Genomic DNA, 142,347 nt, shown 5'->3' on the forward strand with positions numbered 1-142,347 from the left:
ACAAACCCGACTCAGTTACACCAGCTCTGTCAGGAGGAATGGGCCAAAGTTCACCCAACTTATTGTGGGAAGCTTGTGTTGGGCTCAGGTGCATCCTGTTTCCATTGATCATCCTTGAGATGTTTCAACAACTTGATTGTTGTACACCTGTGGTAAATTCAATTGATTGTACATGATTTGGAAAGGCACACACTTGATAATAATAGGTCCCATAGTTGACAGTGCATGTCAGAGCAAAAATCAAGCCATGAAGTTGAAGGTATTGTCCGTAGAGCTCCGAGACAGGATTTTGTCGAGGCACAGATCTGGGGAACAGTACCAAAACATATCTGCAGCATTGAAGGTCCCCAAAAACACAGTGGCCTCCATCATTCTTAAATGGAAGAAGTTTGGAACCACCAAGACTCTTCCTAGAGCTGAGCAATCGGGGGATCGGGGGAGGAGGGCCTTGGTCAGAGAGGTGACCAAGAACCCGATGGTCACTCTGACAGAGCGCCAGAGTTCCTCTGTGGAAATGGGATAACCTTCCAGAAGGACAACCATCTCTGCGGCACTCCATCAATCAGGCTTTTATTGGTAGAGTGGCCAAACGGAAGTCACTCCTTAGTAAAAGGCAGAAGGGCCTTGGTCAGAGAGGTGACCAAGAACCCGATGGTCACTCTGACAGAGCGCCAGAGTTCCTCTGTGGAAATGGGATAACCTTCCAGAAGGACAACCATCTCTGCGGCACTCCATCAATCAGGCTTTTATTGGTAGAGTGGCCAAACGGAAGCCACTCCTCAGTAATAGACACATGACAGTGTTTGCCAAAAGGCACCTAAAGACTCTCAGACCATGAGAAATAAGATTCCCTGGTCTAGAGATTGAGCTCTTTGGCCTGAATGCCAAGCATCACGTCTGGAGGAAACCAGGCACCGCTCATCACCTGGCCAATACAACCCTACAGTGATGCATGGTGGTGGCAGCATTATGCTGTGGCGATGGTTTTCAGCGGCAGGGACTGGGAGACTAATCAGGATTGATATGTGATATTATTTTTTTTTTTAAATATATATATATATATATATATATATATATATATACATTTGCAAAAATGTCTAAACCTGATTTTGGAAAAAGTGAAGGGATCTGAATACTTTCCGAATGCGCTGGATATTTATGTTCCCAATGCAGTCCAATACATCCACAGTGGAATTTGAACAGTTTTTCTTAGTGAATTAATTATTGTATTTATTTATAAGTTACATTTCAACATTCCAAACTTGTTTGGCATTATCTAGTCCAAATATGGCATTATTCCACTCTTTGTATCCGCTTGGATTAATTTAAACTTTTATTGTGAAGTTGAACAACAAATTACACTATTGTGGCTCATCCTTTTTGTGGCTCGTTTCTAGTGATGGGCATTCCGGCTCTTTTCAGTGAGCCGACAAAAAGAGCCGGCTCTTTTAGTTCCTAAACTGCTCTTTAAAAAAATTATGTTTTGTATTTTTTCAAGTCGAACAGTTTACGATAGTTTGACTATGATTGGTGTTAAAACAATTCTAATTAAATTATTAAATGAAATCATACTCTACCTTAACCACAATGTATTTAAAAATGCATTGGTTTGTTATGAAAAAGAATGCTATTAAACATTTGCATTTAAAATATAACATTTAATACTATCCCAGGTATTCCTTAAAGAGGTGGGGTTTCAGGTGTCTCCGGAAGGTGGTGATTGACTCCGCTGTCCTGGCGTCGTGAGGGAGCTTGTTCCACCTTTGGGGTGCCAGAGCAGCGAACAGTTTTGACTGGGCTGAGCGGGAACTATTGTATTGTAGCTGGAAACGGCTGATTTTGAATGGAATATCTACATAGGCGTACAGAGGCCCATTGTCAGCAACCATCACTCATGTGTTCCAATGTGTTACGCTCATCTGAAGAAGGAGACCAAGGTGCAGCGTGGTAAGCGTACATCTTCCTTTTATTAGATGAACACCAACAAAACACAAAAACCGAACGTAACGTTCTGCAGGCTTCACAGCAGCTATACAAAAACAAGATCCCACAATCACAGGTGGGAAAAAGGGCTGCTTAAGTATGATCCCCAATCAGAGACAACGACAAACAGCTGCCTCTGATTGGGAACCCTACAAGGCCAACAAAGAAATAGAAACCTAGATATGCCCACCCAAGTCACACCCTGACCTAACAAAATAGAGAATAAAAAAGGCTCTCTAAGGTCAGGGCGTGACAGTACTCCCCCCCCAAAGGTGCGGACTCCGGCCGCAAACTTGAACCTATAGGGGAGGGTCCGGGTGGGCATCTCCTTTCGGTGGAGGCTCCGGTGCGGGACGCAGACCCCGCTCCGCTTGAGGCTCCCCCCACTTTCGTGGAACCGGACCGTGGATCATCTGAACTGCCGACCATCGCTGGAGGCTCTGGACTGCCGACCGTCACTGGAGGCTCTGGACTGCCGACCGTCGCTGGAGGTTCTGGACTGCCGACCGTCACTGAAGACTCCGGGCCTTGGCTCATCCCTGGAGGCTCCGGGCCATGGATCATCACTGGAGGCTCCGGGCCATGAATCATCACTGGAGGCTCCGGGCCATGGATCATCACTGGAGGCTCCGGGCCATGGATCATCACTGGAGGCTCCGGGCCATGGATCACCACTGCAGGCTTCGTGCATGGAGCTGGCACAGGGCGTACCAGACTGGGGAGACGCACTGGAGGCTGGGTGTGTGGAGCAGGCACAGGGTGTACCAGGATGGAGAGACGCATTGGAGGCCGGGTGCGTGGAGCAGGCACAGGTCGTACCAGGCTGGGGAGACGCACTGGAGGCTGGGTGCGTGGAGCAGGCACAGGGCGTACCAGGCTGGAGAGATGCACTGGAGGCTGGGTGCGTGGAGCTGGCACAACACGTCCTGGCTGGATACCCACTTCGGGAAGTGTGGAGAGCTGGCACAGGACGCACTGGGCTGTGAAGGCGCACTGGAGGCATAGAGCGTAGAGCCGGCGCAGGATACACTGAGCCGTGGAGGCGGACTGGAGGTCTGGAGCGTAGAGCTGGCACAACGCGTCCTGGCTGAATACCCCCTGTAGCACGGCAAGGGCAGGGAGCTGGCACAGGCCGCACTGGATTGTGCTGGTGAACTGGGGATACCGTGCGTAGAGCTGGCGCAGGATATCCTGGGCTGAGGAGACGCACTGGAGACCAGGACCGCTGAGCAGGAACAATCCGTCCTGGACAGATGCTCACCTTAGCACGGCAACTCCTGAAAGCAGGCACAAAACTCACCGGGCTAAGGGTGCGCACTGGAAGCACGGTGCGCAGAACCGGAAAACATGGTATCTGAACTCCTCATCGTAATTACAGGGAGTTGGTTCTTGTTCCCACCTTTGCTCCGCTCGCCACCCCGTGTGCCCCCCTCCAATTTTTTTTGAGCCTGCCTCTCGGGCTTCCGTCGTCTCCTTGACCCCTGTTTTCGTTGCCGTTCCTCTCTCGCTGCCTCCGTCTGCTCCTATGGAAGGCGATCCATTCCGGCCTGGATCTCTTCCCACGTCCAGGATCCCTTACCGTCCAGGATATCCTCCCATGTCCAGGATGTCGGCTCCTCCTGGCCACGCTGCTTGGTCACTTGGTGGTGGGATCTTCTGTTACGCTCGTCTGAAGAAGGAGACCAAGGTGCAGCATGGTAAGCGTACATCTTTCTTTTATTAGATGAACAACAACAAAATACAAAAACCGAACGTAACGTTCTGCAGGCTTCACAGCAGCTATACAAAAACAAGATCCCACAATCACAGGTGGGAAAAAGGGCTGCCTAAGTATGATCCCCAATCAGAGACAACGATAAACAGCTGCCTCTGATTGGGAACCATACAAGGCCAACAAAGAAATAGAAACCTAGATATGCCCACCCAAGTCACACCCTGACCTAACAAAATAGAGAATAAAAAAGGCTCTCTAAGGTCAGGGTGTGACACAATGGCACGTTGTGTTAGCTAATCCAAGTTGATCATTAGAAAACCCTTTTGCAATTATGTTACCACAGATGAAAACTGTTGTGCTAATTAAAGACGCAATAAAACCTTCTTTAGACTAGTTGAGTATCTGGAGCATCAGTATTTGTGGGTTCGATTACAGGCTCAAAATGACCAGAAACAAAGGACTTTCTTCTGAAACTCGTCAGTCTATTCTTGTTCTGAGAAATGAAGGCTATTCCATACAACAAATTGCCAAGAAACTGAAGATCTCGTACAACGCTGTGTACTACTCCCTTCACAGAACAGCGCAAACTGGCTCTAACCAGAATAGAAAGAGGAGTGGGAGGCCCTGATGCACAACTGAGCAAGAGGACAAGTACATTAGAGTGTCTAGTTTGAGAAGCAGACGCCTCACAAGTCCTCAACTGGCAGCTTCATTAAATAGTACCCGCAAAACACCAGTCTCAATATCAACAGTGAAGCGGCGACTCCGTGATGCTGGCCTTAGTCATGACATCATCCCCACAGTGACCGTACGGACAACCCCAGCCAGAAGCCATTGATTACAGGCAACATCCGCGCTGAGCTAAAGGGTAGAGCGGCCGCTTTCAAGGAGCTGCCGCTTTCACGTGAGTAGAGCTGCCGCTTTCACGTGAGAATGCTATTTGGCATGGGTCCTCAGATCCTCAAAAAGTTCTACAGCTGCACCATCGAGAGCATCCTAACTGGTTGCATCACTGCCTGGTATGGCAACTGCTCGGCCTCCGACCGCAAGTCCCTACAGAGGGTAGTGCGTATGGCCCTGTGCATCACTTGGGCCAAGCTTCCTGCCATCCAGGACCTCTATACCAGGCGGTGTCAGAGGAAGGCCCTAAAAATTGTCAAAGACTCCAGCCACCGTAATCATAGACTATTCTCTGCTAACGCACGGCAAGCGGTACCGGAGCTTCAAGTCTAGGTCCAAAAGGCTTCTTAACAGCTTCTACCCCATAAGCCATAAGTCTCCTGAACAGCTAATCAAATGGCTACCCAGAGTATTTGCATTGCCCCCATCCCCTTCTTTTACGCTGCTGCTACTCTGTTTATTATCTATGCATAGTCACTACCTACATATAGATATTACCTCAATTACATCCACTAACCTGTGCCCCCGCACATTGACTCTGTACCGGTACCCCCTGTATTTTGCCTCACTACTGTTATTTTACTGCTGCTCTTGAATTATTTGTTACTTTTATTTCTTATTTTTCTTTAGGTATTTTTATTAAAACGTCATTGTTGGTTAGGGGCTTGTAAGTAAGCATTTCACTGTAAGGTCTACTACACCTGTTGTATTCGGGGCATGTGACAAATAGCATTTGATTTGATTTGATAAATACTGGCCCACTCCCCCTTGAGGACACGTGATTGCACATACCAATAGCCTACAAATGGCCACTTGCATTGATGAACAGGAATGGTTATGAATGAGATCGTGAATGGTCACTTTTGGTGTTTTTCCTAATTTTGGGGATAGAGTCTGAAAACCAGTTTGTCATCAACCAGCTCACCCATGACCTCACCGGCACTAATGAGAAAAACATCATTTCCCATGAATCCTCAAAGAGAGAAGGGGGACGTACTATTGCAGCGCAAGCTCGAGCAGCCAATTCCTGTCCAGTGGCCATATTGAAATCTCAAGTCTATTAGGACTCTGAAGGTACTGGGTGGTTGTCTAACTGGAAGTCTTTAAAATATCGTCTATTTATACCAGAGGGATTTGAGCCAGACATTCCACCTGAGACCCTGCCTGTACTGGACGGCAAGTTGTCTCTGACTTTTGTGGCAAAATGAGTCCAACCGATGCTAAACGAGGTGCTAAACGCAGGAAGAACAAGCGGGGCGGTGGCAGCAGTAGCTGCAGTAGTACTGTCTGCAGTACCAGTGGCAAGGCCGGGGTTTCAGCCACGGACCTGAGTCTTCAAGCCACGGCAACACCCGTGTCTACCATGGGCTTTCTGACATCAGGGAGCTCTGGAAATGGGAACATGGGCTCTATAACAGGCCTGAACGGAGAGGTGAGAATATACAGTTGACGTGTTGAACACTAACGTAAGAGATTTTGATTACACATAATCGACAGACATTTGAGGCCTGACATTCTTCAGAAGCTAGCCCAGCTACCGAGGAAGATAGCTAGTTAACGTTAGTTAGCTAACGTTAGCTAACTCGGGAAATGGGAACCTGACGTCGACAACAGCCAACAAGTTAGTTTAGCAGACTAACTACGTTAGTAAGCTTTCTATATACGGTAATGCGTTAGTTATAACGTTAGCTACTTGCTCAATTGTAAAATAAACTAGACCGGCTGACGTTTCTAGCTATCTTCTTCTAGCTACTCGACAACCACAATGTTGACAGCCCGAAAATAGCCGATTTTGCTTACTCGACAGTCGTTATCTTATTATCTAACTGTTCGCGACGTTGTGGGAGTGGATGTTTGTTACTTGTTAGATGGATACTAACGTTAGCGTGTAAACTAACGTTAGCTATGACCAAACTGACCATCGCCACTGCACTGTGTCCTTAAACTGAAGTGTCTCTTGTACCTGACTAGCAGCTAGGTACAGTATGTAGCTTGTTAACAATGCGCAACAATTTGGACAGCCAGTTGGCCTTTCATTTCTTGTCTGATGTTTTCATATTCACAATTTTAGCAGGAGTAGTAGCTCACCAGACTAACGTTACTGTACTGTTTACAAACATGCAGTCTCAGTCGAGTCGGTCAGTCATCGGATTAGCCTGCTAAGTAACAGTAGGCCTATAGTTCGTTTACTCATACCAATTATTTGATAGGAAGGTCATTACTAGTTAGGTCGTCCACGGTGTTTACAGACAAAAATAATGTGTAAGACAACTGCAAGACTACTGTCACACAGCCAAGTGAGCCAAATTACATCCACGATCCTGCATCATTATACCAATGGTATAGCAAACATTGCAACATTACATACTTGGCTGTCAAATTGTATATTGAGTGTCTTGCTTTACTCATGGTTTCTTGTCTCGTCTCCATATATTGCAGCTATGCCTTGTCAGTCTTCTCTATATCACAACAATAGCCAGGGAAACAACATCCACTAATCACCAAAGACTAGGCCTATCATGTGTATGTCACATTGGCTGCGACTAGGTTTATCATCTTTAGGGCTGAAGGACTTCCTCATATGATGAGCCAATAGTCCCAAACAAGTCCATAATGCAGACTTGTTAATAACTTGCATACCTAGTCACTGTCTAAGCAAATCCAAGGAAAGTCTGATTTGTGTAAAATGCAATGCATTGTATTGCACTCACTCAGTTTCATTAGCCTAGCTAGCTTATTTGCCAGACAGTTTCCCCATCATTTGGGATGTAGACAAAGGTTCCATATAATAAATCAGGAGAAGAACGCATATTGTGAATACTGATTGTGGCAAATTTTTACTTTGTGAACCCTTGATCCCGATTCTTACAAATTGCTATGATCCATCTATAGAACGGATGTAAGCCCCAGAATATAGGCCTAGCAACATCAGAGTTATGATAGTGGTCCTAATGTTTGTTTCTTTGAAAGCTCAAGATGAGCTTAACTTATTGCCTAGGCCAGGCTACTTATGGGGAAGGAATTTGCCTAGATCTGCTCAGCATTTACACTAGTCAGGGCTATTATTTCCATCTAAGAAGTAATATAATATTCTCATAACCTTTTGTTTACTAATCAGTGTGTTTTGATTCATTCTTCAGATGTTTACAAAATCTTTGCATAGTGCATACAAATCGAGACTACACTCTGCTTATGTAAAGATTGGCTGTTGAAGACAGAAACAGCAGGTGAACTTGCTGGCCGCGTCAATATACTGCTGCGCCGAGCATTAATATGAAAAGTAATATCTGCATATGTTCCTTGCAATATCGCCAGGACATATCATCAACTGCTTTGTGTTTTATTTGTTGTTCAAATAACATAATTCGGAGACGAACCTTAATTGTGTGTGGCCAAGTAGCCCCCAGCCAGGTCAAGCGCTAACATACTTCAGATATCCTTGTAATAGACGCTTGGCATCGGTGCTAATGAGAGGGGTGACTCCGAAGGTGTTGGTTCATGTCGGGCCCTTTGTGTCCTCCAGGTCTCTATGAACGGTAACGTTACACCACAGTTTTCGGAGGGGCCAGTGAATTCCGACTTCTCTGGAGTCCTTCAGGTAATGCATCACTCACTGTCTCTGCAGCTACTCCTGTTAGGCCTATGGTAACATAGATCAGCATCAGCTTATCTGTTATGAGTATCACTGGGTGGACTGAAAAGCCCCGGATGGCATTCAGTAGGCACAAAATGTATGAAAAAGTTTTGAAATGGGAAAGGCCTATCCTAAACGTTATGACCAATAATAACTTTACCAATCAGTTTCTAATTTTAAAACATTTTCCACCTGTTTGTGCTTACTGCCCATGACCCTGTCTTAACTAACTTTAGAACCTGCCTAGGTAGGCTACATATTGGAGCACTAGTTAGTAGCTACTGGTTACTGCCACTACAGTAGTGCTACACACACTCATCTAACTGACATCCACTCCGTCTCCAACCACCAGACCCCGTTCACATTTGGTCTGAGCCAGAGGGCCCCATATTCCACCACCGGCGACCGCTGCCTCCTGTGCCGGAGTGAGCGCAAGCCAGACAGCACCCTCCATCCTGACGCGATGCTCCCCGGGGCGGGGCCGAACGGTATGGCACAGCCCCCCAAGTCCCCCAGCGCTCTGCAGCTGCCCCTGTGGGTGTGCCCCGACTGCCGGCGCACGGTGGAGAAGGAGGACCGCCACGCCTCCCTGGAGCAGTCGCTGGTGGTGAGTCACCACAGGCTGGTGGGTGGGTGGGTGGGTGGAGGGAGGGAGGGAGGGAGAAGTAGGGTGGTGAAAAGGTGATGCTAGACCAATGAACTGAATGACAAAGGCTGTTTAAGTGGATGTTTGTGTACAGTCAGTGGCTAGCCAAGCCCTAGATAGATGCAGGCAGGCATTGGTGGATTATATCAAGTAACAGAAACATTTTGTCTAGGCCTTTCAACGTGTGTTGCATTATGAGGGTGAACATTTTCTGTCTTGCACCTCCAGGTCGACTGCATGAACTTCACAAAAACCATGTGATCAAAGGTCATGCAGTTTTTTTATGAAGTCGCCTTCAAGTCGCTGCAGTTGCTTCTCACCAACTGCACCATGCAGCCATCACCTGCGTTGTGAGAGGCACTATTTGTCAACCAATCATTAGGGTGTTTTTGGTTGAACCACGCGAAAGTGACCAAAGACGTGACTGAAACGGGAACCAATTTTACTGCGATTCTAAAGAAACAAGAGATCCAAACGAAAGTGATATTTGAGACCTCTGTAATCAATCCATTTTACACAAGTTATGTTTTCAGTTTGTGAGTGTGATATGAGGGTATAGACATTTTTATAAAGAACATTTTTATAAGCAATAGCAGCTATGTTGACACTTCCATGTTGATCTGAGCCTTGTCAACTTTCGTCTACAGTCGGCTTTGTTAGCGTTACTGCTCGAACACATCCATAGAGTCGGCGCAAAAGAGGGAGAGAGATGGCGACAGGTATACTAAAGGTAGATTACAACAAGGAATAAAGAGGTTCAGAGGGCTTGTAGGTGACTGCAATTACGCATCTGTGTGGTACCTGTGTTCGAGAGCATCAAATCGGTGATGCATTGTGGTAAATGGTGACTGACTAATCTACAAATAATGAGTAGTTATTTATGATACAAGGTAATTTGTAGATCAGTCAGCGGACTGATCTACAAATGACCCGTACCACACAGACGCGTACCACACACAGAGAAAGCGGAGGAAACAGGCAAGCTACAGGTGGAGTGTAACAAGGAGCAGAAACACCTGAGTCCTGACCAAACACACACATTGTAAAACATTAGTTTCCCTCTGTCCGATGACTCAGCATTATAGAGGCTTTGGCTCCTCCTTTACTATCAGCAGGAGATAATAACCTCAGACAGAAAGCCACACCAGTGTTTAGACTTCTCTCTTGCTGATGACATGTTAGTGGCTGTTCCGCATACGCTGCCTTGCCTCACTCATAAGAGCCACTCTGTGTTGGCGACGTCTAGCAGCTAAATGAATTCGAAAGTTGGGAAGAGCCCGACAATTCCTGTAGTGCCCCTCTGGCCTGGAATGCGCTTGTTTTTATTTCCCTTTCTTTTTCTGCTATTTTGCTTGATGACGTTCTCTAATTTCTCTCCTGTTCTGAAATTTTGTCTCTAGTCTATTATAATGAGTATTGATCTCTGTGCACTTTGCTGCAGTGAAATACTTCAGAGTACAGACCTAAGGCGACAGTTGGTAACGTTAAGTCACCTTTATGGTCGCTCTTGGTTTCATCATCACTGCTTTTTTGGACGTTCTGATGCCCTGTACTTTCTCATTCCCCCAGAGCCAAGACTTCCTGTTGCACATGCCTGTGGGTAATGGAGGCTTGGGCCAGGAGCTGCCCGCCGCAGGGGGCAGACTGACCAATGGTGGTACACCCCCAACCCTCCCCACTCTCCCCGTCCCAGACCTCACCACCCCTATGACCGCTGACACCGTGTGCAGTTGTGAGGCCTGCAACGAGAGACGGTGAGCATCCTTTTTAGCATTTGTGGTGGTCACTAAACGACCACGCTAGAAAGGACGAAAGGGTCTATCGTTTGACATATTGAGCTAGCCTAGTATATCAGCTATGTGTTCAGGAAGTTTCTAGAAGCCGCCACCTGTGCTACCATCCTTTTTAGCATTGTCAGATAATAACTAATCTCGTCCACCAGCCGGCTCTATCTTTCTCTCTAACAGTCTGGTTTCACAGCGCCTCAGAACGGGACTTGATTGTAAATCGATGGACTAAACAACCGCTGGTTTTATTGGCTGATCTCTGTCCATCAGCATCTTGTTTTCTTTTTTTTTTCAAATACTTTAACTGCACTAGATTGAGCTTGCCCGGTGATATGGAACCAATGGGATAGTCTCAAAAGTGCAAACACCGCCCATCTAGCACTCCAGGCAGGCTCAATGAAATGCTCAACATTTCAATGAATGCAAATACTATTTTAAAGTTGCACAATGCAGAAAACGCTCCGCCATTTCCTGTTTGCTAAAACTCGAATAGTTCACCTAATTTTAGTTTATGCGACAAAATAAGCTAGTATAGTGTAGAGAATCATTGTACCATCTAAACCACTGTGAAATATATCTTCCGTAATCAAAAAATGCTGTTTTAGCTGTTTGAAGCTGGTGTACAAAACCGAAAGTCAAAGAATGGTAGATCTATAACTCAGATTTCTATGTGAATTTGGTTGGGTTGCCCAAAAAGTTACATATTTCCACTTTAACCCATGACTGATATCCAGTCCCTCCAAGATCTGCAAAGTATTTTTGTTATCTGTGGCCAACAATTCTTGATTTTTGCAGCGGCTTTCTATGAAATTTGGCGAAGAGTTTTGTTTGTCATGTTCATTTAATATGAAGCTTTAAGAAGTAATATGTGCTCAGCCTGCAGCATGATCTATTTTCTTGTGCGCACATATGATAAACAGTTGTTGGTCTGAACACGTCTATGAGACGGAGGAGCGTGTATCAATCCTTCACTGCAATTCATTTATTTTATTCCAGCCAGCAGTTCAATCAAAATAATAATGATTCTCAAATCAGTCAAGTCATTTAAAAAGAACGACTCATTTGCGATCTGCACATCACTACCACAGATTTCCCTGCTTTTGCTTCGGTCACGGTGATCTGCGTCTGCTGTGGTGGCTGTTCGGACCAGAGTATGTGAGCGGAGCTGGAGCGGAGCGTGCCCAATTTGACTGGTGCGAGATTCCCAAAGGCTGGAGCGTCGGCCTTCTCACCAGCTCCAATTTCGCTCCAGTAGCGCTCACTTCACCAGCTCAGGGCATGCCGGCCCAGGATGAATTTGTAGTCTACTTGTGTGCTGCTTTAGCTACTGTGATGGAGTTCACTAAATATTTTCATAAATTAACTGATACATCAAGGTGACTTACAAAGATGCGGACCAAGAGCAAGAGCGGGAGTGCGGTGATGTAGTGTCCACAACTAAAGAATCTTTGTGGAATCACAAAAGCATGATGGTGTACTTACTACCTGTACACAGTGGTGGAAAAAGTACCCAATTGTCATACTTGAGTAAAAGTAATGATACCTTAATAGAAAACGACTCAAGTGAAAGTCACCCAGTAAAATACTACTTGAGTAAAAGTCAAAGTATTTGGTTTTAAATATTCTTAAGTATCAAAAGTAAATGTAAATGCTAAAATATACTTAAGCATCAAAAGTAAAATTAGAAATCATCTCAAATTCCTTACATGAAGCACACCAGACTGCACCATTTTCTTGTTTTTTTAACCAGGGGCATACTCCCAACACTCAGACAAAATTTACAAACGAAGCATGTGTGTTTCGTTTGTAAATTATGTAGGGATGACCTGGGATGTTCTCTTAATAAGTGTGTGAATTTAACCAATTTCCTGTCCTGCTAAGCATTCAGAATGTAATGAGTACTTTTTGGTGTCAGGGAAAATGTATGGAGTAAAAAGTACATTTTCTTTAGGAATGTAGTGAAGTAAAAGTTGTCAAAAATATAAATTGTAAAGTACAGATATACCAAAAAACTACTGAAGTAGTACTTTAAAGTATTTTTACTTAAGTATTTTACACCTCTGTGCGTACATGCTAAAAGAAAGGAACGAGTTGGGTAGATAACTAAGTGCGTCATTGTAACAAAGTATTTATAAACAAAAAATCTGATCTCTTAAACTTTTTCTTCTAGCTATACAATAGACCATCCTTGTTTCATTTGTATTTCATTCTAAGTATGTCACATCCTATATGTGAAATTTATATACTATAATGATTTAATACAATTAAATGTTTAAATGCTGAGCGCTTAATGTCCCTACCAGCCTATTGTGTTGCACTCGCAAATGCTTCACAATGTATTTCTTTGTAGGCTATAGCCTTGAAATAATTGGAATAAAATAGCCTGAATAATTCATTTTAGGCTCCCTGTCTGGCTCCTGACCTATTTGCTGTTTTAATATAACATGAAATTATTTTGGCTTATTACATTCATCTTTTCATGTTTAATAAAATACTTTTCATTCAAATCCATATGGTTTGGTTTTAATGCTTAAAAACCAATTGGTAGGTCCAGGTAGTCACAAAAATAGATGGATGTTGGTTAAATTGTGATTTTAATTAATAGAGCGAAATTTGAGCGGCAGTTTCTTTTTTTCCCCATTTTTTTGTGGAGAGGTTTTTAGCTGAGCGGTAGGAAACCGCTCAGCTCCTCTCACATGCTCTGATTCGTACCTTCTTTTCACATGCTTTGCTGGCTCTTGTGTTCCAGCACAGCATCGCACTGAGTGCAAAACAATTTGCCCCCATTTTCATGTAAAACATTTGGAAATCATGTTGCACTGTTTTTAACTATGATTTTTGTTTGTTTGCCATTTACATGAGATGGATTCCTGTTCATTGTTCTGCCTGTCAGTCTTAATCTGTCAGTAATCAACCATAGGCTTCACACGCTGATGGAGGGGGAGTTTGTTGATGTTTTATTGGGCTGTTTTCCATGGTAACAGTGATCAAAATTGCTAACCCTCTTTTGATTGGACACTTGTGCAGTGATTGGTCAAAATTGCGAGCTCTTGCATAAATTTGTGGATTTGTTGATTTTGTTTTGAATTATGAGATCGCAGAATTTTTGAATCCCGGAGGGACTGGATATCAGCCCTTTAAAAGAGGAACATGGATGCACAGATGCACTAATACTTCTACCAAATGGGTTGTATTCATATAGTAAATGAAGTAGGAAATGCTCATTTTGTTTTTCTGTCTCAATGTTTTAAAGTGTTTTCTGTTCCTTGCCCTAATGAACATGACCCTGGGTCCCTTGTATAAGCGCACCCAGTGTCCTCTCACTGATGCATCACAATTACCTCTTTTGGCCTTCACCCCCTCCAGGGAGGTTTCGGCCGAGTCAGAGCGTGAGTCCCAGCTGCTGCAGAACCACTGGTCGGAGGTACGCTACCTAGTGCGGTGCATCTACCGCCAGACAGGCACGCCGCTGGCCGACGACCACGACCAGCCCCTTGACCGCGACAAGGAGGGCATGAAGGAGCTGGTGGACAGGTAAGACCCAACTAGAGAAAAGGCAGCTCGTCTTCCACCCTCTTTCCCTCAGTCTGCCTCTGCATTTCTCCTTTCCCCCCTTTCTATTCCTTCCTCCTTTCATTTTTCCTTCCCTCCTTACATTCCTTTACACCCTCTCCTTCCTACCCTCCATCTCTCGCTGCTTCCTGCCTCATTCCTTTCTTTCCATTTGCCCTCCATGCTCTCTCCCATCCCTACCATCCTCTTTTCACTTCCATCTTCAAGATGATCAGTTATCTGACAAGAGTACCAGAGTAATCATTGAGTGGTTACCTCACTTTCCCTTATCCAATTTTGCCAGATAAGAGATTACCTTCAGAAAATGGTTAGCCATTTCAGAGGCTAAACCTTCCTCTGTGCTACTACTTGGGGCTAGGCCATCTGTCACGTTGTACCAGGAAAACTTGTTTGATTTAGTTATTTGAAAGTGTTTGAGATGCATTTGACCCAGGACTGACCACCATAGATAATCCCTACAAGTATTAGCATATTTTGCTATTGTATTAGCCTATTGTACACTGGGTCTTATGACGTACATCTTGCCCACCTCCTGTTCAGGCTGTGCGAGAAGGACCCGTACCAGCTCTACCAGAGGCTGGAGCAGCAGGCCCGCGAGTATGTCCTAGAAATGAAGGTGCGCCTGCTCAAGCACCTGTCGACCGGCTCCAAGGCTGCGACGGCCGCCGCCCAGGGCCCCCCGCAGGCCCACCAGTTCATCTCGCTGCTCCTGGAGGAGTACAGTGCCCTCTGCCAGGCTGCGCGCACCATCAGCAGCTTCCTCCTCACCCTGGTGAGTCTTCCTCTGTTAGCGATAGCATTGAAGATAGCCTCATGTTAGCATAGTCTTAGACCAGTGGCTAACAAACAGTCTTGCGCAATAACTTTCAAGGTTGGCGTTTGCGCTAGCCTTACTGTTAGCCTTACTGTTGGCCTTTCAATTATGCTTTGCATTAGCCTTTTGCGTTAGCCTTTGTGATTACCTTTACGGTTGCCTTTGTGTTAGCATCAGACTAGCACATGCTTCGTGCTGTTCAGTGTCTCTTTTAGAGGCTTAGCCTGAGAGGGCTAAAAAGTAGCGTTGCTTCAGTAACTCGCACAGGATTAACATAGGCTTTAGAATTTCCCTAGAACTCCGGGACAAGCCACAGATGGTGTCACAGAATGACTCATACTCTTTGGAAGCAGTACAGAGGTTTGTCTTAAAGTTGTCACCTTAGCTTAGGGACAATCGTCATCAGCCTAGACAGCTGCCACTGCTGTGGCTATACACACACACACACACACACACACACACACACACACACACACACACACACACACACACACACACAGTGGGGTCCAGATTATTGACACCCTTGATAAAGATGTGCAGAAATGACTGTATAAAAATAAAAAATTTAAATACTGAGCTACATTTTATGCTTAAAGAAATTAGTTAAATTATATTATTTTATACTAATACAAATCAAACTTTATTTGCCACATGCACCGAATACAACAAGTGTAGACTTTACCGTGAAATGCTTACTTACAAGCCCTTAATCAACAGTGCAGTTATAGAAGAAGAAAATATTTACCAAGTAGGCTAAAATAAAAATGTATAATAAAAAGTAACACAATAAGATTAACAATAACGAGGCTATATACCGGGGGCACCGGTACCGAGTCAGTGTGCAGGGGTACATTTACATTTACGTCATTTAGCAGACGGTCTTATCCAGAGCGACTTACAAATTGATGCATTCACCTTATGATATCCATTTGAACAACCACTTTACAATAGTACATCTATATCTTTTTTGGGGGGGAGGGTTAGAAGGATTACTTAATCCTATCCCAGGTATTCCTTAAAGAGGTGGGGTCTCCGGAAGGTGGTGATTGACTCCGCTGTCCTAGCGTCGTGAGGGACCTTGTTCCACCATTGGGGTGCCAGAGCAGCGAACAGTTTTGACTGGGCTGAGCGGGAACTGTGCTTCCGCAGAGGTAGGGAGGCGAGCAGGCCAGAGGTGGATGAATGCAGTGCCCTTCTTTGGGTGTAGGGACTGATCAGAGCCTGAAGGTACGGAGGTGCCGTTCCCCTCAGCTCCGTAGGAAAACACCATGGTCTTGTAGCAGATGCGAGCTTCAACTGGAAGCCAGTGGAGTGTGCGGAGGAGCGGGGTGACGTGAGAGAACTTGGGAAGGTTGAACACCAGACGGGCTGCGGCGTTCTGGATGAGTTGTAAGGGTTTAATGGCACAGGTTGGGAGCCCCGCCAGCAGCGAGTTGCAGTAATCCAGACGGGAGATGACAAGTGCCTGGATTAGGACCTGCGCCGCTTCCTGTGTAAGGCAGGGTTGTACTCTGCGAATGTTGTAGAGCATGAACCTACAGGATCGGGTCACCACCTTGATGTTAGCGGAGAACGACAGTGTGTTGTCCAGGGTCACGCCAAGGCTCTTAGCACTCTGCGAGGAGGACACAATGGAGTTGTCAACCGTGATGGCGAGATCATGGAACGAACGGGCAGTCCTTCCCCGGGAGGAAGAGCAGCTCCGTCTTGCCGAGGTTCAGCTTGCGGTGGTGATCCGTCATCCACACTGATATGTCTGCCAGACATGCAGAGATGCGATTCGCCACCTGGTTATCAGAAGGGGGAAAGGAGAAGATTAATTGTGTGTCGTCTGCGTAGCAATGATAGGAGAGACCATGTGAGGATATGACAGAGCCAAGTGACTTGGTGTATAGCGAGAATAGGAGAGGGCCTAGAACTGAGCCCTGGGGGACACCAGTGGTGAGAGCACGTGGTGCGGAGACGGATTCTCGCCACGCCACCTGGTAGGAGCGACCTGTCAGGTAGGACGCAATCCAAGAGGGAGCCGCGCCGGAGATGCCCAACTCAGAGAGGGTGGAGAGGAGGATCTGATGGTTCACAGTATCAAAGGCAGCAGATAGGTTTAGAAGGATGAGAGCAGAGGAGAGTTAGCTTTAGCAGTGCGGAGAGCCTCCGTGACACAGAGAAGAGCAGTCTCAGTTGAATGACCAGTCTTGAAACCTGACTGATTTGGATCGAGAAGGTCATTCTGAGAGAGAGAGAGCTGGCCAACGACGGCACGCTCAAGAGTTTTGGAGAGAAAAGAACAATATAGCACAGTATTTTAATTATTTTATAGTTATTTTTTCTTACCTTTATCAAGGGTGTCAATAATTTTAGACCGCACAGTCAAAGGATTTTCAGTTTTGTATTTATTTAGTTAACAGATAGTGATAGATGATGATAGTGGGGAAAGACAGAGAGGTTGTGTCAAACGGCCGGATTCGACCCTATGCAAACACAGTAGACGTGTGCTGGAGGCTGCGGCATTACCGCTAGACCGGCCAGGCCGCATAAACTTGGTTTCTAACTCTCTTCTTGTCTCGGTTCCACAGGAGAACGAACACCTGCAGAAGTTCCAGGTGACGTGGGAGCTGCACAACAAGCACCTTTTTGAGAACCTGGTGTTCTCCGAGCCCATCCTGCACAGCAGTTTACCTGCACTGGTTGCACAGCTGAGGTAAGACTGAGTGGAATGACAAAACAGCCATTAAGAAGAGGATTTCTCCATAATGCTATTGACGTTATTTTTTTAAATATTTTTTTTATTTCACCTTTATTTAACCAGGTAGGCTAGTTGAGAACAAGTTCTCATTTGCAACTGCGACCTGGCCAAGATAAAGCGTAGCATTTCGACACATACAACAACACATGGAATAAACAAAACAGTCAATAATACAGTAGAACAAAAGAAAACAAGTCTATATACAGTGAGTGCAAATGAGGTAAGTTAAGGCAATAAATAGGCCATGGTGGCGAAGTAATTATAATATAGCAAGTAAACACAGCAATGGTAGATGTGCAGAAGATGAATGTGCAAGTAGAGATACTGGGGTGCAAAGGAGCAAGATAAATAAATACAGTATGGAGATGAGGTAGGTAGGTAGATGGGCTGTTTACAGATGGGCTATGTACAGGTGCAGTGATATGTGAGCTGCTCTGACAGCTGGTGCTTAAAGCTAGTGAGGGAGATATGAGTCTCCAGCTTCAGAGATTTTTGCAGTTTGTTCCAGTCAATGGCAGCAGAGAACTGGAAGGAAAGGCGGCCAAAGCAGAAATTGGCTTTGGGGGTGACCAGTGAGATATACCTGCTGGAGCGCATGCTACGAGTGGGTGCTGCTATGATGACCAGTGAGCTGAGATAAGGCGGGGCTTTACCTAGCAGAGACTTGTAGATAACCTGTAGCCAGTGGGTTTGGCGACGAGTATGAAGCGAGGGCCAACCAACAAGAGCGTACAGGCCGCAATGGTGGGTAGTGTATGGGGCTTTGGTGACAAAACTGATGGCACTGTGATAGACTGCATCCAGTTTGTTGAGTAGCGTGTCGGAGGCTATTTTATAGATGACATCACCAAAGTCGAGGATTGGTAGGATGGTCAGTTTTACGAGGGTGTGTTTGGCAGCATGAGTGAAGGATGCTTTGTTGCGATATAGGAAGCCGATTCTAGATTTCATTTTGGATTGGAGATGCTTAATGTGAGTCTGGAAGGAGAGTTTACAGTCTAACCAGACACCCAGGTATTTGTAGTTGTCCACGTATTCTAAGTCAGATGCTGGACGGGCGAGCAGGTGCAGGCAGTGATCGATTGAATAGCATGCATTTAGTTTTACCTGTGTTTAAGAGCAGTTGGAGGCCACGGAAGGAGAGTTGTATGGCGTTGAAGCTCGTCTGGAGGTTAGTTAACTTCTTTGGGCTATGTGGGACGTTAGCGTGCCACCTGTGGCGCACCCTATCAACAGCAGGTGCATTTCAAGAGCGGCAAATTTGAAACCAAATAAATGTCAAAATTCAAGTTTTTCAAACATACAACTATCTGGAACCCTTTGAAAGATAAACATCTCCTTAATCTAACAACGTTTTCCGATTTCAAAAAGGTTTTACGGCGAAAGCATAAAGTTAGGTTATGTTAGGAGAGTACATTGACAATAGCTGTGTGTAGTGTATTGTCGATTCAAAGACAGGCGTCACCAAAACCATAAAATCAGCTAAAATTATGCACTAACCTTTTACAATCTCCATCAGATGACACTCCTAGGACATTATGTTAGACAATGCATGCATTTTTAGTTCTATCAAGTTCATATTTATATCTAAAAACAGTGTTTTACTATGGCGTTGATGTTCAGGAAATCGTTTCCCTCCAATACCGGCAGTCAAGTCATCACAACAAAATAATTAATTAATATTAGAAAACATTGGTAAAATATTATATTGTCATTCAAAGAATTATAGATTTACATCTCTTGAACGCAATGGACTTGCCAGATTTAAAATTAACCTTACTGGGAAATCACACTTTGCAATAATCTGAGCACTGCGCCCAGAAAAATACGCATTGCGATACAGACTAACCGCCATGTTGGAGAGATCTAAAATCGAAAATACTATGTAAATAATCCATTACCTTTGATTCTCTTCATCAGATGTCACTTCCAAAGAATCCCAGGTCCATAACGAATGTAGTTTTGTTCAAAAAAGCTCATCATTTATGTCCCAAAACCTCCGTGTTGTTAGCACATGATCTAAGCCAGCCGGACTTCACTTCACGAACGGAAAAAATATATTTCCGTTCGTTCAAACATATCAAAACGTTGTATCGCATAAATCATTAGGGCCGTTTTTAACCAGAACATGAATAAAATTCAAGGCGGACCATTGGGTTCTCTTTTAAAACGTTTCGGAATGAGAGTACCCATCATCAACTCGCGCGCCAGGTGTCTAATGGGCCATCGCCGTTCCAACGCTCTTCTTCAGTCAGATCTCACTGTAGAAGACTCAAAACACTTTGTAAAGGCTGGGGACATCTTGTGGAAGCAATAGGAAGTGCCAAAATATTCCTCCTTCCCTTTGTTTTTCAATGGTATAGGCTTAAAGTCAATTCAACACATCAGCTATCCACTTCCTGTCAGAATCTGTCTCAGGGTTTTGCCTGCCAAATGAGTTCTGTTATACTCACAGACACCATTCAAACAGTTTTAGAAACTTTAGGGTGTTTTCTATCCATATATAATAAGTATATGCATATTCTAGTTACTGGGTAGGTGTAGGAGGCAGTTAAAAATGGGCACATATTTTTTCCAAAATTCTCAATGCTGCCCCCTAGCCCGTAGAGGTTAACACAGTGTCCAAAGAAGGGCCAGAAGTATACAGAATGGTGTCTTCTGCGTAGAGGTGGATCAGAGAATCACCAGCAGCAAGAGCAACATTGTTGTATACAGAGAAGAGAGTCGGCCCGAGAATTGAACCCTGTGGCACACCCATAGAGACTGCCAGAGGTCCGGACAACAGGCCCTCCGATTTGACACACTGAACTCTATCAGAGAAGTAGTTGGTAAACCAGGCGAGGCAATCATTTGAGAAACCAAGGCTGTCGAGTCTGCCAATAAGAATGTGGTGATTGACAGAGTTGAAAGCCTTGGCCAGGTCGATGAATACGGCTGCACAGTAAAGTCTCTTATCGATGGCGGTTATGATGTCGTTTAGGACCTTTGAGCGTGGCTGAGGTGCACCCATGACCAGCTCTGAAACCAGATTGCATAGCGGAGAAGGTAGGGTGGGATTCGAAATGGTCGGGAATCTGTTTGTTAACTTGGCTTTCGAAGACCTTAGAAAGACAGAGTGGGATAGATATAGGTCTGTAGCAGTTTGGGTCTAGAGTGTCACCCCCTTTTGAAGAGGGGGATGACCGCGGCAGCTTTCCAACCTTTGGGAATCTCAGATGATACGAAAGAGAGGTTGAACAGGCTAGTAATAGGGGTTGCAACAATTCCGGTGGATAATTTTAGAAAGAGAGGGTCCAGATTGTCTAGCCCAGCTGATTTGTATGGGTCCATATTTTGCAGCTCTTTCAGAACATCAGCTATCTGCATTTGGGTGAAGGAGAAATGGTGGGGGCTTTGGCGGGTTGCTGTGGAGGGTGCCGGGCAGTTGACTGGGGTAGGGGTAGCCAGGTGGAAAGCATGGCCAGCCGTAGAGAAATGCTTATTGAAATTCTCAATTATAGTGGATTTATTGGTTGTAACAGTGTTTCCTAGCCTCAGAGCAGTGGGCAGCTGGGAGGAGGTGCTCTTATTCTCCATGGACTTTACAGTGTCCCAGAACTTTCTTGAGTTAGTAGTACAGGATGCAAATTTCTGTTTGAAAAAGCTAGCCTTAGCTTTTCTAACTGCCTGTGTATATTTGTAACTTCCCTGAAAAGTTGCAAATCACGGGGGCTATTCGATGCTAATGCAGTACGCCACAGGATGTTTTTGTGCTGGTCAAGGGCAGACAGGTCTGGAGTGAACCAAGGACTATATCTATTCCTAGTTCTACATTTTTTGAGTCGGGCATGCTTATTTAAGATGGTGAGGAAGGCACTTTTAAAGAATAGCCAGGCATCATCTACTGACGGGATGAGGTCAATGTCATTCCAGGATACTCCGGCCACGTCGATTAGAAAGGCCTGCTCGCAGAAGTGTTTTAGGGAGCGTTTGACAGTGATCAGGGGTGGTCGTTTGGTGGCAGACCCATTACGGATGCAGGCAATGAGGCAGTGATCGCTGAGATCTTGATTGAAAACAGCAGAGGTGTATTTGGAGGGCGAGTTAGTTAGGATGACATCTATGAGGGTGCCCGTGTTTACGGATTTGGGGTTGTACCTGGTAGGTTCATTGATAATTTGTGTGAGATTGAGGGCATCAAGCTTAGATTGTAGGATGGCCGGGGTGTTAAGCATGTCCCAGTTTAGGTCACCTAGTAGCACGAGCTCAGAAGATAGATGGGGGCAATCAATTCACATATGGTATAGAGGTCGACCGATTATGATTTTTCAACGCCGATACCGATTATTGGAGGACCGGAAAGGCCGATACCGATTAATCGGTCAATTTTTTTTTTTGCTTTTTATTTTTATTTATTTATTTATTTGTAATAATGACAAGTACAACAATACTGAATGAACACTTATCTTAATATAATACATCAATAAAATCAATTTAGCCTCAAATAAATAATGAAACATGTTCAATTTGGTTTAAATAATGCAAAAACAAAGTTTTGGAGAGCTAATGTTTAAGAAAGCTAACGTTTAAGTGCCTTGCTCACACATGGGAACATATGAAAGCAGGTGGTTCCTTTTAACATGAGTCTTCAATATTCCCAGGTAAGAAGTTTTAGGTTGTAGTTATTATAGGACTATTTCTCTCTATACGATTTGTATTTCATATACCTTTGACTCTTGGATGTTCTTATAGGCACTTTAGTATTGCCAGTGTAACAGTATAGCTTCCGTCCCTCTCCTCGCTCCTACCTGGGCTCGAACCAGGAACACATCGACAACAGCCACCCTCGAAGCAGCGTTACCCATGCAGAGCAAGGGGAACAACTACTCCAAGTCTCAGAGCGAGTGACGTTTGAAACCCTATTAGCGTGCACCCCGCTAACTAGCTAGTCATTTCACATAGGTTACACCAGCCTAATCTTGGGAGTTGATAGGCTTGAAGGGGTGGGTATAATTTGTGGAACGTTCCAACAGGAATCTGTTCCAAAAAATGTAAAGTAAAAGGTTGCCAACCAACATCGCATACAAAGTAGCAACGCATACAAACCTAGCTAACTAGCTGCCGAATAGGCATCAACTCACCACGTAGCTTATTCTTAATGTTTGTCCATAGGCAACTAGAGTGAGGACAAACATTTTTCGGAATAAACGAAATGAAATAGACCACTCCCTACCCGGTATCTTATTCTTTCGCTATACAACTTTGTAAGCGTTGTTTTTTGGCAAACTTGTTATTTACTTAGTTTTTGGAATAGATTCCTGTTGGAACGTTCCACGAATTATACCCACCCGGCTTGAAGTCATAAACAGCGCAATGCTTGAAGCACAGCGAAGGGCTGCTGGCAAAACGCACGAAAGTGCTGTTTGAATGAATGCTTACGAGCCTGCTGGTGCCTACCACCGCTCAGTCAGACTGCTCTATCAAATCATAGACTTAATTATAATATAATAAACACACAGAAATACGAGCCTTAGGTCATTAATATGGTCGAATCCGGAAACTATCATCTCGAAAACAAAATGTTTTTTCTTTCAGTGAAATACGGAACCGTTCCGTATTTTATCTAACGGGTGGCATCCCTTAGTCTAAATATTCCTGTTACATTGCACAACCTTCAATGTTATGTCATAATTACGTAAAATTCTGGCAAATTAGTTTGCAACCAGCCAGGCGGCCCAAACTGTTGCATATACCCTGACTGCGTGCAATGAACGCAAGATAAGTGACACAATTTCATGTTAGCAGGCAATATTAACTAAATATGCAGGTTTAAAAATATATACTTGTGTATTGGTTTTAAAGAAAGGCATTGATGTTTATGGTTAGGTACATTGGTGCAACGACAGTGCTTTTTTCGCAAATGCGCTTGTTAAATGATCACCCGTTTGTCGAAGTAGGCTGTGATTCAATGAGAAATTAACAGGCACCGCATCGATTATATGCAACGCAGGAGACGTTAGATAAACTAGTAATATCATCAACCATGTGTAGTTAACTAGTGATTATGTTAAGATTGATAGTTTTTTATAAGATAAGTTTAATGCTAGTTAGCAACTTACCTTGGCTTCTTGCTGCCCTCGCGTAACAGGTACAATCATCTCTTAAATAATTATGAATAGATCCATCATTGAGCACAAAAACAACACTTGTTACAGAATATTTTACAAAGAAATAACACCATGCCATGCAGGCTCCTCGTGGAGTGCAATGTAAGGCAGGTGGTTAGAGCATTGGACTAGTAAGGAAGGTTGCAAAAACGAATCCCCCCTGAACAAGGCAGTTAACCCCCGTTCCTAGGCCGTCATTGAAAATAAGAATGTGTTCTTAATCTGACTTGCCTAGTTAAATAAAGGTGTAAAAAAAAAAATTATAATAATTTTTTTTTTTAATCGGCAAATCGGTGGCATTTTTTTTTAATGAAATCGGCCCTAATTAATCGCCCATTCCGATTAATCGGTCGACCTCTAATATGGTATTGAGGGCACAGTTGTTTGGGTACAGACTTGGATAGCCTGCAGAGTTCTGTATTACTATCTTTGCAGTAGATTGCAACACCGCCCCCTTTGGGAGTTGTATCTTCGCGGAAAATGCTATAGTTAGCGATTTGAAATTTCAGGGTTTTTGGTGGTTTTCCTAAGCCAGGATTCAGACACGGAGTTTTCCAAAGTTATTTATGATTTTTATTTACAGATTACTGAGTAAAACAAACTTAGGGAGTAGGCTTCTAATGTTAACATGCATGAAACCAAGGCTTTTACAGTTACAGAAGTCAACAAATGAGAGCCCCTGGGGAGTGATAGTGGAGCTAGGCACTGCAGGTCATGGATTAACCTCTACATCACCAGAGGAGAAGTAGGATAAGGGTACGTGCTAGACGAACTGGCCGTCTAGCACGTTTGGGAGAAAGAGTTAAAGGAGCAGGTTTCTGGGCACGATAGCATAGATTCAAGGCATAGTGTACAGACAAAGGTAAGGTAGGATGTGAGTACATTGGAGGTAAACCTAGGCATTGAGTAATGATGAGAGAGAGATATAGTCTCTAGAGACGTTTAAACCAGGTGACGTCATCGCATATGTAGGAGGTGGAACAACATGGTTGGTTATTAAGGCATATTGAGCAGGGCTAGATGCTCTTCAGTGAAATAAGACAATCACTAACCAGGATGGTAATGGACGAGGCATATTGATATTAGAGAGAGGCATGCGTAGCTAAGTGAACATATGGGTCCAGTGATTGGTTGGGCTGACTGGGGACACGGCGATTCAGACAGTTAGCAGGTCGATACTAACAAGCTAACAGTTAGTAGGCCGGGGCTACACAAGCTAGCAATTAGCAGACCGGGGCTGGCAAGCTAGCAGTTAGCAGACCGGGGCTGGCAAGCTAGCAGTTAGCAGACCGGGTTAGCAAGCAAGCAGTTGGCAGACCGGGGCTAGCAAGTTAGCCTTTGGGGGACGTCGCGGTGGGGGTAAGTCTGTTTTTGCCTCTTCGTGCAGTGACGTCCATAGACCAGTCGTGGAATTAGTAGGGTTCCAAGTAGGTCTAGATAGCTAGCAGGCCGGTTAGCAGAATGGGCCTTCAGCGGGCGTCGCGCCTGAGGGGCCTGTTGGAATCCTCGGGCAGATTATGTCGGTATTCCAGTCGTAGAGGATCGGCGGGGTTCCGTGCCCCGTACCGGCAGTAGAAGGGGTCCGGATATTGTAGCTCAGGAGTGGGCTTCGGTGGTAGCACAGGAGCCCTGGCCGAGCTAGCTTCAGGCTAATTGGTGCTTGCTCCGGGATGGAAACGCTAGCCAGGAGTAGTCACCCGGGATTGCAGTTAGCTATTTGCGAAGATCCAGATGAAAATGTTCAGAGTTTGCGGTAGGAATCCGGGGATATGTGGGAAAAAATATATAAAATAATTATTATTTATAGGTCCGTTATGCTCTGGTTTGAGTCACGTTATTCGAACTGGCGACAGCTTTCCGAGCTAAAGGTTAGCTGATGACCGCAAGCAATGGTTTGCTGACTGGTAGCTGGTAGGTAGTTAGCTGGCTAGCTTCAGTTGAGGGATTCCAGATCCGAAGTAAATAGAAATACTTTAGGAAAAAAAACAGATCCACGCCACATTGGGTGAGGCGGGTTGCAGGAGAGTATTTAGAAGTTGAGGTTTAGGAAAATATTTTAAAAAGATGCGAAGAAAAAGATATATACATGGGACCCGACAGGACAAAGACGTCTGACTGCTACGCTATCTTGGAAATCAGTTATTGAGGTGTATGCTTCTGTGAGGATTATTATATCATTGTTTTTGATCGTCTCCCTATATAATCCCTTTTTGTTTGTCTTAGTATAGCAACATCATTAAACCTGGTCTATCCTCAAACCTAAATAGGCCATTGGTATGATAAACTGGCCTAGCTGTGTGTTTCCAATGTTTTCTTTAAAAAAATAATACAATTTCTGATTAGGCACGGTACGGCCTCCCACGACTCGTATAGCGAGGACATGTACAGGACCCTGCTGGAGAGCTACCAGCAGCTGGAGCAGGAGATGGCCACCGTGGCGGCCGAGTGGCAGGAGTGTGAGAAGAGGATTGACGACTACGTCGACGAACAGGTACACACACCCACACACACACACAGACCGAGAGAAACACATCATATACACACAATATCCCTGTCTTTGCTACACTCCACGGGCTGTTCCTTGTGTGTGACAATGGAACTTAAATAAATGTCAATAACATATTGTGATGTCCTGAAGGTTTTTAACAAATGCATCTCCTTTGAATGGTTTTCTTTTGGTCTCTCTGATGTTAACAATTTGTTTTTCTCTTTTTGTCAGCTGCTTTTTAAGGTGGAGAGCCAGAATCTCACAAATCAACGGACAGAACCACATAAGTCTTTAATTAGCAAAAATGTAAGTGGTTTATCACGCAACTAAATTTTATTTTTTTACTGTAGTTAACAGGATTGTCTAACACTTACCCCTATTATTTATGTCATATTATTTATGTAGTCCAACAGAGAAAAGGTGATTTTACATACTGTTATTTATTAAAAAGCTGACATGTTTCGACCTCAATCTGTCAAAGCTCATAATTGAAGTCTACCTATTTACAGACTTTGAAAACAAAACAACGGATGCTGAAGGAAGACTGGGAATTCTTTAAACAGAGGAGGTTTATAGAAGAACAGGTATGATGGACAAATAGTCTATAGAAATAGTTGATTTATTTGTGGAACTGGTCAGACAGATTTTGATGGTGTACCCTTTAAATCTCCTGTACATGAATTTGATTTTGTCTTTGCAGTTAACCAACAGTAAGAAATCTTTAGCTGGTGACAGTAACTTTACAGACACGATGAGAATGCTCTCCTCTCGTCTCAGCATTCCAGACTGTCCAAATTGCAATTATCGAAGACGGTGAGTTTGGAGGATTCATTTTGCTTACAATTTACAGATGGTGTGTTTGTTTATTTGTAGCGTGTCTAAATAAAATACTACCTATTTATTTTAATTTTTTTACCTATGTGGGTATTATATGACACAAGTCCAATGAGACATTCAAACTTCGTGTGCAGGTATGTTTTTAATCCTTATTTATCAACCCAAAGTAGAGCAAACCCATGTTTCTAGCCAGTACCCAGTGTTATTCAGTGACCCGAAAGTGTTTAGCATCTCATGAACCACATCACTATAATATATCAACCTTCTGAGATTTTCAGCTTGACCACAAAAAAGATGACCTGGAACACCACCACTGGCCACTTGCGAAACCACCTTTTTTAATTAACAACTATCCCTCCCCCAGATGCACCTGCGACGACTGCAGCCTCTCCCACATCCTGACGTGCGGCATTATGGACCCGCCCATTGCCGAGGACCTCCACATCAAGCTGCCGCTTCAGGCCACGGAGCCCCCACAGCACCGGGACTACCTGGCCGAGGTGCACCCCCCCAGTCTGTCCTCCGGGGGCAGCTCAGCCTCTGCTTCGGCCTCCAGCTCGCCCATCACTATACAGCAGCACTCGCGCCTCATCCTGCCAGAAGGGGTCGCCACCACCTTGTAAGTCCACCAGGGGTGGCGTGTTCTTTGTTGTAAAAATATGTATTTATTTATTCGGGAGATCATAGCAAATGTTTTTTCCATACAAGTCCTGAGTATATAATGTAAAGCAATAAAATATCATACAAAAAAAACATACAAAAAAAGCAATACATTACAATAATGTAATGTTATTTTTTTTATATATATATAAATCTATCAAAGATATACATGACTAAAAGGCACAAATAATGGCTTTATGAGTTCATGCTAGAGCTGGGACGATCATCTGAAATGATCAACACCGACCACTTTTTGCTGATATCAATCATTACTATAAATAACCTATAGGTAGGTCCCTACTAGAGAAATGTGAAGTATGAAATAAGTTTGCTAATACGAGTAATTGTTAATGGTACAATTGATAGCTACAACATTCAAAGTAGTAGTTTTAAGGGTAATATTACAAAAAATACACATTAATGTTGTAAATGTATTGTTCAATTTATCATTCTTGTTATTCATCCAATTTATCGTGATGTGGATTTTTTTTGTCCAGATCGCCCGGGACTAGTTCATGCTACCAGTACGATTTATTCCAATATCTAGTTGATGTGGGTATGGTTGTATTTGTTGTGGTTATGATTACTCTTGTGGTATATGTAGTTATAACTCTTTTATCAGGTATGTGCTCTCCAATCATGTAATGTCATTTCCTATAATGATTTTTATCATGAAAACTTGTTCACTCCTGTTTTGGTATTCACCTTCATTATTTTATTTTTCCCTCTCTCCCTCCTCTCCTCATAGTGGTAGCGACGAGGACGAAGTGCCTCCGCTGTTGGGCAAGTTTGCAGACATCTACCCCATGGGGGGCTACGAGGACCCAGGGGTGGTGGCCAGGATGAACGGCCTGCACAGCGAGCTCAACGGTGGCGGGGAGAACATGGCGCTCAAAGATGAGGTGTGGGTGGGTGGTTGACGGCTGTGGGGTGACGTTTACCCTAGTTACAGATCAAGGATCAGCTTCCCCAATCCTAACCATTAGTGGGGAAAATGCTAAACTGGCCCAAGATCAGCATCTGGGGTAACTTCACCCTACACCGTGTGTGACGGTGCCCTTGATGCAAGTTTGGCACATTTCTCTGCTGAATTTCTCTGTGCGAAGTTCCTGGACTGGGACAGATTTGATTGAGGAAATGTACTTTGACTCTGACTCATTCCTGCTGCATTTCTCTCTTTCTCTCTCCCATCTCTATCCTCCTCACTCTCCTCTCTCCCTCTGTTTTCTTTCTAATTTCTCTCCCTCTCATCCTCTGCCCCCCTCCTCCCCTCTCTCTCTCTCTCTGTCTTTCCATTCCCCCCACTCTCCCCTCTTCCTCTGATTTTTCGCTCTCTTCCCCCCCTCTCGCTCTGTCCAGTCTCCTGGAGGGAGCAGCAGCAGTAGTTCGTCGGAGGGTGACGAGGAGGCTGACGAGGAGAGCGGCGGGGAGCCTCCGGGCCAGCAGGGGGAGCTTTCGCCAGGGAAGAGCAACAGCCCTCCGCCCTTCTACCCACAGCAACAGGTACAACCACACTACACAACTAGGGCTTGAGGTAGAATTTGAATCAGGTTAACCTACTGAGATATAGAATACCTAGAGAAAGATTCTGTTCAGTTTGAATGGATTCCAATGCATGGGGTACACAGCCTCCACACACCCTGTTGTGTATGTCGCCGTCTTGCTCAAAATGCTTCCACAGTAGTCTTAATGCTGAAAGGAGGAGAAAAAATGACAAGCAACACTGGTGCACATGAAGGACAACTCACGGTAGCCATCTTGTTCCTCTCTCATTCCAGGTGGAACAGCACGCCTGCGAGTGCCACGTGTGCAACCAGGACCTGTCCTCCTCCCTTGCCCCCCTGGGCCCCCCCCTCTCCCCCAGCCGGATCCACGCACCCCCCTCCGGCCACCACCACCAGTTCTTCACTGGGGGCGACAACCAGAACCCCAGTCACCCGGCCCTCCACCTCTACCCCCACATCCACGGCCACCTGCCCCTGCATAACCTCTCCCACCTGCCTCGGCCCCTGCTGCACCCCACACTCTACCCCAGCCCCCCCCTTTCACACAGCAAGGTGAGTGAACACACACATACCACTAACAACTGTACTTGCTTGAGGTAGATGAAATCTGACCCTGTGTCTGTGGTTAAGGGCAGCTTCTATTTACTCCTGAATGCTTGACAGATACAGGCTGTGCCCCAATAGTCTTGAAAGGCTTCCTTGTGTCCCTTACTGACCTTACCACTGCTCTGTAAGGATGTTGATAGGTGAAAGCCATTTCAACGGTCTTGAGGGAGAGGAGACAACGAATGGAAGTCATTTATGGGGTATTGGGATACAGATAGGGCTGGCACGGTTATCGTATAATCATGCAACTGAGTTATGGACAATGACCAACAAAAATTATAATCGTATTAGTACATTCATTTCAGGAGAATGGGGGATTTAACTATGTATAGTTTACCCAATAGCAGTTTTTCATTTTTACATGAAGTGGGTAAAGTTGGTCATCATTTCACAAGCAGTTTGGAGGAGAAGCTGCATTTACAAATGTTCCAAGCAGTCAAAACCATTTGTTTTTTAGACGGCTGTGTTATATTCATTAGGTATGTTGTATACAATTTTCAAAGATGCATTATAAGATCAAAATATTTTAAAACAAAATTACAATTATGAGTAACTGTGGTCATCTGCATGACAATTAACAAAAATGCTATAATTGTCACAGCCCTAGTTACAGACACTGTATTGGCTATACTTTGTCTAGAAAATTGATGGGGATTTACATGATATAAGTTTCAGGATATGATTTGAGTTGTAACCTCTCATCCCTCTTAACTGGTAATTTTTCATTGATGGAGTTAATTTTGCATGGCCCGGTACCCTGGGTAGGTGGAGTTTTTGCATTTTCCATTGGTCCTTAAGTGAAATCTCCACCCAACCGTGGCACCGGGCCATGCAAATGGAATTTGCCCATTGAAACATTCCCTTCAGGGGATTTACACCAACATCACAAGGAAGTGATTCAACTCTGTTATACCTTTTTTGGTTGATTATTTCGCTGTAATTGCATGGATATACCACAAGAGGTTGCACTGTATCAAATGAGCTCATATCTACTATGAGGGATTGCAGCTTGGTTATGCCAATCAATCAAATGTATTTATAAATCCCTTCTTACATCAGCTGATATCACAGTGCTGTACAGAAACCCAGCCTAAAACCCCAAACAGCAAGCAATGCAGGTGTAGAAGCACGGGTGTTGTAAAAAATTGTCACTATTGAAAATATGTTGAGAGACTAGGAGTCCAATAGGGTCAGAGGCAGAGAATCCCAGTGAAGGGAGCTGGTCAGACACAATCACATCAAACTTTGTCACATGCACCGAATACAGCAAGTGTAGACCTTACCGTGAAATGATTACTTACAAGCCCAGTGCAGTTCAAGAAGAGTTAAGAAAACATTTACCAAATAAACTAAAGTAAAAAGTAACACGATAAAATAACTAATGAGGCTATATACAGGGGGTACCGGTACTGAGTCAGTGTGCGTGGGTACAGGTTAGTTGAGGTAATTTGTACATGTAGGTAGGGGTGATGTGACTATACGTAGATAATAAAAAAGTGAGTAGCAGCAGTGTACAAAACAAATGGGGGGGTGTCAATGTAGTTAGTCCGGTGGCCATTTTGATTAATTGTTCAGCAGCCTTATGGCTTAGATGTAGAAGCTGTTAAAGTATTTTGGACCTAGACTTGGTGCTTCAGTACCTCTTGCCGTGTGGTGGCAGAGAGAACAGTCTATGACTTGGGTGACTGGAGTATCTGACAATTTTATGGGCTTTCCTTTGACACCGCCTATTATATAGGTCCTGGATGGCAGGAAGCTTGGCCTTAGTGATGTACTGGGCCGGACGCACTACCTTCTGTAGCGCCTTACGGTCAGATGCCGAGCAGTTGCCATACCAGGCGGTGATGCAACAGGTCAGGATGCTCTCGATGGTGCTGTTGTAGAACTTTTTGAGGATTTGGGGACCCATGCCAAATCTTTTCAGAGTCCTGAGGGGGAAAAGGTTTTGTCGTGCCCTCTTCGGTCTTGATGTGTTTGGACCATGATAGTTCGTTGGTGATGTGGACACCAAGGAACTTGAAACTCTCGACCCGCTCCACTACAGCCCTGTCGATGTTAATGTCGGCCTGTTCGGTCCGCCTTTTCCTGTAGTCCACGATCAGCTCCTTTTGTCTTGCTCACATTGAGGGAGAGGTTGTTGTCCTGCCACACTGCCAATTCTCTAACCTCCTTCCTGTAGGCTGTCTCATCGTTGTCTGTGATCAGGCCTACCACTGTTGTGTCGTCAGCAAACTTAATGATGGTGTTGGAGTCGTGTTAGGCCACGCTGTTGTGGGTGAACAGGGAGTACAGGAGGGGACTAAGTACACACCCCTGAGGGGCCCCAGTGTTGAGGGTCAGCGTGGCAGATGTGTTATTGCCTACCCTTACCACCTGCGTGCGCCCCATCAGGAAGTCCAGGAACCAGTTGCAGAGGGAGGTGTTTAGTCCCAGGGTCCTTAGCTTAGTGATGAGCTTCGTGGGCACTATGATGTTGAACTCTGAGCTGTAGTCAATGAACAGCATTTTCACATAGGTGTTCTTTTTGTCCCGAGACAGCAAGGGTGGTTCGTCACTCAGGTGTCTTGCCATTCACCTTCGCATCCCTGAGCCATGCTACACTTATTCATAGGACCTTCTGAAGAGATGAGTCTTCAGTAAAGACTCTATAGGAGGGAGCCCTGCCTCCAGTTGTTTGCTTAGAAATTCTAAGTACAATAAGGAGGCTTGCGTCTTGTGACTGTAGCGTACGTTAGGAGCCCATGTAGTGCTTTGTAGGTTAGCAGTAAAACCTTGAAATCAGCCCTAGCCTTAACAGGAAGCCAGTGTAGAGAGGCTAGCACTGGAGTAATATGATCAAATGTTTTTGTTCTAGCCAAGATTGTAGCAGCCGTGTTAGTGTCAAACTGAAGTTTATTTAGTGCTTTATCCGGTTAGCCTGAGAGTTGAGCATTGCAGTAGTCCAATCTAGAAGTGACAAAAGCATGGATTAGCGTTTCTGTATAATCTTTGGACAAAGTTTCAGATTTTTGCTATGTTAGGAAGATGGAAAAAAGCTGCCCTTGAAATATTCTTGACATGTTCTTCAAAAGAGAAGTCAGGATCCAGAGTAACGCTAAGGTCCTTCAGTTGTATTTGAGACGACTGTACAACCATCAAGATTGTCAGATCAAACATAGAACTCTTCTATTCTCTTCCTAGCCTATCCCCCTTGCCCCTACCTCGAGCCACACGGGGCCCAAGCAGCAGGCCTTCAGCCCCTCCCTACCGGACCACGTCTACCAGAACTGCTTTGGTGGCGGTGCTGGCGACTGGAACAGCTCGCTGCAGTGCCTCTCGCTCAAGTTCGAGAACATCTGCGATGCTGCCATGATGAAGAATTGGAACCCATCAGTGCTGCTGCAGGAGCCCCTGCCAGGTGAGAACATACCTCTTCATCTAGCCCATGGGCGACCAACCTTCCTCCTGGAGAGCTGGTGTAGGGTGAAATTGCACCTTGACGCTGGTACTGAGTCCGTTTTGCATTTTCCACACAAAAGGTTACAGTTAAGATTGGGGGAAGGGAAGCTGATCTTAGATCTGTGAGGGAACTTCACCACGGAGCTAGCTATCATACTGCAGAATTTCACTACAAAACCTAATATAGCCCACCTGATTCTACTAATCAGCTGCTCACTAAGAATAATTCATCTTAATTAGTTAAATCAGGTGTGGTACAACGGGGCTGGAGCAAAAGCCTGCATACCAAGTAGTTCTCCAAGAGGAAGATGATTCGTCCATCCCTAATGTAGGCTAAAGGAGGAGCTGCTCATTTTATTTCAGCTCCATTGCCTGCATCTGCATCAAATCAAATTAAATTGTATTTGTCAAATGCGCCAAATACAACAGGTGTAAACCTTACAGTGAAATGCTTACTTACAAGCCCTTAACCAACAATGCTTTAAGAAGTTAAGAAAAATAAAATAAATAAGTGTTAAGTAAAAATGTGATAAATAGAAAATGAAAGTAATGAATAATTAAACAGCAGTAAAATAACAAGCGAGGCTATATACAGGGGTTACTGGTACAGAGTCAATGTGCTGGTGCACTGGTTAGTTGAGGTAATATGTACATGTATGTAGCTATGGTAATATGTACATGTCTGCTCTTGTAGTAAGAGGCCCCATTCCACTCCCATTTCAGCCTCCTTCTCCCAGCTCCTCCTCCTCCTGTCGGATCAGTGTCTTTGTCCGAGGGGTGTGGTCTCTGTAGTTTATACAAGGATGGGTCCCAACAAGGTTCAGTGTTGTGTGTTTTGGCTCTATGAAATAGAATTGTTCCTCCCTCGTGCCATAGAATTCAATGTACACTTGAACTCTGTATACTGTGAGAGCCATTCTTATTGTTTGTGTCCGATGTTCCTTCTCACCCATCTAAATCTTTGGACGTACACAGGATCTTACACATGCACCTAACTCTTGTTTTTCACCAGGCCGCCCTTGTAAATAAGAATTTGTTCTTAATTGACTTGCCTGGTTAAATAAAGGCTAAATAAATACAAATAAAATGTTTGTCTTCATCTCCAGGGGACATGCTGGGATCACCCCACCACCCTGACGTGCCCCTCCCCCTGCCCTCCTCCTCCAGCTATGGTGACCACGCCCACACCGCCTCGGCCGAACCCACCCCCCTTCACCTCCTCCCACCCTCGCCGTCGGAGCAGCAACAGCCCCTGCCCAGGGAGAGGAAGAACGGCGCCAAGAAGAAGTGTCTCTACAATTTCCAAGATGCCTTCCTGGAGGCCAACAAAGTGGTGATGGCCACCTCTGCCTCCACCGCCTCAGTCTCCTGCACGGCAACCACTGTCCAGTCAAGTAATAATCACATCCAAGTTTCATCTAAAAGACCCAACTCCTTAGGTAAAACTGAGGAGGAGGAGCGCAGCTTAGGGCTAGCCCGATGGCACACTGCTACGTTCCAATATCCATACTAGCACATCACCACATGCCCGATACATTTGGTTCATTCTAAAGGTGTCAGCATGCTTCATAACCAAACTAGTGTGCTTGTGTGCTCCTTTAAAAGACCTTCGCTTGAACATTAAAAAAAAGCAGCAGTAGTACTGTTTGTCCTTTTTGAGACGCTGTAGTCAGAATTAACTCAAGAAATCCATCATTAATTTTGACGTTTTTGCAGGGAAGGTCTTAGTCGCACAATATTACATTTAACTAAGATGTGTGGTGCAATATTACTCAATGAAAAAGTCTGTCGTAGAAGGACAGCAAAGACTTTTGAAGAATCCTTACTGTTGACCAATCGCAAACAAAGGGGCGTAGACTTCGGCTACCGACTTAGTTTTGTAATTATGTGATAAAATGGGGTGGGGGGTTGCTTACGGCTAGCAGTCACTAGCCCCAAGTCTGTGTCTCAATGGCCTGAATTAGCTTCTTCTTGATCTGTACTGATGTGACAGGAAAGCTGCCTGAGAAAGGGAAAGTGTTGTGTTTGCAGCAATGATTGTAATTTTTACATGTTCCAAATACAGAATAGACAAGCAGAGGTCAGAATATACCTGATGACCCAAAAACATGGGTCTGACTTAGTGTAAATAGATTGTAAATGTATTTCCTTCATTGAGGCATTTAAGATGACTTCTTGTGAATTGTCTCCGATCTTCACTGACCAGCTGCTGAATGTGCAAATGCATCATATGCATTTGTTTTTTTCTTCTGTCTCTGCCAGGTGATGTGTTTCACAATATAGGTAAAGAGGACCATAGGCAACAACCTGGCCCCATTGCCCCTAGGAATAGCCCCACAGGCCTGGCCTCCCTCCCTCAGCTCTCATCTGGCCCAGCTCTGCCTCCTGCCCCTGGCCCCATCGCCCAGCACCACTACCCCAGCATGAGCTCGCAGCCCTTCCCAACGACTCCCACCCCGGCCCCAGGCTTCATGGAGGCCCACCACCAGGGCATGTGCTTGTCCCCAGCCGAGCCGCCTACCGCCGCCCCAGCCGACGGGGCCATCAGCGCCCCGCCCAGCGTGTGCAGGTCAGTCCCTTGTTTAAGTTTCCTTTTATCACAAATCTAAGATCTCCTGATACTAACATTGACCAGTAGAGCGATGAGAAAATATCAAGGTCTGTATAGTGTGTCCAATCAAAAACACATTGTGTAGATAATCCCCTAAGAAAAACAATGGGCTAAACCTTATGTCTCTATCATAATCTGTGTGAAGAAAGGTAAGACATTTGGGTGACTAAATCAACGGAGGTCAGATGAAAAAAGGTGGTCAGGAATTTGGAAAATAGCTTTGCGTCAGCTAGGCTGGGTGCTGTGCGAGAATTAAGACTACCTGACAGGCATATGACATTCATCTTTCTTCTCAAATCCGGAGGACGTTAAACAATAGAGGTAAGATGGATATTGAATTTGAGACATGATATGTAGTATTTTCATATTTTAGTATACGCTGTTCATATTAAGTGTTAAACAAGCATATCTCTGTGAAATGTCAACGGAGCACTGAGCGTGCTGCAACCTTTTATTTTTAATATTGCGCATGAATTCAAATCTGATCCTGTATCAGTTGATTAGGCAAAACAACTGCCTACTACCTCTCCATGGCTATTGGAGAGCATTGAATTGTAACCACCCACTGATGCTTTGAGTGGGCTTCTAAACAACTAGGTCTTACTCATAACCAAAACATTGGAAGCCCATAGCGCCCTTCTGTACTCCATGAAATGGATGTCAACGTTACTTTCCAATGGGCATACCGAGAGGCCAAACTGATCAGTCTTACTGAAACATGGTTAGATGACATGTCATTGACTCCGAACTGAGCTTTGTCGGATTCGGAACACCATACAGGCATGCCATTGACATGGGGAAAAGCACAGAGGCAGGGTTTGCATTTATGTCAACAAAGCGTACAGCAGATCTGCCAATATCCTGAGCCCTATACTTCGAATGAGGTTTGAGGAGTTAGTGAGGCAACTTTGGTCAACTGAGTTCTACTATAAATAACCGGTAATATGAATGTGGCACAGCTTTTAGCCATGTACATTTCTATGGCAACGAGTCCTTCAGAACTAACTTGTTCCGGATCAGGCTAACTCCATTTACTCTGAATGAAGTGTGGTTGGAGGACCAATGAAATCATATATTCCCTCCCTCTCTGAAAGATTGCATCATCATCCCCTTGGCTCCTGGTCTAAGGCACTGCATCTAATTGCAAGAGGTGTCACTACAGTCCCTGGTTCGAATCCAGGCTGTATCACATCCGGCAGTGATTGGGAGGCCCATAGGGCAGCGCACAATTGGCCCAGCGTCGTGGGGGTTTGGCTGGGTAGGCCATCATTGCAAATAAGAATTTGTTCTTAACTGACTTGCCTAGTTAAATAAAATAATAATTTGAAGATGACTGAGTAAATATTGTATTAATCAAAGTGTTTTTTTTGTTTTAAAAAATATAGTAATGTTAAAATACCTAGCACATTACACATTTATTAATGACAGAATCCGTTTGAAACTTCACACCTTTTGTATGACTTAGTTAATACAATTATTTTAGATAAAAGCTGCAGTTGCATTGATAAGCACACCAAAGACGACATTAAATAGTCGTTACAATACGTAATAAAAGACCGACAGCACTTCTAACGGCAAATTTCACACTATAGCCTGCTGAATTTGCAAGATAACTTGACTCGCCCATCGATTTTGATTTTTCAGCTTTGTTTTAATCAAGAATTAACTCTGTTACAAGCCTACTAGAGTTAGCGGCAGGCAGACGAGCACAATATCCACAATCGTAGTATGAATGAAGTCTCAGCTGGAATGTGAAGCTAACTGAAGTTGGCTAGCTTTATAAAAGCCTCAGTAGATCTAGCTTCCATCGTCGTATATTGTACCACTCTGGAATCGCACCGCTCATCAGATGTGGCGCTACTATCCCTCTCCTTCACACCAAAGTACCGGCCCCGTGAATTCGGTCAGTTCTTTATCATTCTTGTTAATGTACTACCCACAACCAATATTACTTGCACAGCAGATGTAATCACGTTATGCGTGCAGCGCATAGTCAAACTCACCTGACTCCGCGATTTTATTTTACACTGGGTGATTTTCAACAGCTGTGCTCTCAAAAAGACTCTTCCTTCTTATCAGCAATATGTTACATGTGCAACAAGGGGTAGTAAAACACCAGTCTATTCAGAAGGCTCCTCTAAGCACCTAGGATCTTAATGCAGTCCACCTCATTCCAGCCTACCGAAGTAAACTACAGAGGGAGAAGTCTATAAATCAGTCAAACAGTGGAATGACACATCCAGTGCAGTGCTGCAAGACTGCTTTGACAGTAGTGATTGGACTGTGTTCTCAGAAAATGCCACACTGGATGAAACTTTAGAGGCTTTGTCTGATTACATACATTTTTGTGAGGATACAGTGGTCCCTTCAAAATAAGCAAAAAGGGTTACAAAGAGAATGGTGAAGGACTATTCCAGGATGGAAAGATGAGGGATACTTGGAAGGGTCTAAAACCCCTCTAGACTACCAACTAACCACACTGAGCTCAATGTCCATTCAAAAGAACATTCTATTGAGTTTGCTGAGAGTTTGAGCTCTTTTTATTCTAGTTTTGGTAGTCTGGACTTTAGTACTGAGGAGGATGAGCTGTTGTGAAATGTTATCTTTAGCACAAAGGGATTCTGATTGGGTTATAGAGGAAGTAGATGTTGATAGGGTATTACATCTAATATCAGAAAACAAAGCTACTGCCCCAAGATAACATCTGCAACTGAAATCATGTCACAAGGAATTGTCAGGTGTGTTCTGTGAGCTGTTCAAACGCTCACTGAGGGAGCATACAGTACCAGCTCTGTAGAAATCATCCATCGTATGCCCAGTACCCAAGAAGATCCGCTCTGCTGTCCTCAGCGATTACCACCTTTGTTTTTATTTTCAATTTTTTTTATTGAACCTTTTCATTTAACTGGGCAAGTCAGTTAAGAACATTCTTATTTAAAATGACGGCCTACCCCAGCCAAACCCGGACGACGCTGGGCCAATTGCGGGCCGCCCTTTGGGACTCCCAATCACGGCCGGATGTGATGCAGCCTGGATTCGAACCAGGGACTGCAGTGACCCAGTGCCTTAGACGGCTGCGCCACTCGGGAGCCCTTGTTGCATTAACACCTGTCATAATGAAAAGTTTTGAGTGTTTGGTTCTCTCCCACATACAAAATTAGATTAAAGGCATTGTAGACCCCCTTCAATTTGCCTACAAGCAATGGAGTGAACAATGTTCTTGTTCCTACTGTACTACACATTGCCAAGTCCTATGCCTAAATGGTGTTTGTGGCCTTTTCCAGTGCTTTTAGCGCTATACAGCCATATCTAATAGGTCAAACATTTGAATATGAACCTAAGTCCAAAACTCATTCTGGGGATTTTATCAAATAGACCACCATGGGTGGGATTCATTGGTGAGTGCAGGACAGGGCTCAATCATCTCTCCTGTCCTATTTACACTGTACAGATGACTGTAGGAGCACCTGCCCTGAGAACATACGGTACATAAAATACTCAGATGACAGTGCTAATCTTGGCACATCTGATTCTGATGACCTGATTCAGTCCACAGTGGACAAGTTTGACATCTGGTGAGGAAATCTGAATGACCAAAGACCTAATCATAGACTTTGGGAAACAACCATCAAGCTGATTGCTCCAAGTCAATCACCATCGGTACAGTAGTTAATAACAAGCTGAACTTTGGAGCTAACTGTGGGCAAGTGTTATCTAAGTATCAATCCGGACTGTATTTCCTTTGTAAACTTAGAAGGCCTAATGTAAATCTGTTTTAGTCCTTTTACAGATTGTTTTATTGAGCCTGTCTTAACATTTAGTGTTGTTGCCTGGTTTGGCTCCCTCACATGGGCAAGTCAGAATACCTTAGAGAGAGTTGTGCAGGTCAGTGGTAAGATTGTAGGAAGAAGGTAAAAGGCTCTCCAGCATTTACAAAGAGCGCACACGTAAGCAGGGTAAAGAAATCATTTTGGATCTTATACATCCACTGGAGAGCCAATATGCAGCACTGCCATCAGGGAACAAACTATTTTACCTCTTAAAACCAAGAGCACTACTAACAATTTTGTATCAGTACTGCTTTTCAGTGAAAAATGTATTTGTGTGACTTACAGTATGCTTATCTTGTATAGCACTGCTCTTTAATGAAATTGATTTTTGTGCCTTACAAATTCTTACAAGGTATATGCAAGATAAATGTATCAGTCATGTGTGAACGTTGTTTATATGTTTACTATACATCTTTATCTTATCCGACTTGCCACAATTGGAACCAGTTTATTTGACAGTACAGAAAGTTCCAGATATTTATTGGGTGAAATTCACCTACCGGTATTTCAACTACTACATATTGGCATGACATTGACATTTTGACCTTGGCTTTTGACCCCTTCTAGTGACCCCGAGTGTGAGGGCCACCGTTGCGAGGGAAACGGGGCGTACGACCACCAGGGCTACGACGGCGAGGAGAGCCAGGACGAGGACAGCTGCTCGGAGCACAGCTCTTCCACCTCCACCTCCACCAACCAGAAGGAAGGGAAGTACTGCGACTGCTGCTACTGCGAGTTCTTCGGCCACGGCGGGGTAAGACATGCACACATGCGCGCACACACATATACTCGTACTAATATGGGTATATTACTATCTATCAACTTGCAGAAAAGTGAGAAACAGAAGTCTGTAATAGTGTTTTAAGATGTAGTCTGACATTTTGTGGAATACAGAATCTAAATCTTTACTAGAATGGCCTGTTGGACACTGTCTAGCCAGCAGCTGAACGGGCCTAGTCTGGAGAGATGGCACTTTAAATAGCACTTCTGATAAGGTCCCCAACACATTTTACATTGTATAGCGGAAACTCACCCCAGATAGTATTGGGTGCTCTGATGATATTCAACTCAAACTACCAGAATAATCTAAACCTTGTTTCCTCCCCTAGCCTCCGGCGGCGCCCACCAGCCGTAACTACGCGGAAATGCGCGAGAAGTTGCGCCTAAGGCTGACCAAGCGGAAGGAGGAGCAGCCCAAGAGGGAGGAGCAGCCGGCCGTGGTGGAGCGCGACAGCGGCGCCGACTGCATGGAGGACCACCGGCGGGTGGAGGACCTGCTGCAGTTCATCAACAGCGCCAGTGACAACAAGCCCGCCTCCAGCTCCAAGGCTGCAAAGCGGGCCCGCCACAAACAGAAGAAGGTAGTGGTTTAAAGTGTTTTACAACATTTTGTTTGACGTGTTATCCTTTTTTGTTTCGACGACAGTGTTGTGATTTAAAATGTCACTTTGAAAGTAATAGTTCACCCCAGCTGACCTCAAGTGGTCTACAGTTGCACTGATAATCCAGACATGATATGTTTTAGTATTTGATTTTGGGCTGAACTCTAACCCTTCAAGGTGTAATTTTAACATTGTTGCTAAGGACTTAGTTCAAATAGGGAGTTGGGTCAAACCAGAGTTCTATTCTTTTGTTACTAAATGAAGCAAAAGACCAACCGGATATGAACTGTGTGTGTGAACTGTGTGTGTGTGTGTCTATCAGATGGAGGAGAAGGTGCGTCTGGAGGCAGAGGCCCGCGAGCGGGAGGAGGAGCAGGTGCAGCAGCTCCTGGAGGAGGAGCAACGACGGCGGGAGGAGGAGGCCCTCCAACGGGAACTCCTCCGCCTGCAAGAGCTGCAGCACCTCCGCTCCGCCAAGAAGAAAAAGGAGAAAGCCAAGGAGCTCGCCGCCCCCGTACCTCAGAACAACCCCCAGCCCCTCAAACAGACGGCCCAGAACGTCCTAGAGAACCTCCGCAACGGCAAGAGCCAGCTCCTGCACAGTCTCATGCGCCTCCCTGGCCACAAGGATCCCAGAGTGGAGCACCAAGCCCAGCCCCGGCCTCCCCCCTCACAGCACAGTCCAAAGAACAGCAGGGAGAAAGCCCCTACTCCGGCCCCCTTCACCCCAAATGCCCCCAACTCCCCAGCCCCCTTCCTTCTCAACGGCACCTCCGTTGCACCCCAACCGACGGAGGCCAATGGCAAAGCCAAGCCAAAACAGCAGCAGCCAATCAGGCAAACCGCCAGCGAGACAACGATGGTCAAGAAAGCCCCAGAGGCGACCACCACTAACAATACACCACAACTACCACTAGATGTCAAAGTGACCCGGCCCAGGCTTCCCGCAGAAGACCCGGTCGTCCCTCTGGCACCTGGACCCAGGAAGGAGGAGAGGAACAACGGGAAAAGGCAGCACCATCAGCAGTCGGCGAGCCAGGTGAAAGATGAGAGGAGCCGACCCTTGTTGGAGCCCTCCCCACCGCCTGCCTCGCAGACGGAGCAGCCCCAGCAGAACAGCAAACCCCTCAGCGCAGAATCTCCCCAGCCCAAGGCCAAGGCCAAGAAGAACAAGAAGAAGAAGGCCGACAAGACAAACAACTCAATAGGTCAGCATGCTATGCTAGGTTATGCTGTACAGTTTTATTTATCCCTGTAGGATGCTTAGTTTCAGGGCCGCAGAAGTGTTTCAGGCACGTACAACATCCAGAGATAATATTGAGATGGGGACATTTACATTTGTTAAGTTGCCATTTTGTGACCGAGTGTTCTCTTATTGCAGATGACGTTTTCTTGCCCAAAGACATTGATCTGGACAGTACTGACATGGACGAGACTGAGAGGGAGGTGGAGTATTTCAAAAGGTACGGCACTTGACTCTTGCTTTGCATTGACTCCATAAAGCTTTTGTTTAAAGAAAAAATTGCTTAAACGTTCTGTCCAGAAGCTTAGTTGCAAAGTGTTTAAATTGAATCTAGCTTGAAGTGAAGCTGGATGCTTTATATGCAGAATCTATTATGTGAATCAATTTGTCATTAAATCCCCCAAAACTATTAAAACAAATTACTTGTATTCCTAAGCTTATGGTTGTGGAGAGGACTAGGGGTGTACCCCAATAATATCTATTTTCCCCTGAAGTGTGCACTTGTTCACTACTTCCCACAAATCCAAAAGCATTGGATTGGTGGAGTCCTTTCAAATCCGTGAAGGGAAGAGAACAAATGCACACTTTGGGAGGAAGGAAAGCTAATTGGTACTTAGCTTGAGCGTACTTCCCTCCTCCAGATGCCCCTAGTGAAAAGCGTTGCATGGAGTGGATCTTTAACTCCCCATCTCTCCCTCCCCAGGTTCTGCTTGGATTCCGCCAGGCAGACCCGACAACGGCTGTCCATCAACTGGTCCAACTTTAGCTTGAAGAAAGCAACGTTCGCCGCCCACTGATGGGACCTCGCGTAGGACAAAGAAAAAGAGACTGTGGCAGGAAGCAATCAGCCCCCCCCCTCCCACCCCCTATTCAAACTGCTACCACAAACCCCGTCATCCCGTAGCCCTGCTGTGCCCAAATGGCGCACACCCACGCTGCCTTCGCCTTGTTCTTTGTTGCTGTGCGGTTCTACCATGAACCCATCCTCCAGTCTGATCCTCAAGCAGAACTCTGAGAGAGAGAAAAAAGATTACATTAAATGACACACAAAAGAATAATCACAAAATGCTACTTTCTACCTGGTTTTGTTTTTATTGCTCGTTTGTGTGTTTTTGGTCTGAGGGGCATTTCTCTTGACTTAAAAAGCCATGTTCTGAAATTCATTTTCTCTTTTTTTTGCCTGACTCGTAGTCAAAAGATCCTTACTATCTATGTATGCCTTGTGAAACAGACACACATGGAAAAAATTCGGAGAAAAAAAAGATATCTGATGAATTAAAGCCTTTCATTCAGTTACTGTGGCTTATCCCCTTGTTACCCACGATTCCTAGCACGGCATCTCATTCAGATAACTGACAAGGGAATGAATGGGCATGGTCTGCCATACTCTCCCCTGCCCCAACAACTCTCACTTGACTGAGAGGAACTTGGCTTAATACTTGACAAAGTTCTTTTTTTATTTTTTCAATTTCATTTAACAAAACCGATAAGTAAGTGTACCAGTTACAGTTTTTATTTTGTTTTCTTTCCTATTTTTGACTTGTATCCAGCTTGTATCACAATACTTTCAGAATGAAATTGAAGAAAAGAACAATGCACACTATCAATCTGTTATAGAGTGTATATTGTATTAACACTGAAGCCAAACTGGCTACCTTTTAACATATTGTTAAGTAATATTAAAATCTTATCTTTCTTTTTTGAAAGATGGAATACAGTAGTATGGCAGGATGTGTGTGTCTTGTGTCTGTGCTTATTTCATTGGTGGTGCATCTTTAATGCAGTGGATGGGGGGGTAGTATAGTTTAGTTTAATTTAGGAGTATTTTTGTAATTTAAAATGTTCCCCAAATTTATAGGGGAGGTCCATTCTCCCCTTCGTACCTGGATTGTAAATCATATCCATCCGCACATTATACACCGAAATAGATTCTAGAGAGGTCTAGGCTTATTGGTTAAGTAAGAAGATGCTGTAGCGCTATCATCCCCTCGATACTAAGTGACTTTAGCTGTTCACCATTACCTTCTACCCCAAGGTGAGTAATATTTACTGGTTGTGCTTTCAGTGAACGTTTGGCCTATAAAGACATCACTGATACTTCTCCATTTGGGGTGTGCAGCCACACTAGATGTGGGGTCCCGTGTGGCTCAGTTGGTAGAGCATGGTGTTTGCAACGCAAGGGTTGTGGGTTCGATTCCCACGGGGGACCAGTACGGAAGAAAAAAAAAATGTATGCAATGTAAGTCGCTCTGGATAAGAGCGTCTGCTAAATGACTAAAATGTAAATGTAGATGATGGGACAGTGAGTCACCTGGAGGACCGGGTGCTTTCTGGGTTATCCACCACTGATTGTAGTCGGTCAGTCATATGATCAATCGGTAGTGGAGCTATGACAGTCCTGTGGGACCCCACGTTCTCGTATCAGTGACTGAAAAGGTAAGGGACTGACTTGACTGTCATATGGTGAAATGTGAGTGTGGGCTGTTTGCCCTCAGTCCTCCAGAAGAACATAAGTTGCTCTGACTCCTCGATGCTCACAGAATTCTGGGGAAAACGTGGTTGATGAAGGTTTTCCTTTGGAGGGTAAATGGGTGATGTGTGTTTGTGGAATAATGTGGTAGTCTGGTAGAAATGAAGGTCCTAGATGCCTACATACCAAAATAATGTATGAGACTGTTGGCATTGTCTGAGCCTTACTATATTTACTCTAAATGTTGTTTTCTGTGGGAACATGCCTTAAGTATTCACACCCCTGACTTTTTCCACATTTAGTTGTTTCGTCCTGAATTTAAAATTGATTAAATTTAGATTTGTTTTTGTCACTGGCCTCCACACAATATCCCTTAATGACAAAGTGGAATAGTTTTTAGAATTGTATTACAAATTAATTAAAAATTTAAAGTTGAAATGTCTTGAGTTTAGTATTCAACCCCTTTTTTATAGAAAGCCTAAAGTGTTCTTAAACAGAGAGTTTAATTGCTGTGATAGAAGACTGAGGATGGATCAACAACATTGTAATTACTCTACAATACTAACCTAATTGACAGAGTGAAAAAAAGGAAGCCTGTACAGAATCGGACATATTACAAAACATGCATCCTGTTTTCAACAAGGCACTAAAGTAATACTGCAAAAAATGAGCAATTCACTTTTTGTTAATAGTGTTTGGGGTGATTCCAAAAACACATTACTGAGTACCACTCTCCATATTTTCAAGCATAGTGGTGGCTGCATCATGTTATGGGCATGCTTGTAATTGTTAAGGACTGGGGAGTTTTTCAGGATAAAAAAGAAACAGAATGGTGCTAAGCACAGGCTAAATCCTAGAGGAAAACCTGGTTCAGTCTGCTTTCCACCAGACACTGGGAGATGAATTCACTTTTCAGGAGCACAATAACCTAAAACACAAAGCCACATCTACACTGGAGTTGCTTACCAAGAAGACAATGAATGTTCCTGAGTTAAATCTGCGTGAAAATGTATGACAAGCCTTGAAAATGGTTGTCTAGCAATGATCAACAACCAATTTGACAGAGCTTGAAGAATTTTGAAAAAAATAATGGGAAAATAATGTACAATCCAGGTGTGCAAAGCTCTTTGAGATGTATCCAGAAAGACTCACAGCTGTAATTGCTGCCAAAGGGGATTCTATTGACTCAGGGGTGTGCTAATTTGCAAAAATGTATAAAAACATGTTTTCACCTTGTCATTATGGGGTATTGTGTGTAGATGGGTAAGAAAAAACTATTTAATCAATTTTCAATTAAAGCTGTCACACAACAAAATGGGGAATAAGTCAATGGGTATGAATACTTTCTGAAGGCACTATATGTCCAGTTAACATACCTAAAATGAAAGCAGTGCACATTCATAGGGGGCTCAGGAGGATGTGCTCTTTAAATGACAAACCACATGATTTTAAACCCTCAATGGCAACCCCCATTCATTTTATTTTCTCTTTCAAATGACACCTACAAAAAGGGAACTTTTTGAGGCTATCTGTCATCTTCTGAACTTCCTTTGTCTTTTGCTTAGCATCCTGCCAAGCGCCACAGTGCGCGGTTGAGCAAGCACCCTCGATGTCACATGACACCAAGCGAGATTAATTCAACAGTGCTTGATCATCTGAGCTCATTTCCATATGAATAGATAGACAAACTAGTTATTAGGTAGATTAGCTCTGTGTTTAACTGTATGAGTGACTACACATTTACACTAAGGGTTCACACAGGAATGAGGTCACAGTGACACAATAACCAGAATGTACTTCCTGTGAGGCAGACTTGTGTCTGCTACAGTTCAGTTCGGTAACACCTACTTAAAACTGACAGGTATAAGGCTTTATAACTTGTTATAAGCAAGCATGAGCCTTTTTGATGTTGTATTATAAGGATAAAAAATGTGTTATGTCAGTTTTTGTGGCAAATTCTCAACTGCCTCAAGTGACTAATGGACCATACATGTTTATGACAAGTCTTACAATGCATTATGACCGCATTATAATGCATTGTAAGTAAAGTGTTCTCATGACATTACATACTCATCAAATACAGTTATTTTAGCCCATAAACTTAACTCTTAAAACTACATACATCTTTAAAGAGTATCATAAATAAATCCCACAGCACTTGTCTTTTCCTACTTTGATGATAACTACTTTGTTGAGGGAAAATGTACTTGCTACGATTGTAATATGTTGTTGTCTCACCTAGCTATCTTAAGATTAATGCACTAATGTAAGTCGCTCTGGATAAGAGCATCTGCTAAATGACTAAAATGTAAAACAAGTCGGAGTGACTTAATCAAACATTTCACGCTGAAGAGGAATTGAGTAACAATGACATTAACAGTAGGACATTCTCACTTATTGCTTGCTTCCTCATATTTTTCAAGAATCAACTGTTCTTATCACAGATGGGTTTCACAATGAATAGTAACTATTCATACACATTTATCGGATGAAAGAAATGCGGGAAATTTTAATCACGCAGAGAAGTAAAAACAGCATGGATTGAAGAGACAGCCCAGCTGAAATTAGTCATTGTTGATTTCTGTAATGAATAGCCGACCAATTGACTGTCTATTTTACTGACAGACTGTCTGCCTTACTGACAGTTGTGGCTGCTTTGCGTGATGTATTGTTGTCTCTACCTTCTTGCCCTTTGTGCTGTTGTCTGTGCCCAATAATGTTTGTACTATGTTTTGTGCTGCTACCATGTTGTGTTGCTACCATGTTGTTGTCATGTTGTGCTGCTACCATGCTGTGTTCTCATGTGTTGCTGCCATGCTATGTTTTTGTCTTAGGTCTCTCTTTATGTAGTGTTGCGTTGTCTCTCTTGTCGTGATGTGTGTTTTGTCCTATATTTATATATTTTATTTTAATTCGATTTTTAATCCCAGCCCCTGTCACCGCAGGAGGCCTTTTGCCTTTTGGTAGGCCGTCATTATCAATAACAATTTGTTCTTAACTGACTTGCCCAGTTAAATAACGGTTAAATAAAATAAATGCCTGTACATTGTGTTCGCTATCAGTCACCAATGATGTAAAAACGGACATCTGCTTTTGAGTAAGCGAGGACGTGCAAGAAAATACTACCTGAACCAGACAAGGACATTAACATTTGCTCTGGTATTTGTGAAACATAATTTAAATGACTGTAAATTATGCATTAATACATTGATGAAAGTATTATTTATTTCCTTTTTCAGGAATCCCTCAGCTCATGAAAATGACCATGTTTGAATCATCATATATATAGCAGATGCTTTTATCCAAAGCAACTTACAGTCATGCATGCATACATTACATATGGGTGACCCCAGGAATCGAAGCCACAACCCTGGCGGTACAATTGCCATGCTCTAACAACTGAGCCATACTGGACCACAAGTATGTGTGCATGTATGACATTACTCTGATTCTACATTTACTATATAAAAAAAAGATATATATATTTTAAAAACCCTATCTGCATCACTATTACTTTGAAGAAATCTGACAGTCCTTGGCTTTGGCCTCCGCTTTGGCCTCTATCCCTAGCCAGTGATGGCTGGGGTTAAAAAATATCATGGTGCCATTGAGTCTTCAGTACACATGGCAGGGCTCTAACTATGACGGGGAGAGAGGCAATAGGGTTATAAGAGGGGACCAGAACTTTCAGATGGTGGCATGTAGCTTGTAATCAGTGAATCAGTGGGGGGGGGGGGGGGGGGGGGGGGGGGGGATTTTTTCAATGTGGAGTGTCTGAGGAATTGAAGAAACACATCCACCATCCACTTACATTGGGGGGGAACCCCAGTCTTTCCCAAATATTATACTTCACAATGGTGTTTTGTACCAGCAAGTGGAAAACCACTCTAAGCGAATGAACTGGCCTTTCTTATAAAATAAACAAAACAAAGGAAATTGACAATAATACCAACTACCTCCACCCCCCTATAACTAACAATGATCTACAGCTACCAAGTATAGAGCTGCCACGCTCCACTTTCAAGTGAACAAGAGAGCATCGCATACAGTGCGTGTTGGGAATTCCCTTTATGGGAATTTCCCATTATTTTTGGATACACATGAGATTAAAGGCCACATCTATCCATTCTGTAGTCTGTCTAGATAAGTGTCAGGGTAAGTTTTCCCATTGCTGATAAAGTGCTAGACAGGGACTGATCTCGTAGACACCCGGTTAATGGAAACCTAGTGGCGCCAGGAACTGTTTTGCCACGTCATCTGACTTGAAATGAATGGATTTGTAAATGTATGTAGTCAGACATTGTTTCCATCAAAAGGTCACTGAGTATAGCAAAGGGGATTTGTGACACCACATTTTTCCACTCCATAAAGGTGGGCTTTGTGTGTGTGTGTTCACATATAGACCAACCGTGCAGCTGTGTAGGTGTTTGGGGGGGGGGGGATTCCTGTCAACCCCAACCATGGCTTATCTGGGGGCTGTGTGTGACACTATGTGTGTGTGTGTTCTATGCAACAGTAAAATAAGGATTGCTTTTCAAAGCTACAATCTGAAACACAACTAATTGAATTCTTGAATTAAACTTCTCATAGAATCACCCTCTTTTCACTGAATAGATGTAAATGTGTGAGAATGATAAGAACTGGCCCAACCGCATCCATCTTCCCCAGACTGCATATGAGTAGGTGAGCATGTGGCGTGCTATGTCATCTGTGTCATCTCGAGACTGTGGCTAAGTTTCAAATGACACCCTATTCCCTATTTAGTGTATTATTTTTGAGGGAATAGAGCACTATATAGAGAATAGAGTGCCATTTGGAACACAGTCTTTGACTTGGCTCTTCGGAGGACTTTGAAACCTCTGATGGAGTTTCTAACTCTTTCGGCTGCTATAGTCCCTTGACACAATTAGCGAGGCCTTTTTTGTCTGAGGTCACAATTCCTATAAACGAGGTCCTATCTGCATCTGTATGGCAAGAGTGACCTAGTGCCTGTACTCTACTTCTATATATCATTAATCAATCAAATGTATTTATAAAGCCATTCTTACATCAGCTGATGTCACAAAGTGCTGTACAGAAACCCAGCCTAAAACCCCAAACAGCAAGCAATGCAGGTGTAGAAGCACGGTGGCTAGGAAAAACTCCCTAGAAAGGCCAGAACCTGGGAAGAAACCTAGAGAAGAACCAGGCTATGAGGGGTAGCCAGTCCTCTTCTGGCTGTGCCAGGTGGAGATTATAACATGGCCAAGATGTTCAAATGTTCATAGATGACCAGCAGGGTCAAATAATAATAATCACAGTGGTTGTAGAGGGTACAACAGGTCAGCAACTCAGGAGTAAATGTCAGTTGGCTTTTCATAGCCAATCATTCAGAGTATCTCTACTGCTCCTGCTGTCTCTAGAGAGTTGAAAACAGCAGGTCTGGGACAGGTAGCACGTCCGGTGAACAGGTCAGGGTTCCATAGCCACAGGCAGAACAGTTGAAACTGGAGCAGCAGCTCGACCAGGTGGACTGGGGACAGCAAGGAGTCATCAGGCCAGGTAGTCCTGAGGCATGGTCCTATGGCTCAGGTCCTCTGAGAGAAAAAAAGAAAGAGAGAAAGAAAGAGAAAAAGAGAGAGAATTAGAGAGAGCATACTTAAATTCACACAGGACACCGGACAGACAGGAGAAATACTCCAGATATAACAGACTGACCCTAGCCCCCCGACATAAACTACTGCAGCATAAATACTGGAGGCAGGATATAGGATACAATCATTAAAGGCTGTTCAGGACACTTTTTAGAGTTTAGAAGATTAAAGTTTAGAATTCTATTGTGTTATTGTACAATACTACACCACATAATACCTATTACAGACTTAAAACCACATTGTATATACTGTATGTGACACTATAATACTCCGTAGGCAGTCATAATACACTATATCAATATCAGCCATAATACATTAGGCTAAATCGTCAATACAAATATAGAAAAAACAAAGGTACAATAAACAATGTAACATCTATACCTCTTTGAATTGCTAAATAATTTAATTGTGTTCAAATAATACCAGAACACAGAACAGTATGACATGGATCTGTCTCTCTGTCAAGATTGCTATAAACTGGGACTCCAATAACAATGGAGCTCTGCAATATTAAAGCTGATCTACTGACTAAATAAAAAACTAAAAACAATGGAGCTTAATGATTTTTTTTTTTAAATTGCTACAGACCTATATCCATCCTACCCTGCCTTTCTAAGGTCTTCGAAAGCCAAGTCAACAAACAGATTACCGACTATTTCGAATCCCACCGCACCCTCTCCGCTATGCAATCTGGTTTCAGAGCTGGTCATGGGTGCACCTCAGCCACGCTCAAGGTCCTAAACGACATCGTAACCGCCATCGATAAGAAACAATACTGTGCTGCCGTATTCATTGACCTGGCCAAAGCTTTTGACTCTGTTAATCACCACATCCTCATCGGCAGACTCAGTAGCCTTGGTTTCTCAAACGATTGCGTCGCCTGGTTCACCAACTACTTCTCTGACAGAGTTCAGTGTGTCAAATCGGAGGGCCTACTGTCTGGACCTCTGGCAGTCTCTATGGGGGTACCACAGGGTTCAATTCTTGGGCCAACTCTTTTCTCTGTATACATAAATGATGTCGCTCTTGCTGCTGGTGAATCTCTGATCCACCTCTACGCAGACGACACCATTCTGTATACTTCTGGCCCTTCTTTGGACACTGTGTTAACAACCCTCCAGACGAGCTTCAATGCCATTCAACTCTCCTTCCGTGGTCTCCAACTGCTCCTAAACACAAGTAAAACTAAATGCATGCTCTTCACCCGATCGCTGCCTGCACCTGCCCGCCCGTCCAGCATAACTTCTCTGGACGGTTCTAACTTAGAATTTGTGGACAACTACAAATACCTAGGTGTCTGGTTAGACTGTAAACTCTCCTTCCAGACTCACATCAATCATCTCCAATCCAAAGTGAAATCTAGAATTGGCTTCCTATTTCGCAACAAAGCATCCTTCACTCATGCTGCCAAACATACCCTCGTAAAACTGACCATCCTACCAATCCTCGACTTCGGCGATGTCATTTACAAAATAGCCTCCAATACCCTACTCAACAAGCTGGATGCAGTCTATCACAGTGCCATCCGTTTTGTCACCAAAGCCCCATATACTACCCACCACTGCGACCTGTACGCTCTCGTTGGCTGGCCTTCGCTTCATAATCGTCGCCAAACACATTGGCTCCAGGTCATCTACAAGACCCTGCTAGGTAAAGTCCCCCCTTATCTCCGCTCACTGGTCACCATAGCAGCACCCACCTGTAGCACGCGCTCCAGCAGGTATATCTCTCTGGTCACCCCTAAAGCCAACTCCTCCTTTGGTCGTCTCTCCTTCCAGTTCTCTGCTGCCAATGACTGGAACGAACTACAAAAATCTTTGAAACTGGAAACACATCTCCTTCACTAGCTTTAAGCACCAGCTGTCAGAGCAGCTCACAGATCACTGCACCTACATAGCCCATCTATAATTTAGCCCAATCTACTACCTCTTCCCCTACTGTATTTATTTATTTTGCTCCTTTGCACCATATTATTTATATTTTAACTTTGAACTTTCTTCAAACTACAAATCTACCTTTCCAGTGTTTTTCTTGCTATACTTTATTTACTTTGCCACCATGGCATTTTTTTGCCTTTACCTCCCTTATCTCACATCATTTGCTCACATTGTATATAGTCTTATTTTTTTCTACTGCATCATTGATTGTATGTTGTTCTACTCCATGTGTAACTCTGTGTCGTTGTATGTTGTCGAACTGCTTTGCTTTATCTTGGCCAGGTCGCAATTGTAAATGAGAACTTGTTCTCAACTTGCCTACCTGGTTAAATAAAGGTGAAATAAATAAAATAAATAAATAAAAATGATCCAGTGATCTGCTACTTTAGTGTCTCTAACACACACGCACGCACGCACGCACGCACACACACACACACACACACACACACACACACACACACACACACCTTGTTTGGTGCTTCATCTGCCTCCCCTTTAAATAACTACTTTCTAACAGGGAATGTCCAGCTCCCTGCGGCCATATTATACCCGTAACAACTGGTCCTGGACTTGTTGTGTTGTTTAACTCAAAATGATTTAATTGAGAACTAGTCTGAAGACAACTGATCCCAAATCAGTAGTTAGGAGCAGGATGTAACCAGAGCCTCTTTCTCACTGGTCTCTAGTCCCCTCGCTGTGTTCACTTCAGCCACACAGGACAGCTGGGAATGTGGAACAGACACACAGGACAGCATGCCCATTCAGGCTACTCTGGGAAGGGGTTTTCCAAAGTGTGTACAAACACACACAGTCAGACAAGGAACGTACACAGTCACACAAATGCACACACACATACGCGCACACACAGACACACATCCTGTGGGACCTGAGTTTCAATGGTTTATCTATGGTCAGAGCCCCTCGCTGTCTCACACTGTCACTCCTGACTCTGCACCCCAAACAAACTCTGCCCAGACTGGCAGTTATCCACCAAGCAAACTAAAATCTAACAAAAGTTCCTCAAGCTGAGATGTTGTCTGGTTTGTATCAGAAAAACTCCACATGACTGGTCAAACAAGTTTTTTTATTACAAATATCCTTTCAATTAAACAGGTTAAAACAGATAATCACATTTTGATGTTTATAAATCAATGGCTTCTAGAAAAATAAAACTTGTGTCAGTTCGGAGGTAATTTCTCCAAATGTAGTTTCAAATGTCAGATCTGAAATGGCACTTTTTTTAAGGTTGCCATGTTGTGGAGAATTTGTCTCCCACACTGTCTTGTGAAAAATCATGCTTAGGTGTACCAGGATTCAGACGACACCTCAAAACATGATGGCGATGTTAATTTTGACACAGCACTATAAAGATTTGCCAATTTGAAAAAGCCCCACCAATTGCAAATAAATATTCAATCATATATAATACTGTGAATACATATTTCCAGGCACAAAGATCATAGGTCAACATCTATAGGTTAAATTGAAAATAGATGACTTACTCAAAACCTGAACAACATCAAAATATACAGTACAACAAATAGCACCATGCTAACGTCAGACAATGTTATTTTTTAAATAATTATTAAACCTTTATTTAACCAGGAAGGGCTCATTGAGATTTAAAATCTCTTTTTCAAGAGCGTCCTGGCCAAGATAGGCAGCACCAAGTCATTACAAAAATTACAGACAAACAACATGAAAAACTACAAATAATCTAGTAAAAACCATAGAATTCACAAGAGTATAACAAAATCAAAAACAGCAAATTAAAAACATTGACAGGTCAGGCAATCAGTCTCGAGATCATTCATCAGTGATTTAAAAATACCACAGTATCTTCAACCAGAAAGAAGCTTATGTATTTCAAATCCAATAAATCAAAAAAATAAATATGTGCATTAATGACTACTTTGGTAAACAGGTTAGGAAAGTGCAACAGGTTAACAATTTGATGCCGGAATATTGAATTGAGGTATGTGACATTCAAATATCGCAATTAACATCCAATTTTCCATCTAGATTTTCTACAGACCACACAATCAACCATCTCCACACAGAAACACACCCATGCAGTATCATGTGATAATTCATATGGATCATGTAGTCAAACATGTGTGGGTTTGCACTGGAAATCGCTTCATCTTGCCAAACCAAAGGTATTTCACAAAAAAATATTTTACACTTACTTACTTTTTCCACTGGTATTTATCAGGTATTTACTCAGAGATTATATGGTAACAATGGGTACTTTCTGGTATTTCCTTCAAGGAACTCAACCCATTCAAATGGTGGCCAGTGGTGTTTGTTGTTACGAATCCGAAACGAAAGAAACAGGTAATTCAAAGTCACTACTGTGTTATCATTTTACCATGTAGTTTCCTAGTAAATACCTGGTCTTTTCTGTACTGTAAAATAAAGTGCTACCGCTATTTCTCCCACTATGACCACCAAGCTAGTGCTGACACTGCAACTCTGCATCAATAATCTATTAGATTCTGTCTTTTAACAACCAAAAAGCATGGTAGCGTCTGAAGTCCAGGTAGTACCTCCCTGTTTCAGTCCATTTTCTTCCATTTAGTGCCTAATGAACACAACCCAGTTGAACTAGTCAGTTTTCTAAGCTCCCCGGTCCCAACCCTTCTTAGGGTGCATGTAGTGCTTTTTCTTCAGTGCTCAATTATCGTCAGTTAGCGATATTTGTCTTAACACCCCCGTGGGGTGGGAGGGGCAGTAACTCTCATAGCTTGGGAGTAGGGCAAAGTTGCCCCTAGATGTTGGATCAGTTTTGCATTTTCCCCACTTTATGGTTTGGATTGGGGAACGGAAAATGATCCTATAGCTGTACCTAGGGGAAACTTCACGCCGGAGCTCATAGCCTGACACACTCCATGCAGTGTTTGAGGTACTCCACTGCATGTGTGTCATCATATGTGGTGAGGCATCTTGGGCATTGGAGTTCCGACGAACCCTAGCACTTTGTCCAGGTGGGACTGGGTGCTAAGTACCGCTGACGCCGCCCCAGGTAAAGGCCCGCTTTTAATTTTTGATTTTTGTCACAGGTGGATTGGCGCTGTTCCTCAGCAGTGATTCGGCCGAGTTCGTGCTCATGCGTGGGGAGATCCGGTGTCCTTTATGGACTCGGCACGTGGAGTTGGCATCTCTAGTAGGGCTCTGGAAGATAAATGAATGATGATCATGAGTAAAAGTGTACCTTCCCATAGCCTAACTAGGCATAGTAGCACTTTGAGGATAATGTATGAAACACTCCACACAAATAAAATGATCACTATAGCATTATTATTATTTTAGGGAAGTGCCCTTTGTTGTACCCTAATGTGATAGCTGACCAATCAGCCTGTTACCAAACCTTAGTAAACTTTTTTGACCCAATACAATGCTATTTTACAGACTTTCAGCACGCTTATAGGGAAGGACATTCAAAAAGCACAGCACTTACACAAATGACTGATGATTGTCTAAGAGAAATTGATGATAAAATAATGTGAGGGCTGTTTTATTAGACTTCAGTGCTGCTTTTGACATTATTGATCATAGTCTGCTGCTGGAAAAACATAACAGCTATATTGTGGATAAACAGCTATATTGTGGATAAAGAGGTACCTGTCTAACAGAACACAGATGTTGTTCTTTAATGGAAAGCTCTCCAACATAATCCAGGTAGAATCAGGAATTCCCCAGGGCAGCTGTCTAGGCCCCTAACTTTTCACAATCTTCACTAATGACATGTAAAACCAGTGTGTATATGTATGCGGATGACTCAACACTATACACGTTAGCTACTACAGCAACTGAAATGACTGCAACACTTAACAAAAAGCTGCAGTGAGTTTCAGAATGGGTGGCAAGGAATAAGTTAGTCCTAAATATTTCTAAAACTAAAAGCTTTGTATTTAGGATAAATCATTCACTAATCCCTGAACCTCAACGAAATCTTATAATGAATAATGTGGAAATTGAGTAAGTTGAGGTTAACTGTTATCGTCAAAACATATTGATACAACAGTAGCTAAGATGGGGAGAAGTCTAAAGCGCTGCTCTGCCTTCTCAACAACACTATCAACAAGGCAGGTCTTATAGGCCTTAGTTTTGTCTCACTTGGGCTACTGTTCTGTGTGGTCAGGTGCCACAAAGAGGGACTTAGAAAAATTACAATTGGCTCAGAACAGGGCAGCATGGCTGGCCCTTAAACGTACACGGGGAGCTAACATTAATGATATGCATGTCAATCTCTCATGGCTCAAAGTGGAAGAGAGATTTACTTCATCACTACTTGTTTTTGTAAGAAGTGTTGACAAGCTGAATGTACCGAGCTGTCTGTTTAAACTAGTAGCACACAGCTTGGACACCCATGCATACCCCACAAGACATGCCCTCAAAGGTCTTTTCACAATCCCAAAGTCCAGAACAGACTATGGGAGGCGCACAGTACTACATAAAGCCATGACTACATGAAACTCTATTCTACATCAGGTAACTGATGCAAGCAGTATAATCAAACTTTAAAAAACAAGTACAAATACGCCTTATGGAACAGCGGGGAGTGTGAAGAGACACACACAAAGGTACAGACACACGCATACGCACACAAGCGCTAGCACACCCACTTTACACACACGTACATTGTAATATTGTTGTATGGTGGTATTATACATTTTGTACTGTAGATATGTTGTGGAGTAATGTTTTATGATGTACTATTTTATCTTTGCTTTATATGTAATGTAAGTGCCTTTATGTGTTTGGACCCCAGGAAGAGTAGCTGCTGCATTGGCAACAGCTAATGGGGATCCCTAATAAATACAAATACTGTATCGTATTAGCCGTTAGCGAACTGTATGAAGAACATGTCTGTCGAAACGTCATTGTATCATCAATTCTCAATAAATGGCAAATAGGGGACGGACATAAAAGCTTCCTTTCATGGCTATTTATTTTACTCCTGTTACACGTTTGTATGTAATGTATGTTAGTAATGACTATGCGTGTGTGGCCTTACCTGTGCCTGTGTGTGTAGCTGCTCCTGTAGTCGAGATACTTCCTCTTGCAGGTCCTGGATCCTGCCCTGCGCTCTCTCCCTGTCTGCCCGCTCTGACTTAAAGTCATCTGTGTAGATGAGAACCTGTGAAGGAGAGAGGGAAAGGGTGAGGGTGCGTGTGAGAAAGAGAGAGGGATATGTTTCTGATTCAACTGAATAGGGTGGATCTGTATGTGAGAGAGGTTTCTGATTCAATGGGGTTTTCTTTAAAGACTGTTGTGTGATGCATGGACTCATGTGTACGTGTCAGAGAGAAAGAGAAGGAAGAGGGAGAGCAAGAGTGGGGAGACAGAGGGACAGACAGAGAAATAGAAAGAGAAAAATAAAGATAAAGAGAACGTGAGCGAGACAAAGAGAAAGAAAGAGAAATTGAAAGAGAGAGGAGTCAGACAATCCTACACCACACTAACCTGTTGCTCTAGCATCTGGATGCGGTCCTTGTATCGTCTCCTGCTCTCATCCAGCTCTCTCCCCAACCTCCCACAGTCCCCCAACTTCTCCTCCAGTAGGCCGTTGAGCCTGGCTATCTCTTGCTGGAGCAACCCAGCTTTGGCTGAGGCCAACTCTGGGAACAAGCCCAGGCCAGCCCCAGGCTCTTGTGTAGGCCCGGGCCCTAACCTATGCCCCACACCTGGAACAGGGCTGGAGGTAACAGCCAGGGCACTAGACTCATTCAGCTTCTGACACAAGTACCTCACATACGCTTCCCTGCTCGAGTCATACTTTTGCCATTTGGAGTTTAGACCTTCCACCTGGGAAAATTAAGGAGGGAGGGAGGGGAAGAGGGAGACATTAGTCACAAACATGTACACACACACTTGTGCACACACAGCTTCACACACACACACACACACACACACACACACACACACACACACACACACACACACACACACACACACACACACACACACACACACACACACAAGGCTGTTCAACTTTGGTTCTGATAGCCCATATGCTATGACAATGTTGGATAACTACAGTCTGCAAAAACACTACAGTAATTACTACAGTATATGTGTACTACAGTTTCTTTACTATAGTATTTATACTTTAATAAACTGTAAATAATACAGTATACTACAGTCATGTATATTCAATACTACAGTATTCACTGTCGTGTTTTTAAAGACTAAAGTATGCAAAAACACTGCTGTCCATACTACAGTAAAGTCTACAAAAACACTACAGTGAATACCATAGTATACTATAGTATGTTTTCATGTGGGTAGAATGGGGTTTCTACAGTGTGTTCCTGCTTACATATGCCACTCTTTGCGTTAGCTTTTGGTTCTCTTCTTGGAGTTTGCTGACTAGAATGTCAATGCGACCAGCTTCCGTATAATCCAATATCTGACCATGAAAAGGGGAAACAAGAGCTCAAAATGATACCATCCATTTAGAAATCCAACAGAAACAAACACAAATAACTTGGTTGAAAAGCACATAATGGCCGAGACAGAGAGATTCCAAATGCTTTAGTACACACACCTCTTTTTCACTGTTTTCATTTTTAGTTTTGAAAGAGAGTTACAGTGAATAAGCTCTTCCCAGTGAGCACAAGATATTGAAAATACGTAATTTGCTGATAGGGTTGTAGCTCAGATGTAGCTACTGCTGTTCTCCTCTCTCAGTTGAAGTTTAGTGCTTGCAATCCCAGGATTGTGGGCTTTTGGGTTCGATTCCCGCATAGGCCACATATACTGAATATAACATTCAGTATATACACAGTTTGTGGATATGAATTAGCTCTTTACACTTGTACCCATCTCCAGGTTCAAAATAGCAGATTTGGGTAATGATAAATGCCTAAATTGGAACGCAGTGGCTGTACAGTAACATGCTATATGTGAAGTCAAAACGCAAGGTCTCTGCTTCCCAGCGCGGTACTGGTTTTGACTGAACTTGAACACCGCGCGTGACAATAAGTTACCCCCATCTCTCCCGCAAATGTTGTCTGAGTGAGGGAAATGCTGTAAATAAAGAGGACTCGATGTATTTTGAAAGATGAGACATTGAGGATTATAATACCACTTTGATGTCACACAAGCAAGCCAAACACCCCTCAGTTCAAATGTGCACTTCCCCATTCCATATCATAAAACTCATGTAATATACAGTGCCAACGATTATGATCACAATGCTTGATGTACAGTTACAAGATGACATGGCGTATTGTGCCGAAATTTGGCAGGGAACACGCATCTGAATGCACTCGTAATTCTTTTATAGTTGCACCAAAATTACTATTTGCTTCTTTGAATTGCCTTGTGAAAGCCTAACACTGTAAGCTCGTATTTCGTAACTTAGATAGCAATAGAACACGCTTTCAAATTATGCCCACCTGACCAGATTGCGATTTATAATGGACCATTTTTGAATGCGTAAACAATTACGTAGGAAATTACGTAGGAACTGTGCACACTTTGGAGAGGTGTGTTGCCACATGGAGACACCAGTTAGACCTCTCACTTGTCATTTCTTTGTCTTATGTTGCACCTACCCCAAATGTACCATGAATGTTCTTATCATGTTACTGAATGTATCCAGAGCATTTTCAGATTTCGTATTCAACAACTGCCGCAAAAAGTACAGTAAATGTAAAACGCACATAAAATCAACAGTGTAATGTTTCGATTCAGTTTTGTGTCAGATTAACTGTTTTGTCCTCACCTTTAGTCTAAGATTTATTTTTCCCATAATCTCCAAACTGTTCCCTTATGATTGCTACCATGGTTATGCATGTGCTTTCCATATTTCTTCTGTAAGAAACATTTCAATTTAGCCCTATCTATATAGGCCAATTCCCACGAGTGTAAGGGGTTAACTATAATTTGCCTTGGATAAAAGTGCTTGTTAACTATGATAACACACTTATTATAAACTGGGTGAGTCGAGCCCTGAATGCTGATAACAATAGCAATAAGGCACCTCAGGGGTAGGGGTTTGTGGAATATGGCTGTGTCCAGAACTGCCCTTAGCCGTGGTATATTGGCCATATACCACATCTCCTCGGGCCTTATTGCTTAATTATACAACCTTCATACACACCTCTTTTGCCTTCTGCTGCATTTTCACCTCCTCCGTCACTCTCTCTCCTCCCTTCTTCTCTCTCTCTAGTCGGCCCAGTAACTCCTGACACACCCTGACTGTGGCTCCCAGTTGGCCCCGGAGCTGGTCGGCCTCTCCAGCCAGCGAGGTGCACAGGACGGCACGGGTGGCCTGGGCACGGTCCCTCTCGGTCAGGGCAGAGCGGAGCCTCTGGATATCCTGGTCCTTCTGGTGGTCTGGTTGACGGGTCACACTCTCCAGCTCTCGCTCCATCTCCCTCAGCAGCTGTTGCAACCTCTGTATCTCCTTCAGGGGTGGGATAAAATAATAGAATAGGCTTCAGTGTCAAATGTGAGTCAAATGCAGAAGATACTTAAATATATATATATTATTATTATTGATGGACAATATAGCTTTTTGGAATGTTTTATTGTATTGAATTATGACTTTTATCTGACACAGATTTGTTTGTTTTGTGAAGTTAAGGCGAAACAACACTGACCGCTGCAGTTGTACACATTGAAATGGAAAAAATAGGTTTTTGCTATAGCAACATCCTCTCTGTACGGCAAGGTGGTTTTGAAGCAGGGACATTTTTATCAAGCCTGATTGGCAAGTTTGGTGGTAGGTTAGGCCTACACTAATAGTCTTCCCAATAGACCTCAGTTGTAAACTAGTGTAGGGTTAGGGTTATCTCAAACCAAGTGCATATAGGCATGGTGTAGGCTAGTGGCTATTTTCAGAGAAGACCATTTACAGTAGGCCTAAACTACCCTGCTTTCATAATGTACAAATTGAAAATGAAAGAAAGAAAAGACATATATATGTCATAAAGGATCGTTTTAATACTTGCAGACGTTGAAATTAAGTAGGGCTATAACCTAATGTTAAAAAGCACAACTATGTTTCACAGGGTTAGCCTAAACATTAAATGCACATGATACACATTAAGAACACATAACATAAAGTCAATTCTACTCACTTGTTGGCTCAACTCTGCTTGCTGAACCGCATTCATTTCTGTGTCTTTCAATTTTTGCTTCAGTTTGCAGATTTCTTTGCATAAACTTTCCAGCAAAGATTCGGCCGGTGCTATGACAACAGGGTCATACCCTTCCACATTGATACAGGTATTTTCGTATTTGCCTAACCTAGCCTTTAAATCTGCGATTAAATTGTCCCTTTTCTTGATTTTCTTACTTAATGTGTCAATCTCCAGCCGAGTTTCGTGGTAGAAAGTAGTCAATGTATGGCAGCTCCGTATTTTTGATTTCAGCGTATCATTATCCAAATCGACATCCATCGTGTTCCTTATTCCAGTCATGTTCCTTATTCCAGAGGTAATTTATCACTGTTGCTTCTGACAGATGGGGATGGGGAAAAATCTTCAATATTCCATCAGCTTCTGAAATGATTCTGTTTATTTGTTCGATAGAGTTTGTGTTCGTAGGTTATACAACATGTCTTCAAGATAAGTCTGAGGAGGATGTCAACTACGTAGCCTGAAGGATGTCTCATCTGAATTTGGAAAGAAATAATTCCGACAATTACAGGGGATTTCCAAGAGGGACTTCCCCTACACAATAGGTGGATTTTTCTTGTACTTTACTTTTTAACAACGTCGGGTAAATTGCCAACTCCTTTCCGAGTTGATCAATCATCCATTCCAGTAACAATCTAAATAATATGCTTTCGTTCCTTAATAAATGTTCTAACAATAAAGGACACTGGAGTAAATTGACACAGTTTGACGGGAGCAAAATAAAAAAACGCAGCTGCTTGAACTATATGCACATGCGTACAACTTTTCCGGTAACATAGTAGGCTAACGTTACCTCCCTCTTGTGACATGCATTAATCCACAGATCATGCAATTCTGGTTTGACGGTTTCTAAACATACGGCCTTTGCTTGAGTGATCCGCCTTGGTAAAAATCCGTGAAGCAACTCTGTTTTATCGGATGGAATGTAAATGAGTTGCCGGTAGCTCTATTTTCTTGAATGAATGACAATTCCGATACATTTCATGAAAGGAAATTATGTAGCCCTAATCTAGTGTGTTTAATTCAATTGTATACAAAACAGATGTTGTATTCAACATTATATAAAAGCGTCAATTTTAAATGTGCCAGAAGTGGGACGTAGGCTAGCCTATCTGGGACTGATAAATGAGTTAACCCGTAGGCAATTAATTTTCAACCTCAAAAGTCTATGGCCAGTACGGGTATCGAACCCGCGACCTTCGCGTTATTAGCACGACGCTCTAACCAACTGAGCTAACCGGCCAGATGAGCTACACATTTGATAAAATATAAAATAACATGCGTTCACTATACGAACAAAGTAACAATGGCTAGGTCGCACTGACGCGTAACAAATCATGATACAATTGTAACAAAATCGGTTACCAATGTCAAAGTTATTTTCTGTGTCGATGTAGGCCACTGCCCTAAAGAAAGTAAGATCTGATTGGGTAACAGCTCATCACAATTTTCTAGGCACTGGGGGCCCTGGGTAGAATAATTGACCAAGGCCAGTGGTGTAAAGTAGTAAAGTAAAACTACTTAAGTAGTTTGTTGGGGTATCTGTACTTTACTTTACCATTTCTATATTTGCTTGTACTTCACTACATTCCTAAAGAAAATAATGTACTTTTTACTCCGTACATTTTCCCTGACACCCAAAAGTACTCTTTACATTTTGACAAGGGTTTTTCTTTCTTTCTTTTTATATTTTCTACATTGTATAATAATAGTGAAGACATCAAAACTATGAAATAACAGATATAGAATCATGTGCTAAAAAAAGGGTTAACCTGTTATGGATAGGGGGCAGTATTTTCACAGCCGGATAAAAAACGTACCCGATTTAATCTGATTATTACTCCTGCCCAGAAACTAGAATATGCATATAATTATTAGCTTTGGATAGAAAACACTCCGAAGTTTCTAAAACTGTTTGAATGGTGTCTGTGAGTATAACAGAACTCATTTGGCAGGCCAAAACCTGAGAAGATTCCAAACAGGAAGCGCCCTCTCTGACCATTTCTTGGCCTTCTTGATCATCTCTATCCAAAACAGGGGATCTCTGCTGTAAAGTGACACTTCCTACGGCTCCCATAGGCTCTCAGAAGGCGGCAAAAAGCTGAATGATGTCTTTGCAGGCCCTGGCTGAAAAACATTAGCGCATTTTGATAGTGGTCGATCAGAGAACAATGAGACTGAGGCGCGTGCATGAGGCGACACCATGTTTTTATTCTTTCGTCTTTGAACGAAAACAACGACTCCCGGTCGGAATATTATCGCTTTTTTACGAGAAAAATAGCATAAAAATTGATTTTAAACAGTGGTTGACATGCTTCGAAGTACGGTAATGGAATATTTAGAATTTTTTTGTCACGAAACGCGTCGGGCGCGTAACCCTTCGTCACCCTTGGATAGTGTCTTGAACGCACGAACAAAACGCCGCTATTTGGATATAACTATGGATTATTTTGAACCAAACCAACATTTGTTATTGAAGTAGAAGTCCTGGGAGTGCATTCTGACGAAGAACAACAAAGGTAATCAAACTTTTCTAATAGTAAATCGGAGTTTGGTGAGGGTCAAACTTGGTGGGTGTCAAAATAGCTAGCCTGTGATGGCGAGCTATCTACTCAGAATATTGCAAAATGTGCTTTCACCGAAAGCTATTTTCAAATCGGACACCTCGATTGCATAAAGGAGTTCTGTATCTACAATTCTTAAAATAATTGTTATGTTTTTTGTGAACGTTTATCGTGAGTAATTTAGTAAATTCACCGGAAGTGTTCGGTGGGAATGCTAGTTCTGAACGTCACATGCTAATGTAAAAAGCTGGTTTTTGATGTAAATATGAACTTGATTGAACAAAACATGCATGTATTGTATAACATAATGTCCTAGGTGTGTCATCTGATGAAGATCAAAGGTTAGTGCTGCATTTAGCTGTGGTTTTGTTTTTTGTGACATTATATGCTAGCTTGAAAAATGGGTGTCTGATTATTTCTGGCTGGGTACTCTGCTGACATAATCTAATGTTTTGCTTTCGCTGTAAAGCCTTTTTGAAATCGGACAGTGTGGTTAGATAAAGGAGAGTCTTGTCTTTAAAATGGTGTAAAATAGTCATATGTTTGAAAAATGGAAGTTTTTGGATTTTTGAGGAATTTGTAATTCGCGCCACGCCTATCATTGGATATTGGAGCAGGTGTTCCGCTAGCGGAACGTCTAGATGTAAGAGGTTTTAAGCATATCAAAATATATTTTAGATTTGAGATTCTTCAATGTGGCCACCCTTTGCTTTGATGACAACTTTGCACACTCTTGGCATTCTCTCAACCAGCTTCATGAGGTAGTCACCTAGAATGCATTTAAATTAGCAGGTGTGCCTTGTTAAAAGTTAATTTGTGGAATTTCTTTCCTTCTTAATGCGTTTGTGCCAATCAGTTATGTTGTGAGGGGTGGTATTCAGACGATAGCCCTAATTGGTAAAAGACCAAGTCCATATTATGGCAAGAACAGCTCAAATAAGAAAAGAGAAACGACAGTCCGTCATTACTTTAAGACATGAGGGTCAGTCAATACAGAATATTTCAAGAACTTTGAAAGTTTCTTCAAGTGCAGTCGCAAAAACCATCAAGCACTATGATGAAGCTGGCTCTCATGAGGACCGCCACAAGAAAGGAAGACCCAGAGTTACCTCTGCTGCAGAGGATACATTCATTAGAGTTACCAGCCTCAGAAATTGCAGCCGAAATAAATGCTTCACAGTTCAAGTAACAGACACATCTCAACATCAACTGTTCAGAGGAGACTGCGTGAATCTGGCCTTCATGGTCGAATTGCTGCAAAGAAACCCCTACCGAAGGACACCAATAAGAAGAAGAGACTTGCTTGGGCCAAGAAACACGAGCAATGGACATTAGATCTGTCGAAATCTGTCCTTTGGTCCGATGAGTCCAAATTTGAGATATTTGGTTCCAACTGCTGTGTCTTTGTGAGATGCAGAGTAGGTGAATGGATGGTCTCTGCATGTGTGGTTCCCACCGTGAAACATGGAGGAGGTGTGAGGGTGTGGGGGTGCTTTGGTGGTGACACTGTGATTTATTTAGAATTCAAGGCACACTTAACCAGCAAGGCTACCACAGCATTCTGCAGCTATACACCATCCCATCTGGTTTTCACTTAGTGGGACTATCATTTGTTTTTCAACAGGACAATGACCAACACACCTCCAGGCTGTGTAAGGGCTATTTGACCAAGAAGGAGAGTGAGGGAGTGCTGCATCAGATGACATGGCCTCCACAATCACCCGACCTCAACCCAATTGAGATGGTTTGGGAAGAGTTGGACAGTGGAGTGAAGGAAAACCAACAAGTGCTCAGCATATGTGGGAACTCCTTCAAGACTGTTGGAGAAGCAACAGTCTTGAAGGAGTTCCCACAACTGGTTGAGAGAATGCCAAGAGTGTGCAAAGCTGTCATCAAGGCAAGGTTGGGTACTTTGAAGAATCTAAAATATATTTTTATTTGTTAAACACTTTTTTGGTTACTACATGATTCTATGTGTTATTTCATAGTTTTGATGTCTTCACTATTATTCTACAATGTAGAAAATAGTACAAATAAAGAAAAACCCTTGAATATGTAGGTGTTCAAACTTTTGACTGGTACTGTATGTATATTGATGTCACAAATGTATAATTTGTACTGTTCTTTCTATAAAAAGTAGATATTTGTTATATTTGACAGTGTAAAACCTAGCACTACTATCTATTTATCTGAGATTGAGGCAAATATATAGCATTTATCACGTTTTAGGGAAGACCCAGATGCAGACAGTGTCGAAGTAACAAAAGTTTATTACTAGAACAAGGGCAGGCAAAACAACAGGTCAAGGGCAGGCAGAGGTCAGTAATCCAGATCAGAGTCAAAAGGGACAGAACTGCAGACAGTCTCAGGGTCAAGGCAGACAGAGGTCAATAATCCAGTGCGTTGTGACAAGGTATAGTACGGCAGGCAGGCTCAGGCTCAGTGCAGGCAGAATGGTCGAAACCGGGAAAACTAGAAAACAGGAACTATAGAAAAAGACAGGAGCTGGTAGGCTTGACGGATGAAACGAACTGGCAACAGACAAACAGAGAACACAGGTATAAATACACTGGGGATAATGTGGAAGATGGGCGACACTTGGCGGGGGGTGGAGACAAGCACAAAGACAGGTGAAACAGATCAGGGTGTGACAGCATTTTGCCAAAATACATGATTATTTGTCTCTGAAATGAAACCATCAAGTGATAGATTCTAAACAAATACATGTCTGTCATTGAACAACCCCATGCCATAATTAGATAGTGAAAAAACACATCCATCTCTATCATCATTTCTATAAACAATAAAAGATCATTTACCAACATTTCTGAAAATGGATATATAGCGTTTTGGAATTCAACTTTTCTTGAAAATGAGTGAAAAAAGCAAATTAATAGGAAAAATATTTGCAACCATGACTTCAAACCATCTACTACAACACTTAAACCTATATTTCTAAGCAGTAGGCCGAACAGTTTATTTTCAGTTTTATTTCATGCCAACATCAAAACAAAACATAGAAGTCAATGTCATACTATATTGCTTGATCTACACTGTACTCCCTCCCCTTGCTTCATTTGAAATGCATCCAAATGGGGGATGTTAGCATTATCTCCGTAAACTCAACTCCCTATACTCCTCTTCAGGCATGAGCAAATCATCCATTGGATAATGACCATCGTCACCTATATCTTGGAAGAAATACTCCTCACTGTCACAGGCAGTGCTGTGGACACCCTGCTGGCAGTCTGTAGCTTGGCTCTGGTGTCTCTCCTCACTCTCACTGGTATCACTCTCTTTATTGTCACTGGTATTGCTGCTATCACTGGTCTCACTAGTGTCACTGCTCTCGCTACTTTCACTGCTTTCGCTACTATCGCTGGTATCCTTGCTGTTACTTGTGTCTCTTATGTCAAAGTTAACAGTACTGACGTCTCTGGCAACAGTACTGACGTTACCAGTAACAGCACTGACGTCACTGGTATCAATGCTGACACTGGTCTCACTAAGAGAACCAGAGGCTTTGAGGAAGCTCTCTACCAATGCCAAGGCTGCATTGCTCTGAACTGTATTGCCAGGCTGGCTGTAGTTGGTTGTAAAGGCGGTGGGAGAGAGTGTGCTGTGTTTCACTGCCCCCTGATTAGTGGGTAGGTCCAGCTGCCCTTTGACCTCAGAGCTGCTGTTGTTCTCTGCACTCAAGACTCGGACGGCAAACACTCGGATCCAATTCTAGAGAAGTGGACAAGACACAGATGGGTGAAATAATGGTTGGTTGTCGTCAGTTCATACAGAATGGTAATCCTTAATTTTAAATCAAATCAAACTTTGTTGATCACATGCGCCAAATATGACTGTACAGTGAAACTCTTGCTTCTGAACCTTTCCCAATGATGCAGAGTTTCAAAAATAGTAACTAACACAAACGGAATTAAATCAAATACACAAGAATGGAGCTACAGTGCATTCGGAAAGTATTCAGACCCCTTGACTTTTTCCACATTTTGTTACGTTAGTGTTATTATAAAATGTACACACAATACCCCATAATGACAAAGCAAAAACAGGTTTTTAGATTTTTTTTGCAAATCTATAATATATATATATATTTTTAAATATTACATTTACATAAGTCTTCAGAACCTTTACTCAGTACTTTGTTGAAGCACCTTTGGCAGCAATTACAGCCTTGAGTCTTCTTGGGTATGACGCTAGAAGCTTGGCACACCTGTATTTGGGGAGTTTCTCACATTCTTCTCTGCAGATCCTCTCAAGCTCTGTCAGGTTGGATGGGAGCGTTGCTGCACAGCTATTTTCAGGTCTCTCCAGAGATGTTAGATCTGATTAAAGTCTGGGCTCTGGCTGGGCCACTCAAGGACATTCAGAGACTTGTCCCAAAGCCACTCCTGTGTTGTCTTGGCTGTGTGCTTAGGGTTGTTGTCCTATTGGAAGGTGAACCTAAGCCCCAGTCTGAGGTCCTGAGCACTCTGAAGCAGGTTTTCATCAAGGATTTCTCTGAAATGTGCTCCGTTCATGTTTCCCTCGATCCTGACTAGTCTCCCAGTCCCTGCCGCTGAAAAACATCTCCACAGCATGATGCTGCAAACCTCATGGCTTGGTTTTTGCTCTGACATGCACTGTCAACAGTGGGACCTTACATAGACAGGTGTGGGACTTTCCAAATCATGCCCAGTTAATGGAATTTACCACAGGTGGAAACATCTAAAGGATGATCCAATGGAAACAGGATGCACCTGAGCTCAATTTCGAGTCTCATAGCAAAGGGTCTGAATACTTATGTAAATAAGGTATTTCTGTCATCTTGTGATATTTTGTATAGATTGATGAGGAAAATGTTTTATTTAATCCATTTTAGAATAAGGCTGTAACGTAACAAAATGTGGAAAAAGTCAAGGGTTCTGAATACTTTCCGAATGCACGGTATATACTGGGAGTACTAGTACCAGATCAATGTGCACAGCTACGAGGTACTTGAGGTAGATACTGTATGTACATGAAGGCAGGGCAAAGTGACTAGGCATCCAGATAGATAATAATAAGAGTAAAATAAAGAACAGAGTAGCAGCAGCAAATTATGAGTGTAAAAGTCTGTGTGTGAATGTGTGTGCGTGCGTGTATGTATGTTTGTATTGTGTTGTGTCTGTATGCGAGTGTGTGTGTGTGTGTGTGTGTGTGTGTGTGTGTGTGTGTGTGTGTGTGTGTGTGCGTATGTACTGTAATGTTTGAAGGTGTGAGGGATTTGTGTGGGAGTGACAGTGTAGTGCGTGTGATTACATGTGTGTATATGGTGTCAATGTTTAGTGTAGTGAGTGTGCGTAGGGTCAGTGCAAGATAGAGTTAGTGCAGATTGTTTGGGTACCATTCATTGGCTATTTTAGCAGTCTGGCTATTTAACACACAGGAGGTTGGTGGCTCCTTAATTGGTTAGCACGGGCTCATGGCAATGGCTGGAGTGGAATTAGTGGAATGGTATCAAATACATCAAACACATGGATTCCAGGTGTTTGATGTCATTCCATTCACTTCGTTCCAGACATTATTATGAGCTGTACTCCCCTAAGCAGACTCCTGTTTTTTTAGCAGTCTTATGGCTTGGGGGTAGAAGCTTTCTCGAAGCCTGATGGTTCGAGAACCGATGCTCCGGTACCATTTGCCAGACGGTAGCAGAGTGAAGAGTCTGGCTTGAGTGGCTGGAGTCTTTGGCAATTTTTGGAGCATTCCTCTGATTAGCTATTAGATTGTAAATGACTCGTAAGCACATACTGTATGTAGTAAGTGCTTTGTGCAGACAAAATATAAATGTCAAACTAAGATTTTGACAGGCTTAGTATTGTGTAAAAATGTGTTCTTATTATAAGTATATGACATAACAGGACACAGGATATTATGACAAGTGCAAGACTAACCTTTCGAACGTTTTCTTCACTGCCTTGGCTGTTGTCTCTTGTATCCCCAATAGCATTGGAGTCAGTCTGTTGAAACAAACCAGCACAAGATACAGTAAATGCAACCATCGTCATTTTCCTGACATATTGTAAATTGATTGCATCTTTCAAATTTTATTGTTTTAATATGCACTCTGTGAAATTATGTAAATCTGAGGCTCTTTACCCTGTCCTCCAGTGATTGGCTCACACTCTCCAAAGAATGGCTCTCGGAAGACTGTGTGAAGGGGAACAGATTACAACAAAATGGACCAAGGAGGTATTTTTCAATGTATTTATTTTTGTATCGACGAACAGCCCTAGTATTTGCACAACCAGAACAACCCACATTAAATACAATACTACAGTTTACTATAGAATACTACAATACTTACTATAGAATTCAATCGTAAACTGTAGGATACTGCAGAATACTATACTACACACTGTAGTATCCCTCAATCATATCTAGTACTTACTATACAACATTGTAGTATACTGGAGAATACGATAGTAAATACTACAGTATTATCTGCAAAAAAAGCTCTGTAGTAAATAATACAGTAATGTCTGCAAAAACACCACAGTGTGCAGAATACTGCACTTTTTATACTACAATATTTAATTTGCATTTACTCTGCCCATTCCCCTCCCCTTATATAGCAATTTATGCCACGCATAAGTGAGAAACCTACATGCCAAGTATAGACCATATATTGTGTTCTCTACAGGTTATAGAAAAGAGCAGAAGCTCTGAACTATCCGTTCAGACCCCAGTCCTACCTACGTACAGGTTATGGAAAATGTGCTCTTTTAGTATTTCTCCAGTAGGTTTCCTGAAGGAGAAAGCCTCCACTTCTATGTCAAAGATAATAAAACTAAAACACTACAGTAAATACTATATTAATGTCCGCAAAAACACGACAGTAAATACTACAGTATACTACAGTCTGCAAAAACACTTCAGTATATACTACAGTACTGTATACTACAATCTGTAAAAACACTACATTAATTACTATAGTATATACTACAGTTTTCTTTTACTACAGTGTTTATACTATAGTTTACTGTGAATACTACAGTATACTACAGTAAACTCTACAGTGAATACTATAGTATTTATACCATAGTATACTTAAGCAATAAGGCCCGAGGGGGTGTGGTATATGACCAATATAACACGGCTAAGGGCTGTTCTTATGCAGGATGCGACTCGGACTGGCTAGACACAGCCCTTAGCCGTGGTATAATGGCCATATACCATAAACCCCGAGGTGTCTTATTCCTATTATAAACTTGTTACCAATGTATTTAGAGCAGTAAAAATATATGTTTTGTCATACTCGTGATATACGGTCTGCTATACCACGGCTGTCAGCCAATCAGCACTCAGGGCTCGAACCACCCAGTTTATAATATAGTATTTTTTTATGTGGGATGGATAATACTGGAGTAGGAATACTGTTGTTGTCACTCACCTCTGAATTGGATTCCAATGATTCGGACTCAGACTCTGAACTCTGAAACGCAATTTAACACAGATTGAATAGTACAGATTAGAGCCACTTGATAAAGGAGAACAGGGGCATCTGTATCAAGCGTATGTATCAAGCGTCTCAGAGTATGCTGATCTATGATCAGTTTTGTCTTGTAGATCCTAATGAATAAGGTTACATGGACAATGGGGAACTGATCCTAGATCAGCACTACTGCTCTGAAGCGCTGTGTGAATACGCCCCCAGATATATTTAGGCATTGCTTGTAATGTCAATACTTTTGAGCAGAAAATAATGAGACTTTTTTAAAAAGATGAACTTACTTGGTCCTCTGAGGTACTTTCTTCAGAGCTCTATAAGTAAAGAGATGTGGGTTATTATAAACATTTATATGTATTACAATTAATAATCAATGTACATTTATGAATATTGAAAAAGTATAAATAATGTCTTATTCATGCAAGTAATTATAAAGTGTAACGGATATGTGTTAGATAAAGACCTATTCTGATTTTTGCCAATGCACTTACAGTTGTATGTTTTACATTCTACACCTGGTGACATTTTAATATTATTCCATTCAACCCACCTCGAGCTCTGAAGTGTCACTTTGATCCGGAGATTGTGAGGCGGATGAACTTAACCTTTGCGTTTGAGTCTGAAACACAATGCCAGTGCCATGCATTTAATGACAATCTGTGTGCCAGCATCAACAATCATCATTCTTATTTAAAATCTTAACAAGTCCACCATTGCCCAAACAACCCATTGTAGGGATAAATATGGGTGTATACAGTGCAATGACCTCTACCTCGAATACAATCTAAACTTGCGGTTTGGCACAAGAATGATGAACTACCATAACTGTCAGCTTTTCTGACTTGGACTGCGGTGGAGGTTGACAACGTGATTGCAGTCAACAGGCTTGCGTTTGTGTGCATTTTTCAGACCCCACAACCCAACACAATAATCAAACTGCAGATACTTTTGATTGCTTGTTTTGATAGCACTTACCATGTTTGATGATTCCAGTTCGCTCTGCTCCAAAATAACTTTGTACAGAATCTGTCAAAAGAAACAAATACAGTAGGAGAACACAAAATAATACAAAAGTCTGATGTGTTAAATCTATATCAACTCATCATTTACATTTTATTGTGAATAAATTAAGATTGTTCAATAAAAAAACAAGGGTACTTACTGGGTTGGCACAAACCGCCCCAACCAAGCAAAAAATCACTATTGTAATCTTCATTCTACAATGAACACAGAATATTAACATTGTTGATTTTAGTAACTGTGGATTGATGCATTAGGCCTACTGGAATTATTTTTTGTATTTCTAATAACATGTATCAAGCGTCTGAATAAAACCATCAATAGTTGTCCTAGGTGTGCTGTTAAAAGAAAAGCATAAAAATGTTGCCAACCCAAACAAGTTAGACAGTCACTTAGGCAGTGCAATTCATTTTCCACATGGAGATTTTTCATATACATTTTATATACTATAGCTATATCCACTCTATATACTACAACTATATACACTTTAGTGTATACATTCTGTGCTAAACCTGTGTATTGTGTATGTGTTGAAATCAACCACGGTCCTTTACCTTTTCCCCAGTTCCACCAGAATCAGATGTTTGTAGCTGTAAACCCAACTCTGCCAATGGTCCGTGGACTGTGTACAGTAGTAGTTTGGAACGCCAGGCACTACTATCCCACTGGATGTTGAGAAAATAAGAGCGGGATTAAGTGGATGTGGTGAGTTGAGGAGACAGACAGGGCTATATACTAACCAGAACCCTCAATTAACATGATCGCCTCACTTCCTCCCAGCCAACTCAGCTTCACCACACTTTTTGTGAAAGTGTATGGGTGCCGGATACCGAACGCACACACACCACACGTGATTCCAAGAGCATGACCACATCGGCCACACCATCTCCTCCACCTTCAAGGCCTTCTACATCCCCATGGCCTCATCTTCATTTTCTACTACAGGATCTTCATCGCGGCCTGGACCTTGTACCACAAACAGAGCCAGCAACCACAATTACCTCAGTAGCTACCGTGTCACACAAATGCTTCACTAGGACTGCTTTCGATGGCTATGTCTAGACTGATTGTTAATCGGCAAGTAAACAATGTATTAAAGATGCTATGCTATACCATAGAAAATGTTACAATTTGGGGGGAATAAAAGCGGTTTTCATTTGTACTTAGAAAATTGTAGATTGCCTTTATCCAGAGTGGTATTAGAGAAGAGTATATAACAGATCATTTACAGAATGTTACCAGTGGTGTAGTGGAGGGTAAATGCACACAAACGCTGTTCGTGCAAATGTTTTATTTTGCACATGCGTTTACCTACCTTTTGCAGAAAAATGCATTGAAAGTAAAGTGACTGGCGATCAGTGTCTACCCACATATTTTTAGTTGAGAATGCATTTAGTTGACAATATGGTTTTCATCTTTCGTCTTGTTAATGAAAACATCAATAATTAAACACCTTTGCAATTAGTCTTAAGGTTTTACAGTAGGCTATACAATTACCATTTTGAATGGAGAAATATAATTACAGTAAGAGTGCAGGATTGAAGAAAAGTTATGACTCATGACATGGTTGCACCATAAGCCTTTAAATCTCTGAGATTTCATGTGCCGTCCTCCATGCATATTGAGTTACACCTGCCTGGGTCTAGTCTCCAATGCAACCAAGGTCGGGAAATTTTAAAACATAGGTAAACGGAAAGATGAAAAGATACTGTGGTGTAGCTGTTCTTACACTGATCAAAAATATAAACGCAACATGCGTATTTTGTTTTTATACTTATTAAGGATCCCCATTAGCTGCTGCCAAGGCTACAGCTACTCTTTCTGGCGCCCAGCAACATTAAGACAGTTATATACAGTTTAAAAGATTACATGACATTACATTTCATAACACTTTACCCAATACATTTAGTGTGTTCCCTCAGGCCACTCCTCCACTATCACATATTTACATATTTACAATACAACATCTCATGTGTGTAGAGTGTGTGTCTTATCATGTATAAAGTGTTGGTCCCATGTTTCATGAGCTAAAATAAACAATCCCTGAAAATGTCCATACGCACAAAAAAGGTATTTCTAAAAAATTTGGTGCACACATTTGTTTACATTACTGTTAGTGAGCATTTCTCCTTTGCCAAAATAATCCATCCACCTGACAGGTTTCTGCATAGTGTACCTTTAATTTAGAGTACACATTAGAGTACGCATACCTCTCATTTAATTGAGGATACACTGACTCATTAATGTTATTACATGAATATAAACATATCATTGAACTGCATCTCTGAGGGAAATACACTACATGGTCACCGCATCTCTTTCCAAAATCATGGGTATTAATATGGAGTTGGTCCTCCTTGTTGTTATAACAAGCTCTACTCTTCTGGGAAAGCTTTCCACTAGATGTTGGAACATTGCTGCGGGGACTTGTTTCCATTTAGCCGCAAGAGCATTAGTGAGGTCAAGCACTGATGTTGGGCAATTAGGCCTGGCTTGCAGTCGGCGTTCCAATTCATCCCCAAAGGTGTTGAGGTCAGGGCTCTGTGCAGACCAGTCAAGTTCTTCCACACCGATTTCAACAAACAAAGAGGCACTGTCATGATGAAACAGGAAAGGGCCTTCCCCAAACTATTCCCACAAAGTTGGAAGCACAGAATTGTCTAGAATGTCATTGTATGCTGTAGCTTTAAGATTTACCTTCTCTGGAATCATGAAAAACAGCCCCAGACCATTATTCCTCCTCCATCAATCTTTACAGTTGGCGCTATGCATTGGGGCAGGTAGTGTTCTCCTGGCATTCGCCAAACCCATATTCGTCTGTCGGATTGCCAGATGGTGAAGCGTGATTAATCACTCCAGAAAACGAGTTTCCACTGCTCCAGAGTCCAATGATGGCGAGCTTTACACCACTCGGCCATGAAAACCCATTTTATGAAGCTCCCAAAAACTAGTTTTTGTGCTAACGTTGCGTCCAGAGGCAGTTTGGAACTCGGTAGTGAGTGTTGCAACTGATGACAGATGATTTTTACGTGCTACTCACTTCAGCACTTGGCGGTCCCGTTCTGTGAGCTCCTAGACAATTCCGCTTCACAATAACAGAACTTACATTTGACCGGGGCAGCTCTAGCAGGGCAGAAATTTGACGAACTGACTTGTTGGGAAGGTGGCATCCTATGATGATGCCATGTTGAAAGTCACTGAGCTTTTCAGTAAGGCCGTTCTACTGCCAATGTTTGTCTATGGAGATTGCATTGAAGTGTGCTCAATTTTATACACCTGTCAGCAACAGGTGTGGCTGAAATAGCGAAATCCACTAATTTGAAGAGGTGTCCACATACCATTGGCCATGTAGTGTATCTGTTTGGCTCTCTGAGTGGATAGCATTATTTCATATACCGTATTCATTGCTTGCACTCATGTTAGCACTGCCCCAGATGATAATAAAGCATGGCCAGGGACAAGTCCTCATGGTTTATATAAGAAACCCCATTTATTTAATGAGATATATTTCACTTTTTTGTGTAGCTTACATATTTACTTTTTTGGGGGGGATATAATTCAGCATGGAAAGATGAATCAGATATTCAAAGTATTAAAAATGTCTTTAGATGTATTGATTTACAAAGCAAAAGACCATGAACATAAGTTAAACTAATGAACCAATGACCTTGCCTTGCCTTCTGCATGACATAACAGCAGTTACCTAGCAACATCCCACCTGTTTAAGGGATTAGAAGCTTCCATCCATAGTCAGGATGGAAGGATGGAAGCGTGTTTTGACTTTCGACCGCGTGTGCAGTTCCTTTTTTCATTTAAAGGATTAGAGCAGGTAGCCAAGTGGCCAATGCCTTACAGATATCACTGATAAGGTTGGAGGGGTTTACCTAATCCCGGTCGAGCACATGGGCAGCGGTATAAAAGTTAATGGAGGGAGCAATAGGGTCTACACACTGAACACTGACCAGGCTTCCACTAAGATAAACATACGCAGGTAATGCTTTTCCCATTCACTATGTTGTGTTTCCAATGTATTGTTTCACTGCTGTGTTTTGTGTTTATGAGTTTTCAACTTCTGAGATGAATATGCTGGTTTTGAATGGTTTTATTCATGTTTGCTGTCAGGATATTGCCACCCGTCACTAAAATGTGCTTGTTGAAATCAACTGGACTATCCCTCATCCTGTCCGCACTTCTAGTCATCGCAGACTCTTATCCAAACAGTGACAAGACAAACAGTAAGTTTTACATTTCAATAACTGATTTTGTTGATGGTTTATGTGTTCTGGGAACAAAATGAGCAGTGAGTTGTTCTGTTGTCATTATAGAGAGAGAGAATATAAATTGGTATATTACCGCCTTATTCCCAAACTGTGTGTTTACAAGGAAGAGAGCCACACATTGGTGATGCATAGTGCACCAAGCTTAAGATCAAACTATTCAATAGATTCTCAATGAATTTATGTCATTATCTTCCCAGTGGGCTGTGAGGAATGCACACTGAAGCCGAACACAATCTTCCCAAACATCATGCAGTGTACAGGCTGCTGCTTCTCCAGAGCTTATCCAACCCCACTACGGTCCAAGCAAACCATGCTGGTCCCCAAGAACATCACCTCTGAAGCCACATGCTGCGTTGCAAAAGAAGGGGAAAGGGTAAGACAATATTTAACTAATAAAGTAGTTGGGATTAATATTCTCTACTACCTAAAATTTGATCATCTGACCTGACGACATTCCTAGTGTAACGCACATAACATCTAAACGTATCATTTAACAACAACTCCAATTAACCTGAATGTTTTTATATTAAACCGTCTCTCTTTCACTTGATTCTTTCTCTCCTTCTCCTCTCTCAGGTCACCACCAAGGATGGCTTCCCGGTGACGAACCACACAGAGTGTCACTGCAGCACCTGTTATTACCATAAATCATAAACTGTCTGTACGGGCTGGAAATCTCCTTGTCGTAGAAGTAAATGCTTGGCAACAGATTATATATTTTGCACAACTTATTCCTGAAGTTCCTTGTGTTTTAAGAGAAATCACATATTAGGAAATCATTGTGAGGTAATATTCTACGGATAATATTTATAGTGCTCTTATGGTAGCAAATATATAAAGTTGTATTCCTGTACTGTGTTAATCAACGTAGACTTTACTGTATGAATTGAATACTGATTAAAATCCCAATTAACATGATTGCATCACTTCCTACCAGCCAACTCAGCTTCATCACACTGTATTGGTGTCGGATGCTGAATGCGCACACACACACACACACACACACACACACACACACACACACACACACACACACACACACACACACACTTCCAAGAGTTACTCCATTGGTCTTTCTTCTTCTACCTCCTCCCCCTCACTGACTTAAGTCAATATAATTTAGGATGCTAAACTATAGGGTGGGCAGCTTCTTGTAAAAACAAGCGTGCCCACTCCTGGAACGGAAGACGGAAGGTCAAATAAGAACATGTCTCCTTTCTGTGAAACTATTCCATTTCCTCAAATAAATACAGTAAATACACACTGAACATACATAGATCATCATTCCAGCCATGAGCCTGTCCTCCTCATTTCTCCCATCACTGGCCTGCACTGGTTGTAAGTGAGTGAAAATGTACCTTTCAGTCGGTTTAGATGATAGGGTGGATTATACATTCATACTTGTTAAGATGAGGATACCAAAAGCATTATACACATCTCAAAAGTTTTGGGCAGACAATTTTACTTTAAGTGTATTGTTTTCTTTCTGAATGTCGATAGTACATTATTCAATGCTTATAATATGAGTCATACACAGTAATATGATGGATATGAGTGGATTTCTTATGCTATAAACATAGCACAGTCTGTCTAAATGCTGGCTACAGTCGCTTTCCTCTAGAAGCTCATGTAATAAATTGTTTCCTGGATATCCATATTTGGCTCATCCTAAATCGGCCTATGGAATTCCATGTGTGTGGGGAGGGGACTGATTCTCAGAACAGTGCACTATTCTGGGAGAGAGCCTTTTGTCTCTCACCACACCATGGGTGTGTGTTTGTGGGTGTGCAAGCATATGTTTGTGTGTGTGTGGGTGTGCACGCGCATGCATGCATGTGTGTGTCTGGCTGTGGCTTGTGTAGGCAATGTGGTTTAGTTTAGGGTGGGGGGGGGGGACGGGGGGACGGGGGGGTGTAACATGTGGCTGAAGACAAAAAAAACCCATAGCTCACAAAATCAAATTTTTTTTGGTCTCTTTGGTAAACAACCTAATTAAACATTTTAGCTAAACATACCCTTTTGGAAACAGTTCTCTTATTGTAAGAATCCGTTTTTACCCATGTAAATTACCTGTATTGACCAACCCCATTTTGAGAGAAATCAATTTTATCCATTTTACAGGCCCCAAAACTATCACATATTGATAGTTGTCGCTATCACCAAATGAAGATTGCACAAAACTAATTGCTGAATTATATTAAATGGGATGTAAGGAAACTTTCTTAGCTGACCGCTTACTTTCAGGGTGACTGAGGAACTTGACACAGATGGACATCTAGTGGTGCAAAGTGGCAACATCAACACTTCATCCTCGCTATATGAGCCATGTTATAATTCCCTGGTGGGATGCATAGGGTGTTTGCCTTTCACTTTAGCGACCTGGCTTGCTTTCCTGTCCAGCTGTTTGCTACTTTGGCGTCAGAGTGGGATGCACCTTCCCTGTTCGGAGGGGGCAGTGTAGCAATCTTTGCTATATTAGCCACGTTAGAATTCTCACAAAGTGAGTTAACCCTATTGGCGTGATGTATAGGGTGTTTGCCTTTCACGCCAGCCACCCGTGTTCACTTCCCTGCTCTGCTGTTGGTTACAGTAGGTGTAATACATGAGTTTAATACAATATGAGCTGAAACAAGAGAACAACAATCAGCATAGAGCAGAAGACCAGCTGTTCTATTGTTAATCTCCAAAAGAATGACGTAATACAATTGTTATACGGAATCAACTAGACAAACCTACTATTACACCATACTCGCAAAGTCTATGCTCTAAAAATTAGGGGTCCAACAAGGGTTCTTCCATGATCCTAAAAGTTCCTCGAAGAACCTTAGGGTTCTTGGCTCAAAGGAGGTGGGGTTCATCGAGGAGCCTCCTTGGTTGGTGGGGGTTCTTGCAGGAACCTAACTGCCCAACTGAAACATGTGGATTTAAATTTGAGATGACAGCAGGTGCAGGCACTTAACTGAAAAATTGAAAGATCTCCTCAATGTAAGGTGAGGTTTCTCCTTTGTATGATCTAAATTGATATTTTTTTATGATGATACCATCTATATTTTCATATTGGTACAAATGGCATTGTTGTTTGACACTTCCTCCCTTTTAAAATGATTTCTAAAACAGATAATGGACACAATTCAATAGATATCAATCAACAAAGAGGTAAGAAAATGTTAAAGGCTATGGCTGCATTGGGTGCAGATGACTGAACTGCTCACTTTTGTGTTGATCTGAGTCTGCAGGTATACTGACCAGAAGGCACACAAAGGTATGTACGATTGGTGTTGGTATGTTGTGCAGATCACATGTATCATCTACATTTAATTTTGGTTTCTCTAAAACCTTATAGGGCTCCCTTACCTCTTCAATAAAAATCCCAGAGGCCTCTACATTATGGACAAGGTATTTGTATAAATTTGTTAAAAAAAATTCATTCACATTTTAATCATCTGTATGATTTCAGGTGGACAGCTCCAGTGTTACTCCGTGGTTGATGTCACGTCTTCTGCTCCTAGCTCCGGCGCTCGTCGTCACCGGTCTACTAACCACCGGTCCTGGCAACCCACATTGCGCACAGCTGGCAACCATCATGGCGCACACCTGCTCCCCATCACTAAGCACACCTGGACTTCATCACCACCCTGATTACTCTCCCTTCATATAGCCCTCAGCAAGCCTCAGTAATCAGGCAGTATTGGTTTTGGTTACGTTCAGTACGCGGCTCCTGTTTTGTATTTTCTTCTTCTTCTTCTTCATTATGATTATTCAACTCAACTCAGCTTCTGCACCTGTTTCCTGACTCCCTGCGCATATGTTACAGAATACTGTCTCTTCAAAAGAATGGAAGCAGCAGAAGATAAGGACATCTCCCAGACGGTCGATGAACAAGGACATCTAATCCGCCAACACCACGATCAGCTTGCGTAACTGGGTGTGGCTATGGGTGAGGTCCTCCGCATCCTCCACCGTTTCAACACCACGCGAGAAGATTCACCTCCAACTAGCGGAGGACCTTCTACCATGAGTCGTCCCAGCGAGCCAGTCCCCCAGCCTACCCAGCTGTCTGCCCAGGTTGGGGATGCCCAACTGTCCCTCTCGGACAAGTATGACGGGACTCCTTCCAAATGCCATGGCTTCCTGCTCCCTCTATTTCGCTTATCAGACAGAAGCCCCCACCACTGAGAGGTCCAAGGTTGCCACGGTCATTTCCCTTCTGACCGGGCGGGCGTTGGAGTGGGCTATGGCTATCTGGGAGAGAGGAGAGGAAGAGCTGGGTTCCTACGAGGGGTTCATGGCTCTGTTCAGGGTGGACTTCAACCATCCACCGGAGGGCAGAGAGGGAGGTGAAAAACTACTCCAACTCGAGCAGAGTGCCCAAACCGCTGCGGATTACACCCTCACCTTCCAGACCGTGGCAGCCTCCAGCGGATGGAATGAGCCGGCGCTACACACCCTATTCCGAAGAGGACTGCGCGAGGAAGTCCAGACGGAGTTGACATGCAGAGACGCCATCCGTCTGGAAAACCTTCTTCGGGAGCGCCGGCGCTCTCCTTGCCCTCCTCCTTTGGTCGTCCTGGGGCAGAGCCTGAACCCATGGAGATAGGGGTCACACACCTCCCCGCGGCAGTGACATCACCGGAGACAGATGGGGCTGTGTCCCTATTGCGGCCAAGAGGGGCACCGGCTCCAGCGGTGTCCGATGCGTCCCAACCCAAAGTCCACTGGGGCAGAGAGATGGCCCCGTGATCATCCGTCTCCCAGGGCAGGCGTGAGTATTCCTTCATCATCGTTTTCTGCCAAACCCTTCCTGTTTTCCATTTCACTGGCTTGCTGTCCCTCAGGTGTTGTCTCTACAGCTCTAGTGGACTCTGGAGCCGTGAGGAATTTTATCGACCAGGCCCTCGTCTCCTCCCTGAACATCAATGCGTTCCCTCTCTCCTCTCCTTTTTTGGGTCCAAGCCCTGGATAAACAACCATTGGGATCCGGCACTATCCCGCACATTACAGCACCCTCATCGTGGGACCCATGCACCAAGAAAGACTTCCATCATCACTGCTCCTGTACGCAAAGTCATCCTAGGCCTACCGTGGCTCCAACGTCATGACCCCACAATCTCCTGGTCGAGGATGAAAGTCACCAACAGGGCACCCGGATGTCGGAAGACCTGTTTTCCCATACCTTGTGGATCCACATTGGTTGAGTCATTCTGTCCTCCCATATTGTTGGCCCCGTGTGGACGTCAGCCAGGTTCTGGAGAGGGCCTGCTACCTGCCCTCTTGAGCGCATCTACGTCCTCGCAGAGGTGAGGGATCAGCTGTTGACCTGGGCGCACACATCCCTCGCCGCTGGACACCCAGGTATCACCCGCACTATCTCCGCAAAGTACTGGTGGCCCACCTTGGCACAGGACGTTGCCCGCTATGTCAATTCATGCTCAGTATGTGTCCAAATAAAATCTACCCGGCATGTTCCAGCGGTAAACTCTTCCCCCTTCCTGTGCCTTAGCGGCCTTGGTCCCATCTTTCCATAGATTTCATTACTGATCTCCCTCCGTCTGATGGTTTCACCACTATTATGGTTGTTGTGGACAGATCTTCTAAATCCTGCTGTTTTTTTACCTCTTTCTGGTCTCCCTACCACTCTCCAGGTTGCTGAGGCACTGTTCCAGCAGGTCTTCCGGCACTATGGCCTTCCAGCGGATATCATCTCTGACTGTGGCCTTTAATTCCCGTCACGGGTATAGAGAGCCTTCATGGAGAAGTTGGGGGACACGGTCAGCCTCACATCCGGGTACCGGCCTCAGTCTAACGGGCAGGTGGAGAAGACAAACCAGGACCTAGGGAGGCTCTTAAGGAGTCACTGGTAGGGGGAGGGGGCCCGGTTCCTTCCTTGGGCGGAATACGCCAGAACTCACTTCATCACTCCTCCACCGGGTTGACTCCCTTCCAGTGTGTCCTGGGATTTCAGCTGGCCCTGGCTTCGTGGACTCTGAGCCAGACTGAGGCCCCTGCAGTGGAGGAGTGGTTCCGGCATGCAGAGGTGTGGAACGCCGCCAACGTGAGGCTCCAGCGCACCGTCCGCTGTCAGAAGGATCAGGCGGACCGCCACCACAGTGAGGCTCTCATGTTCCATTCTGGTGATCGTGTCTGGCTCTCTACCAGGAACCTCCCACTCTGCCTGCCCTGCCGGAACCTGAGCCCCCAGTTTGTGGGGCCCTTCAAGGTACTTCGGAGGGTCAACAAGGTGACGTATAGATTACAGCTCCCCACTAACTACCAGATCTCACCCTCTTTTCATGTTTCCCTTCTCAGGCCGGTGGTTCCTGGTCCCCTGGCTGATGCCGTCCCCCACGACACCCCTCCGCCTCCACTGAACATCGAGGGACCTTTGAAGGGTCCATCCACCTGAGTCTTGATGGCAGCAGGTCCGCCAGGGGGACCCAACTGCACTTGCTCTGTTGGGGTGATTAGATGGGGGATAGTCTGAACCGATGAGCATTAGTGGCTGCGCCTGATCTAGCAGTTGAAGGGGAAGGCCTTTGAGGTGCCGATACCTTTTCTGAAAGGCTTCGATAGGGTAGGTATGCGGTGCAAGGCCCAACTCTTCAGCTGTGAAGGCTCTGTGGATGTCAAAGGACCTGTTTGGTTGAGTAACAGGGGCCACAGAGAATGACACAGAAGCTCCATGGATGACTTGGCACTTCGTACAGTGCGTCAAGTCCTCAGGATTGCCTTGGAGGCCAAGCTCCTCTGATGCTTCATGTAGAAGTATAGTGCGCTCCGACCCGTCGTCTAACAGGGCGTTAATGTCACGTGACTTGTTGCCGCTCCGCAAGACGACTCGACTCATATTCAGCAACACCTTGCTTCTGCCAGAAGGTGGAATCAACATAGAGGGTCTCTGCAGTGGAGCTCAACAGACAAATGCTCTCTGTTGGCGCCTTAGTTCTGGCGGTCTTCATAACGTTCGTGCTAGCGTTCTTTGTAGCAGTCGGGCTAGTGTTGACCTTGTGGAGAATCTCAAGATACTTCTTCTTGGTCTTAGCCTTGAGAGTACAGTGAGCTGCTTGGTGTTCACGTCCACACTTCCAACATCTTTAATTTGTCTTGATCCTGGATTCTTTCTGTTCTTTGGAAAGGAGCTGAAATCTGGTGCATTCATTCATGTAATGCTGCGTGGTGTTGCAGAATGAAAAATGCTTCTTTGGCTTCTCCTGTGATCTTTCCTCCAGAGACTGATTCTGTGCTGAGACTTTGGCTTTGTCCTTTCTCTGCTCACCTCCGTGGATGATGGTGGTGGTCTTTGGGAAGGATTTGTCTTTACGCTGATCTCTGCGTGAGCTGGGGTGGTCCTTGCTTTGGTTGCTACTGAACAGCGTGCCATCTACTTGCACTCATGTCATACATGAGTCACTCTGCCAGGTGAAGGAGGGTTGGAATGGGTGTCTTGATGGGGTTCACACATCTCTTGAAGCTAGCTCTTAGGTCATGTGGTAACTTAGCTAAGAGGCGGAAGACGTGTGAGCCACACCTCAGTTCTGTCTGTCCATTACTCCCAAGCTGATTCAACATGCCAACTAAGGCACACACCCTCAGAGGGACTCCATTGTGTCACTGCATGGGTACCTGCTGTTGCTGTAGGAGTCTGCAATTAGCAACGCCTCTTCCAACTTCAGGTGGTCCACCAATATCTGAAACTTGAAGCACTCTGTTGCATCTACAGGCAGCACATTGTCAAGGGTCACCTTCAGCCTTGCAAACTCTTGTGGGTCTTCATTTATGAAGTTGGGGATGGTACGAGTTGGTCTATGTTAGGCCCGGCGGCGATGGTCAGGCAAGTAGTCGCATCGGCAATGGTCAGGTAAGGCTTGACGACAACGGTCAGGTGAGAAGTCGTGGTGGCGACAGTCAGGCGTGGGCTGACAATGGCGATCAGCTGAGGGTTTACGACGGTAATCAGGTGTAGGCTGACTAGCGGTCAGGTGAGTAGTTGTGTCAGTCAGGTGAGTAGTCATGGCGGTAACAGTCAGGTGCGGGCTGACCGCAGCGGTCAGGTGAGTAGTTGCGGCGGCAACAGTCAGGTATGAGCTGAGGATGGTGATCAGATGTAGGCTGACCGTAACGGTCACGTGAGGAGTCTTGACGGTGTGGGCTGACGATGGCGATAAGTGTTGGCTGACCGCAGCGGTTAGGTGAAGGCTGATGTTTTCGATCAGGTGTAGGCTGATCCCAAGGTTTAAATGAGCTGCTCTCTTATCACGCTGCCTTTGTGACTGCAGTTTATCCTCTCTGGTTGTCACCAGCTGTTCCCGCTCAAGCTGACTTTGATGACGATCTCTAGTCGAAGGTGCACGTCCTATGGGGGGGCTGGTGAGTTGGCAACCGATGAAGGTGAGGCTCCATCCTCACTGTTGTGGGTCAGCCTGGGAAGTGACTGTTGGGGATCCATTGAAGCGGTTGAATTTAGCTCTTCCGATAGCTCCAGTGTCAACTTCTCAGTTATGACTGTGTTGAAAGAAGAACCGGTTTCTCTCATCTTATACAGGAGGGTAGCTGCTGCTGGTCTTGTTGTGAGAGTAATTAATTCCACTTACAGCAACCACCACACCGTGTCTGTTCAGAACACGAGGAAGCAGTAGTTCCAGTTCATGGTTTCATGAAGATCCACACACACACACACACACACACACACATACAACACCACTCTCTCTGATATTAATTGTGGTTCTGTAAAGAAAAGAGAACTTAGGCTCTAGCACAGTACTGGAAAAATATGCCTATTTGCATGTCAACAAACTATGTGGAGCCAAACACATGCTTGATGCACAGAGAAACAATAGAGCAATGTAGAAACATCTACACATTATAAAGCATGAGCTATCTGCAACCGAAAATAGCCTAGCACCACAGGCAAATGCTAATCGCTAATAAGCATGCTAAATAGTAATGCATTCCGGATGACAATGCTAATGCTAATGCTAGCTAGCAAGTTTAACACAAATGGTACATATTTACAACAGACATTATTTAGCTCCAAACAACAAGACCTCAGGATTTTGGAATTTACATTTAGCTGCACATACAATAAAACATCAGAAAGAAAAGCAATTATTTCTAAGGAGGTAGAAAAAGTAGGAGAGTAAAACCGGTTGGTCATCAGAATGGAAACTACAGACTGCCTGAAGCCCTGCCTGGTCGGATTTCACACTAAGTCCCAGGAAAAAAGGCTGCTGATTGGTTAATAACATTTTGATGATTGGCATGACCTTATTTCATTAAGAAAACCAAAAGAAAGTTGGGTTCTTGGAAAGGAGATAAGCTGGCCGTTTTTACAACTACAGTATGTTCCCATGACATGTATAACACTGTAGACCTTAACTAGACCTGACTGGCGTATACAGTAGGCCTCCCCTTTTTCCTATCGGTCACTCCCAACTCGGGACAAGGCATCGGCTATCACGTTATCCTTGCCTCCTACATGACAAATAACCTGATTATTCGGCTTCAAAGACAAACTCCAGCAGAACAACCTCTGATTGTTAATCTTGAACTTTTCTCCAAGAACGCGAGCGGATTATGATCTGTATAAACAACCAAATCCGCGCCCACCCAGGACACATACACTTTAAAGTGCTTCACTTAAAAGTGCTATTTTTTTTATTGTTGTGTGAGGCTGTTGATGCTTATTCAGTTTCTTTGAAAAGTATGCTATAGGCCAGTGGTCACCAACCTTTTCTGAGCCAAGATCCCTTTCTGAGTCAAAATGCAGGCCCAGATCTGCCCGTCAGATAAAATATAAAACATGACTTAAAAAACGTAAGCCTATGCAACATGAACTTATTAAAAACAGTGCTGCAACAATGAGGTTTACACAATAGGCTATAGGCTCAACACATTATCACTGCATATTGGCTATTCTTGAATTGCCCTGCCAATGTTGTTATTCTCAGACTATTTAAAAAAATATATTTACAAACATGAAGCATATGATCACACTGGTAATAGATAACTTGTTGTATTCCTTGTGAAGCATACATTGAAATCATTTGCGTTTCACATTTCTTTACTGGACTGATGGTGCCTTCTTCTGATGGTCAGTCACATCAGATGGCGGGAGAGGGAGAGAGAGAGACGCTGCCTCCCACCGCCCCTCAGCTCTTCCTCTCTCTGCTCCTCTCTCCGCTCCTCTCTCCGCTCCTCTCTCCGCTGACTGACCAAAAAGGGGAAACTGTCTTCCAGCTGATGGCGAAACTCAAGTTGCACTTGATTATTTCTCACTCTGGCATTCATTTATATTTTTACCCTTACTTGCATGACTAGAGAAAATGAAATACTCCTTGATATTAGAAAGACACTGTCACGTCCTGACCCTTGTAAGAGGTCATTTTCCATAGTAGAGTGGTCAGGGCGTGACAGGTGGTTGTTTTGGGTGGTTTTGGGTTTTCTGTTTATATGTGTTTTTTTTCTAGATTTCTATTTCTATGTTTTGGCCGGGTATGGTTTCTAATCAGAGGCAGGTGTCTATCGTTGTCTCTGATTGGAAGCCATACTTAGGCAGCCTGTTTTTCCTTTGGGTTTTCTGGGTAGTTGTTTTCCGTTTTGTCTATGTACCTGACGGAAGTGTTGGCTGTCGTTTTTGTTATTTTGTTTAAGTGTTATCATAAATAAAGGAAATATGAGCACTTTACACGCTGCGCCTTGGTCGACTCCCCTTTGACGCCTGTGACAGACACAAGCCGTTAATAACAATGCAAGTCTATCGATACACTTTGTAGCACAAGTGGATTGGGAGACGGCGTTTCATGGCTTATAAAAATGTTGAATAAAGTGTTGACAGTGCTAAGTAAAATCTTAAACATTAACAGACTCATTATGACCACAGCACTTTGCTGTATTCGTTGACAGTCTCTCTATAGTCTCTCTTGAAATCTCACACAGTAGAGTCAACTTCGCTGTGAGCTCGTGGAAGCATCCGACACGGTGATCTGAGCTATCTCATTGGCCAGCGGTAGGCCTATAGGTGTACTTGATTTGCTCTCCGAGCCCACTGAGTATGCGCCGTTTGTACTAGTCAAAATGGTTAAAAATGGGACACTTTGACTACCTGACATGCAGGGCTGCTGAATCAAGTGCTCCTACAGCAAAGTGTGAAACAAATACAAAAATAGGAATGTAAGGCTTTATTGTTGGGATTTTTACAGAAATGTTTGGTGATTGAATAGGAAAGCCTAGGAAAGCCAGCCAGTCGATCGCGCTAGACTGGTTGGTAACCACTGTTAATAAGCTTTTCGACCCCAGACGAGTTCTTCTTCAGCAACACAGCCCCTACCCCCGCATCACGTGCATCAGCCGCCAGCTTGAATGGTACTGTGAAATGTGGTGCCCCATACACTGGCTCACATGATAAGATGGCCTTGGCCTGTTCCAGTGCCTGCTCACACTGCTCCGTCCAGCAAACCCTAGCCCCTTTTTTCAACAGATTTGTCAGGGGTTCAGTCTCTGCTGCGAAGTTGGGTAAAAATCTCTGATAGAACCCACTCATTGTCAGAACTCTCAACACCTGCTTCCATGTCTGTGGCACCGGCAAGTCAAGTATGGCCTGGATCTTGGCTGCCCTTGGCTTCACCATCCCCAACCCTACCACATGACCCAAAAAGGTCACCTTGGACTTGTGCAATTTCACACTTGGGTAAGTTTACCACCAACCCTGCCCCCTCCAAACACTGGAACAATCCACATATATGGTCCACATGCTCTGCTCATGAGTCGCTGTACACTACCACATCGTCAATGTAAGTGACCACATTGGTCAACCCTGCCGTCACATTATTCATCAAACGTTGGAATGTGGCTAGGGCATTTTTCATCCCAAACGGAAGAACCTGACACCAATTCAAGTCCTCTGGTGTCACAAAGGCAGATACCTCTTTAGCATGTTTTGACTGGGACACCTGCCAGTATCCCTTCAGCAAATAAAACTTTGAGACACCCTGAGCTTTCCCAATCCGATCGATGTAATCCTCCAGCCGGGGAATAGGATACAAATCGTTTGTTTTTGTAAGAAGTATTGACATGCTGAATGCACCGAGCTGTCTGTTTAAACTACTAACACACAGCTCGGACACCATTGCATACCGCACAAGACCTGCCACCAGATGTCTCTTCATAATCCCCATGTCCAGAACAGACTATGGGAGGCACACATTACTACATAGAGCCATGGCTACATGGAACTCTATTCCACATCAGGTAACTGATGCAAGCAGTAGAATCAGATTTAAAAAAACAGATAAAAATATACTTTATGGAAAGGCGGGAACTGTGAAGAGGCACACACACACAGGCACAGACACACACATACACATGCTAACACACGCACTCTACACACATGTACACATGGATTTTGTATTGTAGATATGTGGTAGTAGAGTAGTGGCCTGAGGGCACACACTTAATGTGTTGTGAAAAGTGTTATAAAATGTAATGTCATGTAATCTTTTTTATTGTATATAACTGTAACTGCCTTAATGTTGCTCGCCTTGTCAGCAGCTAATGGGATCCTTAATAAATACAAATATGTCGCCCAGAACCAATCCTTGAAGGAGGAGACATACTGCAGAACATCGACTCCTGTCTCTGGTAACAACAGCCTCTCCTTTGCCATCTTAAGTGGACCTCTCACCTCGTGCACATACACAATCTGTAAACAGCAGAAAGGGTACCTGGGTACCCCACACAGTATGCCTTCATCATGGTTTTCAGGGTCTGATGCCACCGCTCTATTGCCCCCTGTGACTCTGGGGGATACACAGAAGATGTTATCTGTTAGAGTCCCAAATCACTCTGTACTTCCCGAAAAACTCTGGACATGAAATTCGACCCCTGACCCGATTGGACCGCTCGAGGTAGGTAAAGAATTGGAGCAAATCTTCCACTACAGTCCTAGCCTTAATATTCCAAAGAGGGATGGCCTCTGGGAAATGTGTAGTCAAGTCCAAAATTATCATCAAGAACATATTTCTCTTCTTAGTATTTGTTAATGGTCATACGTAGTCTATCATCACCCGAGAAAAAGGTTCCTCTACCACAGGAACTGGTTACAGGGGTGCCACCGGAATTGTCTGGTCTGGTTTGGTTTCCCCACCATCTGGCAGGCATGACATGTTTGACAAAACGCTGCTACATCCCCCTGAAATTTGGTTAATGTATACTTTGGTCCATGTATTTTGCACACCAAGATGTCCGACCATAGGATTCGCATCCCTTCCTCACACAAACACTCTGGAAATTACTATCTGATGTACTACATTCCACTCTTCTGATGCTGGTCAGTCTGGAGCCCTCCATTTCTGCATCAAGACCTCCTCCTGAAGGTAACACCCCTCTTCTATCTCCTGGCTCTCCTTGAGCGATGATGCGGTATCGATCAGAGGGGCCATGGTAGGGTCCTTCCGTTGCTCCTCAACAAAAACCTTCCGCTTGAATTGAAGGGGGTCCCGGACCTCCCCTAGCAGAGCAAACCAGGTGTCTGCTAACTGGGTTGCTGGGTCCTCTCAATTCTTTGAGGGGTCTACCGGTACTTGCTTGGCCTACGTTTGAGAGTGAATCACTAAACAGGCTGGGAGTATTCCTTTTGCCTCAAAGCTCTCAAACTGATCCCGGAGCCCAGCAACAATATAACTCAAGGCCACAAAATGAAAAGCGTTAGAGAGGTTCAGTCGGACTGCCGGAAGTGCACTGCTTGTATTCTTAAAACGTTGGAGTATTGTGTTCCACAAGTTACACTGTAAAGCAATCTCAAGTTTATCCATTTAGGTATAGTGCGTTAGAGCCTTACACATGGCCAGAGTGTGATTTCCGTCCTTAGATTCTTCTAGAAGAGACTGACTAACATTGGCATAATTGAGCCACAATGCTTTTGTGGCTTGTGCATGGGCAGACCACATCATACCAGAAAGAGTTTTGTGGGTTTCAATTCAACTGTTTTCATTTGGTTGTAAACCTGATGTAACAATCTGCCATCGCCAAGTGGATTTGGGGCAAAAGTTAAATATTGACTGCACAAGCGTGAAAAACACATCTGTGTCAAGGCAACAGTTTACAGTATTTACCCCAACAAAATTCAGAGTATGTGCAGTGCAAGGCACCTACTCTGCCAATGGGTTGATCTCTCATATGCTTGATTGCAGGCATTTTGGTTGTTGTGTCTTTATGTTGTGCAGAAAAAGAACCTGTCAGTTTGGGTATTGTTTGTTTAAGTTGTTGCTCGTGCTGTTGATTTATTTTCTGTAATTTTATTTTCTGGGCCCAACTCAGGCCACTATCACTTTTCCCCACATTTTCAGTAGGCAGGCTAGCTAGCAAGATGTAATATGCCATATTTGGTAAGAGCTTTCTGATTGGATTATGAATGACACTTGACTCACACAATTGACCAGTCACTTGTACTTATTTTGCAGTTTATTTTTTAAAACTTTTTATTAATAAGTTACCCAATCAAGGCAGGACCCCCAGTTACCCACGTGGGCCCTCCAACTCCTCTCCTCCCCCATCTAATGATTAGCAGAGCAGCAACAGGCAGCAACAGGCTGTCTACACTTATTGAAAGTGGGCTATTGAGTCCCGCTGTGGTTGGCAGTTGCAGTAAAAAAATATATATATTATATACAGTTGAAGTCAGAAGTTTACATACACCTTAGGCAAGTACATTTAAACTCAGTTTTTCACAATTCCTGACATTTAATCCTCGTAAAAATTCCCTGTCTTAGGTCAGTTAGGATCACCACTTTATTTTAAGAAAGTGAAATGTCAGAATAATAGTAGAGAGAATTATTTATTTCAGCTTTTATTTCTTTCATCACATTCCCAGTGGGTCAGAAGTTTACATACACTCAATTAGTATTTGGTAGCATTGCCTTTAAATTGTTTAACTTTGGTCAAATGTTTTGGGAAGCCTTCCACAAGCTTTCCACAGTAAGTTGGGTGAATTTTGGCCCATTCCTCCTGACAGAGTTGATGTAATTGAGTCAGGTTTGTAGGCCTCCTTGCTCACACACGCTTTTTCAGTTCTGCCCACAACTTTTCTATAGGCTTTGTGATGGCCACTCCAATACCTTGACTTTGTTGTCCTTAAGCCATTTTGCCACAACTTTGGAAGTGTGCTTGGGGTCATTGTCCATTTGGAACATCCATTTGCGACCAAGCTTTAACTTTCTGACTGATGTCTTGAGATGTTGCTTCAATATATCCACATAATTTTACTTCCTCATGATGCCATCTATTTTGTGAATTGCACCAGTCCTTACCCGCAGCAAAGCACCCCCACAACATGATGATGCCACCCCCGTGCTTCGCAGTTGGGATGGTGTTCTTGGCTTGCAAGCATCCCCCTTTTTCCTCCAAACATAACGATGGTAATTATGGCCAAACAGTTATATTTTTGTTTCATCAGACCAGAGGACATTTCTCCAAAAAGTACAATCCTTGTCCTCATGTGCAGTTGAAAAGGAGGAGGTTTTGGAGCAGTGGCTTCTTCCTTGCTGAGCGGCCTTTCAGGTTACGTTGATATAGGACTCGTTTTACTGTGGATATATATAATTTGTACCTGTTTCCTCCAGCATCTTCACAAGGTCCTTTGCTGTTGTTCTGGGATTGATTTGCACTTTTTGCACCAAAGTACGTTCATCTCTAGGAGACGAACGCGTCTCCTTCCTGAGCGGTATGATGGCTGCGTGGTCCTATGGTGTTTATACTTGCGTACTATTGTTTGTACAGATGAACGTGGTACCTTCAGGCATTTGGAAAATGCTCCCAAGGATGAACCAGACTTGTGGAGGTCTACAATTTTTTTTCGGAGGTCTTGGCTGATTTCTTTTGATTTTCCCATGATGTCAAGCAAAGAGGCACTGAGTTTGAAGATAAGCCTTAAAATACATCCACAGGTATACCTCCAATTGACTCAAATTATGTCAATTAGCCTATCAGAAGCTTCTAAAGCCATGGCATCATTTTCTGGAATTCTCCAAGCTGTTTAAAGGCACAGTCAACTTCGTGTATGTAAACTTCTGACCCACTGGAATTGTGATAAAGTGAATTGTAAGTGAAATAATCTGTCTGTAACCAATTGTTGGAAGAATTACTTGTGTCATGCGCAAAGTAGATGTCCTAACCGACTTGCCAAAACTATAGTTTGTTAACAAGAAATTTGTGCAGTGGTTGAAAAACGAGTTTTAATGACTCCAACCTAAGTGTATGTAAACTTCCGACTTCAACTTTATATATATATATATATATATATATATATATATATATATATATATATTTGCTGTCTCCTGGGCAGAGGGGCTTCAGTCCCGGTAAGCCCCTACAATAATCTGGCCCTGACTGTGGCCCCTCTTATCGACCTACTACATAACACAATGCTTATGTATGTTCACCCCACAGGAAGCTGCTGAGGGAAGGATGACTCATAATAATAACTGTAATGGAGTGAATGGAATGGTACACTATGTATAGCAAAGTATGTGGCCCCCCTTTCAAATTAGTGGATATTTCAGCCACACCCATTGCTGACAGGTTATAAAGTCGAGCACACAGCCATGCAATCTCCATAGACAAACATTGGCAGTAGTATTGCCTTACTGAAGAGCTCAGTGACTTTCAACATGGCACCGTCAGGATGCCACCTTTCCAACAAGTCAGTTTGTCAAATATCTGCCCTGCTAGAGCTGCCCCGGTCAAATGTAAGTGCTGTTAGTGAAGTGGAAATGTCTAGGAGCAACAACAGCTCAGCCGCAAAGTGGTAGGCCACACAAGCTCACAGAGCCGGACCGCAGGGTGCTGAAGAATCGTCTGTCCTAGGTTTCAACACTCATTATTGAGTTCCAAACACCCCTGGAAGCAATATCAGCAAAATAACTGTTCTTCGGGAGCTTCATGAAATGGGTTTCCATGTCTGAGCAGCCGCACACAAGCCTAAGATCACCATGCACAATGCCATTGGACTCTGGAGCAGTGGAAACCATTCTCTGGAGTGATGAATCTCACTTCACCATCTGGCAGTCCGACCGAAGAATCTGGGTTTGGCGGATGCCAGGAGTATGCTACCTGCCCCAATACATAGTGCCAACTGTAAAGTTTAGTGAAGGAGGAATAATGGTCTGGGGCTGCTTTTCATGGTTTGGCCTAGGTCCGTTGTTTCCATTGAAGGGAAATCTTAACGCTACAGTATTCAGTGACATTCTAGACGATTCCATTGAACATCTTTGTGATTAACTCGAATGCCGACTGCGAGCCAGGCCTAATAGCCCAACATCAGTTTCTGACCTCACTAATGATCTTGTGGCTGAATGTAAGCCAGTCCCCGCAGCAATGTTCCAACATCTAGTGGAAAGCCTTCCCAGAAGAGTGGAGGCTGTTATAGCAGCAAACGGGGGACCAACTCCATATTATTTCCCATTATTTTGGAATAAGATGTTTGACGAGCAGGTGTCCACATACATTTGGTCATGTAATGTATCAAACACATGGCAACCATCCGTTTGATGTGTCCAATACCATTCCATTGATTCCGTTCCAGACATTACTATGAGCCCATCCTCCCCTTTTAAGGGGCCACCGGCCTCCGGTGGTTCACGCATCAGTGTATCATCCATCCTTGTGATTGTAAACCATTTTGGGTGATTTTAGTTGACCATAGGAAATAAGAGCTAGTGCGTAAACTTCCGCAATACGGGTTTGATTGAATAAGCTCTCTCTCTCGCTTCCCTGCTTGGCTATACTCAGTTGACTGTCTCCTCTGCTGTAGTCCACTGTCCACTGTCCGCTGTTTCCCTTGACACAGAAGGCACAAAAGACCCTGAGAGGTATGGTGTGTGTGTTGCTGGACGAAGCGTCAGTGTGCGAGAGACAGTGTGGGCACTTTCTTGGGTGAGATAGTACATTGTGTGTGTTTGTGTGTTTGCGTCTGTGTGACCCAGTCTCAAACCTCTCCTTGCAGCTGCCAACATCAGGTAACAACTTTTTCTTCTTCTCTCATCCACCTGAAATTATCATTTTAAATTCCTTGAAGACACATTTTGTTGTCACAAAAACAAATCCCTCTAAATGTATTTATTGTCTTATTGAGGAAATTGATACTGGGGATGTGGTGGATATATATGAGAAGAGTGATTTTGTGTTTTGTTTACTGCTAAATCAATCTGCTCAGATGTATATTTTTTGGCCCCATTGTGTTGCATAGGGTGCTACTGCAGGATTGTTTTAGATGTTATGGATGTTTTAGACGTCTATGACTCAGATTTGACATTAGCATGCATGCTTTAGAGAGCATTTCATAAAATGACTGGGTAAAAAAACCCATTTTGTTCATACTTTAAAAACTCTACAAAGTTTGACCAAAGAGTAATCCCATAAATTTATGTAGCTAGTAAAACCGACAAAGACAACATTCACTTGATATTTATACCATTAGGTATTAGGTAAGTGATTTATCATTTTTGGCATGCAATATCCCCCCCCCCCCCCCCCACACACATTGTCTCCAAACCCAGGGACAAAAAGTTTGTGGACTTAGTCGAGTCCCTTTCCTGTCTAGTAGCTTCTGATGTTTGCTTTAGTGTCCACTGAACTCTCAATGTGACTTTTTGAGAGAGGGGTGCATCTCTGAAGGGAGAGTTTCACACTATGGTAACTGAGAGGGAGGGTGTTTCATTTTGTATTTTAGCTTTATTTAACTAGGCAAGTCATTTAAGAACATATTCTTATTTACAATGACGGCCTACACCAGCCAAATCCAGACAACGCTGGGCCAATTGCACACCACCATATGGGACTCCCAATCACTGCCGGTTGTGAAACAGCCTGGAATTGAACCAGGGGCTGTAGTGACACATCTAGCACTGAGATGTAGTGACTTAGACCGCTGCACCACTCAGGAGCCCAAAAGGGACTCAAGATTTAAATGTTCTAAAGTTGGGGGAAATGGTTTGTCCGTTGGTTTTGAATTGCATAATAAGGGATTGTCATTGCCCTTATCAGAGACCAAGGTGGACAAACCTCATGTCTGTCTTTGATATAGAGTATGATAAAATAATTTGAATGGCCCATTTATACCCATAATTAAAGGGGCAGTCTGCAGTTCAAACAATAACAAAGCATTTACCCTGCCATTAATTTTTTATACAGCTGAGGGATGGGGCTGGTACATAGAGCTATGGATGCAAGGACTGCAAGGACTGCAAGGACTGACCATCCATGAGATATTTAAATATAATATTTTAGGTTCTGATGGGGTACGACAATTAAACAAGGCCTTAATATTCTTCAAGAATCAATAGGTATATAACAATAATATAAAAGTACAAAAATGTATGTACTAATCACACTTTGCCGCTTTAAAGGCCCAAAACAGCTGTTTTTATCTCAATATCAAAACAAAGAAGCAAAAAACGATATCTCAAGCAAGAATTTTGCTAGCAATGTTTGGGAGTGGTCTGAGTGGAAGGGTTCCCTTTCAGTCGGTACTCTCGGTACATCACAACTCACTTTTGCGACTTCGATTGAAGAACTAAAATCACACCTGACAAGGCTAATGAAATCTGTGCCTTTGTGAAAGCCCCACCTTCCACAGGTGATAACCCTGTGGCTCGAATTCATTCCTTAAATTATTTCACTCTTCATCTCAATGTGAGCAAGAACAATTCACGCTTCTACAAAAAAAATAACATTGGAACATGAGACTATCTGACTTTGTGCCATCTAAACTGTCCCTTCATGGTCGAGCATGTTCACCCGATGGACGTTGTGTGCTGGGGTTTGTATTTGTTCTCAGAGTTTTATTGTCACAAAAAAATGTGTTATTCTTCGATTTGCTTTAGCAATGAGTAAGATGGCAAAACATTTGACAGAGACGATGAAGGCTAAGCCGGGCTCGGGTTCGCGACCATGCCTCCAGTATTGCGGTTATACTATTTCTCCCAAAAATACTCACGATTTCTGTTGTTCGGCTTGGAACACACTCAGGAGGACTTCACTCGAATCAGTTTGTGTGCGCATTGCCAGCGGCTGCATGCAAACTCCTTGGATAGACATGTAGCATTCTTGAGAAAGCTTGGGGTTAACATTGGCGACCTTCCTGTGCTGGATACCGGTACCTGCCAAGTTGCAGGATGTGGGGAGGGATTTGGGGCTGTGGTCAGAGCAGAACTAGCCTCCCAGCAGGGCGATAGTGAGCCAGCTCCCATAGTGACTCACTGGGCCCAGGTTCGGATGACGACATGTTGACTCTGGCGGGCTCAGCAGGGTTCTTGGTTGATGAGGAGGACTTCATTCAGGGGCAGCCACCTCCTCACGCTAGTGATTGACCTTCCTCCACCACAGAAGAAATCTGTACCTGCCCCCTGTGATTTCTGCAGTCAAGCACCACCTGCCTCTTTTTACGGATTTCGGCAAGGAAGTGACGACAACCTGGTCCAATCAGAGACAACGATAGACAGCTGTCCCTGATTGAGAACCATACCCGGCCAAAACATAGAAAATAAAGAACATAGAAAAAGGAACATAGAATGCCCACCCTAGTCACACCCTGGCCTAACCAAAATAGAGAATAAAACCCTCTCTATGGCCTAGGCGTGACAAGAATACAACTTTCCCGAATTGGATCCTTTGTTTGTACCCCTCAGGGCAATTGAACTCATTCCAGAGGCTGATCCAAAACACAGCTAGCGGAGAAGAGATATTCGGAGTGGACTTCTAGTCCGACTCAGGATGCGTGCACACCATCCACCGCTTTCAAGTATATTTCTCGCTAATGTTCAGTCTCTGGATAATAAAGTAGATGAGCTCAGGGCGAGAATCTCCTTCCAGAGAGACATCAGGGATTGTAACATACTCTTTCATATACTGTCTTTGTCCATACAGCCAGCTGGGTTCTCAGTATATCGCGCAGACAGGAATAAAGAACTCTCCTGGAAGAAGAAAGGAGGGGGTGTATGTTTCACGATTAACCACTCATGGTGTGATTGTGATAACATACAGGCCTTTTGTTCTCCCGACCTGGAATACCTCACAATAAAATGCTGACCGTATTATCTCCCAAGAGTATTCTCTTCGGTTATAATCACAGCCGTGTATATTCCCCCTCAAGCCGATACCACGACGGCACTCAAAGAACTTTACTGGACTTTATGCAAACTGGAAACCACACATCATGAGGCCACATTTATTGTAGCTGGGGATTTTGACAAAGCAAATTTGTGGAAAACGCTACCGAAGTTCAACCAACACATTGACTGTAGCACTCGCTCTGAGAAAACATTAGACCACTGCTACTCAGCTTTGAAATGCCTACAAGACCCTCCCCTGCCCTCCCTTCGGCAAATCACGACTCCATTTTGCTCTTCCCTTCCTATAGGCAGAAACTCAAAAAAGAAGTACACGTGCTAAGGACTATTCAATGCTGTTCTGACCAATCAGACTCCATGCTTCAAGATTGTTTTGATCACACAGACTGGGATATGTTCCTTGTAGCCTCTGAGAATAACATTGACGAATACACAGATACGATGACTGAGTTTATAGGAGATGTTGTACCCACTGTGACTATTAAAACCTACCCTAACCAAAAACCGTGGATAGACGGCAGCATTCGCGCAAAACGGAAAGCGCGAACCATCGCATTTAACCATGGCAAGGTGACTGGGAATATGGACGAACACAAACAGTGGAGTTATTCCCTCCGTAAGCAATCAAACAAGAAAAGTGTCAGTATAGAGACAAAGTGGAGTCGCAATTCAACGGCTCAGAAACGAGACGCATGTGGCAGGGTCTACAGACAATCACGGACTACAAAGGGAAAACCAGCCACCTTGGGGACACCGACGTCTTGCTTCCAGACAAGCTAAACACCTTCCTCGCCTGCTTTGAGGATAACACAGTGCCACGGACGCGGTCCGCTACCAAGGACTGTGGGCTCTCCTTCTCTGTGGTCGACGTGAGTAAGACATTTAAGCGTTTTAACCCTCGCAAGGCTGCCGAGGGTTAAAACATATATATATACAAGATATATACATACATATCTTTTAAAAATAAATTTTCCTTTATTATTTTCATCTAACCCTACCACCCCTCCCCTAATTGGAGTAAACTAATGAACAACAACATGTAGGCTTCGACTTGCAACTTATACACACTATATACATTCTACGGACACAATCTGTTTTACAATAGCTATAGTTTGTTTGTTTTTAGTCTTGTCCTTCCTGTACCCTCAACTTCTCCCATCTTTTTCTGATGTCCATCCAGTTTGGAAGTTTCTATTTGTCATATATTTTTTAACTGTGCTGTTTCAAAAAAGTTCTGAACTGATATACATTTTACAGACACAGTATATTTTAAAATGTTATATTGTTGTTATTAGTCCCAACCTTCACCTCCATTCACCTCCAAAAGAAATGTCCCTTTTTCAAAAGAAAGATGCCCAGGGTCCCTGCTCATCTGCATGAACGTGCCTTAGGCATGCTGCAAGGAGGCATGAGGACTGCAGATGTGGCCAGGGCAATGAATTGTCCGTACTGTGAGAAGTCTAAGACAGAGCTACAGGGAGTCAGGACGGACAACTGATCATCCTCGCAGTGGCAGACCACGTGTAACAACACCTGCACAGGATCGGTACATCCGAACATCACACCTGCGGGACAAGTACATGATGGCAACAACATCTGCCCAAGTGTTACACCAGGAATGCACAATCCCTCCATCAGTGCTCAGACTGTCCGCAATAGGCTGAGAGAGGCTGGACTGAGGGCTTGTAGGCCTGTTGTAAGGCAGGTCCTCACCAGACATCACCGACAACAACGTTTCCTATGGGCACAAACCCACCGTCGCTGGACCAGACAGGACTGGCAAAAAGTGCTCTTCACTGACGAGTAATGGTTTTGTCTCATCAGGGGTGATGGTCGGATTCGCGTTTATCGTCAATGGAATGAGCATTACACCGAGGCCTGTACTCTGGAGCAGGATCGATTTGGAGGTGGAGGGTCCGTCATGGTCTGGGGCGGTGTGTCACAGCATCATCGGACTGAGCTTGTTGTCGCTGCCTGCAATCTCAATGCTGTGCCATTACAGGGAAGACCTCCTCCCTCATGTGGTACCCTTCCTGCAGGCTCATCCTGACATGACCCTCCAGCATGACAATGCCAACAGCCATACTGCTCTTTCTGTGCGTGATTTCGTGAAAGACAGGAATGTCAGTGTTCTGCCACGGCCAGCGAAGAGCCCAGATCTCAATCCAATTGAGCACGTCTGGGACCTGTTGGATCGGAGGGTGAGGGCTAGGGCCATTCCCCCCATTAATGTCCTGGAACTTGCAGGTGCCTTGGTGGAAGAGTGGGGTAACATCTCACAGCAAGAACTGGCAGATCTGGTGCAGTCCATGAGGAGGAGATGCACTGCAGTACTTAATACAGCTGGTGGCCACACCAGATACTGACTGTTACTTTTTATTTTGACCCCCCCTTTGTTCAGGGACACATTATTACATTTCTGTTAGTCACATGTCTGTGGAACTTGTTCAGTTTATGTCTCAGTTGTTGAATCTTGTTATGTTCATACAAGTATTTACACATGTTAAGTTTGCTGAAAATAAACGCAGTATACAGTCAGAGGACGTTTCTTTTTTGCTGAGTTTATTTTGCAATATGTATGGCACAGCTGGCAATTTTTTGGTCCTTAAATGAAACTGGTATATTTTTTTATTTATCACAATTTTCTTTATCAAATTTTGGTCTTTAATGCAGGGCCCTGGGATTATTATTGATGCTGCCTTTCCAGCGCTGGGTGGTAGCCACTCTCTTGGATGCATCAAGGTCCCCGACAGGTCTGCTGGCACTGGCTCAGTGGGGAGACCTTCCGGTACTGTCGCAAGGGGTGCTCATGGGACAAGTGTTATTCTATTGGTCATGACAGACGTGTCCCCCCAAGTGTGGGGTGCGCTGTGCGACGGCTACTCGATTTGGGGGTATGGACGGTGAGACAGAGTGCCCGACATATCAATTACCTGGAGCTTCTGAGGGTTCAGGCGCCTCCTCCCACGTTTGTTGGGCTGTTTAGTGGAGGCTACACCCCTGGGTGGTTGCCCAGATATGGCAGAGGTTAGGCAGGGCCGACCTAGATCGTTACGCATCGCAAGAAAACTCGCAGTGTTGTCGGTTCTTCTCGCTGTGGGACCTGAGTGCCCAATTGGGAACTATTGCGCACCAGTGGTCTTGGACCCTGCCGTACCTATTGCGCCCACATGGGATTTAGCTCTGGTTTTGGAGGCATTGTGCCCCCTTTGAGCCTCTGGAGTTGGTAGATCTGAAGATCCTCTCCTACAAGAGCTCTCTGCTTATGGCTTTGGCCTCGGCTAAATGTGTTGCGGGCCTCCACACCTTATCCGTACATGGTTCCTGTACTCAGTTCACCCCTGGCGACTCTAAGGTGACGTTGTTTCCTAATGCGGCCTTCATGGTTATGACCTACACGTCTTTAGCCTTTGAGCTATTTTCCCTTTTCACCTCCTCCTTTTGCTTCTGAAGAGCATCAGAGGTTTCATGCTTTGTGTCCAGTACTAGCTTTGTGCATGCCCTTTGAGTGGACCCGAGATATCTGGTTATGTGACCAGCTTTTTGTCTGTTTAGCTAATCCAGCTCGTAGCAGGGAGCTCTCTAAGCACCGTCTCTCCTACTGACTTGTGGAGGTTTTCTCCCTGGCATACAGCAGCAAGTGATAAGGGTTACTTAGCGGTGTATGTGCCCACTCGACCATGGGCCTGGCAGCGTCTTGGGCATTATTTAAAAGATTGACTGTAGGGGATATTTGCGCTGCGGCAAGTTGGGCATCACCACACACTTTTGTGAGTTTTTATTGCTTGGATGTCACTGCTCCCAGTGTAGCCCACAGTGTGCTTACAGCTGGGACATGAGAAGGTGTGCACAATACCAAGACTACCTTGCGGGTGGAGGTCTGGGTGGTCTGCCATGGGCCATTTCAGTTGGTATCCATTGGGGCCGGCTTGGGGCGGGATTTCAATTTTCCATAGTTGTGTTGAACTGACATGGTTTGGTAGGTTACTTTCTAAATGTAATCCATTAAAGTTACTAATTACCTGTCCAAAAGTGTATCAGTAACGTAACTTTTGGATTACCCAAACTCAGTAACATAATCTGATTACTTTCCTATTAAGAGGCATTAGTAGAAGACACAAAGGAATATTACCAATTGAACGACACCTATTGCAGGGTCAGTCAATGTTAGAGTTTAGCTGGCCATACATGTATGTTGCAATTTACTTTATGGGCTAGGTATGTTTCTAACCCATTGCTTTCTACTTCAATATAGATAATAATACGATTAGGCTCTATCTTTATATTAAAAAACAAAATCTGTCAGATTTCTAATAGTTTCAGTTGATTAAATACCCTTTATCTTCAAGCATATGACTTGGAAATATTGATTAGATAAATAGTTTTACCTGAACATAAGCCAAAATCTAAGGACTTATTTGCCTACTCTGTTGTTTATATTTTTGCTTCAAAACATTGTTGAAAAATAAATACTGCTGTCATGGAATGGCATGCCTTGAGCACTTCCCGAAAAATGGCTATTTGCATGTGAAAAATGATTGCCCGGCCTGCTGTTTAAGTTTTTGTTGGTGACACTTTGATATCTCGATAATTTCAGTCTATTAAAAGTGCACAAGTTTGAGCATGTGTCCGTTAGGCCTACGGGAAAATATTAAATAATCTAAAATTTGATTGAGCAATAAAAAGTCCCACTCGTGGTATTCAATATGATACAAAACGAAGGAAAAAAATAATTTGCCTGCTCTGGTCCTTTAAACTTTATACTCAATTATAAATACTAATAAATAATAAATGTCATTTAATTTGTTGTCATTATAGGTATGAAGAACCGTTTACTGTTCCTTTGCCTATTGGCCTCAGCATTTGCTGTGTCTGTAAGTACTGATAAATCCACTCTTGCTTTTCGAAACAGCTTTTTAATAAAATAAATGAATAACCACAAGTCTAATGATATTTTATCAATAATTCCTTGCTATTCCCAAGGTCAAAGGCAAACCTCACGACAAACATCAAGCTTTATCCAAGTCCTCACACACAGCTAAAGAGAAGGTAAAGTGCATCCAACTCCTGTATTTTAAATAAATCTCTATAAAAACAGAACACATTGACAAGGATTCTCCAGAAACTTTACCTTTCATTATTGTATTATTATTTCATTTATGGCAAAAGTTTGACCAGAGGCTATATCTTTTGTTATATTTAGAAAACGTTTTTCCAGAAACCTTTCATTTTTAATTGTATTGACTTTTTACACTTCCCTTCCTGTTAAAGGACATTGTTCCAGATGAGGCCAATGAGGGGGAGGTCTTGCCGACTTTCATGACCTTTGAGTCTAGCAGTCAGGAGCAGGAAGACGAGGACATGAGCTACGAGGACAATGCTAATGTTAATCTGGGTCCCTCCAATGAGGAAGGGGTGTTCGAGGTGTCTGACAGTGGTGAGAGGAGCACACCTGTCCTGCTGAGCGATAAGGCACTGGTGGACCTCCTTCAGGGGGAGTCAGAGGAAGAAGAGGTGGAAGACGAGGAGGAGGAAGAAGAGGAGGAGGGAAAGATCGAGTCTGAGGAGACACAGTCTGAAGAGGAGGAGGGAGAAGAAGCGGAGGGAGACTTGGAAAAGGAGGAGGAGGATGAGGAGGTGGTAGAGGTGGAGGAGGAGGTGGATGTGGAGGCAGAGAAAGAGGCAGAAAAGGTGGAGGCGATGGCGGATGAGGAGGAGTCAGTTGAGGATGAGGAGACGGGAGAGGAAGAGGAGGAACCTGTGGTCGGGGACCGAGGAGTAAAGCAAGAGGCTGAAGTCGAAGAGACGTACAGCAACACCGAGCCGGAGATTCCAGAGGATCTGGACTACGCAGGCGATAGTGACAACACACAGCCCCTGGAAACCGAGCTTGAGGAAGGGAAACCCCTCGCCGAAGATGCCCAGCTCCTCTTAAATAAGGAAGAGGAGGCAAAGGTGGAGGAGAAAGAAGAACAAGTTAGCAAGGAAGACGAAATCCCCACTGCCACTGATGACTATGAGTCCCAGCAGGACATACAAGACACCGAGGCCTCTGAGAGCCAGGAAGTGCTCGGCCAGTACAAACTCCCTGAGGGAAGCAAGGACCAGGAGAAAGGTTCCAAGGACGATTCCCAAGAAAAGGGGAACAATAAAAAAGACGGAGACACGGACGCTGAACTCCAAGAGACAAAGAACAGTGTGGATCTTGATGGGACACGTCTTGCTGTAGAAGGGGGAGAAGAGAAGGAGGAGAAGAACTTAAACGAGAGCGCCAGTCACACCCTAGGCAAAGCTAGGAAGCAGAGGAAGAACCAGAGGGTGAGGAAGCACCCCCCACAGAGGGATGAGGCACCGCCAGGAGAGGGAGTCCCAGACCACCAGGGGGATGAGGGGGAGAAGGAGCACTACCGCACCACTGACAATGCTGTCTACAAGCCCAAGCGGAGAAGAGCAGGGAAATGGGTAACACTTATCACATATCGCCCATTAGCTATAATGCAATGTCATCATAAAACTTAAACCTACATTGAACCATGTAACCCCTATATAAAGCTAGGCCCTTTTCTGTGAGTGACCTATTTGAAATTAAACCGATGGTCCATGGATGGATCTACTCTATTCTCAGAGCTTCCCAAAATGAATGTACTATACAGTATAGGAAATAGGGTGTCAATTAAAACGCTGCCCACATCTTATCTATTAACATCTGCGGGTGGTTTGTTGACCTCTATTGTGATTTCACCTTCTGTTTCCTACCCAGGCTCCTCTGGTGGGAATGAACCCGGTCCAGATCAGGGCGACAGTGGACCTCTACCCCAGCGCCAGGCCCTCTTTGGCGGCAAGCCTATACAAACCCCAAGCCTCCGCTGCCGGTAAGTGTCAATAAGGCAAGCACGTAAGGCAAGCACGCACGCACGCACGCGCACACACACACACACACACACACACACACACACACACACACACACACACACACACACACACACACACACACACACACACACACACACACTAGGAATCTGCTGACTGGGCCCTTTCATTAACACTCCCAGAAGAATAGTGCCACTCCAATTCACCGCCGCTACCAAAACAAACCCCCCCCACCTCCGCTGGATTAAGGGTTCAATGAGAGAGCTCATGTTGAATTCGAGCACTGTACAAACTCAAATGGCAATGGAATGCAGAGGGTAATGGCTGTGGGGGTAGTGCTGGTGTTTCCATTGACATCTATAACCACTGGAAAGTACATACTTGTTAATCATGATTAAGGCTTGATTAAAACATTAACAACACATGGACAAAGTATAAATGCAATAACTTAGTGAATCTACCAGAAAATAAACAACAGTGTTTTCACATCAATGTTCCACTGATATAAAATTCTAGGGCATGAGTGTGTTTAGGCAATTGTTTTCTTCTCTTTTAGACCCTTGTGAGAACTTCCGTTGTAAACGTGGAAAGACCTGCAAACTCAACGAGGAGAAGAAGCCTATGTGCGTGTGTCAGGAGCCTTCTGCCTGCCCACAGAGTGTCACTGACTATGACCATGTGAGTAGGAACACTGGTCATTGGGGTGGCCTGGGGGGAAGTTCAGAGTTTTAAATCGTTGCCTCTGGATCATATGTACTATACAGTATGTACTGCTGCGAGCATGGGTTGAATCCGACCCACTGCTCTAGCACTTTCTCTCTCTACTCCTTCCTTTCTTTCTATCCTGTCCAATAAACATAAAAAATATGAAAGGAATTCCTTTAAACACATTTGGGAAAAGTTGCTATTAGGGACAGGAACTGTGGGCAATAGAAATTGATAAGATCGGTACCACAGAACTATGCCGCTATAAAAGTTAGCATCTGGGTAGGTTTTCTGATCCTACATCTGTAGTTCGAGGAAACTTGAAGGAAATATGCCAAGAATCTGGCAATGGTAGGTACAACCCTGACATGATATTCTAACAACGTTGGGGAGCTGTTGGTTTTGGCTAGAATTGTATCTGCAGGCCTCTGTTTGTAAGACAGGTGCACTAGCCTCAGTCCCAATAGAGTTAACTCGATCGGAACTCTTTGATGCTTAGTTTCTTACCAAGAGCAGGATTACTACAATTTCTTTAGCTGAAGCATTTCATTTGTTAAATCCATAACACATGAAGTAATGTATCTTTCATGCAGGTATGTGGAACTAACAATGTCACCTACGACACATCCTGTGAGCTCTTTGCCACTAAGTGCAACCTGGAAGGCAGCAAAAGAGGCCATAGACTTCACCTGGACTACACTGGACCCTGCAAATGTAAGACAGCTATAGCCAGACCACCTCTAAAGTTTCTGACCAATACAGTATCCAATCTGAAATAACTACAGTATAACACATTTTTTTTCAATTTCTTCCTCTCCCTTTCGTTTTATTTCTCATTCTCGTCTGTTTCTCACTCTCTATTTAATTCTCTCATCTTACCTTGCCTCTCCCCCTTCTCTCTTTCTTCCACTACCTTGCTCTCTCTGTTAGTCATAGCACCGTGTATGAATGGCGAACTGGTCCAGTTTCCTCTGCGTATGCGCGACTGGCTGAAGAACGTCTTGCTGCAGCTCTATGAACATGACTCCATGTACCCTGGCTTCCTCACCCCCAAGCAACGCATCAGAGTGAGTAAATATCTTCTCTCTTTTTAAATAAATTTGAGGAAAAAAACAACCTTATATGGACACCCTTAACTTTAAGCTTAAAATACGAGGGTAACGCTTTACATTAGACATACGATCAATTAAGGGGTTAGAAGTAGTTCATTGATAGTTCCATTATTTGTATTTTCAAAATAATTAATATTCATATAAAGGTGCTTTATGAAGTTTAACCAAATGCATTCTTAGTGATTAATAGTGTACATCTCAAAGCCCAAAAACCACCAGTGCCTTACAATTGATTTTCAAATTGGGATCTTGTTAGCACATATTCATATTCAATGCAATACAATTGTATTATTCATGTGTGACCATAAATAATCTCCCAGGTGAGAAAGATCCACGAGAGTGAGAGGCGCCTCCATGCCGGCGACCACCCCATTGAGTTGCTGGCCCAGGACTTCGAGAAGAACTACAACATGTACATCTATCCCGTGCACTGGCAGTTCGCTCAGATGGACCAGCACCCTTCTGACAGGTACAGTACTCTAGGAGAAAGATTATTTTGTTGTTGTTGTTGTTGTTGTTGGCATAATCATAAAAAAGAACCTGCTCTTGGTTACGTCAAGCTTTCATTGAAATGCTTATGAGCTTCTGTAAAAAGTTACACGCCTAGTGCAGTAGGCCAGTAAGACATCATGGATGATGTCGTACCTGCAGTCAAATCAGCAAGTAGTGATACAGTCATAAATAATATTGAAGATGTGCTGTTATATGTCTTTGATATGATTCAAGAGTGAATAGCTTCTCTTGTAGCTGTTCATCTTCACAAGACATTCTGATTATGGCTCTCATTGTAATGTTGGTGAGTCTGATTCAGATTACTTGTGAATCAGATACATGGTGGGTCTGAATCTAATATGTGATTAAGAATCAGTTTCACTGAACCTTTCACATTTGAGTTTACCTTAAAGGCCCATAGAGTGGGAAACAAAAGTGGAAGCACAGCTGGGATATTACTGGAATTAGTCCATTTGGGTAAATCTAGTTCAGACTGTGTGTGAACCGTTTCTAGTTTTGGGTCAGACTCCCCATACTCAACCCCCAATGGAATAAAACGGAGTGAAACAGGGAAGCTCTACTTGAAGAACGGGAGACGCTTATTTTAGTTTTCTGTTCCAAAATGTTTCAAAACGTTTTCCATTGCATAGTCTTATGAAAATGACACTGGTGTTCCTATCCAGGTTCCTGTCCCACTCTGAGCTGGCCCCCCTGAGGGTCCCGTTGGTCCCCATGGAGCATTGTACCTCCCGCTTCTTCCAGGAGTGTGATGCAGATAAAGACAAACAGGTGTCCTTCAGGGAGTGGGCCCACTGCTTCGGCATCAAGGATGGTAAGAGTGTGCAGTCTTATACAAAGTGAAAGCAATTCAATGACCAAAGAATGAGGCTTGACATGATGTTTCCAATGTTGTGATAGTTGTAGTAGTTAGATGTGAATGAATGAATGCTGCGTTACTGTAGCTTACAGAAGGACCATGGTCATGTGCTTTCACACATGTTTGATAGTATGACCCTGCATTGTAAACTCTGTGATTTTCCATTTTCCCCCTCTGCAGAGGACATGGATGTCAACCTGCTCTTCTGAGTCCAATCAGTACCTCATCAAGCAACCAGCTTTAATAATCATTTAACAAGATCACCTTAAATAATGGCAGAACCACATACCTTAATTGGCAGAAGAGAGACTTGTGTTGATTTAAACTCTATGTTTTTGGGATGCTCTGTAAAGTTAGCCTGGTGGAACCAGCCTAATTGCTGTGTTCACCATTATATTCAACTTCACGTATCAGTCTGGCATTTATCCTTATTGAAACTGTGTCTGTATGTCTGTAATGAGAAGCATTATTCAAAACTAAGTTGTCAGTGATGGGATCACCTTAAACCAATCAGAGGATGACCTAATTCAAAGCACAGGATTTTGGGGGTGGGTTTTCTGAGAGGACCCTGATTTGACCAGTTCATTTCTACTGCAAAGTACAATTGACTAAAAAGTAAAAGTGAGAATGGACCACTGTCCTTCCATGTCTTATGTCATAGATGAAAGAGGAGGATAGTTCATGTTGTCTTTACATCAGACTAATATAAAACAAATTTGGATTTATAAATATGTGGATGTTCTGTGATACTGTATGCAGATACTGTATAGCTGATAGTGGTATTAGTAGAGTAAGTGATGAGATTTTTTTTTTTTAGCAATTAACAATGATATCAGTGTTATGAACACATTCCAAGAGGGGGAAGGTTTACGAGTGCTTTTTTGTAGATGACAGACAACAAAACAGAAATGGACTTCTATGCAGGTGAGACCGATAAATTTACTTTTTGACCAAAATATTACAGTATTAATTTTAAACATTTAAGTGGGAGCATAACAATATGTTTTTTGTAATTGACTGTCGAAATAAATTGAGCTGTCAAAAGGAGAAATTGAAATGGCAGTAATGGAGTAGAACATGTGATGTTGACAGAATTACTAAGAGTTGAATGCTGCAACAGTTTTTTATGTCTTGCCTGATATAGCTACTTCACTAACCTTTCTAATAAAAGTAATTTTGACCTCATCGGATCTCATCACATTCCCGTTTGATTGTTTTACTTTATGCACAATTGGATTGAAGGTAAATTTATTGATCCCCAGGGGGAAATATGTCATGCACGATAACAAAATTGATATAACGAAGAGAAACCACTCCAGTATTTATTATTTAGGTTACACTGAAATACACTCAATCCTTCTTTATATTCTTATATGATAATTTGTACTGTGCAATGACATAATTGGGAAGTAACTGTAATAAGTTGTGGTTGGTGATGTCACTTTCACGTCAGTGTTGACGTTTTGTCTTTTCTAGTTTGCATGTAAATAATGACAGGCATCTATTTTACACAGCCCCCACAGGCAAACAGTTGACTCATCCAACAAAGGCTTATAATAAGGACATAATCGTAATATGATAACATGGTTCAGATTCATGGTTTGGGTTTGCAATGCAGGTGATTTTGAATAAAGCCCTCTTTGGGTCAACAAGCCACAATTGTGTGGTCTGTCAAGATGGTGAGGATGACTGTGCATGTTGAGATCAACATTTAGAGCTGTATTCTGATTGGACTGTTACCAGTGGACATGGAGGAAGGGGCTCTTTATAAGAGTGAAACTAGAAACAACGTGTCATCTTCAGAAGTGTCGTTGTGAGCTGAAAAACTGCCGTCCTTCACAGAGGTATGACAGATGACAACTTAACCATTTTCATGGAACAGCCTTCATGCAATGAATCCAATTTCATGTACTTATTTTGTATTTATTGAACCTTCATGAAACTGGGTTATTGCTCCTATCGGTTATATGAGATGCTTTTCTGACTTTCTTTTTTGTATGGTAAAGCAGAGCAACATGTTTTGTATGCTGTGGATCATCTTTCAGACAATGGCTCTCCTGGTAAGACATATTTAAATATTTATTCAACACTGTAGCTACTACAGCGTCCAGACTTGGGTTCAAATACTTGGAAATCCTTTCAAATACTTTGAGCGTTTGCTTGAGTTTGCTAGTAGTGCCAGATTTGGCACTTTCAGATTCAGGGTTTTCAGTTTTGGGACTTTTTTTATTTAATTTAGCTAGGCAAGCTCAAACAGGCACAAAGTATTTTAAATCATTTTTTCAAGAATTTGAAACCCAGGTCTAATAGCGTCCATTGTGCTTTCCTGGTTTCATTTGTAGGTGGAAGCTGGAGGACAGTCTTCAGGTAGTGGTGAGGTATTGTGTGTTTCTTAAACATCTTAACAATAAGATATTGTTGATAAAATCGTCTTAACATACATTTACTTTCTGAGCTTCTTTATAATCGCTGAGAGTCACTTTTACCATAATGTTATACACACATACATACAATATAATACATAGCAATGTCTCAATACATACACAGCATAAAGAAAAAGTGTGGACAGTATGACTCAGTGAGAGAAGTTAAGGCATGATGGGCAAAGTAATACGATAATGTGCATTACTCTTCCCAGGCTGGTGGTGGCAATGGAGGAGTTGTGAATGGAGGCATGGTCGGTAACGCTGTAAAACCAGGGGTTATGAATGGGCTTGTCTTAAATGGGCAACCCTTTCTGGCACAGGTACGTATACAGTGTGGGTGGTTCAAAAGTGTCCCTGCGCTGCAACACAGAAATATCAGCTATATATTTCATTACATAGGTTTTTGTTAGAGGACTGCAAGCAAACTTACTAGAGAGTAAATTAACATGGTCCAAGCACACCAAGACAGTCATGAAGAGGGCATGACAAAAGCCTGAAAAGATTTGGCATGGGTCCTCAGATCCTCAAAAGGTTCTACAGCTGCACCATCGAGAGCATCCTGACTGGTTGCATCACTGCCTGGTATGACAACTGCTTGGCCTCCGACCGCAAGGCAGGTAGTGGGTAGTGCTAATGGCCCAATACATCACTGGGGCCAAGCTTCCTGCCATCCGGGACATCTATACCAGGCGATGTCAGAGGAAGGCCCTAAAAATTGTCAAAGACGCCAGCCACCCTAGTCATAGACTGTTCTCTCTGCTACTGCAGGGCAAGCGGTACTGGAGCGCCAAGTCTAGGTCCAAGAGGCTTTTAAACAGCTTCTACCCCAAGCCATAAGTCTCCTGAACACCTAATCAAATGGCTACCCAGAGTATTTGCATTTTGCATTACCCCCCCCTCTTTTACACTGCTGCTACTCTCTGTTGTTATCATCTATGCATAGTCACTTTAAAAACTCTACCTTCATGTACATATTACCTCAACTAACCAGTGCCCCATCACTAACCAGTACCCCCCCTGTATATAGTCTCGCTATTGTTATTTTACCGCAGCTCTTTAATTATTTGTTACTTTTATTTCTTATTCTTATATATTTGAAACTGCATCGTTGGTTAGGGGCTCGTTAATAAACATTTCACTGCAAGGTCTACACCTGTTGTATTTGGCGCATGTAACTAATAAAATTTGATTTGAGAGAGTCATATAGATGATGCACCGGTGCTGCAGTACAGGCATTTTAAAAAGTAACTTTTGAACCAGAACATTTGTACTATGGGCTACTTTTCTAACATGTCATATTTCTAATGTAAACTGTTTCTCCTGGTCCAAACTATTCTTATTGGCAAAACAGGTGATACCAGTTGGTGGATCATTACTTATTCAACAACCGGGTGCACTTGGTCAGGCCGCCATGCCCCAGCTGGTCCCCATTGGTGCACTTCAGCAGGGTGGGGCACTTCCTGTAGGACAGGCGGGAGCAGCCAATGGAGTGCCACTACAACAAGGACAGCTTCCTCAACTAGCCAATAGGGTTTGTCTCCTTTGTCCAACTTTGCTTCTCTAACACTTACCAGAAGCCTAGAGATATCAGGAGAATCTATTGAAAATAATCAGTGTTACAGTGTGACTGTTTAAACATATCTTTACAGGTTGTACCATTATTTGCAGTTCTGCCACAGGCAAATGGCATCGGAGGCCCCCAGGCCCCAATGTTGATGCAGGTATATCATTACTGTTGTATCAGTAGTATGTCTTGTATTTTTATGTTTTGTAGATATCTCAATGCACCAAATACATCCCATTTAACGGTGCTCACACTTTGATGTCAATGACCCATGATGGTGATTCTGGCTTTTTCATCCTCTCCTGTCAGATTATTCCTGTGGGTGGAGGAAACAACCTGCCGCAGCCAGCGGCTGGAGGGAAGGCAAGAAAAGCTAGAGTCAAGGTAACATGATGGGCCATCTCTACTCATTAGACATAAAGTTGCGGGCACTAAAAAGTTCCCCAGGCTGACTGTGCAAAGCGCAGATGGTGGAAGTATCCGGTGAATGAGATTAGGTCGTTCTGTGGTATTAGTAGAACAATTGCCACAATGCAAGCGTGTGCAACACGACACTAAAATATTCTAGCAAAAATGAAATATAAAACCCTGTGCACAGGAGCACGCTTAGATCCAGGTTCTGGTTTTGGCACGAACAACTACTCTAGTACCCAATAGTATAGTTTGGCATAAGTATAGTAGTAGTTTGTCACAAAAACATGTACTTTGGCACCAGATTTTCAAAACATTTTAGTGCTCGCAACTGTAGATTGCACAGATTGCATCAGAGTCACAAAGCAACGTATTATGCATCTTGATCTTGATATACCATCTTGATATACCTTTGTAAGAGTTTCACCTTCTCTCTCATTTTAAATCCCCTTCACAGCATTCAGTCCCTTTTCATGGAATGCCCACATCAACAAGAACAGATACTCCACTGGTATATTCTCAGTTATTCCTCATCTTCACTTCCTTTCTGACAGTGTGATTGCCCTTTTAACCCCCATCATGTATTTGAAAGAATTGCCCTCAAATAAAGATGACTCATTTCCATATTATCAAGGCACCTCTCAAATTAACCTTTATCCATTATTCACATTTACATCACATTCTCATGAAACATGAGACAACTCAGTGGCCTTGTGGTTAGAGCACAGAGTTTCTAAACCCAGAGGGGCAACATCGAGAGACATCCGGGAACGCTTGCAAAAGAGACCAAGCAGACCAGGCCGGGGTTTGAGAAGTCAATGAGAGAGAAGTCAATTTATTTAAAAGGTTCTCAAAATGTAAATGGCAACATAGATTCGAGCCAATTTCTTAAGTAATTGAACATGTTATTACTCCAACCTTGCGGAAGTGACAAATAGACACATTTTCATTTTCGTCAAAAACAACTTTATATCGAAGGAGTGCCTTTGATTTCACAGCCTGCACATGCATAGTTCGACGCGAGAAGGCTGTTAGACCCGTTTACGTGTTTCTGAGCATGAGTTTAGCTAGCCAATGTCGTGTGATCGGAGATTTCTATTGGAGAAGCAGTATCTGTCTATCTTTATACTGTACTGTCTTTGGTTAGAGTGTCTAATCTGAGATTGGAAGGGTGGGGGTTCAACCCCCGGTCAAGTCATAACATACATAAAATAGTGCCAGCAGAGATGGTCGCCTCGCTTCGCATTCTTAGGAAACTATGCAGTATTTTGTTTTTTTTATGTATAATTTGTTACATTGTTACCCCAGGAAATCTGGGTCTTATTACATACAGCCGGGAAAAAATATTGGATATAAGATCAACGTCAACTTACCAACACTACGACCAGGAATACGACTTTCCCGAAGCGGATCCTCTGTTTGGACCACCACCCAGGACAATGGATCTGATCCAAGTAGTCGACCCAAAACAAACAGAAGGGGCAGATGGAGCGGCCTTCTGGTCAGGCTCCGTAGACGTGCACATCTCTCACAACTCACGAGTATACTACTCCCCATGTCCAGTCTCTTGACAATAAGGTATACGAAATTCGAGCAAGGGTTGCCTTCCAGAGAGACATCAGAGATTGTAACATTCTCTGTGTCACGGAAACATGGCTCTCTCGGGATATATTGTCTGAATCGGTTCAGCCACCGGGCTTCTCCATTCATTGCGCCGACAGAGATAAACACCTCTCTGGGAAGAGGAAGGGCGGGGGTGTATGATTTATGATTAACGACTCATGGTGTAATCATAACAACATACAGGAACTCAAGTCCTTCTGCTTACCCGACCTAGAATTCGTCTTATCGGCAGAAACTCAAACAGAATGTACCAGTGACAGGAACCATTCAACGCTGGTCTGACCATTCGGAAGCCATGCTTCAAGATAGTTTTGATCACGCGGACTGGAATATGTTCCAGTCAGCCTCAGAGAACAACATTGACCTATACGCTGACTTAGTGAGTGTGTTTATTAAGAAGTGCATTGGAGATGTTGTACCCACTGTGACTATTAAAACCTACCCTAACCAGAAACTGTGGATGGCGGCATTCGCGCAAAACTGAAAGTGCGATCCACCGCTTTTAACCATGGAAAGAGGTCTGGAAATTTGGCTGAATTTAAATAGTGTAGTTTTCCCTCCGCAAGGCAATCAAACAAGCGAAAAAAACGGTACAGGGACAAGGTGGAGTGACAATTCAATGGCTCAGACATGAGGCTTATGTGGCAGGGTCTACAGGAAATTATGGACTACAAAATCAAAAACAGCCCCGTCACGGTCACCGACGTCACGCTTCCAGACAAACTAAACACATTCTTTGCCTGCTTTGAGGATAATACAGTGCCACCGTCGCGGCTCGCTAGAAAAGACTGTGTCCACCCCCCTCTCCTTCTCTGTGGCTGACGTGAGTAAAACATTTAAAACTGGTTAACCCTCGAAAGGCTGCTGGCCCAGACAGCATCCCTAGCCGTGTCCTCAGAGCATGCACAAACCTGCTGGCTGGTGTGCTTACGGACATATTAAATTGTTCCCTATCCCAGTCTGTTGTCCCCACATGCTTCAAGATGGCTACCATTGTTCCTGTACCCAAGAAGGCAAAGATAACTGAACTAAATTACTATCGCCCAGTAGCACTTACTTCTGCCATCATGAAGTGCTTTGAGAGGCTATTCAAGGATCATATCACCGCCACCTTACCGGCCACCCTAGACCCACTTCAGTTTGCATACCGCGTCAACAGGTCCACAGATGACGCAATCTCCATCACACTGCACACTGCCCTATCCCATCTTGACAAAAAGAATACCTCCAAGCTCATCATCAAACTGGAGGCACTGGGTCTCAACCCCGCCCTGTGCAATTGGGTCCTGCACTTTCCGACGGGCCGCCACCAGGTGGTGAAGGTAGGAAACAACATCTCCACTTTGCTGACACTCAACACTTGGGGCCCCACAAGGGTGTGTGCTCAGCCCTCTCCTGTACTCCCAGTTCACCCACGACTGCGTGGCCGTGCACGCCTCCAACTCAATCATCAAGTTTGCAAACGGCACAACAGTAGTGGGCCTGATCACCAACAACAACGAGACAGTCTACAGGGAGGAGGTAAGGGCACTCAGAGTGTGGTGTCAGGAAAACAACCTCTCACTCAACGTCAACAAAACAAAGGAGATGATCGTGGACTTCAGGAAACAGCAGAGGGAGCACCCCCCTATCCACATCGAAGTGACAGCAGTGCAGAAGGTGGAAAGTTTTAAGTTCCTGGGCGTACACATCACAGACAAACTGAAATAGTCCACCCACAGAGACAGCGTGGTGAAGAAGGTGCAACAGCACCTCCTCAACCTCAGGAGGCTGAAGAAATTTGGCTTGTCACCCAAAACCCTGACAAACCTTTACAAATGCACAATCGAGAGCATCCTGTCGGGTTGTATCACAGCCTGGTACGGCACCTGCACCTGCAACCTCAACCACAAGGCTGTCCAGAGAGTGGTGCGGTCTGCAAAACGCATCACCGGGGTCAACCTACCTGCCCTCCATGACACCTACAGCATCCGATGTCACAGGAAGGCCAAAAAGATCATCAAGGACTATAACTACCCGAGCCACTGCCTGTTCACACAGCTATCATTCAGAAGGCGAGGTCAGTACAGGTGCATCAAAGCTGGGACAAAGAGATTGAAAAATAGCTTCTATCTAAAGGCCATCAGACTGCTAAACAGCAATCACTAACTCAGAGAGGCTGCTGCCTACATTGAGATGCAATCACTGGACACTTTAATAAATAGATCACTAGTCGTTTTAAACATTGCAACTTTAAATAATGGCACTTTAATAATGTTTACATATCTTACATTACTCATATCACATGTATAAACTGTATTTTATACCATCTACTGAACCTTGCTGATGCTGCTCGGCCATCGCTCATCCTTATACTTATATGTACATATTCTCATTCACCCCTTTAGATTTGTGTGTATTAGGTAGTTGTTGGGGAATTGTTAGATTACTTGTTAGATATTACTGCACTGTCGGAACTAGAAGCACAAGCATTTCGCTACACTCACATCAACATCTGCTAACCAGAAACCAATAAAATTAGATTTGATTTGATTTGACCAAAGACTCAAAAAATTGGACCTGATGCCTCTCTTCTTGGCACTCAGCAATAAGTAAATGTATTGGGGGTAAGGCCTTGCAACAAATAACGTTTGTACATGCAAAAGACTAGAGTCTTATAAATCAAATTGCCTCATGCTACAGAATCAGGACATAGTGTAGTTTCTTGCCCCTATGGGCCATTCCGGCTTAGACAAGGCTTACTTGCCCAATGTGTACTTCATGAAACATGCATTCTCATGAAACATGCATTTAAATCCTATACGTCACTAATAAACTCAGGTTGTAACAATACATGTTTTGTTAATATAACACTTGTGATAACAATAACAAATGTACAAAGTAGCTAATAATGCTTCGATCATGTTTCCATTTTGCCCATCAGACCAAGGTGATTGCTGGGGAGGTGGAAGAATCCTCTGGCTCTGACACCAGTGAATGCTGAAGTGAGGCTGAGCCTCTGAAGCCTGGACAGCATTCTAACTAGGGTTGCACATTTCTGGGACTTCTGGAAAGTGTGAAAGTTACCCGAATTTTGCAACCGAAAATGAACTATATAAACTGTAATACCAGAATCTCGTCAAATTGCCAATTCCAGACGACAAATTACCTCTACTGGCGGGGGTTCAATTCCCGGGTGCGCCACTACAACTTGTTGTGTTGCCCTCTTGTTTGTCTCCCACTCTTACTTCAAAATCTATCTCTGAATAAACGTTATGAAAGAAAAGTGGAATTCCAGTCTCCTTTGACCAGAGCTAAAACTAGATTAACAGGCATTGGTCTGACTGTATCTCGACTGTGTGTCCATTTCCATGTTTTGTAACGGCGTTCCCGATGCACTGGGAATTATGTTATCACAGCTGATGTCTTTGAATAAATTATTAAATGGATAGCAATCTTTGCAAGTTTTATCTCTCAATGTCCTGCAATATAATTGCCATTCATTCTCTATTAAACTATTGTGATTGATAATTACACACATAATTGACCATTGACCAGAAACAACAACTGCTTTCTGGGAATATGGGAGAGATCTAGATAGGTATTGTTCATTTGGTGTTGGATAGGAAATTCCCCAAGACTCATAGATAGCTGAATGAAACACCACTGTTATTTAAGCCCCATAAATTCTCATTAAATGCCAACACAACACAACAGCCCATACAACACATGCCTGGCAATATAAACGCCTGGTTGATGAGGGTAAAAACTTTACCGGACATTCAGATAGATAGAAATGTATTGTATAGATCAGACAATGACTCAGTTATATCGAGAAGTGTATTAAAATGTCAGGTGGACCCTTGCAACCAAGAACTGTATGTGAGTTTATAAAAATTATGATACAAGTATTTATCCCTTTTTTGGAACACGTATATCACATCAAGAGTGTCATTATTGAAATATCATGTGATCACACCAGTGGCGTAGGCAGAAATCTGTTGATTGCAGGGCCAGCAAAAATGTTGGTTCAATTATCATAAAAGCACACACAATAAACCATCCAGCATGTGATTTTGTATTACAGACCAAATAGCCTTGTAGGCTTACGTAAATCCATGACGGTTGTATTTAACATACGACTCACATAGACCTACACATAACAAACCATAGGCTTATAATTAATAGTTTATGAGACTAGAACATAATGCCCTGACACAACAGTAATAATCACAATAGGCTTGGCAACCTCTCACTGGCTTAGCAACCAGGAGATATAAGGCTAAGCTAGGCTAGACTAGGCTCAGCGACCAGGAGATAGTAGGCCAGGCTAGGTTAGGCTATGCTCAGTGACCAGGAGATATTATGCTTGGCTAGGCTAGCCTCAGCGACCAGGAGATAGTAGGCTAGGATAGGTTAGGCTATGCTCAGTGACCAGGAGATAGTATGCTAGGCTAGGCTAGCCTCAGCGACCAGGAGATAGTAGGCTAGGATAGGTTAGGCTATGCTCAGTGACCAGGAGATAGTATGCTAGGCTAGGCCAGCCTCAGCGACCAGGAGATAGTAGGCCAGGCTAGGTTACGCTATGCTCGGTGACCAGGAGATAGTATGCTAGGCTAGGCTAGCCTCAGCGACCAGGAGATAGTAGGCTAGGATAGGTTAGGCTATGCTCAGTGACTAGGAGATAGTATGCTAGGCTAGCCTCAATGACCAGGAGATAGTAGGCTAGAATAGGTTAGGCTATGCTCAGTGACCAGGAGATAGTATGCTAGGCTAGCCTCAGCAACCAGAAGATAGTAGGCCAGGCTAGGTTAGGCAAGCCTCAGCGACCAGGAGATAGTATGCTAGGCTAGCCTCAGCGACCAGGAGATAGTAAGCCAGGCTTGGAGGCCACAAATGTAACCATTCCACACTAGGAGAGCCGAGAGCGTCATATTGGCTCAAAGCAAATTAACTTTTTTAATTACTCTGCCAATATTTAAGCCCTTGACATTTCCTAAATAAGTTAATCTAACACACTATCATTGTTAGTATCTTAATATCACAAGCAGAATTTGTGTTATAAGCAGTTTTATGAGAACATAAATTACATTAACATATTTCAACTCAAAATATGCCATTCTGTTCTTTGAAATGCATTTTTTAAATTAATAAATTAATTCCTTTAAGACCTGCCCTTAACAAATTAATAATAAATGATCTTTGTGATGGTGTTTATTTAATGGATTTTAACACTTGAATTCTGGTGTTTTAGTGGTATTTCTTTTGACATATAGCCTTCCAATTACATAAACTAATGAAAATGCTATTGTTTTCTTTGAAATCTATTTGATTTTGTATTCTAATGTTACATATGACCTTCATAAACAAAACCAAATGACTCCGATAGCATAAATGAAATGTATTTATTAGAAAGTTGACTTTCAAAAGACACGTCATTGGCCCGAAGGGGGGTCCAACAAGGCCAGGCTTTTCTAATGTAAATGTTAATTACTGGCACGGAGGCCAATCAAAGTAGATCAGGTTTGAATTAGGTTGCATGCTGCATATTTAACACCATCAAAGGATACTTCAATTATAGCCTAACAGTATCCTAATACACATAATAATAGGTCATAGCCTACATAGACTAAAATAGTGGTCACCAACCTTTTCTTAGTCGAGATCACTTTATAAAATGCAAGCCGAGTGCAATTCTCTGCTGGGCTCGGGAAATCCAGTGCGCCTACAATGTATTTTGTGAGATCAATTAAATTATCAATAGCCTATATAGGGGCCTAACTATAGTGCATGGGTGGAGAAGCACAGGGCAAAATTATATTTCCAATTAAATTAAATTCCTAATAGTTTTTAGATAATATTCTATAGGAGGTGCAGGAACTCAAGTGGAAGAAAATTTGAGGTGGCAATACTCAGTTCCGGTGAGCTCCTGCCGAAGTCAAGTACTGTGCTTAGGTAAAAATACAAATAATGTCTCGTTTGGAACACTGACAAGAAGAGCATACACTATACATTTTTTGCACAATCTGATTGCGTGGGCCTGGGTCGACCCAGGCCCATCCACTGGGGAGCCTGTCCCACCCATGCCTATGCCCTGCATCACACCTCTCTCTTTCATTTTAACTAGCTGGTTTTTGAGGGGGGCCTTCCTGGAGGTCGGGGCACCCCAGATAGCATATGATAGCCAAATGTGTAGAATTGCAGGTAATTAGCTTTACAAATGTAGCATTTTCTCTCAGCCTCATGACAAAATGTGAACAAAAGTATGAGATGCTTATATAGGAGAAAATCTAATTTCTCTTGAGAGTTCTTACATTTCTTAAAGGCCTTATACCTTGCTTGAATAGATTCCAGAATCGTATGATTAAACCAAGGGCTTGATCTCTGCTTTACTCTGACCTGTCTAGTGGGAGCCATCACATTCACCACATCAAGGAATCTATATTCAAAGGCTTCCCAGGCACTGTCTACCCTTACACTATCCAGCTCAAGTGACCAGTCAATTTGACCCTCTTGCTTCCTAAGCATTTCCACACAGTGTGTTTTGAGTGCTCTGATTCGAACAGTTTTGTGGCACTTAAATAGTGCATATCTATAAAAACTCTCCTTGGGCAAAATGTTAAAAAAATATCACTGATTCTACAGACTATTACTCTATGGAATGAACAAGCTGCACATGCTTTCCTACAACAGTAAAGTTCACATGCTGCGTTATGAACTTTCCCTGACCATTCATTCATGAACCCACAAATATGTCACTAAGATGTTTCACATTTTCAGTAAGAGGTTCAAGACAAACACAAGCCACAATGGTCACGTTGACTATGGGTTGAACCATAGTGTGGGAAATATTTTACACAAACAAACTTATTACACAATATTTCCTTACATTTTTGGACAATAGTCTAACTGTTTTTCAGTGTGTGTGTATAACCAAAAAGGATCAGTCATTAGTTGTAACATATCATTAAAAAAACAAAGCGGGGACATTTGGTCTCAGACTTCACAAACAACATGACATACTATTATCACAATACAGCTGCAGACTCACCTAGGTGGTATTTACCTGTAATACTGTAGTCGGGTACACCAATCCCATACAACCTAAGAGCTGCATGACACCATTCCCATCCAACCTCAATGGAGAAATGTCATAGCTAAGCATGGGTCTTGTGAACGAGTGCATACTTGTAGGGCTGTTACAGCATGTGAATGAAAATAGGCAGTTTAAGATTTAGCAGTGGCACAAGTCTGTTCACAATCTCTTTAGGAAGCAATAAGTATGCATTTACCCTGCTTAAGGAGTACATTTGTTAAAACCACAACAATTGTGATAGTAAAAATAGTTACATCTATTCAGAAGCAATCTACAATCATATTATGTTGATTTACATTCTTAGATTCTTTACCCATATGGATTTAATTCTTTACTTAGCTCACGGGCCTCCATGATTACAACCTGGTTGCTTAATCTGTTTGCGACCTTTCATGGTCCTACTGCGGTCACTAGTGGTCACTTAGTAATATTTGGAACAATGGTCAATGGTCTTATTTTGGGGACCAGGTATTGGAGTCATTGAAGATTAAAACCACACAATGCCTTTGGCTTTATTTTAATTGGGTAACTCCTGTTATTATGAGCATTAGGTGACCAACATGAAGATTTCTTACTTCTGGGCTCTGTTCTAATTGGTTGCTATAGAAGATCTAACATCAATAAAAGGCTATGTTCAAATGTCAGAGGGCAACTGAGAATACTGCTTGGAGGACAGCACCTGAAGCAAAACAATTTTCACCACTTTAAGGTCTGTATTTCTGCCTTCATATTCAAACATTATATGTGATTTAATCATTTGGTTAGCAGCAAATAATCTAGATAATGTATCTAGTACAGTAGCCCCAGTAGTTTAGCAACACTAATCACGTTTGTGGTCTGTCTGTCAATATTCCAGATTGCAAAATGAAGCTTCTTCTTTTTGTAGCCTTCATGGCCACCATCTTCAATGTGAGTATATCGCATGATCATCACACAACAATGTACAAAATCAAATGTTTGCATTCAAAATGACTCAGCCAGTAATGACAAGTTTCCATTTTTTTTCTCAATGATCTCTTTAGGTCAATGCTGGCAAGGTAGGATACTGGACACTAAAAACATATTTATCCTTCACCAATCCAATGCTTTTAGGTTTGTGGGAAGTATTGAATGAGTGGACACTTCAAGAGAAGCTGTTGATAGATTTCAAGGTCCTATCATGTCTATTTTTATCATTTCTCAGAAGCTGAGACTGCTGGCAGGTCTAAATGGTGGAATTGTGTCTGGGGTTAACCCTGGACTGGTGGTGGGAGGCCTGAACCCTGGCGTCCTCACTGGTGGCACTGGGTTGATTGGGCAGCCTCAGTTTGCCCAGGTCAGTCATCAATATCCCTGTTTGCAGTTTCATTCTATTTCAAGAAATATTTTATACAGTAACTGTTCACAACAGGTGGATAAACAAACAAAACACTGTTTTTAAACTACTTATACACCTTTTTATAAATCATTTCACATAACCATTTATGCAACAGGCAGTCAATTGTGTATTAGGGAGAGATGATGTGGGAGGGAAAACTATATATTTATAAGTGCTGAATAATTTGGCCCGACTTTATCTCCTCACTCGTACAGATGGTTCCAGGTGTCCCCACGTATGTCATGCAACCCCAAGCTGTTCCCAATGCTCCCTATGGTTTCCCCAATGTCGTGATGCAGCAGCCTCAACTGTTCCCTAACTTCCCTGGGCAGTACCAGTATCCTGCCCCACCAGCTAATGGGGTATGACTCGAAATAAATACACGTTCATACTTCTTATTCTGCTACATATGTCCTTTTCTGTTCTTTTAATATTTTATTCGTTCTAAAAATAGGAAATACATTGTACACATTTTTTGTCCTGGGGTACAACTTTGAAAAACACGATGTTTATATTGCACATTCTGCTTTTTCTTTTGGTGTTATTATAGTATTATAAGAGAAGAAACAATTTCGAAATGCTTTGCAGTAATTCAAATGTTTGTTCTCCCATGAACAGCTGCCTTACTACATGGGTGTCCCTCAAATGGCAGGAATTAATCCTCCACAACAGCAAGTCATGGTATAGACAACTCTATGTACTCAAACATATTCTGAGTTCACTTAATGTTGGAAACTTGGAAACGCTGACATTTTCAACTTGCTAACCTAGGCGGAAGAGTCGGAATGCGAGTTTCCTATTGGGGAGGTATCTGAATGAACCAATATGAATCTCTAAGCAGATAACTTATGTTAATTTTAACTTGGAGGTCCCGAGTTTCCAACATGACGTGAACGGGACATGATCACCAGAGGGCGAGAGTGTATTACATACCAGGAAAATATAGGCACGCACAAATCATGAATACATTTAGACCACTCCATCATTTACAATTTATAATAAATGTATAGGGAGTCCAAGGTGCAGGTGGGATTCCCATAATGCAACAGCAGCAGCCACAGCAGGGTCCTCCACAAGCAGAGCCCGTGAGAAGATTCAAGGTACAGTAATGGTCACTGACTGTACAGTACATGTGCCTCCTGGTCAATAGTGTATTTCAATCTGTAATTGTAATCTGTAGTTAATGTGCATATGTTCATACAATTTTCACCTTTAAGCGCTTTCTGATGAGGAGGGCTCACACCGTGAAACCTGATTTGGACATTCAGGTACAGAATAATGCACATTTAATCTGAAACATTCCAGTTGAATACATTCAGTTGGACAACTGACTAGGTATCCCCCTTTCCCTTTCCTTTCCCTTTCTCATTCAGATTTCAACTGAGACAACCACAACTCCGTACCCAACTACTTGTTAAGACACTATTCAAGTTTAGAGTCGACAAATTTGAGAGGAACAAGGTATACGTCAAAATACAAATGCTATTTGTGGTACTGTACAATATCCCATTATTGAAAAAAAGAATAAGCAAAATGTATCTTGGGTCATTTATTTACAGGTGTCTGCTGTAGAACATGGACACGGGAATTTCACCAAGTCGTCCACAGCACTTTAAGTTAATCATATCAGATACGCTAGCGGTTAAGAGCTTTGGGCCATTAACCGAAAGGTTGCTGGTTTGAATCCCTTAGCCAACTAGGTGAAAAATTGGTTGATGTGCCCTTGAGCAAGGCATTTAACCCTAATTGCTCCTGTTAATTGCTCTGGACAAGAGCGTTTGCTAAATTACTAAAATGTAAACGTACAATGTCTTCTCTAACATTGTATACATGCAGATCTTATTTGACATTTCTTATATGTTTCTTCTTGAAATTTCAATAAACATGACTATTAGCCTTCATAAAAGTTGTTTGTTTGTTTGGTTTGAAATGGGGGTTGACTTTTGTCCCTTCTACATTTGTCATGCAAATGTGGGCATATTGCCCCAATTTCGCCATCTAGGGGCAGAATTAAATTAATTTGAGTATCTAAAATATTATGAGCCCAGTTTACCGGACTCAGATTAAGTTTAGTCCATAAGAAGCACTTTTAATGGAGAATCTCCATTGAGCATGCATTTCAGTCCAGGACAAGGTTGAATTTCTGTCCAGGAAACCCTCCCTTTAACAATTTGTGAGGACCTGAGAAAGTAAAGACACTGTTGGTGAAGAGCACATAGACAGGCTACAAGTGACTGCAGGGCTAAAGGATGAACAGACCCAACGCCATGAAAAAGTGACTAAGGGGGCAGTTGAAATCGGTTCGGAAGCAACATTTTGGGGTATTCTTGCATTGGAATTATATTGAATTCTGCTTTTAATTCTGCTTATATATCAAGCAATACCACAATAAACATAAAGTTCAAATGCAAAGACTCCGAGACCATTGATTGAGTGCTTTTGAAGTGACAGGTTGGTGAGAAATCTGTAGCCTATCTCCGCTGCGCTGTATCAGTACAATGGACTGCACCCTACTCACTAAAGCAATGACATTTTGGTAATGAATATAACCTATTACAAACAACCTATGTGAATGCACATATCTGTCTTACCAGAATAATGCAAGCTAAATGCTAAAAGAACTAGCATAGTTATTCATGCATGCTAACAAAAATAGTTAATAGCAGTTTGGCTTAGAATACCAACACAGCTGCGAATGCAAACAAATGAATGCGAATAGAACAGTGGTACCAAGTAGGCCTAGAAAACAAAATATCAGATGGATAAAGGCATGACAAAATCTATATTTTGGCTAGTTACATTAACAGTAAACAAACGCAGTAAACAAAAGGTGAATGGAGATCCAAATAACCAAAATATAGACTACAACCTACTACTGTGAGAAGCAGCCATGCAGAGCTGTCTTGCCAAACAAAATGGCCTATAGGCCTGATTCAGACATGGAAAATCATGCCGCTCAGGAGTACAGCAACACGTTGTGATATTGCACAATACAATTCTGTGGATTAAATTCAACCCACGTAATCGATTAAGGAATGCCAGCCTACCAGAAACACGTTTCCAATACGCACAGTTCCATTTACAAGCACAAAAACCAATAGGCTACCAAGAAAACCATAATAGAATGTATGTATTTTAATATTATGAAACATACCGATATGTAACTATACCCAGGAGCATCATTTGGGTTCTTGCATTGGAATTATATTGAATTCTGCAGTAACCCAGTATTCCAGACACTCTTCCTATGAACCAGATGCTATTAAATTAATGTTTTTTGGACGGAAAGCCTGCGGCTAGGGTAGTATTCTAGATTAACCTGGGCTGGCTCCTCTGTTCCAAGATCATCAGGAACAGTCGGAGGTGGAGGGGACTGTGGAGTCAATATCCTGGCGTTTGTGGAATGGTGGGTAGATTCTTCACACGAAGCTAGCTGGAGCTCCGCAGCATCATCGCTGCTGGGCTTGGTGGTGACCTCGGTGGTTTGATGCTGCTCATCTCATTCCTTTAATCTTTGTTTTGGGTACTTTGGCAAAGCCAATTTGTGATATCCATCATGGCAGTGGCAGATTAGCTGGTTCGAGCAAGCTAAATAGGCTAAGGCTAATAACAATAATGCTTTTTACTGCTAGCTAAGAAGCTAACTAAACTCTGTAGTGGTGGGGCGTGAGGCAGAGTTGAGTGAAGCAGCTTCAACAGTAAACTTGACCCCATCCTTATAAATCAAAATCAAATATTACAGGTAGAGGTGTACCACATTATTCAATTAGCCTACCACAGACGAGAAGTGTTTCCCCCCCCACTTTTTATGGAAACCCAAAGGAGTCATACCTAACCACCCCAGGGGCTTTCCGTAGCCCCCCTACACACATCCTGTGCTCTCTGTCCATTCTGCTGACACAGCACAGCGGAGATACAGATTTTGCACCAACCTGTCTCTCAATCATTTAAACTTTTTTGCTATTTTTATATAGGGAGATAGGACTAAAACTGAGGGGGCACAAGTTTCAACTGAGGGCCCAAAGCCACCTTTTGCCCCCTCGTGGAACCTGGCCCGATGAAGAACTGGGGAAAGGTATCTACTGTAGATTGGACTTCTCACTCTTCCTCAATCTCTTTCCGAAAATAATTATGTAATATAATATCATAAGAGTATGAAAATGTTTCTTACTTTTTTTACTAATGGTTTTATCCTAACCAAATGATGGCGGTTAGGATCTAAACCAGCAGCCCTCCTGTTGCCAGTTCAGTAACCACTGGGAATTGAACCAGCGACCTTACAGCTACCTGCCTATAATACCTTATTTATAGGACCTAATCAACACTGATAATGTCAATCAAAAGACTTACATTTACACATGCCAACCCCACACCAGTCCATAGACTGATCATCTGTCTGAAAACTCTTAACCACCTGCAGCAAACTCTCTTGTAGTGACGCATATTATAATCACAGGTCTCTATGAAAGGTTTAAAAATAACGCAGACTCATGGTCATCAGGGGCATTGAGTTCCAGGTTCTTTTGGCCAATATAGGGAAAGTGATGTATAATAGGAGATGTTCTAAATATTGTGAACATACTGTAGGGGCAGAATACCCATTGAAATAATGGGACAGGGGTTGACTGTTATCCCCCTTTCATCCACCTAGTTTGTGTCATATACTGTAGAGTCAACATATTAGACAATAACATTAGAATTGGTGTATGACACGATAGATCATGCCCAGCCATGAGATTCATTTTGACTTATGGTCAGTCCATAATGATACAGCTGCATATATCTGCGCCGTAACTGTCTGAGTCTGAGAGTGATGTCATCTCAAAGAGCCTGTGCGTCATATTGACCATAGTCTGTGTGTGTCTGGGACATGACAGCTCAAATGGGAAGATAGAGATAGTTTAAAAGTAGGAGAGACACAGTAGGCTGGACAGAGATATAAAGAACACACAGGAAAAAAAGAAGATAGGCTGAAGCAGACATTCTCTGATAAGGTAATACTGTCAGGGGCTTTCACTTGCTTTTGTATAATCAAAAATAGTTAAAAATAAGTATGTATCACATACAATATGTTCAAGATGGTAACAAGATGGTATTGAGATGTCAGATATAAACTACATTTGTTCTGTCTTCATTGTAGGATATCATGAAGCTGCAGACTATAACTGTTTTGGTCTGCCTTTTTGGTGCTAGCCTTTCACTTCCTGTGAGTTTCACACGTTACTTGAATATTCCTTCATTTATAGCGCTACACATCAAAATGAATCATAACAAACTGTTTTAATTTTTTTTTTTTAAAGATATACCAACAGCAAATTGGAATCCTCGCAAGTAACAGCAATGAGGTACATTGAATTGTCCCATATGTTTTTGTCTGCAACTCTTGACATTGCATTTGTTGTTCGTGATTTTTCCTTTTAAATTGATGTGTAGTAAAATACAATGCAATGTGGAGTAACGGTTGTTAGAAACATTTTCTGACAGCGCACCCATCCTTTACAGATCCTGCGGTTGAATGGACTGACCCTGACAGGTGTAGGCTTTGGGCAAACACAAATGCAGGTACTGAACCAATCCAATCTGACTCAATCGAGATAGAAATCATTAGCCATGATAATGCTATAGACATACTGTAGTAAAGAAGATTTATATCATTAGCCACATTTGCAGACAGCATAATAGTTAAAATGGTCTCCAGTAATGTATTTCAGGAGCAGCTTCCATTCCCACTTTACCTTTAACTACACCTATTTTCAGCATTGGCACATTAACCGAATTGTTCATTCAGTTGCTCATCACAACTTGAACAACTTTGGTCAGCAAAGCTTTGAAATGATCTTAGGTCAGAGACAGATCTTTTACCCGACCTTGTTTGTTCAGGCGTCTCCATTCATGCCCCAGTACGTGATCCAGCAGCAGCCTGAACTTGGTCTCCCCCAGATGGTGAACTTTAACCCCCAGGTGGGAGGCCCTTTCGGCCCCCAGATGATGTTCCCCACACAGGGGAACCAGCTGCCCCCCATGCTGTACGCCAATGCCCAACAGGAGCAGCCTGGGGCCCCCCAGGACCCCAACAACCCCAATAACCCAAATAACCCCCAGCAACCACACAACCCTGCACAGGTAGGCTACTGTACCATTTCAGATCAGTCAGTTGGTCTATGTATGTTTTCACACAAATTCATTGAAATACCAATGTTTTCGATGGATACCAATGACAAAAGGCTTCCCAGCCTCTACTAATGAATACACATATTTTTTTCCTGAAGTCAGTTTCTCTATGTTTTTATACAAATTCAATGTAATTCAATGAAATACCATGTGTCAGGTAATCCACTACGAATTGGCAAAGTCTTTCCAGTATTTGTTGAAGTTGTATTTATTTTCTATTATCCTGAAGGGCGTTCCTCAATTTCCTCAATACTACCCATCATTTTCATTTCCCCAGCAACCAAGAATGCAGGTACAGTGGAGTTTCCCTCTTTCAATGTGATTTGTTCCTCAAGGTGCATCTTGTATTCACTGTAAGAGATGATATACACTCTATACTCAGACTAATGGATCACTTTACCCCCCATTTTTGTGTTGCATTTTCTTAATTACATTTTAGTCATTTAGCAGACGTTCTTATCCAGAGCAACTTACAGTAGTGAATACATACATTTCATTTCATACATTTTTTTTGTGTTTTGCATAACATGATGCAAAACATCTCATCATCACACTTTTTGATCCTTTAAGACTCTTAACTTTCACAAGTGTATCTTCCCTAGGGCTACCCCTACTACATGTCTTACGGTTACCCCAACTACCCCCAGCCTAACCAGAACTACCCCCAGCCTAACCAGAACAACGGGCAGAACCAGCTGAACTTGGAGAAGACGCCTCAGAAACCACAGCTCCCACTACAGGTGAGGAGTGGTCATTACATGGGTGTGCTCTCCCTTCCCCTCATACAGGCCTGTTACACTAGACAAGTGACTTTTGCAGAGTGTGAGACGCGGCTCCAGGAGAATAAAAAAGTTGAATGCGGCAGTTTAAAGTGCAGTGAAATATTGTCAACAGAAAGGAAATTAGAGACAATGAACCGATAGTATGTCATAATTTCATGATTTTAGTTTCATTTTAAACTAACAATCATTTTAGAATTCAAAAATTCAACAGTCCAGACGGATTATCTTAATAATTATTATTTACCCTTTCAAAATTGCAGCAGGCTGCCCAACCTCAGTCACCAGGAAAGGTAAGTAAGCTCTTACTACTGTGTCTGAATCATATATGGATAACATTAATGTGTCCTCTATGTGAGGGCTGCTGATGTAGACTGAGCTGTATGATATCTAACTGTATTTTTGTGTTGTTGACAGACATGGCCTAAAGGATTCCAGACAGAGGCTGCCAACCCTCCACCAGATCACCGTGGAGACACAGTTGACCCTGGCGTAGATGAGGTATGACCTCTACTTCTTATACTATGACTATAACAATACTAATATAATATATTATATATTATAGTATGTATACATTGTATATATAGATTTTAATATGTGATACAAAACATATGTTGTACTTGTGATAATGTCATCCTGAAAAAAACATTTTACAGGGTCGTCCCAACTTCTCTTTCCTGTTTGAGCCATAGAATTGCATGTGGGGTCAAAGGAAATTGAGGTAGGGTAACATTAGGGCCATTTCCAGGTTTTTATTATGGGAAGGAAACATATCCTCAACTAAACACCTGAAATGTATTCATATCAGTAGTATACTGTACTTCCATTGAAGTGTTTTTTTTTTGTTTCATTTTCAGGGATCGGCACATCACAATGTCACATTCCTACTCCTATATTAATTTAAAATATGTTTTCAGTTACAATATGATACATTTTCTATTGTCAAATAAATCCATTATCAAGCAAAATCACAGTTGTCAATTGTACTTTGTATGCACACAAAAACAAGAGTTCTTAGTTTGCATGCTGGAAGTTTTAATGACTGTTATAGAGCAATTGTTTGAGAAAGTGTAAAATTATATCACAGAAGTAACCTCCACCAACACCTGCCATGTACTGTATATAAATAGGTTCTAAAGAAGCTACACATATCTTGCCACTGGGGGTGCTCTTGAGCCAAAAGGGGTCCCCTAAATGGACCGAAATATTATCCAGAAATTACCTTACTGGACAGAAAGAGGCCCACCTCCCCACACCCATGAGTAAAATCATATATTGTTAGGCTAAAACTAAAGATTGTTTGGTTTCATGAGTTAAGAAATGTATTACTATTTAGGAAAACATTTAGCAACTAAAAATCTATAGTTCATCTGTAAAGTTGAATGTACTCCAGATAGATGTGAAAATATGTCAAAAATGTAATCTCAATCCAATCAACGATTCCAATCCAGATGCAAGGCTTGGGCTTCTTCTCCCTGTAAACAGGGAAGAAGAAGTCAGAAACAGATAAAGAAATAGATGATGCATTGCAAAGAAACGCCTAGGCAAAGTGCTTAACACACCTTGTATCCACCATATTATTTTCCTTCCTCTTCCCAAGTCTTTGTCTCCTCAGCCTGCAGATAGATCAATCATATCATGGTTTAAGAAGGAAATACATTATTTTATTGTAGGAATACAGATCCAACAATGTCATTAGTAATTTCTTACCTTCATGAACGATGGGAGCTTGGGGTAAAGGTCGAAGGGTTCAAATAATGTTTTAGATGGTATTGTGAGTGACATTTGATTGAAAAATAAACAATATTGTTACATTTGACAATATTCATTCATGATGACACTAAAGCTGAAAGGGAATATTAAAATCTCAATAAGAAGCATGTTTAGTAAACAGTCAATACTTACAAGTGTTGTTATCCCATATTCAAATGAGATTTTATTCTGCAGGGAAAAGAACATATAAACATTTAAAACATGTGTAAAGTATATTTCTTAAGAAAAAATATAAAATCTCACATAACATATTTGCAGTTAACATTGTGGTATTTTGTTGATGTTAAATCATAAATGTATACATACTGTAGCTGAGGGGTTGTAGATGAGCTTCAGGTAAGGCTGGAATTGAGAGAAAAAAACAAAATGTTTTGCTATTTCTCAAATCTTCAAATCAACTTGTTTTCTATTTATTCAGCATTGTAAATATATAACAAAATAGTTTAAAGGTTCATTAGGACACTTACCTGAAAACCAGATGAGTATGGGTATCCAAACTATCAAAACCAGGGACACAGAAAAATATCAACTGCTTTTCAAGTTCTTTCAAGAAATTCACACTTCACACCAAAATTCACACCAAAATGTACTAGAATATGATTTAAAATGGAATATCTCTTCATACCCCTAATTCTTGAGGTCTTTTATGTCCATGCTGTAAAACATATTACAGTTTACCTATCTGTTATATACAGCACAGTGGCATACTTCCTGCTATGTTGCCTACAATACTTCAGAGTCATAGAATTAAGCTAACATGGAATGAGAGGCTAGTCCATACCCTTGGTGGGGGTGTTCTTCTTCCTCCCTGATAGTAAAGAACAGTATTTGTTTTACACAATTCCATCATGCAGTACTCCAGCCATCATAATACTAAAATAAATCATTGTTTGTGTGAATTCCTTACCTTTGGCAGCAGGAAAATGTTCTCACCCTACAAGGGGAAACATGTTTGCCACATGAACAGCTTAGAAGACATACACTGTATGACACTGTGACAATTAACACATGTATAATATATGATAACAATTCAATAGCCTGATTTAATCTTAGATCATTCAGGCAAATTCATTATTTACCTCTTTCAGGGGCAGACCACTAGCATTCTGGGAAAGAAAAAAAGCATTTTGTTTCAATATGAGTTTCAGCATGTAAATCCATTCAGTTTTTGATAGTAAAAACATAATCTTACCTGTAAAGTCACATTGTCAGCCTGTAAAAGAACCATAACATGATTTTTTCTTCTTCTAATTTCTCAAGAATTTCTAAATGAATAAACAAGGAATAACTCATTAACATCATATTTAATAATACATTATACATATCTCATTATCCATGTCTGTATTCACAAAGCGATGTTCTTCACGATATACATTAATCACCAATGACCAAGGTACTGTACCTGAAAGATGGCGATGAATTCTCTGTTGCCCTAAAACATAAAATAAATAGACATAAGTTAATTTTGTCTAGGTTAAATGCTGGGTTATGACATAACCAGGATCTTTTAACGACCTACCACCATCTCAGGTTGCAACGGTCTTCCTCCAAAGAAGGTGTCATCAAATGGGGGCTGTCCACCTGCTCCAGATGGAACAGCTGAGGGGCGAATGGGGTTCCTGTCAGGCTGGGTAGATAAAGAGACACAGCACCCTTCATTATCAAAACTAATTAGTTCTGTCGTCTCCTAGCCAGCGTCCCATAATCTATGCGCTTTTAACAAAGAAAGACAGAGAGGGATGAATTGGCTAACACACTAACAAACTGGACCACCAGGCTAGTACTTTCCAATATAGTCTGAAATAAAAGTAAAAAAATGTCTTACCCTTGCATCAAGGTTTCTCATGTTGGGTCTTCCTCCTCTTGGGGGCCCTGCAGGTCTACGCCTTCGGGCCCCTGGCCAGCGAAGGGGGCCCTGGCCAGGGTGCGGTCCAGGTCCATTGGGAGCATACCCAAAGTCAGATCCCTGTTGAGAGAGAAACATTAAAGTCTAGTTCTACAATCAGTTAAGCATCTTTAAGTGGGATCGGTGATTGTATTCACAGCAGGTTGCATGGAGGTTGCCATTACACCGTTTACTCACTGTCACAGGTGGAAGATAAGCATGGGATGATGATCCTCGGTCTCCTCTCATGGTTCCCTGGTTCCACCACTGACCTTCATCCTCTCTCTTGACCAGGAGCGAGCATCATATTATACATGTTAACAATAGATTTTCAATTGATGGAGGATCCCTGACAGCTTTTATATTTGTATCCTTTATTTATTCAGGAGATCATATTGAGATTACAAATCACTTTTCCAAAATGAGACCTGAGTATATCATGGCAATAAAAATATCACAAAAACAGCATATGGGAACAAAAAACATCGAAAAAGCAATACATTACATAAATAGAATAGAAAATAACCAGACACGACATACCCTTTTATAATCCCGATCAGGGTAGTCGAGGGGACCTTCAGACTCAGGTCCCCCCCCGCTCGATCCTCCAGATTGGCGGGTCTCCCCGTTGGGCCCTCCCATTAGTCGCTGAGTGTCCCCACTTCCTGGGCCTCCAGAGGGTCTGTTTGGGTACCAAGGGGGCATTTGATCCTGGTCGGGCTGCACAAAATAAATTCAGTCAAGTAAAAAGTACTATATCATAACTATTACTATTAGTAGATACAATGAATTAGTAGTTTGGGAAAATCACATTTGTTAATAAAATTAGAAGGCCATCATACCCATCCTGGGTTGTCCGTTCCACCCATATTCCATCCTTGCCACATAGGTCCTCCACCGATTGGTCTAGAGTTCTCTTCTCCTCCACCTATTGGCTGGCCCCCAAATGGAGGGCGGGTACCATCCTTCATCCAGGGATCTCTACCATTGGGCTTGACAAAGTAAAGGAAAATAATATGAGCTTCAGATATTACCATTAAGTAAGAAAACAAATATATAAAATCTAGAATGGTGTGTTTTTCTCTATATCTTGATTGACTTTGATTAGGTCTCTTGGATCTCTTGGAAGTCTCTTTGACCTTTTTTTCTTACTCTCATAGGGTGTCTGTCTGGACTTTGTTGAGGTCCGCCAAATGGGAGGAATCGACTGTCTCCCTGTTGCCATTGTCTCCATGGGTCAGCCTGGGGAAAGTAAATCACAATTTAATAATGTACATGATCTGCCATGCTGAATATTAATAAACCTAATGCATTGCACCCATATATATTTTTCCTGATTATTCTCCATTCTCTCTTGACTATTTACTCACACGTGTTGCCACAGCAGAGAAAAGTAAAACGACAACACAGAGATACTCCATTGCTTCCTATGAGCCTGTAAAACAATTATTCATATTTAAACACTGAAAACACAAAGTTGTTTAACACTAATATTGCTAACACTGAAAATAAAGTTGTTCAACACTGATGTTGTTTAAAACAGTAAACACAAAGTTGTTAAATACTGGATCGGTGTCCCCCTCGTGGGACGGTTGAGCTAACGTAGGCTAATGTGATTAGCATGAGGTTGTAAGTAACAAGAAGATTTCCCAGGACATAGAAATATCTGATATGGGCAGAAAGCTTAAATTCTTGTTAATCTAACTGCATTGTCCAATTTACAGTAGCTACTACAGTGAAATAATACCAAGCTATTGTTTGAGGAGAGTGCACAGTTATGAACTTGCAAATGTATTAATAAACCAATTAGGCACATTTGGGCAGCCTTGATACAACATTTTGAACAGAAATGCAATGGTTCATTGGATCAGTAGAACTTTGCACATACACTGCTGCCATCTAGTGGCCAAAACCTAAATTGCACCTAGATTCCAAAGTCATATAATGGCCATTCTCTTGCATTTAAAAATGATGGAACAAAAGAAACAAACAAACGCATTTTTATTCTTTGTATTAACTTTTACCAGATCTAATGTGTTATATTCTCCTACATTAATTTCACATTTCCACAAACTTCAAAGTGTTTCCTTCAAATGGTGTCAAGAATATGCATATCATTGCTTCAGGTCCTGAGCTACAGGCAGTTAGATTTGGGTATGCTATTTTAGGCAAAACATTTTTTTAAAAAGGGTCCAATCCTTAAGAGGTTTTAACACTGAAAATACTTTTTAACACTGCAAGCACAAAGTTGTTTAACACTGACAACACATTACTGAAAACAATAGTTTTAACATTAAAAACACCAAGCCATTCTTGCCACCAGATTGCTTGAAAACAACCCGTCTATTCTAAACCCAGTGTTTCTCCCTAGCACTTACCTTCACCTTGCAAGTCTCTTTGTGCTCTAAGCTTCTGCCCATGGACACTTATATTAGACACGAAGTGTTGAGCAATCTCTGTACAGTTTGAGAAAACACAGTCTATGACTAATGCTTTGATGTGTGCAATAGGGAAATTATCACGCAGGCTTTGCTAATGGGGTATTTAATTGACATTGAGCTGCGCAATGCCAGTTTGCCAACAGAAAGAGCCCTTTGATTGCAATGGCAGTCTGACAGTAGCTCATATAAGTGTATTTAAATGGTATAATGTACACTGAACAAAAAATATAAATGCAACATGCAACAATTTCAAAGATTTTACTGAGTTACGGTTTATATAAGAAAATCAGTCAATTGAAAGAAATTCAATTCAATCTATGGATTTCACATGGAAATACAGATATGCATCTGTTGGTCACAGATACAATGCATTCGGAAAGTATTCAGACCCCTTAACTTTTTCCACATTTTGTTACGTTACAGCCTTATTCTAAAATAGATGAAGTTGTTTTCCCCCCCCTCATCAGTCTACACAAAATACCCCGTAATGACAAAGCAAAAGCAGGTTTTTAGAAATTTTGGCTAATTTATAAAAAAAAACATCTGAAAAATCACATTCACATAAGTATTCAGACCCTTTACTCAGTACTTTATTGAAGCACCTTAGGCAGCGATTACAGCCTCGCGTCTTCTTGGGTATGACGCTACAAGCTTGGCACACGCGTATTTGGGGAGTCTCTCCCATTCTTCTCTGCAGATCCTCTCAAGCTCTGTCAGGTTGGATGGGGAGCGTCACTACAGAGCTATTTTCAGGTCTCTCCAGAGCTGTTTGATCGGGTTCACGTCCGGGCTCTGGCCGGGCCACTCAAGGACATTCAGAGACTTGTCCCGAAGCCAATCCTGTGTTGTCTTGGCTGTGTGCTTAGGGTTGTTGTGCTGGTGGAAGGTGAACCTTTGCCCCAGTCTGAGGTCCTGAGCGCTCTAGAGCAGGTTTTCATCAAGGATCTCTCTAATTTGCTCCGTTCATCTTTCCCTCAATCCTGACTAGTCTCCCAGTCCATGCCGCTGAAAAAGATCCCCACAGCATGATGCTGCCACCATGTTTTACCGTAGGGATGGTGCCAGGTTTCCTCCAGAAGTGACGCTTGGCATTCAAGACAAAGAGTTCAATCTTGGTTTCATCAGACCAGAGAATCTTGAATCTCATGGTCTGAGAGTCCTTTAGGTGCCTTTTGGCAAACTACATACGGGCTGTCATGTGCCTTTTACTGAGGAGTGGAGTGCTGCAGAGATGGTTGTCCTTCTGGAAGGTTCTCCCATCTCCACAGAGAAACTCTGGAACTCTGACAGAGTGACCATCGGGTTTTTGGTCACATCCCTGATCAAGGCCCTTCTCACCCGATTGCTCAGTTTGGCCGGGCGGCCAGCTCAAGGAAAAGTCTTGGTGGTTCCAAACCTCTTCCATTTAAGAATGATGGAAGCAATTGTGTTCTTGGGGACCTTCAATGCTGCAGACATTGTTTGGTACTCTTCCCCAGATCTGTGACTCGCCACAATCCTATCTTGGAGCTCTACGGACAATTCCTTCGACCTCATGGCTTGGTTTTTGCTCTGACATCAACTGTGGGACCTTACATAGACAGGTGTGTGCCTTTCCAAATAATGTCCAATCAATTAAATGTACAACAGGTGGACCCCAATCGAGTTGTAGAAACATCAAAAGGATAATCAAAAGGAAACAGGATGCACCTGAGTTCAATTTCAAGTCTAACAGCAAAGAGTCAGAATACTTATGCAAATAAGGTTTTTCTGTTTTTTATTTTGAATACATTTGCAAAAATGTCTAAAAGCCTGTTTTCACTTTGTCATTATGGGGTATTGTGTGTAGATTGACAATGAAAAAATGTGTTTAATCCATTTTAGAATAAGGCTGTAATGTAACAAAATGTGGAAAAAGGGAAGGGGTCTGAATACTTTCCAAATGCACTGTACCTTTAAGAAATAGTAGGGGCGTGGATCAGAAAATCTGTCAGTATCTGGTGTGACCACCATTTGCCTCATGCAGTGCTACACATCTCCTTTGCATAAAGTTGATTAGGCTGTTGGTTGTGGCCTATGGAGTGTTGTCCCACTCCTCTTTAATGGTTGTGCAAAGTTGCTGGATATTGACTGTAACTGTAACACGCTGTCGTACACGTCAATCCAGAGCATCCCAAACATGCTCAATGGGTGACATGTCTGGTGAGTATGCAGACCATGGAAGAACTGGGACCTTTTCAGCTTCCAGGAATTATGTACAGTTCCTTGCGACATGGGGCTGTGCATTATCATGCTGAAACATGAGGGAATGGCGACAGATGAATGGCACGACAATGGGCCTCAGGATCTCGTCACGGTATCGCTGTGCATTCAAATGCAATTATGTTTGTTGTCCATAGCTTATGACTGACCATACCATAACCCCACCGGCACCATGAGACACTTGGTTCACAACGTTGACATCAGCAAACCGCTCGCCCACACGTTTGCCATCTGCCAGGTACAGTTGAAACCGGGATTCATCCGTGAAGAGCACACCTCTCCACCTCTGCCAGTGACGATCGAAGGTGAGCATTGATTGGCTCACTGAAGTCTGTGGTAAGGTCAAGACCTGCAGTAAGGTCAAGACCCTGGTGAGGACAACAAGCATTCAGATGAGCTTCCCTAAGACGGTTTTGGACAGTTGGTGCTGAAATTCTTCGGTTGTGCAAACCCAGTTTCATCAGTTGCCCGGGTGGTTGGTCTCAGGCGATCCCGCATGTGAAGAAGCCGGATGTCCTGGGCTGCTATCACGTCCTGACCATAGGAAGTTGGTATTTTTTATGGTAGTGTGGTCAGGGCGTGACAGGGGGTGTTTATCTGTTTTTTGTATGTCTATGTTCAGTTTCTAGTTTTGTATTTCTATGTTGGTTTTTGTTTGGCATAACCTCCAATTAGAGGCAGCCGGTCGTTGTTGTCTCTAATTGGAGGTCATATTTAGGTTTATGTTTGTCCCACCTGTCCTTGTGGGTGATTATATTTTGTGAGTGTGTTTGTTCCTCCTGCGTCACGGTTTGTTATTTTGTACTTAAGTTTTCTTTGTTATTGCATTCAGTTTCACGATCTAATAAAAATGTGGAACGAAACCGACGCTGCATTTTGGTCCGCTCCTTCTAACAGCTGTGACAGCAGGCGTAGTTACACGTGGTCTGCGGTTGTGAGGCCGGTTGGGTGTACTGCCAAATTCTTTAAACTGAAGTTGGAGGTGGCTAATGGTAGAGAAATGAACATGAACTGAACATGAATATTCAACAGCTCTGGTGGACATTCCTGCGGTCAGCATGCCAATTGCATGCTCCCTCAAAACTTGAGACATCCGTAGCATTGTGTTGTGTGACAAAACTTCATATTTTAAAGTGACCTTTTTTGTCACCAGCACAAGGTGCAGCTGTGTAATGATCATACTGTTTAATCAGATTCTTGATATGCCACTCCTGTCAGGTGGATGGATTATCTTGGTAAAAGAGAAATGCTCACTAATAGGGATGTAAACAAATTTGTGCACAAAATTTGAGAGAAATAAGCTTTTTTTGCATTTACATGTTGTGTTAACATTTTTGTCCAGTGTTTAATACTTTACTTCTCTACAAATACGGATGCCTTTGAAACGTGTGAACTCTTGAAGATGATCCTCATTGAATGTTTTTGCTTGGGGCAACATATACTTGAAAGAAAGAAAAACAGTTGACCATTTGTCGTGGCAAGGTGCAGATTGTGTTGCGTATTATACTTTTTAAGCTGGTGACTCAAGTACTTCCCATGACGATTAGGCAACATTTAAAGGTGGGGAGCTAAGAGGATGTTTGTTTGCAAAACACTGGTACTGCATGTGTTTTCAAAATGATTAATATCCATTTCTGTCACACATTCAACAATTATTTCAGCTATTAGCTGGATGTAGTTCATATTTTTTCTTTATAGTAACATGTATGACTAAGCTGTTGCAAATTCTAATAAATGTTCAGAAATGTTTGAAATTAATATATTATACATTTTATATATGCTTCTGCATTGCATTCTTATAATACTTATAAATGTTTTTAAATAATGATATACCATTTACTAATCATAAACACTATTTATAAAAGGTTTATTCATGAAAATGATTGTGAAGTACGGAGAAAGAAATGTATGTAATGTATGAAATGTATGAAATGTATGCATTCACTACTGTAAGTTGCTCTGGATAAGAACGTCTGCTAAATGACTAAAATGTAAAATGTAAATGTAAGTGTTACCACACTGTTGTGTTTTATATCCTACATTTTATATATGACTCATCTGTGAAGTTATAATGTAAATCACTTACTATTACCCACACCTATCCTTCAACAGAGAGTTTAAAGATGTCCGAATATTAAACATCATGATTATTTTCACAATAATACCACTTAGTAGTAGGGGTTGTGACATCAATGCTCTTAACTCTATTTAAAAGAACCCACCGACTGGGTATAGCTCATTGTCTTTGCATCATTACACCAGATCAACTGCTGAAATTGACAGTGACTCAAAGGTAAGGAAATTGGTCTTAAATCATTGCTTTTAAACGTTGGTAAATATACTTATGCTGTGGTGTTCACATGCTATTTCAGCATTCAGAACAAAAACAAAAAGGCCATCTAAGCTGCTTTTGCTTCTTTTTATGTTTTTAGAACTGACCACAAAGATGATGATGAAGACTACGATCTTTCTGGGCTGCCTCCTGGGCCTGTCATTGGCTCTTCCTGTGAGTTTAACAAAAATCAACATACAATAGATATGACCCAAATGATGAACTATTCTACTTTATATCATATTTTATTTATATTTTTGATATAATGTTTTTATATATTCATATATATGCATATTTACATGTACAAAATTATTATTTTTCTGGCTGATGTGGATCACTTGAGAGTTGCACGTTCCAGCTCTGACTCCAACTCTAACTCAAACTCCAAGGAGGTACGTTCCATAGCTCCACAGATTATGAGCAGAAATTATTCAACATATTGTAGTGAAGATCAATGTGTATGTAACATATGTGAATATTCTGAGATATGATTCCATGTGTGGTGTGTAAATCAAAATGACATTGAATGAGAAAAAAACAGCTGTTTAGGCTGGTTCCATTCTGCCCTCCCTGACACAGTTGAATTCAGATCAGCTCCTTCAACTGCTACTTACCCTGTTCGCTGCCTCTTCCCCAGCCCCTGCTCCTGCCCTATCCCCTGCAACAGCCCCTGTACCAGCCCCTGTACCAGCCCCGGCCCCTGCACCAGCCCCAACCCCTGCAGCAGGCCCTCACCAGCCCCAGCCCCTGCACCAGCCCCAACCCCTGCAGCAGCTCCTCACCAGCCTCTGTACCAGCCCCTGCACCAGCTCCAACCCCTGCACCAGACTCAACCCCTGCACCAGCCCCAACCCCTGCACCAGACTCATCCCCTGCACCAACCCCAACCCCTGCACCAGACTCAACCCCTGCACCAGCCCCAGCCCCTGCACCAGACTCAACCCCTGCACCAGCCCCAACCCCTGCACCAGACTCAATCCCTGCACCAGCCCCTGCACCAGCCCCAACCCCTGCACCAGCCCCAGCACCTGCCTCAACCCCTGCCCCTGCTGGACGTTAACCAGGTGAGGTGATGTTACAGTAAGCCAGCCATTATTAATTTATTTTCTCACCATATTAGAAATTAAAGCCGTACAATACAATTTGAAACAATATTTTATCAATATACATTATCTAACATTATTTAAATGTGTTAATTTAGCCTCCACAATCCCCCAAAACCATGTGAATGAATCATTCACAGTTTCAAAACTTCTCATCTTTGCTAAGGTTTCCTAATACTGATGAGACATTGTTCTTTGTGGGGACTGTGGATATATAGATTTGTAGGATTACCCACCAAATGCCTAATTTCATCACATTTACATCTCCAGGACACACCTTTGATCATGGGACTGAAAGCTCATTGGTGCACTGAGAGCTCATTGGTTGACTGGACTGAAATGGTCTTTATAAAGCACAAACTAGCTGTTAAGTTACAATATAGCATCAGTGTCACAACTTTAGTTCCGACTTTTTAACAATTTTACATCTTCACTTGAATAGGTAAGAGGTTCAAAGAATACTGTAGTGGAATTGAGGCATGAGTGTCTAGCTTTGAATTCACAATTCATCTTTTTCATTTGAAGAATTCCATGGCGACCATGAAACTACTATTCCTAGTGATGTGCCTGATTGGACTTTGTTTCTCCATTCCTGTAAGAATTCTTGAAATACAACATCAACACTGCAATTTACACATCAATACACCAAGAGATTGCCGTTTCCACAGATTGCATTGCATTGGAATATGACAATATATGAATTATTACAACATGATTGACTTAAGTCCACACTTTGAGTGTTGATTACTTTATACTGCAATATCCTTCATCCTGTGATTTTGTTTGTGTGTGCAGGTGGCTGAGGAACATGATCGAGAGGAGCGCTCAGCTAGCGATGAGGTGCAGTAATATTTAGTACTATCTATTGGTATCTATTAGGTATTCTGTCTATTAGAGTACTATAGTATGGTC

At 42.8% G+C, this 142,347-nt stretch overlaps 8 protein-coding genes, 1 long non-coding RNA gene and 2 other non-coding genes across 15 annotated transcripts; 7 read left to right on the forward strand and 4 right to left on the reverse strand.

Annotated features, from left to right (window-relative positions):
- The first annotated feature begins 5,615 nt into the window (after nucleotides 1-5,615).
- Nucleotides 5,616-44,271, forward strand: fam193a (family with sequence similarity 193 member A). 2 transcript variants are annotated; one of them, XM_029750139.1, is made up of 23 exons: nucleotides 5,616-6,029; nucleotides 8,121-8,195; nucleotides 8,584-8,838; nucleotides 10,447-10,631; nucleotides 14,031-14,198; nucleotides 14,778-15,009; nucleotides 17,628-17,752; nucleotides 26,287-26,434; nucleotides 26,663-26,737; nucleotides 26,941-27,015; nucleotides 27,132-27,244; nucleotides 27,633-27,887; nucleotides 28,677-28,830; nucleotides 29,288-29,431; nucleotides 29,707-29,985; nucleotides 33,220-33,436; nucleotides 34,584-34,916; nucleotides 35,740-36,046; nucleotides 40,486-40,672; nucleotides 41,028-41,279; nucleotides 41,623-42,508; nucleotides 42,682-42,763; nucleotides 43,247-44,271. In XM_029750139.1, the coding sequence occupies exons 1-23, from the start codon at nucleotides 5,802-5,804 to the stop codon at nucleotides 43,338-43,340; spliced, it is 4,869 nt and encodes a 1,622-aa protein (XP_029605999.1). In that variant the 5' UTR covers nucleotides 5,616-5,801; the 3' UTR covers nucleotides 43,341-44,271. The 2 variants fall into 2 exon arrangements, with proteins under 2 accessions (XP_029605999.1, XP_029606000.1); XM_029750140.1 differs by having other exon boundaries at nucleotides 34,584-34,871.
- A 10,803-nt stretch (nucleotides 44,272-55,074) lies between these two features.
- On the reverse strand, nucleotides 55,075-62,502 carry LOC115192041 (TNFAIP3-interacting protein 2). The gene is made up of 6 exons (XM_029750141.1): nucleotides 61,679-62,502; nucleotides 60,697-61,002; nucleotides 58,909-58,998; nucleotides 58,053-58,394; nucleotides 57,604-57,726; nucleotides 55,075-55,757 (listed from the first exon to the last, which is right to left on the reverse strand). The coding sequence occupies exons 1-6, from the start codon at nucleotides 62,018-62,020 to the stop codon at nucleotides 55,623-55,625; spliced, it is 1,338 nt and encodes a 445-aa protein (XP_029606001.1). The 5' UTR covers nucleotides 62,021-62,502; the 3' UTR covers nucleotides 55,075-55,622.
- A 405-nt stretch (nucleotides 62,503-62,907) lies between these two features.
- Nucleotides 62,908-62,981, reverse strand: trnai-aau (transfer RNA isoleucine (anticodon AAU)). Its single transcript has one exon. It is a non-coding gene; the product is annotated as a tRNA-Ile (tRNA).
- Nucleotides 62,982-66,554: 3,573 nt separating this feature from the next.
- Nucleotides 66,555-73,593, reverse strand: scpp1 (secretory calcium-binding phosphoprotein 1). The gene is made up of 9 exons (XM_029750143.1): nucleotides 73,357-73,593; nucleotides 72,945-72,999; nucleotides 72,758-72,808; nucleotides 72,333-72,401; nucleotides 72,067-72,096; nucleotides 71,726-71,767; nucleotides 70,432-70,482; nucleotides 70,227-70,292; nucleotides 66,555-68,031 (listed from the first exon to the last, which is right to left on the reverse strand). Exons 2-9 carry the CDS (start codon nucleotides 72,996-72,998, stop codon nucleotides 67,411-67,413), a joined length of 984 nt encoding a protein of 327 aa, XP_029606003.1. The 5' UTR covers nucleotide 72,999; nucleotides 73,357-73,593; the 3' UTR covers nucleotides 66,555-67,410.
- On the forward strand, nucleotides 70,271-74,131 carry LOC115192043 (uncharacterized). Its single transcript, XR_003877864.1, has 4 exons — nucleotides 70,271-70,354; nucleotides 70,444-70,524; nucleotides 73,368-73,507; nucleotides 73,583-74,131. It is a non-coding gene; the product is annotated as an uncharacterized LOC115192043 (long non-coding RNA).
- On the forward strand, nucleotides 71,046-71,098 carry LOC115193107 (U7 small nuclear RNA). Its single transcript, XR_003878071.1, has one exon. It is a non-coding gene; the product is annotated as a U7 small nuclear RNA (small nuclear RNA).
- A 2,510-nt stretch (nucleotides 74,132-76,641) lies between the features above and the next one.
- LOC115192044 (glycoprotein hormones alpha chain 2) lies at nucleotides 76,642-78,345 on the forward strand. The gene is made up of 4 exons (XM_029750144.1): nucleotides 76,642-76,793; nucleotides 76,925-77,037; nucleotides 77,280-77,455; nucleotides 77,659-78,345. Exons 1-4 carry the CDS (start codon nucleotides 76,705-76,707, stop codon nucleotides 77,734-77,736), a joined length of 456 nt encoding a protein of 151 aa, XP_029606004.1. The 5' UTR covers nucleotides 76,642-76,704; the 3' UTR covers nucleotides 77,737-78,345.
- A 16,422-nt stretch (nucleotides 78,346-94,767) lies between these two features.
- sparcl1 (SPARC-like 1) lies at nucleotides 94,768-109,454 on the forward strand. The gene is made up of 12 exons (XM_029749407.1): nucleotides 94,768-94,940; nucleotides 103,017-103,072; nucleotides 103,182-103,247; nucleotides 103,470-103,796; nucleotides 103,848-104,660; nucleotides 104,959-105,070; nucleotides 105,625-105,746; nucleotides 106,367-106,487; nucleotides 106,704-106,840; nucleotides 107,206-107,354; nucleotides 108,061-108,209; nucleotides 108,435-109,454. The coding sequence occupies exons 2-12, from the start codon at nucleotides 103,019-103,021 to the stop codon at nucleotides 108,461-108,463; spliced, it is 2,079 nt and encodes a 692-aa protein (XP_029605267.1). The 5' UTR covers nucleotides 94,768-94,940; nucleotides 103,017-103,018; the 3' UTR covers nucleotides 108,464-109,454.
- Nucleotides 109,455-110,060: 606 nt separating this feature from the next.
- Nucleotides 110,061-117,706, forward strand: LOC115191515 (uncharacterized). 2 transcript variants are annotated; one of them, XM_029749321.1, is made up of 9 exons: nucleotides 110,061-110,098; nucleotides 110,261-110,314; nucleotides 110,597-110,632; nucleotides 110,893-111,000; nucleotides 112,032-112,211; nucleotides 112,330-112,401; nucleotides 112,554-112,628; nucleotides 113,113-113,166; nucleotides 117,202-117,706. In XM_029749321.1, the coding sequence occupies exons 2-9, from the start codon at nucleotides 110,270-110,272 to the stop codon at nucleotides 117,259-117,261; spliced, it is 630 nt and encodes a 209-aa protein (XP_029605181.1). In that variant the 5' UTR covers nucleotides 110,061-110,098; nucleotides 110,261-110,269; the 3' UTR covers nucleotides 117,262-117,706. The 2 variants fall into 2 exon arrangements, with proteins under 2 accessions (XP_029605181.1, XP_029605182.1); XM_029749322.1 differs by having other exon boundaries at nucleotides 110,264-110,314.
- A 9,922-nt stretch (nucleotides 117,707-127,628) lies between these two features.
- odam (odontogenic, ameloblast associated) lies at nucleotides 127,629-130,628 on the forward strand. Of its 2 annotated transcripts, none has more exons than XM_029750147.1 (11): nucleotides 127,629-127,704; nucleotides 127,851-127,916; nucleotides 128,011-128,055; nucleotides 128,213-128,272; nucleotides 128,591-128,833; nucleotides 129,111-129,173; nucleotides 129,484-129,621; nucleotides 129,924-129,953; nucleotides 130,078-130,161; nucleotides 130,317-130,381; nucleotides 130,518-130,628. In XM_029750147.1, the coding sequence occupies exons 2-10, from the start codon at nucleotides 127,857-127,859 to the stop codon at nucleotides 130,350-130,352; spliced, it is 759 nt and encodes a 252-aa protein (XP_029606007.1). In that variant the 5' UTR covers nucleotides 127,629-127,704; nucleotides 127,851-127,856; the 3' UTR covers nucleotides 130,353-130,381; nucleotides 130,518-130,628. The 2 variants fall into 2 exon arrangements, with proteins under 2 accessions (XP_029606007.1, XP_029606008.1); XM_029750148.1 differs by having other exon boundaries at nucleotides 129,529-129,621.
- Nucleotides 130,629-130,674: 46 nt separating this feature from the next.
- LOC115192045 (basic salivary proline-rich protein 4) lies at nucleotides 130,675-135,714 on the reverse strand. Of its 2 annotated transcripts, XM_029750146.1 has the most exons (20): nucleotides 135,697-135,714; nucleotides 134,689-134,753; nucleotides 134,471-134,560; nucleotides 134,161-134,310; nucleotides 133,859-134,038; nucleotides 133,517-133,603; nucleotides 133,259-133,399; nucleotides 132,953-133,060; nucleotides 132,836-132,865; nucleotides 132,626-132,646; nucleotides 132,513-132,539; nucleotides 132,341-132,367; nucleotides 132,215-132,241; nucleotides 132,059-132,088; nucleotides 131,901-131,930; nucleotides 131,740-131,775; nucleotides 131,566-131,601; nucleotides 131,371-131,388; nucleotides 131,223-131,276; nucleotides 130,675-131,135 (listed from the first exon to the last, which is right to left on the reverse strand). In XM_029750146.1, the coding sequence occupies exons 2-19, from the start codon at nucleotides 134,737-134,739 to the stop codon at nucleotides 131,238-131,240; spliced, it is 1,128 nt and encodes a 375-aa protein (XP_029606006.1). In that variant the 5' UTR covers nucleotides 134,740-134,753; nucleotides 135,697-135,714; the 3' UTR covers nucleotides 130,675-131,135; nucleotides 131,223-131,237. The 2 variants fall into 2 exon arrangements, with proteins under 2 accessions (XP_029606006.1, XP_029606005.1); XM_029750145.1 differs by lacking the exon at nucleotides 135,697-135,714 and having other exon boundaries at nucleotides 134,689-134,814.
- Nucleotides 135,715-142,347: the final 6,633 nt, after the last annotated feature.

The sequence above is a fragment of the Salmo trutta genome, chromosome 4, assembly GCF_901001165.1.
Source record: "Salmo trutta chromosome 4, fSalTru1.1, whole genome shotgun sequence".
Taxonomy (NCBI): domain Eukaryota; kingdom Metazoa; phylum Chordata; class Actinopteri; order Salmoniformes; family Salmonidae; genus Salmo; species Salmo trutta.

Bases quoted from the DNA above. Each gene is read 5' to 3' on its own strand.
- fam193a (XM_029750139.1), top strand. From the start codon at position 5,802: ATGAGTCCAACCGATGCTAAACGAGGTGCTAAACGCAGGAAGAACAAG. The intron at 8,839-10,446 runs GTGAGTCACCAC...TCATTCCCCCAG, and splicing joins CCCTGGAGCAGTCGCTGGTG to AGCCAAGACTTCCTGTTGCA. The intron at 41,280-41,622 runs GTAGTGGTTTAA...TGTGTCTATCAG, and splicing joins CCCGCCACAAACAGAAGAAG to ATGGAGGAGAAGGTGCGTCT.
- odam (XM_029750147.1), top strand. From the start codon at position 127,857: ATGAAGCTGCAGACTATAACTGTTTTGGTCTGCCTTTTTGGTGCTAGC. The intron at 128,056-128,212 runs GTACATTGAATT...CATCCTTTACAG, and splicing joins TCGCAAGTAACAGCAATGAG to ATCCTGCGGTTGAATGGACT. The intron at 130,162-130,316 runs GTATGACCTCTA...AACATTTTACAG, and splicing joins TTGACCCTGGCGTAGATGAG to GGTCGTCCCAACTTCTCTTT.
- LOC115192044 (XM_029750144.1), top strand. From the start codon at position 76,705: ATGGGCAGCGGTATAAAAGTTAATGGAGGGAGCAATAGGGTCTACACA. The intron at 76,794-76,924 runs GTAATGCTTTTC...GTTTGCTGTCAG, and splicing joins ACTAAGATAAACATACGCAG to GATATTGCCACCCGTCACTA. The intron at 77,038-77,279 runs GTAAGTTTTACA...TTATCTTCCCAG, and splicing joins AAACAGTGACAAGACAAACA to TGGGCTGTGAGGAATGCACA.
- scpp1 (XM_029750143.1), bottom strand. From the start codon at position 72,998: ATGAAGATTACAATAGTGATTTTTTGCTTGGTTGGGGCGGTTTGTGCC. The intron at 72,402-72,757 runs GTAAGTGCTATC...ATTGTGTTTCAG, and splicing joins AACTGGAATCATCAAACATG to ACTCAAACGCAAAGGTTAAG. The intron at 70,293-70,431 runs GTAAAGAGCCTC...TTGTTTCAACAG, and splicing joins GCCAATCACTGGAGGACAGG to ACTGACTCCAATGCTATTGG.
- LOC115192041 (XM_029750141.1), bottom strand. From the start codon at position 62,020: ATGACTGGAATAAGGAACACGATGGATGTCGATTTGGATAATGATACG. The intron at 58,395-58,908 runs GTAAGCAGGAAC...TAATTTTCCCAG, and splicing joins TAACGCAAAGAGTGGCATAT to GTGGAAGGTCTAAACTCCAA. The intron at 55,758-57,603 runs GTAAGGCCACAC...TTTATCTTCCAG, and splicing joins AGCTACACACACAGGCACAG to AGCCCTACTAGAGATGCCAA.
- LOC115191515 (XM_029749321.1), top strand. From the start codon at position 110,270: ATGTTTTGTATGCTGTGGATCATCTTTCAGACAATGGCTCTCCTG. The intron at 110,315-110,596 runs GTAAGACATATT...TTTCATTTGTAG, and splicing joins TTCAGACAATGGCTCTCCTG to GTGGAAGCTGGAGGACAGTC. The intron at 110,633-110,892 runs GTATTGTGTGTT...TACTCTTCCCAG, and splicing joins AGTCTTCAGGTAGTGGTGAG to GCTGGTGGTGGCAATGGAGG.
- sparcl1 (XM_029749407.1), top strand. From the start codon at position 103,019: ATGAAGAACCGTTTACTGTTCCTTTGCCTATTGGCCTCAGCATTTGCT. The intron at 103,248-103,469 runs GTAAAGTGCATC...TTCCTGTTAAAG, and splicing joins CACACACAGCTAAAGAGAAG to GACATTGTTCCAGATGAGGC. The intron at 106,488-106,703 runs GTAAGACAGCTA...TCTCTCTGTTAG, and splicing joins CTACACTGGACCCTGCAAAT to TCATAGCACCGTGTATGAAT.
- LOC115192045 (XM_029750146.1), bottom strand. From the start codon at position 134,739: ATGGAGTATCTCTGTGTTGTCGTTTTACTTTTCTCTGCTGTGGCAACA. The intron at 132,647-132,835 runs GTACAGTACCTT...GTTCTTTTACAG, and splicing joins AATTCATCGCCATCTTTCAG to GCTGACAATGTGACTTTACA. The intron at 132,540-132,625 runs GTAAGATTATGT...TTTCTTTCCCAG, and splicing joins CTGACAATGTGACTTTACAG to AATGCTAGTGGTCTGCCCCT.